Here is a 110,000-nt window from a genome sequence, read left to right on the forward strand (position 1 = left end):
CCTTTCCTGCACAGACTTCTGCAATTTGACTTTAATTGGCCAGGCTTTTTGTTGTTGTTGAAGCCAGAAAATGCCAAAGATATTTTCTTGAAGTGATTTTTCTTTAGTGTAGTGTCTGTAATCTCTAACCAGTCATCCACTTATCAGGTCTTTCACAAGTATAGTTTTATACATTTGTGAATTTACCTGTCACAGACTTCTGAGTGGATTTGTCATGTATGCTGCTTGATGGAGATTAGGATTGTGTCACAGTAATCTGATGCAAGAAAATTAGTGAGTGTAGTGGTCACCAGTCAAACTGTAACCAGACGAATGACTCGCTGGACAACTGACTATTCATATTATTCTGATTTCCCTGCAATTCTAGGATAATAGTGTGAACGGATATGACTGGATAATACTGAACAGATATAACTGGATAATAGTGAACGGATTTGACTGGATAATAGTGTGAACGGATATGACTGGATAATTGTGAACGGATATGACTGGATAAGAGTGAACAGATATGACTGGAAAATAGTGAACAGATATGACTGGATAATAGTGATTTCTGTAGAATGTTTTGAACAGATAACAACTGACATATTTGGTCAGTGAAATGCAATCTTAAGACTGCAGGCTGTGGGACGAAGCATGGTGGAGGGACTGAGTGGTGTGTGTGTGTGTGTGTGTGTGTGTGTGTGTGTGTATCTGTGTGTAGGCTTGGACTTCCACGAGGACCTGCACCGCATTGGCGCCAAGGAGGGTCTCAAGGGCAGGAAGCTGCAGAAGGCCATGGAGAGTTATGCCTGGAACATTACGGTTCTCAAGGTGAGCATGCCCCCAAGTGTGTGTGTGTGTGTATGTGTGTGTGTCATGGTTCTCAAGGTGACTGTGCCTGAGTGTGTATGTATGTGTGTTTGTGTGTGTGTGTCACAGTTCTCAAGTTGACCATTCCCGAGTGTGTGTGTCAGGGTTCTCAAGGTGACCGTGCCCCTGAGTGTGTGTGTGTGTGTATGGATGTGTGTGTGTGTTGAATGTATGGTCCAGCATTACTATATCCACTCAAACATGATTCCAGCTGTCTGGTCCAAGTTTCCAGACTGTGGTGTGTATCCACAGTTTGTTAGCATGTTATAGTGCAGTTCTGGACGGTTTCTGTACAGAAGTTAATCAGACTCAAAGTTCCAAGCACACAAGACCCGCTGGATCAGACACTAAGCCTCAAGCCAATGCAGCTCTCTATTCTCATACTAACATTGCACTCATAAATTGGTGCTGATTACCAACTTCATCATTAGACATCTTTATTTGTGTCATTTAACCCTAACCCTTAACCCTTAACCCTTAACCCTAACCCCTAACCATGCAGCAGTTCTACTCCTTTGCTTCAACTGCACCACATCCCATCGAGGACTCAGATCCCAGCAATTTTGGATGTTAATCGCAGCTTCGTGGTTACAAGTGTGACTGCACAGGCGGTTGGTCTCAATTTAGAGCAGGCTAGGACATGCACAGTAGAGTCCCCACCAGGTCTTATTCTCTTATTGTTTTCTGTGAATGAGGGATGGGAGTGTTTGGTGTGCAGGGTGTGCATGCAGGGTGTGCGTGGAGGTGGGTGTGGTTTATTTGGTGATTTTCTTTTTTTTAATTGGTGTCCTAGTAACTGAATCAGAGACATTGAGACATTAATGACTAAGGAGAACTAAAAGACACTACAGTATATCTCTAGCATGTCTCTCTGTGCCTTTCTTTCTATTCATATCCTTCATGCACACACACACACTGTGGTCTACTTTTACCTATCCTCTGTGCTCTGCAGAGGACCTAATTTCATATGCATATTAAACTGACAGCTCAGCTGAGTTCACACTGAACCACAGGTTTCCTGGATCATGTCCCGGGGGGGGGGGGGGGGAAGACAAATGGACAGGATGGAGAAAAAGAGCATGAGTGTGTGTCACAGCTGGCCTCCTGTACTCTATCCAGTCTCACAAAGCACATCTACACACACACACACACACACACACACACACACCTTGTTTGTACTTTGTTGCATTCAGCAGTGATATTCCCTTCAGTTATTGCTGAAGTGTTACAAAAAAACACTAAGAAAAACACTGACAGGAACACTGCCAAACAGAAACACTGACAAGAGCACTTACAGAAAGACTCACAGGAACACTGACAGAAACTCACATGGACACAGAGAAACACTCACATGCACTCTCACATGCACTCTCACAGAAACACTCACAGAAACACTCAAGAACACTCACAGGAACACTCACAAGAACACTCACAGGAACACTCACAGGAACACTTCCCTTGTTTGATGAAGCTGCTTCAGTTACCCCTCTGGTGACTAACATCTCGGATGTGTTCTGTAAGACTGAGGCACTAAGAGTTCCTGTGGAATCCCAGTATGTCTGGTTTTCTGGTGACGTGTCCTCTACCCACAGTCTAAAAGGCTGTGCACATCGTGCCCACATACATAATTCATCTGTTTTAAAATATATCATTTATTTATTTCAGAAGATATTGCCTATCTAGGTCACGGATTCTGCAGCGTGTGTATACCACATACACTCTGCAGCCTACACAGTTTAGGCTGGCAGTTTAGAAGCACAGTGTACTGAATGTATATCACCACTAATTCAGCTACACTGGCTGGTACCAGTTACAAGAGTCCCCTCTCCGCTCCTCGCCTCCTCTCACCTCCCCTGGTCTGTCTGAGTCACACTAACAGTCTCTTGACTAAAGTTAGCTGTGTCCTAGGCCTACTTTTACGATGCTTTACAGAAACAAAGTGGAGAGAGTTCTAGTGTCCTTGATGAGAGAGATGTGTGTGTGTGTGTGTGTGTGTGTGTGTACTTGTGTACAGGAATGCGTGTGTGTGAGTGGTCAGGATTTAAGGTGTCTCCATTCATTAATCCCAACCCAAATGCCAGATTCAAGAACATGTTGATTTACTCATGATTCGCACACGCACACACACACACACACACACACACACACACACACACACACACACACACACACACAGATCCCTAAGTGGTCCCTTTTGCACTGTCCTTGGTATCTGTCATCTCTCGAATGTTCCTGACTGCACAACACAGCTGCTCTCCGCAGTGCTGCAGTCTAAACAGGCTGACTGTTCTCCTGCAGCACAGTGACCCCTGCAGGAGGAAGGCAGCCGCTGCATGCACACTGTAAATATTACTGGTTAATGTAAAAGTAATTGTGACAGCTTACCTTAGTCCTAAGGCTTGTCCTTAAGCAAGTGTCATGTGAAACTGAATCTTGTTTTATAATGTTATGATATGAATGGAGAAACTGTTCAAGTCCACTGAACAGAAACCACTGAACTAATGACACCAAGACAAAAAAGAATGTCAAAATGACTAATATTTAGTATTTATATATTTTTTGTACCTCTCTCTCTCTCTCTCTCTCTCTCTCTCTCTCTCTCTCTCTCTCTCTCTCAGGGTCAAGCAGACCTGCTGAAGCATGCTAAGGGAGAGGCTGTGGACACTGTGAGGCAGATCCACTGTGCTGCTCACTCCAGTGGCCTGGCCAAGAACGGTGCCGCCACGCTGCACACCCCAAACGCCCCGCCCACCTGGCCCACACAAAACGACCCGCCCACCCTGCACACCCCAAACGCCCCGCCCACCTGGCCCACACAAAACGACCCGCCCACCCTGCACACCCCAAACGCCCCGCCCAACTGGCCCACACAAAACGACCCGCCCACCCTGCACACCCCAAACGCCCCGCCCAATTGGTCCACACAAAACGACCCGCCCACCCTGCACACCCCAAACGCCCCGCCCACATGGCACACACAAAACACCCAAAACGCCCCACCCACCTGGCACACACAAAACACCCCACCCATCCTGCACAATCATAACGCCCCACCCACCCCACACATCCAAAACACCCTGAACAGCCATAATGCCCCGCCCACCCAGCACTCCCCAAACACCGCACCCATGCAGTCTGCCCCACCCCTGCTTCCCCCTCACCCACGCCAACTTTGCCCCTTGCACACCATCCCTGAGATAGAGCCCCATGAGGCAGACACCAGCGCCCCTTGCTGACATACATGCAGAAGCACACAGAGACAGCGAGAGAGAGAGAGAGAGAAGAACAGACAGGGGAATCTTCAGGCTCACAGGACAGAAAGCTTTCCAAGAGGGGAGTTGGAGGAGAGGGAATTTAAAGAACAGACTGGAATTGGTCAGTGTCTATTTCTGTCTGGCTGGCAGTGATTTCTCATGAGGCACTAGCCATTACCCACAATTCCCTGCTGAGGGCTGAAGAGTGTATACACTGCAGACGACTCCACCGGCATGTACCGCTAGGACCTGACAGGCAGTGCTAGTGAAACCATAACAGCTTAGATTAGACCAAACAGAGCTCTGAACCCACACAAGCATGTGACATCACGGCATCTCCACACTCGTCCTCACTGATCTGTGCATATCGTAGGCTAATGCTTCAGGCCCAGTTTAACCCACCACTGTACCCCAGGCCCTATCCCTAACCCTAATCTATGGAATCCAAGGCCCTAACCCTAAACCTAATCTGGTGGATCCTGCTTTCTGGCCATCTGTATTGCACCACTGTGGCCTGACAGACTGCAGGACCATTTCAGCTGTGTGGACCAGAAAAATTCCCCCAGGCTCTGAGCTGAACACAACTGCTGTGTGGATGAGGAGAGAGCTACACGTGCAGACGAGAGTACGTGAAGAAACAAGAGACTTCAGTACAGACGTACCTCCTTAAACACACACTCATATATACACACAAACACACTGACACACACAACCACACACACACACACACACACACACACACACACACTCACTCTCTGTGTGTGTTGTGCCTTCTCCTGCTCATCTGAGTGATATCTGTCACTTTTATACACGTAAACCTTTCACACTGGACGTTTAACCAGGGACGCAGCGTTTGAAAGTGTCTGCGTGCGTGCGTGAGATCCGTCTGTGTTTTACGTTGGCATACTTTAAACTGGAACTTGGACTTTGAAAATGAGACTTGGAAAATCAGATTACTGCAGAGAACTGAGAAGACTTTGCTTTGAATAAAACTTAAAACAGCACTGAGATTCACACAAGCAAATAAACAATAAATGAAATAAATAATTTTAGGACTAACTTTCCAGTCTAGGTTAGCACACTTCACAACACAGAAACACTGTTTGTGAATGAAGTAAATACTGTATTCACTACTGTTATTATTGTGAGTAGATATAATTGATATTGCAGTTATTTTATAATAATGTACATACACAATGATGTCATATTGTAACCTGTGGTTCGTTTAGCTGAGAATGGAAAAGGTGAAAGGTTATAGGGAACATGTAATGTGACCTCTGCAGTAATACACCTCATCAGTTTTCCCTCATTTATAAAGCACATGATGTGTTATAAAAAATGACTGGCACTAGAAATAATTGTTTCTTGTCATTTATTTCCATTTGCAGTTTTTGTTTGTTTGTACAATACTGTATAACCCGTTCAGATGATCCATGCAGTTCCTACAGGTGTAAATAAATTTTGTGAGCTCCTTATATCCCAGATATGAGTTTAGTGTAGCTGAATTATATTCCAGGAGGAAACGCAGGGATGATCTGGACAAAAATCTCATCAGCACTGGGGCTCCAAGGCCATAATTCAGATGGGTGCTGGACTTCCTCACACTCTTGCTCTAAACATCAGTCCCTAAATTTCATATGCTTAGTTTTAGAAAAATGTTTACATTTTACATTTTCTACCCAGTAAATCAAAATGAAAAAAATACCCATGGCTACACAGTCACAGAGGAGGCTGAGAGCTAACCAGTGACATTCTCCGATGGTAGGAAAACTGACCAATCAGAATCATGATGCAAATTCTGAAACACCATTCACATCTCATAGAAGGTCCAGAGGAGAATCTACTCCTGGTCTGAGTCGTCTCTTAGGGTTAGCCCTAACTGTATTGGATGCAAGATTTTCTGGTAACAACAACTGCCATGGATGGTTAGGGGCAGTAGTAAAACTACCCTACTGGTAATCAGAAGGTTGTCAGTTCAAGTCCCACCACTGCCAGGTTGCCACTGTTGGGCCCCTGAGCAAGACCCTTAACCCTCAGTTACTCTGTGTTTAGTCAGAATTGTAAGTCACTTTTGATGAAAAGCATCAACTAATTGCTGGAAATGTAACATAAAAGATTTAAAATAAAATTTGTCTCCTTCCATGTTGAGAACAAATGATGTCAGCTACTTAACTGGATCTTGTGACTCGGTCATTTTTTTGAGAATAGCATAGCAGAGAAATTGAACAAACATGTTACTGTGTTTAGGTAACAATACTCTTCATTAGCCACTGCTAATCCAGACACACATTTTTATTTTTTAAATCTGCATGTATGTGTTTTTATAAAACTAAACATTCCCCTGCACAGCCATCTCGCATCTAATTGCAGAGTCCCTAGGTGTGTTTGGACTCACTCCCTATCACAGAAATAGTGTGTAGTGTACACACTACACTGAAATCTCAGTAGTAGATGTAGTGTACACAAGATGTCCATTAGACTTTCCAATGTATACCATACTACAATGGGGTGGTGTCTTAGTACTGACGGAGACACTATATCACACAGCACAGAGTGGCAGGACATGGCTGAAGAGGTCTCTGTTATAAACAAATGTAAGATGTCATTTTAATTTAAATCAACGATCTCATCAGAAAACTCACCTACGTCCAACAGCTGTTTAACAGGTTCATATTCTACTAAGCCCATGAGAAACCCCATACAATATCTCTACAAGATGAACACTGAGTTAAATCTAAAGATGAAAACTGAGTTAAATCTCTAAAGAGGAAAACAGTTAGATCTCTAAAGATGAATAAACAAATCTCTAAAGATGAAAATGACTTAAATTTCTAAAGAACACAGTTAAATCTCTCAAGATGAACACTGAGTTAAATGTCTAAAGATGAACACTGAGTTAAATCTCTATAGATGAACACAGTTAAATGTCTAAAGATGAACAAACATATCTCTAAAGAGAAGCACAGTTAAATCTCTCAAGATGAACACTGAGTGAAATCAAAAGATGAACACAGATAAATCTCTAAAGAGGAACACCGAGTTAAATATTTAAAGATAAACACTGGGTGAAATCCCTAAAGATGATCACTGAGATAAATCTCTATATATGATCACTGAGTTAAATTTCTACAAAATGAACACTGAGGGAAATCTATAAAGATGAAAAATGAGTTAAATCTAAATATGAACACTGAGTGAAATCCCGAAAGATGATCACTGAATGAAATCCCTAAATATGATTACTGAGTTAAATCTCTAAAGATGTACATTGAGTTCAATCTCTATAGATGAACACAGTAAAATCTCTAAAGGCAATCACAATTAAATCTCTCAAAATAAAAACTGAGTGAAATCTCTAGAGATGAACAAAGTTAAATAGCTAAAGATGAACACAGTTAAATCTCTAAAGATGAACTCTGAGTTAAATATCTAAAGATGAACACTGATTGAACTCCCTAAAGATGATCACTGAGTGAAATCTCTAAAGATGTACATTGAGGTTAATCTCTATAGATGAACACAGTTACATCTCTAAAAATGAGCACTGTGTTAAATATCTAAAGATGATTACTGAGTTAATCCTCTATAGTTGATTACACTTAAATCTCTAAAGTTGATCATAGTTAAATCTCTAAAGATGAATAAACTTAAATGTCCAAAGATGAAAACAGATAAATCTCTAAAGATCAACACTGAGTGCAAGCTCTAAAGATGATTTGTAAGGGTTGGTGCCAGGCCGATGCCCCCTCCGGCCACCAGAGGTTGGCCTCTAGTCAGGCACAACACTAATCAGACTTAACACCCAACAGCGCTGTGCTGTGTCTTTGCTGAAGTTCTGAGTCAAACTCCTAGCTGGTAGTTTTTTTGTAGTGAGACCTTGTGCTATGCCTCTTTTCTGTGCTGTGAGGGTGTTTGTGTTTTTTACACATTCCCTCCCTTCTTCAGTTGTCTCTCTCCTGAGTTTTTCTTTAGCTGTTCAAGTTTCTTCCCATTTTCTGGACTTGTTTGGGAAGATTTAGTTTGGTTTTCCCCAGTGCATCGGGGGTTGCCATTTCTTTCTGTGACGTCCTTTGTTCTCCCTTTTTCTATGCTCGGTGTGGGGTTTAGTTTTTTCCTTTTGTTTTACTTGATCCAGGCTCTAACTGTTCTGCACATAGGCTCACCTGTGTTGGTGTGGTTGCTCATCCAGTAGGCTATTGGTGTCATCACCTGGGTTCAAGCCCACCTTATGTGAACACTGAGTGAAATCTCTAAAGATGAACCCTGGGTGCTTTACTTCAGTAAGTTGGGAACTGGTATGTTATTATGAAAGTTAAGTGTCTGACATCAGTGATAAAATGGCTCACTAGCTATGCAATTTTAAACTACAGGCACCAGAGAAATAAATGCAGCAGCAACTAAACTCATGGTATTCAGGTCTGAGTATATAGGTAAGATAGGTGTATCTAATAAAGCAGACTTTGTGTCATTGCTCTTACTTAATCCATTGATTAGTCAGCAAACATTTAGCTACCCAACTTTTACCATTGTGTGAGCAGACATGATTAGAATTTGAAGTCAGTGTTTCTGCTGACCAGAGAGGCAGCTGTCATTAACTCTGCCCTTCTACCAACAAAAGCACGGTGTCCTCGTTACCCATTACTTCTATCAGCCCTTTGTATGTCTTTTAGCTGTCTTGTCTGTGTCTACACTGGCCACTAATTATGTCTTTGCCTGGTTATTTAATAATTATGGCATGTGCTAACAAACGACACTGTTTACGTTGACTGGTTATGAACTCCTCACATACAGACATAGAGCAAGTGATGAGTTAATGACCCCTAATCTGACATGGTGTCACACTCCAGGTCTTAAATAAGCAACGTGAGCTAAACAGGACATGGAATAAAACAGTCATGTTAGGTGATTATCTTGTTGGGGTGGTTGTGTACGACCTTATCAATGAGTGCTCCAGTATATAAAACAGTTCTCATATACGCGTGAGGCTAAGTGAATCTCGAGTGATGGGTGGCCACGTCATGTCCACCCGAGAAGTGAGTCATGCAGACAAGCTAAGACCTGTTAATATATACTGCTAGTAGTTCTGTCACTACCACTGCTACTACTTTTATTAACTCTACCACTAATCTTTTCTCTCTCAGATATTTTCTTGCCTTAATGCCTATGGTTGGATTTAGCCTAACTAGTTTGTGTTCAAATGTATTTTAATACAGACCATTGTTTACTTTTTGCTACTCTTAGGCTATAAATTCACAGAATTTAGCAGATGTTCTTGTTCAGAGAGACCTACGTGATTGAGTATGACAGTGTTCACGCTCCCCATGACTGGTGTTGCTACCACCTTGTGCTATAGCATGGAATTAATTAATGATTAATTAATGAATTAATTAATGATGCAATTAATGATGGCTTCATTTATTTCCACTCCATTTTCCATATTTTTGCAGCCTTTTAGTCTTTTCTTAAACTGTTGTCATTTCCAAAAATGGAGAAGTTCAGCATAAACTTAAAAGGAAAAACAAAATTATTTAGTTGTAGTGGGGGAGGGGGTGAGTCAAAGGTGCCAATATCACTTCCAATAGAGCTGTGTCAAATACCGATGTACAGCGCATTTGAGGAAGTGGTGGCAAATCTGGAATTTGGATTCTAGTTCAGAAGTTTTCCTGTGCTGTGTTTGTGCTGACATGTCACACTCTAGTCTGGCACTGCTGAACTCAAAATCAAATATGTGCTCTCTCTTTTCCCGCCACTTTGGTAGAGGATGCAGGTGCTGCTCTTCCTTGTGCTGCTAGCGCACATGGTACGTGATGCCGAGGGCATGGCTGTCTGCTGCACGCGGAAACCCCGATCTTGCAGGTTCTACCTTCTGCTGTGCCGTGCAGTTTACAGGAAGGACGTGGTGGGGAAGATGGACGACACTGCCGCAGGAATCCTTATACTCGGTGAACAAAAGCTAACCGAAAGGCGTTACCAGGACCGGTTGCAAAATCTTTTACAGAGTTCTCGGAATCAAGCTGCAGGGCTTCTCACGATAGGCAAAAGGAACAAGGACCCAGAGGCCCAGCCTTCCTCCCACGGCCCTACACTCGGGACTGTCCCGACGCCCGTCACGCTCCGCCTGCTGCAGCTGTAGAGACGGGCGCTCATGACCGTATACAATATACAAAGATGGTGGTTCTTGGTGTGAATTATTGATGGAGACAATATTACGTACATGTGAGCCTGTATTATTGCATCAGTATACTGAAAAATACAATTTAAGCAGGTTTTTGATGTCTGGTTTTGACTGCAGTAGTTAGATTCATGTAATATTCTCTATGGCCAGCAGATGGCAGGGATGTATCATATTGTACACAGGCCCTGCAATAATTCCAACTCTGATGTTGGACTGCATTCTGTGGAGTGTCTGGACATAGAGGGGAGAAAGAGAAGTTTCCTTAGTGGTATTCATTTATATTCATGTCTCACAGGATTTGATTTATTTATTTATTTATTTTGTTAACTAAACCTATTTTCTGCTTTTGGCCCAAGTTTTCACTGTTTCCCTGAACAAGGCCCTTTTAACCCTCAATTATTCTGTGTTCAGTCAGAATTTTAAGTGGCTTTGTATAAAAGCATTAAATAAATGCTGTAAAAGTAGATGCTTTTATTCCATGATAATGGATGGCCACATCGTGCACGAACACCTCACATTAGACAATAACAACCTAGTTTAGTAGTGTCATGAACAGAACGTGTGTGAGAGAAAGGGTGTGGTTTGATATCCTTGTTCATTATAAAAGTCCTATTCTGTGATGAAGACTGTGTCATAGAGAGCATTAGGGCTTTGCAGAGACATTTATAGCACTTTTAGAAATGCGATACCATGCTTTGTTAATGAGATCTAATCCCAAATCAAGAAACGTTCATGCCAAGGGAGCTTTATGAGGGTGAAGCGCGTGATGAAGAACGCACAAAAGGAGTATCAGAGAGACAGACTAAGAGAATATGTTAGCATCTGTGCATGTGAGAGAGAGCGCGAGTGTGCGAAAGAGGGAGAGAGAGAGAGTGAGCGATCACTGTGAGAGGTATCAGTGGAGAATGAGCTGAATGGAGAGGCATGTTGTCCACCTACTACATGAACAGGCCAGGACAGGTGTGATCCAGGACCGGAGACCTCCAGCAGGCGCCGCTGCCTAGCCAAGCAGAGGAACTAAGTAAGTCCAAGCAGCAGGCAAAAGCGCGGACATGCATGTGGCTGGCGAATGAAGGCCCAGGACGGATTCCCTGGGGCTGTTGTAGGACGGGACAGTCTCCACTCCGCTGTGAGCTAATGACAAACACAAAACTTGGACTGAATATGTGCTCTCAACAAACACATTAAGCAAAAGGAGGCGGACGGACACAGAGCAAGGGCCCACGGCTCACGTCATCAGCGCTCACTCAGCGCAGCACATGAACGTCCTCCAGGAGTAATTAGGAAGGAGAGATGCGCCTGTCAGGCAGTGGCTGCCCTCCCGGCTGTGCTGCTCTGCTCTGTAGCTGCGGGCAAGCCCCATGCTGCCTGCTGCAGAGGACCGATGGGTTTCTGCTCTTTCGTCATTAGTCTTCTCCCTCCCTTTATCCCTCTCTACTCCCTTCATCCCTCTTTCTCTCTGGCTGGAATGGAGTGATATTGGCACACAGCAGTCATGCCTGTGATGAAGGGGCTGCTGGCCCCCCAGAACACCTTTTTGGACACCATCGCTAAGCACTTTGACGGCACGCGTGAGTACTGCCCTTTATCTACCAGACCTTTGACCTCGATTCAGACTGAACCCTGATGGGCAGGAATACATTCAGAGTCTATGGTTAATCTCTAGGATTGGGGTTGGTCTCTATGTTTGGGTTTAGGGTTGGGATTAATCTCTAGAATTAGGGTTTGTCTCTGGGGTTGGGGTTAGTCTCAAGTGCCATGACACTGCATCTGTGACATATTTAAAGATTCAGAACCAGTCCAGGAGTACCTTGATCATGTCCTCAGACAATAAAATAGTCCATTAACAACTAATTTGTAACCTAGTTAAGGCTGTTTTCTCTGAGGTACTGATGTCAGTACCTTTTCTTGCAAAGCAGTTAAGAGTGTTTGGGACTCTATAATAATTAGTATTATTCTTAGATATATAGTACATGTCATCAACATGTAATTGTTTTGAATGCTGGTGTGGCTGTATTGACATTTAAAAAAAAAAAAAAAAAAAAAAAAAAATATATATATATATATATATATATATATATATATATATATATATATATTATATATATATACACACACACACACACACACACACACACACACACACACACACACACACATTTATGTCCAAATTTTCACATTGATAGTCAACACCTATACCAGTTGGATCTTGGTACCATTACAGACAAAGAATCATTACCTACCCAGAATCATTTGCAAAAACTTGCAGAGGCCTCAACAAAGTGTACAGCTCGGTACAAAGTTAATTTTATACGGATACAGAATCTCTGTGATCCTTTGTTTTTTGTTATTAATATTTCTAATTCGATGTTTAAACGCCTTTGTCCTGTAAACACTCTTTTTATTACCTCATGTGTTACCTCAAACGTGGCTCTGATCTTAAACCAGTGGAAACGTGGGTATAATCTTAAACCAGGGAAACGCCGGTCTGATCTTAAAAGGTTCACAGGAACCAGCACCAGACCTGTTGGTGGAAAATTGGTACCAGAGATCCAGAACTGGCTCATGCAGGGACAGAAGCTAATTCTGAAAGTGTCTTATTCTCTTTTTCTCTTTATTGGCCTAATTTCTGCTGCTACTCTTTTTAGACTGAGCAAGGCAAGGGTTTGGGTCGCAGAGCTGAACTGCTTAGCTCAAGCCAGACCAGAACATAACAACGGTCACTACTTCAGGACTCTGTGTTTCTGTAGGACACCATACTCTGTGTCTGTGTCATCCTTTAAAATGGTAGTTTCAATAAGCAATGGGGTTAGGGTTAGAAATAGGGGTTAGAGTTGGGGGTTAGGCTCAGGGTTAGGGTTAGGGTTAAGAGGGGTTAGGGTTAGGGTCAGGGTTAGAGTTAAAGTTCGTAAGACTGTGTTTTAAGGCAGTGTTTTACGGCTTTGTTTTTATGGCTGTGTTTTAAGGCTGTGTTTTTAAGACTGTGATTTCAAAATAATGAAAAACGTGTTTTCAGAGGTCAATGCTAAGAAATGAAATTCACACTTATTTTTAAACAACACAATCCTGTTTTAACTTTGGTTAGAGATCAGTGGGATAACCCCAGTTTCCAGTCACAGTGTTCCTGCATCTCTTTAACATGGCTTGTTAAGTCAGACTGGGTTGAGAACAGAATCATTAATCTCATCACTGCATCTTATGTATGGCTTTATATTGCACCTGGGAATCCCTCTATCCCTCCCTCTATCTCTCTATCCCTCTATAGCCCCTCAAATGTCTTTCCCTGAGTTCTCTTTTATTCCCTGAGCTGCTCTGTACACCCTGTGTTCCTGAGCTGCTTTGTAAACCATGCAGTAACATAGCTGTCATTTTCCCAGAAAGGCCACATGGTGTTACGTGACCATGACCAAGACCAAGTTTTGTGCAACAGGTGTTAAATGACTCAGGCCAGTAAGTGCACCCTCATTGGCTTTGTGGCGCTATAGCACAACCTTGTACATTTTTGTATTTGTATTTTCTCCCACAGTAAGGCATAGAGCTCAAACCAAACACAAAAGGTCCACTGGAATATTAATCCACAATCTCAATATCTCAACATATTCACAACAGTCTAAACCTCAATCAAAAACATTTTGCACTTTTACACCAATATGGCTCACATTTTACATAAAACAGTTAAAATTAATAAATGCTGGATTCAGTTTTGACAAAACTTCACAGCGCTTTTAAACATATGAGCCAAGATAGTCGGTTGAGTTTGGCTGAATATACCTCAGTATGGAATGTATGGAGTGCTATACATGCCAGAAAACTATCTCAGCATCCCAACATCAGATCAAATTAAACTTTGCATGTGCCATCAATGAGATGTACTATACTTTATTTATACTATCATAGTTTGTCTGATTCTTACCAAAATGGACAATTGTATTAAATCTAACATTCCGAGCAAAACCTCAAAGTTTGAGACAAATTAATCACTAGGAGACTCTACAGGGCACATTTACCTGTTTTGTATGTAATCGCATGTTGTGTTTAAATTCTTTATTGGACTAAACTCAGGAAAAGTAGTTCCCGTGAACACGGAGCTCTACAGCTGTGTGACAGAATGATGTTGACTGCTGAGTTGGAGTCTGACCTCCCATCAGCAGGCTCTTCAGATACAGTGAACTACTTTCACACAGTCCCAGGCCCTGTGTTTAAGGTGTGGTGGTGTGGGTAGGATTTGACTGAAATGTTCCCCTTTAGCGTTAGGTTCTTGTGGTTGTTTTGTTCTGTTCAATACAGCAGCATGCCTATTTAGTCACACTGACCTTTTTTTTTATTTTAGTTTGTTGTTTTTGAATGGTGACCATGGGTGGAGTGGTTGGTGCAGTCTCATCTGAGCTACTGAGCTAAGGGATTTTTCCTGGTGCTTATGGGCTTTAGTGCATAAATACCCACCACCAGTAACTGTATGTAGATCAGGGTCTATGTGGTTCATTGTTTTATGTGAGAAGAGGTTCCTCTAATCTTGTTTGGCTTTTTAAAAATATTTTAGTTCTGTGTGCAGTTGGCTTGGTGAGTTCATTTTAGTACTGGCTTTGGAGGTTGTAGGGTTTGGAGGTCAGGTCTTTGGAGGTTGGAGGGGTTGGAGGTTAGGGTGTTTGGAGGGTTTAGAGGTTAGGTCTTTGGAGGTTGGCACTTTGGAGGTTGGAGGGATTGCAGTGTTTGGAGGTTGGAGGGGTTGGAGGTTGGAGGGATTGCAGTGTTTGGAGGTTGGGACTTTGGAGGTTGGAGGGGTTGGAGGTTGGGGTGTTTGAAGGGTTTAGAGTTTTGGAGGTTGGAGGTTTCTGTTAGGCTCCCTCTGCAGTCTTGCTTGATTCCTTTTGCAAGGAGCAGTTTTTGGAGGGTTAGTGCCGGGGTTGTTGGAGGTAGAGGATAATTTTTTAATTTGGTGAAGTGCCATAGATAAATGGCTGAAAGAAAGTATGAAGGCGATTATTAAGTTGTTGATAGTAGTAAAATCTTGCCATCACACATTCTGCTACTGGGTCAAATCCTGTAGTCTTGTATGGAGGGGGAAGATATTCTTTTGAACAACAATAGGAGCTCCTTCTTTAGAAATTGGAAAAACAAAAGTTGGAGTGGGAATCTGAAAAGGCACAACAGCATTTGGCGTTCCAATGGCTTGATCTTCAATTTAAGTATATTTTTACTTTGTTCAAATGAGTGATTTACCAGTGGCCAGACATTGAGCACACCCTTATACATCAGTGTGTTACTAGTGGTCCGACATCATGTATGCTGTCACAGCCTGAAACATATGACAATCTGTTTCTGTTAGTGTTACTTGAGCAGTTCAACATTTCTCTTCCTGATCAGGGAACATAATGTGAGCACTGCATCCGGGTGGCTACAGCAGCAGATGATGTTTTGATTCATAAAATGCAAAATGTTCCGCATGTGAGTAACGAATGCAGCCAGGAGGAATGCAACCATGCAAGGTCATAGGATTAGAGGGCGCCAGTAAAACCCTGCATGACACTAGGGCTTCTAAACCATCTATTCTGGAATCTGTTTTGCCGAGGTGGTTCAGATCTGTGTATACTCTCTTGGTGTCCCTGCAGAAGGTGTTCAAGGAGATGTGTTGTTGGGGCTCTGCTCTGCATGTCCTGTGGATGGCGTGTCAGTAATGTGTTTTGAGCGATGTTCCTCCACATTTATTGGTACTGCCCACTCCTTCCCTTGAGAACGTCTGATCAATGTGTGCTGCAGTTTCCAGCGGTGTTCACTGCTTGCACTGTGATGTGCATGGTGAGCCCACCTGCTGAGGTCAAGGTTGTGTCCTGTGTTACGGGAGAAGTAGCTCCGTGAGCGGATTTGCCCTTAAATCGTTCTCTTACTGATCCGATTAGGGAACAGAAAGTGGACTCATCCTTGAAGTTATTTGCTAATGTTTGTGAAGTGGTTGAAATTCTGGGTCAAGGTTATTTTATACAGGGTGGGATTTTTTGTAGAAATTGTTGCCTCAGTATGGTACCATTTTGGGTGAGTCTGGTTGAAGTTGTGGTCCCTTCAGCAGTACATGAGCTGGTAATAAAACATTTACATGACAAAGCAGGTCAGACATTTCTGCTTCTATCAGAACCTGCCATACCTGTCAGCTAATGGGAAAACAGAACCAGGTGTCAAAGCACCTCCTCATCACCCCATTCCAGCTTTGGAGAAACCCCTGTTTATTGTGTAGAGCTGGACAGAGACTGGGAGGAGGGGTTGCCTGGTTACTCCGGAGGTGACACAGGAGAGCAGTGTTCATTGTTAATGATGGTGTTTTTGTCTGTACTGTGTGTGGTCCTTTAGCAGTTATACATGATAACTGAGCTAAAATAGACTCTTCACCAAATTCGTCAGATTACATAAATGGTTTTATGTGGCTGGGAAATTGCAGAAGGTTGAATTGTAACATTCCCATGGAATAAATAAGTGAAAAAATGTTTAATTGTTGTACATTCCCCATTTCAATCCCATTTCAAGAGAAAGTGATGGGTAAACCCAGCAACACGGGGTGTAGAACAATAGCAAGGTCTCGAAAGGTCTTGCACCAACGCATGACTACAGAATGACAACAGGACATTTATACACAAAGTAAACAGTAATGTAATGTGGAACACGTGAAACCAGGAAGGTGGCTAACAAAGGAGGCATAGCAGCGTTGTACATGTGGACATCACATGGATGGGTGCATAGCGGAGGGGAGCGTTAGGATATATAGATGCTATAGATCACTGACTTTGATAACTCTTGTTTCTGCCATTTAAAAAGATTTGTGAGTTCTGCAAGTTGAAACAACTATGTGCATTGTGGTGGAAATTCAGCAAACAAGGAGTCAGATGTGGATAAGAAGATTTTATTGAGTTATTAGTTTCAAAAAATGAGCGTGCCTATTTGCTTCGCTCCCCTTTGGGTGATTTCCCTCCCCTTATATAATAGCCGTAGCGTTCGAGAGAACGAGGGAGGGTTTGCTTCTGCTGAGACCAGATAACTCCTTGGAAGGAGTGTATTTCTTCAAGGACGTTCTCTAGGGAACGTCCTGTTCTTCTAATCTTATGCTAAGCTTTCTCACGCTTTACAATGATAGAGAAAGAAACACAACAATATTTCCTTCACACTTCCCCCCTTTGATTCTTTGTCAATCATCAACATCATCTAGACTTTAATTTTCAATGAATAGTGCCTGGAGGTCATTAAATTCCTCAGAATCCTCATCCACCCCCTTTGGCAGTTCTTGCAACAGTTGATACTGTACACGAGTAAGATTAGTCACCCAGGTGACACAACAATTCATAATACATGGCAGGAAACACAACAATCAATACGACAATGAGCACAGGAAAAAGCACCGTCATTGCCCAGTGTCCCCACGGGCCCAGGGCCGAGGTGAACCATGAGAACCATGAATTGTCTGCTGGGGACGGCTCCTGGATGTCCTGTTTCATATGTGTAATCAGGTCTGTTATATTATCATAATAATCTGGGATGTGAAAACAACATGATACATTTATCTTCTTACACACCCCACCTTCCTCGGCTAGGAGCAAATCTAAGGCCATTCTATTCTGCAGGACTACTTGGCGAATCTGGTGCAATTCTTGGTTTAGGAGTGTAAAAATCATCTCAGTCCTATTGGCCAGAGTTAGGACTTGCCACGCTAAACCGTTAATCTTATTCAAGGCTGCAGTGGTTGCCGTCACCAATGCCATTGCACAAGCGATATTGCCTTTGCATCTTTCCTCTGGCAGGAGTTGTCGTCCCGCGATCGGGGCGAGAGTAGTGAGTAGGATAGTGACAAACAGAGAATTCATCATGAGTCCTCAGGTCGTTCTGGCGCCTTCTTGCAATGAGTGTGGTGTATCCACGTTGCTCGTCCGTCGGTTTTGACGGCGGTGTTAGTCGTCAGCAGCACTTGGAATGGTCCTCTCCACCTGGGCTGGTTCCACCGCTTCCTTCTGAAGTCCTTTATCAGCACCCAATCACCTGGTTGGTGGGTGTGGAGTGGAGTATCCGTCACCTCGGGAAGAACTGCCTTCACCTGCTTAGACACATGGGAGAGAGATTTGTGCAGAGACACACAGTACTGCAAAAGTGATTCATTGATCAGGTTAGTATCCCAGTCCGGCGGACCCACCCCCGTGTTGGGAGGCCGTCCAAACACTATTTCAAAAGCTGATAACCCTGTTCGTGCCTGTGGTCTGGTTCGACATTGCCACAGGACGAGGGGAAGGCATTTTACCCAATTCATGCCTGTTTCCTGCGTTACTTTAGCTAGACCTCCTTTAATGGTGCCGTTTGTCCGTTCTACTGCCCCTGCACTAGCAGGGTGGTAACTGCAGTGTTTTCTCATATCTACCCCTAGGTATTTAGTCAAAGCTTTTAGTCCTTCGTGTACGAAGGGTGTCCCATTGTCACTGGACACTCGTTGTGGTAACCCCCACCGGGGAATAATTTCTCTCAATAGCGCTTTTGCTACTGCCTCACTATCTTGTTTTCCCGTTGGGAAGGCCTCCACCCACTTACTAAACATGCACACACACACATGTACCTCTTCCTTTTGGCTGGTGTTAGTTCTACAAAATCTATTTGCCAATGTTGAAATGGCTCACTAGGCGGCGGGTGTCCGGCGGGTGCGTGTTTGGTATGATTGTCTCCGTGTGGTGTGTTTTGTGCACATACCAAGCATCGGGAACAAAATTTACTGGTGTGTGTGTTTATTCCTGGTGCATACCAATATTTTGTTATGCTCTCCACTATCCCCCCTTTGCTCATGTGACTTCTCCCATGAGCAATCTCAATTGGTCCTTTCATATAAGAAGTGGGGAGACATGGTTTGTTCAAATGATTTATTGGGATCTGGAATGCCTAAAGCAGGTATGACCTGTAATAACTGCTTCAGTGCTGTAAAGGCCGCTTCAGCTTCTGGCGCCCATTCTAACTGAGAGGAATTCGATCCCTTGGTCCGTATTATATCTCTGAGTGGCCCCTCATGCTCTGCATAAGATGGTATGAATGTCCTACAATAGGAACACATGCCTAAGAAGGACAGCAGTTGTTTTTTCGTCGTGGGTCTTGGTATAGTCAAGATGGCATTCACTCGGTCTTTAGTCAGCATGCGCGTTTGTTCAGTGGTCATGTCCTAAAAAATGCACTTGCTGCTTACAAAACTGTAATTTGGATTTGGATGCCTTGTGGCCTTCCTCTGCTAAATGATGTAGCAGTGCCACCGTGGCTTGTTTACACGCTTCTCGTGTTCTCCCACAAATTAAAAGATCATCAACGTATTGCAGCAAGGCTGTTCCTTCGAGGAGCTCTAAAGCTTCTAGGCTTCAGTGTAAGGCGGCATTGTAAATGGTTGGTGATTCACAATACCCCTGACACAGTCTTGTAAATATGTATGGCTTTCCTTCAAAAGTGAAAGCAAACCAAAATTGACTATCCTTGTGCACAGGTACACTAAAGAAAGCATTGGCCAAATCAACTACACTGAACCACTTACTGTCTGGTGGGATCTGAGAGAGAATGGTGTGCGGGTTTGGAACTTCTGGGGCTCTAGGGTGTACTGCCGTGTTGACAGCCTGCAAATCCTGCACAAATCTCCATTCATCTCTCCCTGGCTTTTTAACTGGGAAAATTGGAGTACGTACTGGTGAGACTGGGCATGGTACGATAACTCCTGCTTGTTTTAATGATTGGAACACAGGCCTGATGCCCTCCACTGCCGCTGGTTTTAGAGGGTATTGGTGCTGGCGTGGTCTGTAATCAGATTTTGGGGTGATGTGGACAGGCTCACATCCTTTTATTAAGCCCACATAATTTTTTCCCTGTGCCCATAACCCTGCAGGAACTGTTTTCAATTCCTCCTCCTCTTCCTCTGAGAGGGTAACAGAGGCTGCCATAATTACTATATTAGGACTTACAAGCTCAACCCCCCTTTTACAACTTAGCCTATACGGGGTTGGCATTTTCCACACTTCTATGCTTGGGCTGTACATAATTTTACACTGGGGTTCTTTTATCCAATCAGTTGCGCTCAACACGCGTTTTGTCCACAACCCTACTCTCTGCCAGTCTGGGTCAACATGTGCGCTAGCCAGCGACACATGAGGTGTTGCATGTGAGATTGAATATAAAGATTTCTGTTTAGCTGAGAGCTGCACCACTCCCGCAGCCCACTCGCAGTCCCACGCTATAGCTGTGATAATCAGACTGTCACTGCCCCCTAAGTCAAATTTTTGTTCAAAATCAACATCAGATCCCTCATGGACCTTCATTGTACAGTGAATAGAATCACTTTGTTTAACCGTCAGCTCACCAGGTAGCGTGTTAGTAACTTCAGTCATAAAATGTGTTAGTACTTCCCCAGCAGTGCACTGCAATTCATACACGTACAAAGGGACTCCTGCCTCTAGCTGGACTCCCTGTGTAGGTGTTTCCCACATAACAAATAACCCCTCTGGGTTGCTGCTAATTGTGCACCCAAGTTTACACATTAAATCTCTAGCTAACAAATTAATTGGACAGGTTTCTGACACCAAAAAGCTGTGTTTGAATTGGCTGTTTCCTAAACTACATTGGAGAGGCTCGGACATCCTTTCATCAATGGGATGACCTCCCACTCCAATTACTGTTATCCCATATCCTGTTCTCATTCTACATTCTATTAATCCTTCTTTTAACACTGAGTGGGTGGCACCACTGTCAACCAAAAACCTAACATTTTTTCCCTCTACTTTCACAGTTACCTCAGGGAGGCCTCTTGGCCCTTTACTAATCTGCTGTAATAGTTGGTAATTTAAATTCGTCACTTCCCTTTTGCCGTCTTCACTCAGTGGTCCGCTGCTGTCCTGCCTCTCCACCGCCCGTCATGGATTGTGGGATTCTGATCTGTGCCCCCGTCATATGAGTTATCCTCCTCCGGACAGTTTCTGGCAAAATGTCTAAGCTTTCCACAGTTGTAGCATTCCTGTTCTTTCATCCAATCAATTTTCCCTCCTTTTCCTCTTCCTCTGCCTCTTCCGCATCAACAACCGTCTCAGTTCAGCCTGTGTTGGTCTGCAGGACTGCACGAATGCCATCAGTTCTTGTCCGAAGCGTCGTCCGCCGATGTCACCTGGCTTGCTCAGGCCGTCGGCCGCTTTCATGATGTCGTCTGTAGTCCAGTGACGGTGGACCATAATCACTCCCTCAGGTCCTGACACTTCCACCATCGGGAACTGTGGGGCATAGCCTCTGTCAGGCCCTGCGGATGGCTTTATAGTGGCGTGACTTCGAGTGTGATGAGCCACTGGTGAGGTTATTGTCTCCAGTTGCCGTCTTGGTTCGTCATATGGAGACGGCTTTGATGTTAGCGATGAAGTCCCTGGTTCGGGATAAGGAGGTGGGTTTCCTGATGCTTGTGGTTGTTGAATCAGCTGGGGGCTCTCGGCGGGGCGGCATCGAGGTCAGGATCAGCTAAGGAAACACACTGAGACACTTCATTATTACATTTCTTTTGCCCTTCCTGTTTCTTCTGCCTTTTCTCAGCTTCTTCTAACCACATTTTTGCCTTTTCTAGCATATCCTCACTGTTTTTGTCAAAATATTTCCGTGCTTTCTTATCAGCTTCTCTAGGTTTGACCTCGACTCTCTTAATTAATTTTAACAGGTATGCAACACTCAGCGTCCCTGAGGTATTAAACCCATAATGTTTAATCCAAAACGGGACATGTTTGTTTACATGTTCCCCATAATCTTTACTCATTTGAAAGAATAGGCTACTGGAGAGCTTGTCCTTACCGAACTCATACTCCTTACTATTGCCCGCACCCATTTTTTTTTTTTTTTTTTTTTACTTTTGGATTCAGGCAACAAACGAACAAAGGAAACTTACCTACTCTCTACAATTTTCCTATTTTTATCTTATTATCCACACCATCTACCCCCGATATGGATTAGTTCCGCTCCAGCAAATCGTGCTAGTATACTGAGTCCACTCCTTTCCCTGCGGGGTGTTCTGTCGGCCCGGGCCTATTTCTTACACTAGTACGTCTACTCAGTGTGCCTATTCTCTTAGGCTGGCGGAGTCCCAGACTCCGGAGTCCTCTAGACCCTATTTTTAAGCCCTAGTATCTCATATACTATGCTACTTTACAGACCCACCCCAGGGTAGACTCAGGCGGATCACTATGTCACTTTCTTCTAGGATTAAATTACTGAACTTCACCACTTACTTTCTGTTCGTTAGATCAGGCGGAGCACACCACCGGAGTCAAGCGGGACGTCACTCCCTGGTTAGGTACTTTCCCGTATTCTTGTGGGTTTCCCTCTTTCTCCAGCTCAGTTCTCTCTCTGAGGAGCGTCCTCGAAGTTTAGTCACTGCTGCCCCGCATGGTGCCTCTCGCTGATCCTGCCGACAACGCCAAATTCTGTGGTGGAAATTCAGCAAACAAGGAGTCAGATGTGGATAAGAAGATTTTATTGAGTTATTAGTTTCAAAAAATGAGCGTGCCTAATTGCTTCGCTCCCCTTTGGGTGATTTCCCTCCCCTTATATAATAGCCATAGCGTTCGAGAGAACGAGGGAGGGTTTGCTTCTGCTGAGACCAGATAACTCCTTGGAAGGAGTGTATTTCTTCAAGGACGTTCTCTAGGGAACGTCCTGTTCTTCTAATCTTATGCTAAGCTTTCTCACGCTTTACAATGATAGAGAAAGAAACACAACAATATTTCCTTCACAGCATGCATAGACTAGCTGTGTGAAGCTAACCCTCACCCTAACCCCTAACCCAAGCCCTTATCTTTAATCTAAGAACCCTAACCCTCACCCTAACCCCTAACCCAAGCCCTTATCTTTAATCTAAGAACCCTAACCCTCACCCTAGCCCCTAACCCAAGCCCTTATCTTTAATCTAAGAACCCTAACCCTCACCCTAACCCCTAACCCAAGCCCTTATCTTTCATCTAAGAACCCTAACCCTCACCCTAGCCCCTAACCCAAGCCCTTATCTTTAATCTAAGAACCCTAACCCCTAACCCAAGACCTTATCTTTAATCTAAGAACCCTAACCCTCACCCTATCCCCTAACCCAAGCCCTTATCTTTAATCTAAGAACCCTAACCCTCACCCTAACCCCTAACCCAAGCCCTTATCTTTAATCTAAGAACCCTAACCCTCACCCTAACCCCTAACCCAAGCCCTTATCTTTAATCTAAGAACCCTAACCCTCACCCTAACCCCTAACCCAAGCCCTTATCTTTAATCTAAGAACCCTAACCCTCACCCTAGCCCCTAACCCAAGCCCTTATCTTTAATCTAAGAACCCTAACCCTCACCCTAGCCCCTAACCCAAGCCCTTATCTTTAATCTAAGAACCCTAACCCCTAACCCAAGCCCTTATCTTTAATCTAAGAACCCTAACCCTCACCCTAGCCCCAACTCTAGCCCTAATCCAACCCTAACACTAACCCAACCCTAGTCCTAACCATTTGATTATTTTATCTTAAACATCCTTCTCAGAAAGTTGCATCATGGCATGTATGATATTCTCCAAATGAAACATATAAATAGCATCTTTCATAATTCTAATTTAAAGTCAATGATTGAAGTTATTATGAAAGTTCTCTGTTATAAGAAAAAAATGTGGGTTGATAACTTTATTTTTTGTTTTGTTTTTGTGATTCCTGTTTAGAACCGTCTTTGCTGTATCCTGGTAACCTCTCAGACAGAAGTAACAACACTCCCATATGTTTCCTTTTTTTATTACCATAGCAACTGTTCACCAGGAACATCGTCTTAATCCACTGATATCTAATGATCGTCAGGCGGTTAGACAGGCAGTGTGGGTGCCTCCAGGCATCGTTCTCATGCTCTCCCACTGAGTAAAAACAACACACACTTCACAGAGTTGTTTTAAACGTCAGAGTGTAACAGTCTAGTCCTGCACTGCTCCAATGACTCATCCTTTAAAAGGAAACATTGTGTCCTGGAGTCTACAGCAGGTGTCTTGGACAGATGGGAGGAGGACATTGTGTCCAGGAGCACATGCCTTTGCCTCTGGATCCTGGAGACTCAAGGTTTATTGTGCAGCAACAGACTAGACACACGGACACATGTATGTTATCTACATGTATTACATTCTTGTGTTAATATACATGTGTTATTGGTAGATAAATAATATATGTGATTATCTGTGTGTGTGTATGTGTGTGTGTATGTGTATATATATATATATATATATATATATATATATATATATATATATATATATATATATATATATATAGTACACACACACACACATCACTGTGGAGGAAACAGCATCACTGTAGAAACAGCATCACTGTAGCGACAGTGTAGATTTTCATTAGGACATTTAAGTTTAATTCTAAGTCAGTTCAGGCAAAGTCAAATTCAGGAAATTTGACTTAATTTGAAATAAATGAATAAAGTTCTCCAAAACAGAATGATTACTAAGAGAGAATCATCGAAATGATTCTTCATGTAGAGAAAAATCAGAGGGCAAAGAAGTCATCATAAAAGATGAATGAGTCAAATGTCTGAAAGTGTTTGTGTTGATGGAAGCTGGGTTTGGACGCTGGGCTGTAGGCATGGCTTGTGTGCTGGACTCTGGGCCATAGCCGTCATTTGTGTGCTGGACTCTGGGCCGCGGGCATGGCTTGTGTGCTGGACTCTGGGACGTGGGCGTGGCTTGCGTGCTGGACTCTGGGCCGTGGGCGTGGCTTGTGTGCTGGACTCTGGGACGTGGGCGTGGCTTGCGTGCTGGACTCTGGGCCGTGGGTGTGCTTTGTGTTAGTGTATTCATTTTTTCCTATTTCTCGTTGTGCATGCACAAATGTAATTTTATCTGATTATTAAACAAAGACATTTAAGGTGAATATAGTCTGAGGCTGTGGGCGTTTCCCGTTAGCTGGTACTTGAATCTCCTACATGTGACTCATGGGTGGTCTCTTCATGGAAAGTTCACCTTCTCTGTTCCCTCAGGCCTGAACAGATTTTTAAAATAAATCCCTCTCTGTCTTTATTTTGTGACTCCATACACAGACAGCAACTTCCTGCTGGGGAATGTCCATGGTTGCCGTGGTTACCCCATCGTGTACTGTTCAGATGGGTTCTGTGAGTTGACTGGCTTTGTACGGACTGAGGTCATGAAGAAGACGTGTACATGTCACTTCCTCCATGGACAGGAAACGAGTGAGAGAGTGACTCAACAAGTGGAGAAGACCCTGGAAGGACAGAGAGAGTACCGGGCTGAAGTTCGCTATTACAAGAAGAACGGTACCCCACACCAGACACTGTAGAACCAACCAATCAATCAATATCTAAATTTATTTATACAGCGCTTTTTACAACAGATGTTGTCACAAAGCAGCTTTACAAATGTCCAAGTCCAAGCCCCCAGTGAGCAAGCCAAGGGTGACAGTGATGAGAAAAAACTCCCTAGAGCACGAGGAAGAAACTTTGAGAGGAACCAAGACTCAGAAGGGGGCCAGACCTAATCTGGGTGACAGCGGTCACCACAAAAGAATGTTAATCTGATTTAGAACTGAAGTAGTTTTGATTGCAAGGATCTGGTGACGATGTTCTTTTAGCTTTAGATTTTGCTTATACAAAGGGAAACTTATAAAACTACTTCTAAAACTGGAAGCGTTGACTGGATTTGTGATGATCTGCTGACTTAGATGATGATCTGCTTGCTAAATGTGGTCCTAACCAATGAGAGTTCATGAGAGTTTTATGGACTACAAAGAACAATTATTTTTTCCTGATTTTTCTTTTGGAACGGCAGGCTCTCCCTTCTGGTGCCTGTTGGACATGGTGCCCATCAGGAATGAGACAGGAGAGGTGGTGCTCTTCCTGTTCTCCTTCAAAGACATCACAGACTCTTATGGGAAGACGCACCACTGCACACAGCTGCAGGGTGAGAGCCAGCAAACCCCACCCTGACTTATACCCCACAACAACTTTTCACCCACTATAAACTCTTCAATAAATCACAGCATATCAACTAACTAAAGGGTTTTTTAAATTGCCCACATGTTAGAAGATGGTACCCAAAACAGGAAGTCCAGCCACTCACACCTGAGTCATGCTCGTGAGCGTGGGTGGAGACTTGTACACCATCTAACCAGTCAGTTCACCAACAGGAGCAAAGGGAAGCTGCCAAATGTGAGTTACCATGGCAACGTGCTCTGCTATAAGACTGGTGTCATGTTCATAGCCGTGTGTTGTGCTATCAGACTGCAAGGTTATTATTAGACTGTTCTCACATTTAGTGATGATCAGACTGGGCAGATCTCTAGCTGCACACGAGGCTCTGTGAGATCACAGAGGTCATGTCGCACAGGTCAATTGACAGAGTGTTTGCTAAAGGGTTGAGTTGCATGCATGGATTAGCCAGACTGAATAATCAATCAATCACAAACTGATCACCTAAGAGTACTAAGCCGTCACAGTTTCAGTACCCACCTCAAACAAATATTTGATGATGAAAAAACTTTAAGAAAGTTGACTGACTGTTTATATCTGTCAGTGTTTACTGGATCCGGAGTTGTACTAAGTGCCTTGTTATGTGGTGACAGAGCACGTTTCCCAAGCCTACACTGCCAGAGTACAAAGTCGCCTCGGTGAAGAAGTCCCGATTCATCCTGCTTCACTACAGCCTGTGCAAAGCATTGTGGGACTGGTTGATCCTCCTCGCAACATTCTACGTGGCTGTGACGGTTCCATATGACGTATGCTTCTCCACCATGGATGACAGTAACCATGGCGACCCTGCGTGTGGTTCCACTTCCAGAAGCAGCATTGTCAGTGACATCGTTGTTGAGATGCTCTTCATCCTCGGTGCGTGTGGAGGGGGTGGGGTCATCCGACAAATATCTCCATGACAACATGCTATAGTAACATCCTCCCCACGTACCCAGACAGCAGCTACTGTCCACCCAAACTCTTCCTCTCTTTTACTCCCTCTCTTTTTTTCTCTAGGTCTTAACATCTCTTCTGTTCATAAGTGTCTTCCTGATCTGAACCTCCCCTCTCCTCCCATCCCCTCCTCTCCTCTCCCCTCTCCTCTTCTCTGCTCATAACATTCAACAATGAACACTGGCAATGCACTGAAGTCACATGACATCTGTTGTGTTTATATTTTAGAATGAATGTCAAAGACTAAGTGTACTGAATTGTGTGTACTGTGTGTTGAATGTTGTGTACTGAATTGTGTGTACAGTGTGTTGAATGTGTGTTGAATTGTGTGTACTGTGTTGAATGTTGTGTACTGAATTGTGTGTACAGTGTGTTGAATTTTGTGTGTTGAATGTTGTGTACTGAATTGTGTGTACTGTGTTGAATCTTGTGTACTGAAATGTGTGTACTGTGTGTTGAATGTTGTGTTGAATTGTGTGTACTGTGTATTGAATGTTGTGTACTGAATTGTGTGTACTGTGTATTGAATGTTGTGTACTGAATTGTGTGTACTGTGTTGAATGTTGTTGAATTGTGTGTACTGTGTTGTCAGTCATTGCATTTGTTTACTATATTTATTACTGTAGTCAATCTGCATAAAGTGACCATCTCTCAGAGTCAAATTAACATGTTTTCATTACTCATTATATTTCATTATATCGCTTTAAGCTGCAAGATAGTGAATTTCTGGCTCCTGTAATAACAATTAAATTTGTCAGACATGTAATAACTATGTAATATTTGATATATATGTTTTAATAACTGTACTATATCGTAGACAAGTAATAATGTGATATGTGATGCATGTAATGTCAGACATGTAGTAACTATGTAATATGTGATATTACATAGTTATTACACATATGTCATAGACATGCATTACTATGTAATCTTTTATAGACATGTAATAACTGTTATATATTTTAAAAAAACTATGTAATGTCATGTAACTATGTAATATGTAATAACTATGTAATATACTGTCTCTGCAGATATTGTATTAAATTTCCGCACCACGTACGTGGGCCCCGCTGGGCAGGTGGTGTATGACGCTCACTCAATCTGTCTCCACTACTCAGCTACCTGGTTCATCCTGGACCTCATCGCTGCTCTGCCCTTTGACCTCCTCTATGCATTCAATGTGTCAGTGGTGAGTTTGAGTGCATGTGTGTTTGTGTGTAGATCAGTGTGTCAGTGGTGAGTTTGGGTTTGTGTGTACATCTGTGTGTCAGTGGTGAGTTTGGGTTTGTGTGTACATCTGTGTGTCAGTGGTGAGTTTGAGTGCGTGTGTGCGTGTTTGAGTGTGGATCTGTGCGTCAGTGGTGAGTTTGAGTGCATGTGTGCATGTTTGAGTGTGGATCTGTGTGTCAGTGGTGAGTTTGGATAGATCTATGCATTTTCTGCAGTTGTCACGATCTCCCCTCCCTGGTGTCATGGTTCCCATGGCAACACTGTTTTGTTTCATTCCTGGTTCTGTCCTGCCCCCTTGCTTGTATCTCTACCTGTCTCTGTGTTCCCCTGTGTCTTATTAGTCTGTATCAGTCTCTGTATTTAAGGCCTGTGTTTTGTTTCCCAGGTTGTCGGTTATTTTGGTTCGTTTCATTGTGTGTAGGTTCAGTTTTGCTCTTTCTTCTATATATATTGGCTTTGATCTTTTTTTGGTTTATATTCTTTGATTTTGTTTTTACAGACTTTTAGTTTTAAGTCCTTCTTCATTTGCATTGGTCTCCTTGTTTTGATCAGATCTGGCCTGTGTACATGACAGTAGTAACCTTTCACTCCCCTAACCCTAACCTATCACTCCTCTAACCCAGTATATCACTCCCCTAACCCTAACCTATCACTCCTCTAACCCAGCATATCACTTCCCTAACCCTAACCTATCACTCCCCTAACCCTAACCTATCGCTCCTCTAAGCCAGCATATCACTCCCCTAACCTTAACCTATCACTCCCCTAACCTTAACCTATCACTCCCCTAACCCAGCATATCACTTCCCCAACCTTACCCTATCACTCCCCTAACCCTAACCTATCACTCCTCTAACCCAGCATATCACTCCCCTAACCCTAACCTATCACTCCTCTAACCCAGCATATCACTTCCCCAACCCTAACCTATCACTCCCCTAACCTTAACCTATCACTCCTCTAACCCAGCATATCACTTCCCCAACCTTAACCTATCACTCCCCTAACCCTAACCTATCACTCCTCTAACCCAGCATATCACTCCCCTAACCTTAACCTATTGCTCCTCTAACCCAGCATATCACTCCCCTAACATTAACCTATCACTCCCCTAACCAGGCATATCACTTCCCTAACCTTAACCTATCACTCCCCTAACCCAGCATATCACTTCCCCAACCTTAACCTATCACTCCTCTAACCCAGCATATCACTTCCCCAACTCTAACCTATCACTCCCCTAACCTTAACCTATCACTCCTCTAACCCAGCATATCACTTCCACAACCTTAACCTATCACTCCCCTAACCCTAACCTATCACTCCTCTAACCCAGCATATCACTTCCCCAACCTTAACCTATCACTCCCCTAACCCTAACCTATCACTCCTCTAACCCAGCATATCACTTCCCCAACCTTAACCTATCACTCCCCTAACCTTAACAGAAGTACAGATAAAGATATCTGATGATAGTCATCAGAGTGGACAGAGGAATGGGGGTTTACATTCATTCATGAGATCTGATTCTCAGTGCAGAATCTGGCACTGTAGTACCAGTACAGTGTTGTTTACACCCTTCTGTAGCACCAGTACACAGTGTTGTTTACACCCTTCTGTAGCACCAGTACACAGTGTTGTTTACACTCTCCTGTAGCACCAGTACAGTGTTGTTTACACCCTTCTGTAGTACCAGTACACAGTGTTGTATACACCCTTCTGTAGTACCAGTACAGTGTTGTTTACACCCTTCTGTAGTACCAGTACACAGTGTTGTTTACACCCTTCTGTAGCACCAGTACACAGTGTTGTTTACACTCTCCTGTAGCACCAGTACAGTGTTGTTTACACCCTTCTGTAGTACCAGTACACAGTGTTGTTTACACTCTCCTGTAGCACCAGTACAGTGTTGTTTACACCCTTCTGTAGCACCAGTACACGGTGTTGTTTACACCCTCCTGTAGCACCAGTACACGGTGTTGTTTACACCCTCCTGTAGCACCAGTACACAGTGTTGTTTACACCCTCCTGTGGCACCAGTACACGGTGTTGTTTACACCCTCCTGTAGCACCAGTACACAGTGTTGTTTACACCCTCCTGTGGCACCAGTACACAGTGTTGTTTACACCCTCCTGTGGCACCAGTACACAGTGTTGTTTACACCCTCCTGTGGCAGCAGTACACAGTGTTGTTTACACCCTCCTGTGGCACCAGTACACGGTGTTGTTTACACTCTCCTGTAGCACCAGTACAGTGTTGTTTACACCCTTCTGTAGCACCAGTACACGGTGTTGTTTACACCCTCCTGTAGCACCAGTACACGGTGTTGTTTACACCCTCCTGTAGCACCAGTACACAGTGTTGTTTACACCCTCCTGTGGCACCAGTACACAGTGTTGTTTACACCCTCCCGTGGCACCAGTACACAGTGTTGTTTACACCCTCCCGTGGCACCAGTACACAGTGTTGTTTACACCCTCCTGTGGCAGCAGTACACAGTGTTGTTTACACCCTCCTGAAGTGTCAGTCTCACTGGTGGTGTGTGTTGTTTCCTCCCGTTTCTCTCTCCTCATTGTGCACATGCGGTTCTGGCTCACGCATCCCGTGCCATCTGGTCCCGTAGACATCTCTGGTGCACCTGCTGAAGACGGTGCGTCTGCTTCGTCTGCTGCGTCTCCTGCAGAAGTTGGATCGCTACTCTCAATACAGTGCCGTGGTTCTCACCCTGCTCATGTGCGCCTTTGCTCTGCTCGCACACTGGCTCGCCTGCATCTGGTATGTCATCGGCCGGCAGGAGCTCATCAGCCATGACCTGCGCACCTGGGACATCGGTACTGGGTGTGTGTGTGTGTGTGTGTGTGTGTGTGTGTGTGTGTGTATACTGGCCTACATAAAGGTGGAGGGCACCTGCATCTGTCCAAAGTGTGTTAAAAACTACAGGTATAGAGGCCATACGGCAGGATGTCACAGACTGCAGTTCTCCATGGAAACTAAACTACAGGTGTATAGAGGCCATACAGCAGGATGTCACAGACTGCAGGTCTCCATGGCAACTAAACTACAGGTGTATAGAGGCCTTTTCTCCCAGTATTATGGGTGGTTTGTCAGTGTTGGGCTGGATCGACTCAAATGTTGTGAAGTACATTTGCCATATTTGGCTGAATGTTTCACACTGACTGAGGAAGTACAGCTGTGTGTCTGTGGTGTCGTCATTACACTGCTGACATGATGTCTTCTATTGGCCGGTCTGGATCTGTTTTTTTCCGCTGCATGTTCAGGAGATTTTTACAGAATGCATCAGAGTGCATCACTTGAGCTGGTTGTTTGAGAGTAGCTCCAACACCTCATCACACACAGAACAACTGCTGCTATGATAGGATGAAATATTTGAGATGGTATTTGAATGTAAACTTGACGTGAGTTTTTTGACTGCTGGATTGAAATTTCTAGTTGAACTCATTGTTAATCCAAAGTAATTGTAGTCTGTACAGGTTTCTAGTGTTTGTGTCTCTAATGTGAAGTGTTACTATGAAGACTGTCCCCCCCCCTCTCTCTCTCTCTCTCTCTCTCAGGCTGGCTGCAGGAGCTGGCAAAGCGTTTGGAGACACCGTACATTAACGGCACGTCTGGCGGTCCATCCGTGCACAGCGCCTACATAGCCTCCCTCTACTTCACCCTCAGCAGTCTGACTAGTGTCGGCTTTGGCAACGTCTGCGCCAACACAGATGCTGAGAAGGTCTTCTCTGTTTGCACCATGCTGATTGGGGGTACGCACACACACACACACACACACACACACACACACACACGTCACACACACATCAGACACACACAACAGGCTGTGTGTAGTGACGTGTAATGTTAAAGACAGAGTGAGGCTGTGTGTAGTGTTAAGCACAGAGAGGCTGTGTGTAGTGATGTGTGTAGTGTTAAGCACAGAGTGAGGCTGTGTGTAGTGTTAAGCACAGAGTGAGGCTGTGTGTAGTGTTAAGCACAGAGTGAGGCTGTGTGTAGTGTTAAGCACAGAGTGAGGCTGTGTGTAGTGACGTGTGTAGTGTTAAGCACAGAGTGAGGCTGTGTGTAGTGTTAAGCACAGTGAGGCTGTGTGTAGTGACGTGTGTAGTGTTAAGCACAGAGTGAGGCTGTGTGTAGTGTTAAGCACAGAGTGAGGCTGTGTGTAGTGACGTGTGTAGTGTTAAGCACAGAGTGACGCTGTGTGTAGTGTTAAGCACAGAGTGAGGCTGTGTGTAGTGACGTGTGTAGTGTTAAGCACAGAGTGAGGCTGTGTGTAGTGTTAAGCACAGAGTGAGGCTGTGTGTAGTGTTAAGCACAGAGTGAGGCTGTGTGTAGTGTTAAGCACAGAGTGAGGCTGTGTGTAGTGTTAAGCACAGTGAGGCTGTGTGTAGTGATGTGTGTAGTGTTAAGCACAGAGTGAGGCTGTGTGTAGTGTTAAGCACAGAGTGAGGCTGTGTGTAGTGATGTGTGTAGTGTTAAGCACAGAGTGAGGCTGTGTGTAGTGTTAAGCACAGAGTGAGGCTGTGTGTAGTGTTAAGCACAGAGTGAGGCTGTGTGTAGTGTTAAGCACAGGGTGAGGCTGTGTGTAGTGTTAAGCACAGAGTGAGGCTGTGTGTAGTGACGTGTGTAGTGTTAAGCACAGAGTGAGGCTGTGTGTAGTGTTAAGCACAGAGTGAGGCTGTGTGTAGTGACGTGTGTAGTGTTAAGCACAGAGTGAGGCTGTGTGTAGTGTTAAGCACAGAGTGAGGCTGTGTGTAGTGTTAAGCACAGGGTGAGGCTGTGTGTAGTGTTAAGCACAGAGTGAGGCTGTGTGTAGTGTTAAGCACAGAGTGAGGCTGTGTGTAGTGTTAAGCACAGTGAGGCTGTGTGTAGTGTTAAGCACAGAGTGAGGCTGTGTGTAGTGTTAAGCACAGTGAGGCTGTGTGTAGTGATGTGTGTAGTGTTAAGCACAGAGTGAGGCTGTGTGTAGTGTTAAGCACAGAGTGAGGCTGTGTGTAGTGTTAAGCACAGAGTGAGGCTGTGTGTAGTGACGTGTGTAGTGTTAAGCACAGAGTGTTAAGCACAGAGTGAGGCTGTGTGTAGTGACGTGTGTAGTGTTAAGCACAGAGTGAGGCTGTGTGTAGTGTTAAGCACAGAGTGAGGCTGTGTGTAGTGTTAAGCACAGTGAGGCTGTGTGTAGTGTTAAGCACAGTGAGGCTGTGTGTAGTGTTAAGCACAGAGTGAGGCTGTGTGTAGTGTTAAGCACAGAGTGAGGCTGTGTGTAGTGTTAAGCACAGAGTGAGGCTGTGTGTAGTGATGTGTGTAGTGTTAAGCACAGAGTGAGGCTGTGTGTAGTGTTAAGCACAGAGTGAGGCTGTGTGTAGTGTTAAGCACAGTGAGGCTGTGTGTAGTGTTAAGCACAGTGAGGCTGTGTGTAGTGTTAAGCACAGAGTGAGGCTGTGTGTAGTGTTAAGCACAGAGTGAGGCTGTGTGTAGTGTTAAGCACAGAGTGAGGCTGTGTGTAGTGATGTGTGTAGTGTTAAGCACAGAGTGAGGCTGTGTGTAGTGTTAAGCACAGAGTGAGGCTGTGTGTAGTGTTAAGCACAGAGTGAGGCTGTGTGTAGTGTTAAGCACAGAGTGAGGCTGTGTGTAGTGTTAAGCACAGAGTGACGCTGTGTGTAGTGTTAAGCACAGAGTGAGGCTGTGTGTAGTGTTAAGCACAGAGTGAGGCTGTGTGTAGTGTTAAGCACAGGGTGAGGCTGTGTGTAGTGTTAAGCACAGAGTGAGGCTGTGTGTAGTGTTAAGCACAGAGTGAGGCTGTGTGTAGTGTTAAGCACAGGGTGAGGCTGTGTGTAGTGTTAAGCACAGAGTGAGGCTGTGTGTAGTGTTAAGCACAGAGTGAGGCTGTGTGTAGTGACGTGCCTGCTTGTCTGGGGTTTCTCTCTCATGTCTGGATCATGCTGTGCTCAGACTGACTCCAAACCGCTTTGTTAATCAACTTGTGCTGCTGGGCTGTCCTCTGCTGTCCACTCTGTTCTCCCCCCCAGCCCTCATGCACGCCGTGGTGTTTGGTAACGTGACGGCCATCATCCAGCGCATGTACGCGCGCCGCTCGCTCTACCACACACGCATGAAGGAGCTGAAGGAGTTCACGCGTGTGCACCGTCTCCCACGCCAGCTCAAACAGCGCATGCTCGAGTACTTCCAGACCACCTGGTCCGTCAACAATGGCATCAACGCCAACGAGGTGTGGCAGACTGTCCTGGCAGAGTGTTCGCTGCCTTTCACTCACTTCACTCAGGTCACAGAGAGCACCTCGACGTGAACTACATCAGGTTCCACAAAATAACCATCCAGCCGTGATTTTCTGCCACCTTGTTGTTTTGGCTCATTAATTATACTGGATTGCTTGGGCTAATTAGCAAAGGAGGCAGTGCTTCACCTGAGCTGTCCACCTCAGACACTCAAAAGAGGCGGAGCTTTACCTGAAACATCCACCTCAGACACTGACACAGAGGGCAACTTAGTTGGTCCCTGAACTGTTTAAGTACAATCTCACTGTTGTTAATTATGTGTACATGTTCACTGATAACATGTGTATATTTATATTTTTAATCATGTGTAAGTATGTAGGTATCTGGCAGTGGTGCACACACTCACAGAATATGTGTCTTAGTGGCATGTTCAGTATCAGAAATATCTCACACTCAGTCACACCTGGTTTCACAGAGATAATTACTAGTCGGTGTCTTTGGTGAGTGGAGCGTGGTGAGATGCTCTGAAGGGAAGAAGGCAGAACTGATTGGATGCACAGAGATGTAGAAGGTTGAAATAAAATAACAATAAAGAAGTAGATCATTTACACTTTGTCGACATACTAATTTATTCAGTGATTAAGAAAAACAGCAGAAACACTTAAAGCAGTTTCACAGGAACAACTGTTGCTAGGCTGTCACCTCAGAGCCTGCAGCCTGGTCAGAGATCAAATGATAAAGTATAATTGATCACATGATGGTGTAACTGATCACATGATAAAGTATAATTGATCACATGATAAAGTGATCACATGAAAGTATAATTGATTACATGATAGTGTAACTGATCACATGATAAAGTATAATTGATCACATGATAAAGTGATCACATGAAAGTATAACTGATCACATGATAAAGTATAACTGATCACATGATAAAGTATAATTGATCACATGATAAAGTGATCACATGATAAAGTATAATTGATCACATGATAAAGTGATCACATGAAAGTATAACTGATCACATGATAAAGTAACTGATCACAGTCACACTGGTTTCAGCCTCTACTACCTTCTCCTTTTAAAAAAGCTGCTCAGAATGGCAGTTTGTGTTTGGCCTTTCCGTTCTTTCCTTCCTTTTCTTTTTGCTTTTAAATTTGGGCTGAATGTGGCACATTTAAGATGACACTTAAATTACAAGTTGATACTGTTGGGCCCCTGAGCAAGACCCTTAACCCTCAATTGCTCAAAGCTGTACTCAGTCATAATTGTAAGTCCCTTTGGAGAAAAGCGTCAGCTAAATGCTGTAAATAAATAAAATGCCTCAGCCTGTGTGTTGCTACATCTTTTAAAGCTCCTGCACGACTTCCCAGACGAGCTGCGTGCAGACATCGCCATGCATCTCAACAAGGACATCCTGCAGTTGTCGCTCTTTTCATCTGCCAGTAGGGGGTGCCTGCGCTCCCTCTCTCTGCATATCAAGACTTCTTTCTGCGCCCCTGGCGAGTACCTCATCCGGCAGGGCGACGCCCTACACGCCAATCACTTTGTTTGCTCCGGGTCCTTGGAGGTGCTCAAAGATGGCATGGTGCTCGCTATACTGGGTATGTCACACCTGTCCATGATGTACTGGGGATGTTGGAGTTAGGGTTAGAGGGTTAGGGGTTAGGGGTTACGGTTAGGTCTATTGCAAAGAACTATGCTGCAAAGATCAAAGATCAAATCAGTTATTTAATGTGAGGCGGGTGTTTCCAGGTAAGGGAGATTTGATTGGTGCAGACCTGCCTGGAGAGGATCATGTGATCAAGGCCAGTGCTGATGTGAAGGCTCTGACCTACTGTGACCTGCAGTACGTGAGCGTCAGGGCCCTGAGGGAGGTGTTAGCGCTCTACCCTGAATACAGCGCACGCTTCTCCGAGGACATCCACCACAACCTCACCTACAATCTCAGAGAGGTCACATCCCTGCAGGAACACAGCTCACACTCTGGGTTTTCATCATCACATTCCCTAATTTTGTCTCATGTAGTGATCGGTTTCCACAGTAACTGTTACGGTACTGAGCACTAGATTACATTTCCTGTCTGTATCTCTCAGGGCCAGACTCGCACTCCAAGAGCCTCACAGGTAACATGCACAGGCCCAGACACACACGCGCACACACACATGCACAGACATGTATACGCACGCATGCACACACACACATATGCACACACACAAATGTGTACAGACACACGTGCACACATACACAAAAAAATAATGAATACACAAACACATGCACAGACACATGTGCGCACCCCTCCCCCCCGACACAGATTTAATTTATATGCAGCAAAACGTCTGTAAACAAGCAGTGTTACACAAGGTGGAAGTAATTGGACATCATTTGAGAGGACACATGTAGAGTTAATACTATTGGACATCATTTCAGAGGACACATGTATAGTTAATACTGCTGGACATCATTTGAGAGGACACATGTAGAGTTAATACTGCTGGACATCATTTGAGAGGACACATGTAGAGTTAATACTGCTGGACATCATTTGAGAGGACACATGTAGAGTTAATACTGCTGGACATCATTTGAGAGGACACATGTAGAGTTAATACTGCTGGACATTTGAGAGGACACATGTAGAGTTAATACTGCTGGACATCATTTGAGAGGACACATGTAGAGTTAATACTGCTGGACATCATTTGAGAGGACACATGTAGAGTTAATACTGCTGGACATTTGAGAGGACACATGTAGAGTTAATACTGCTGGACATCATTTGAGAGGACACATGTAGAGTTAATACTGCTGGACATTTGAGAGGACACATGTAGAGTTAATACTGCTGGACATCATTTGAGAGGACACATGTAGAGTTAATACTGCTGGACATTTGAGAGGACACATGTAGAGTTAATACTGCTGGACATCATTTGAGAGGACACATGTAGAGTTAATACTGCTGGACATCATTGCGTTATGGTAATAGCACTGGAATGATTTCATTGATCCTAATCTCTCCTTCTCTTTCTCCTTATCCTCGTCATGTTCTCTCTCTCTTCATCTTTTCAGGATTGTTCTCACTCCAGCCGTCCCCTAGACCCAAACTTGCCCTTCATTTTGGAGGCTGAGGAAGAGGACAGTTCAGGACAGGCAGTGGTCAGGCAACCATTACTCTCCAGCACAGGAGGGTGTTCTCCACAGTCCACTCTCAGCGCCATGCTGGGGGAGGAGTTATGCCATTTCAGTATGCTCCGCCTCTGCCGCACTCCAACCCAAGGCTACCAGGCACAGAGCCCCTCCCCCTCCCCTCAGACGCCAGCCAATCAGGAGTCATATGGCACAGTAGTTGACACAGGTTCCGCCCACCGGCCAGCTAAACTGCTAATTCCCTCCTCCCTCAGCTGCATCAGTCCACTGGATCTGAGCCCCAGGTACCGAAGGCCAAAGCATTTTTGACTTTAGTATGTTAAATGGTACATCACTTTAGTGGATTTACCTGACTGTGGGATCAAATGCATTAATATCATTTGCTGAAATATCAGCTTGTGTTAATGAGCGCATCTCGTAAACAGGGCCCTAAAGATTCAGACAGGTGGGATTGTTTAATGTCTGGATGTCAGGATAATGCCAGCATGGTCACATCTCTAAAAGTGCTGCTTTACTGCAGGGTTGTTGATGGGATTGAGGATAATGAACCAGTGTTTCATTTCAATGTGGAATCCAGTGGGGTCGCCCTCAGTCCACAGTTCAAAGGTGAGGGCCACACCTGCTTAACACAGATTGGCCAGCATTTCAACTTCATGTTAAACATTTTAGACATGCAGAATTTAAAGATCTAAATGGCAACAAAGATGATTTTGAAAATATTACAACGATCATGAACTTATACTATTTTGCCACTTAAGACTTCAGTATTTGTACTGCAGTATTTTCAAACTCGCTGTTAAATGTAGCACTGCTGTTAAATGCTTTGTGTATTTTAGATCCCTTTCAGGTGAATGCCAACCTTCTACTTGAGACTGAAGAAGTCAGACAAAGTGTGTCTCAGCTCAATACAGAGGTGTTTAATAAACACTCTCACACACACACACACACACACACACACACACACATACACACACACACACACACGCATCTCACTTAACAGATCAATTACCCTTTGCACTTTTTCATCAGTTATAATTATAATTAAATCCTCTGATTTATGTTGTCATTGTTTGTATAATTCCATCTTCAGATTAACATTGTTATTGTTTTTGTGTCCATGTTCCAGATGAACCGTTTAAATGAGGAAATGTCCAGCCTGGCCAAGGAGCTACATGAGATGATGCACTTCCTGCACACCCACATCACCGGGCCTCACTTCCCCACCCTCCTCCCTCCATGCTCGGCTTTCAGTTGCCATGGCAGCACAACCCTGCCCATGTCGTCCTCAGAGTGGTCCCCACAGCTGCCCTGCCAGCAGGTGGCGCTCTGTGCTAGAGACTCGGCAGGACTGCGAGCAGGGTGTGTTTCTGCCCATGAGCGGGGCTCTGTGCTGGGGCAGGAGGGGGTCTGGGAGCATCTCCCCCAGCCTGTGGGTCCCCACAGTGCCTGTCCCCACTCCACGTGCTGCCCAGACCAGGGAAGGGTTGCAGCTCTGGGGCTGGACAGCCAGCCGAGTGCCTACCCGGATCACCGAGCCCCCCAAGGAGGGCTCACTCTCCACAGCTTGGGTTCCGGCTTCCCGTGCCTCTCTGGTCCCAGTGGAGTGGCGACTCAGGTCAGGACCATTGGTTCCATAAACACTTCCGGCAAAGCATGTAGCATCTGTTCCCATGGCAACCTTAGTCTGTCCCGCCAGTCTCTGAACACCCATGGGACCCCTGATCTCACTCGACAGCATTCGATGACGACCACGTCTGTCCACACATCTCTTACGGCAACTGATCAGTCACAACCCCTCACTGCTGCGAGTTCAGTGCTGCATGCTGGGATTTATAGTCACAGTTCAGCACACGTCCCCACAGGACCCAGGCAGAATGACCTGGTGGGGTCAAGCCAGGTTCACCTGCAGGACCCCATCTGGATCCCCACTGGGGAGACGACGGACGCTGCGAGCTCAGCGCCAGCAGGGCTCTGACCAGACCGTCCCAATCCTAGCCCGGTCACACAACTACGACAGGGGGTCTCTCCCTCCCCGCTGATCAGGAGTAGCACCTAAATCAAAAGAGGTTCCATTTCATTCACTTTGTCCTAGGGACTTAACCCTCTCCGTACGAGGTATGTTCACCAAAGAAGAAGAGCAGTCGGGTGTGTGTGTGTATACTGGCCTACATAAAGGTGGAGGGCAGCTGCATCTGTACAAAGTGTGTTAAAAACCACAGGTGTGTAGAGGCCATACGGCAGGATGTCACAGACTGCAGTTCTCCATGGAAACTAAACTACAGGTGTATAGAGGCCATACGGCAGGATGTCACAGACTGCAGGTCTCCATGGCGACTAAACTACAGGTGTATAGAGGCCATACGGCAGGATGTCACAGACTGCAGCTCTCCATGGATACTAAAAGTACTGATTGTTCTTGGCCAAGATGAAGAATGCAGATGTGAGGAAGCCCTCTGAGAGCCCTGAGCTCAAATCAACTCCTCTTCATCAAAATTAGTCTTCTCATTAGTGTACGGCAGGGACTACACGATGTAGGTCAGAGGCCTTCCTCCATAAGGCAAACGCCCTGCAGCACGTCGTCTGTGTCGTACGTACGTACGTTAATGTCTCTTTGGCTTCAGTGCTGTAGATGGGAATGCAGACACAGCACAGAGTCGGACAGGAAGTTCAGCCTTTCTGTCAGGTCTGCACAAAACAGAATGAGGTACCAAGGCTTAAATGCAGCATTACCAATACTGATTTACTCCATACCTTCCAACGTGAATGTCTTTGGCTCTGTAGTTCCAGCTATCTTGTAATGATTGCTGTCCTGTCATGGCTGCCCTGGAAAGCTACCAACAGGTTTGTTATGCGCTCTTAATGGACTTTGACTTTGAAAAGCATATTACCCCATTATATAGAATTTGTGAACGGTCAAATAATTCCATGTGTTTGTTAGACTTTTGTGTCCTCTGCGTTTAATTTCATGGCATATTTAAACTTATTTTTGTTGGTTTGATTTATTTTTGTACAATAAAAAGCTTACTGTTTGGATACATTAATAATTAATAAAAAAGAGATAGCATGAACATTTGAAAATTGCTCCACAGAGTTAATGAACTATTTCTCATATCTTCCAGTTAATGAACTCTCATATTTGCCAGTTAATTAATTATTTCTCATATCTCCCAGAGTTAATAAACTATCACTCATATCTCCCAGAGTTAATAAACTATCACTCATATCTCCCAGAGTTAATGAATGATTTCTCATATCTCCCAGAGTTAATGAACTATCTCATATCTGCCAGTTAATGAAATGAAAATGACATGTTTCAAGCAAACCCCACCATTAAGTGCAGGGTTCTTCCCACGCACGCAGCCTGGCTGACCATAGTCTCTAACAGGCTGTGCAGATCTGGGTCTGTCTGTACTGTTGGCGTGAACCTTCTAATCATGGAGAGACATCAGAGCTTCCATTGTGCTCATGCCTGAGTAGAGGAGCCCAGTCCAGTCTCCTCTGTTCCACCCCCGACTTTCCCAGTGACTCTGGTCAGCACCATACACGGAAACAGCATACAGAAAAGAAACATGGCACACACTTGTTCACAACTCATCACTCAAACCCCAAAATCTTAGAGGCACCTGAAATATTCTACAAGATTTTGACCTCACTCTTCAATTCCATGGTATCTACCTTTAGTGCTGTGTGGAGATCACATGACTAACACATAGTTTAATCAGTGTTGGAGAAAAGTGTGAGCAACAGGATGAGAATAGATGTGACCAGATGAGAACTGTGCATTTGTGCACTCGTGTAGTTTATAATGAGGCCATGAGCCATGAAGCAAAAGAAGGCCTGCAGTAAAAATAGAGTGTGGTGCACACGGAGAGTCATTGTGGGCGCGTAGGCGGTGCAGCAGGTATCCACTAACAAAGCTGCATTCCTCATGGGCAGTGCTGTGCTTTCTGAAGACGCAGCACACAGTCACAGATCATCTTTATAAGGCTTTTGAATTCACAACAGCAGCTCAGGGACAAATTTAAAAGGGAGAGAAAAAACAAGTTATTTAACATCTTTACTGCATTGTTAAATATGTTCCTTTGCAATCTGAGATTCATTTTAAATGCAATTTTCTCAGGTTTGACTTGACATGATTAGTGCAAGTGTACTTTCCTGATTTTGATTCTGTGTAATATGTTAATTTTACTCACATTAATGCCTGACTCTGAAACGAGTGGGTAGATGAGTGTGGTGTGCACAGAAGATCTGTAAGTGGACTCTTCAGCTGAGGGACAAGCACTTATTACCCACATAAAGCAGTCATTAGACAAAAGTTGGCCAGTGCATAAGACCCAGCCTCTCTCATTTTAATGATACTCAACTCCATGGACCCACACTGACGATCAGCAATTAGCAGGGACTGTGTTATCTAGAAAGTGAAAATATCAGATTTAATTGCTTATGAATGTGTGGGTGGAGAACAACCTCTTTATTCAGCGTTAAAAAAGTGCTTGATTGTTTTTATAGCCTCACCGATGTTATGTGGAAAACTTTACAGATGAAGAATGTCTTTGTGAGAAACCTACCTCACAGAACAAATTCAGGCTTTGGTTTATTAACAAGTTACGTTTGAGAGAGGATGATATCGAGTGGAAAAAAGAGGGACGACACATATGACATTTCCATGTCTACAGCACCATCTTGTGGTAAATTGAGGTAATTGCACGACCTCATATGATGCCGGGTTGTCGGTCTTTTAAATGAATTAGATATAAGAGGGGTTTACTTGTTCAGTCATAGCGATTCCTTTAGATCATGGACTAGTACTAATAAATTGGTGTCTACTCATCTCATAGCACAGAGAGCGAGTGTGTGGTGAGTGTGTGGAACAATAGCCAGAGGTGGCTCAGTGGTTAAGGTACCTGATTTGTAATTGGAAGGTGGCTGGTTCAGGTCCCACCACTGCCAAATTGCCACTGTTGGGCTCCTGCGTAAGGCCCTTAACCCTCAAATAATTGTAAGTTGCTTTTATCCAAGGCATCAGCTAAATGCCATAAATGTAATGTAAAATGTAGCACAGTTGGTGAGAGTTTTAGCTACTGCTCAGCTGTAAGGGTGACTGATGTAAGTCACTGGTGGCTGTGTGGAGGCTGAGTTCATTAGAAAACAGGCCTTCAATGCCAGTGTTCGACATGATCAGTGGGTCCTTGACTTCTAAACAGTGGACAGATAAGTTTGACAGTAATTTCCTGGATCTTGCACTAGTCCATCAAAAGTAAAGGTCTCATAGGAGGAGAGTATTAGTGCCGGCTGGAACACCACCAGGCCAAGTGGGACCTACCTCCACAACGGTCAGACGAGCGGAGCCTCCACAACGGTCAGACGAGCGGAGCCTCCACAACGGTCAGACGAGTGAAGCCTCCACAACTCCACAACGGTCAGACGAGCGGGGCCTCCACAGCTCCACAACGGTCAGACGAGCGGGGCCTCCACAACTCCAAAACGGTCAGACGATCGGGGCCTCCACAACGGTCAGACGAGCGAAGCCTCCACAACTCCACAACGGTCAGACGAGCGAAGCCTCCACAACTCCACAACAGTCAGACGATCGGGGCCTCCACAACGGTCAGACAAGCAGGGCCTCCACAACTCCACAACGGTCAGACGAGCGGGGCCTCCACAACGGCTAGCTCTCTTACATTCAATCTTATTGGTCTATGTATACAATGTTTTGTGCTTGGAGTGTGACAGGCTGAGCAAAATTGTCACATATAATATTTAAATAATGCTGCTCTTCTTCTTAAACGTCTATTTATTGACTCAAGCGGTGAAGCGGTCAAGCGCATACTGAAGATTCATGTTTGTGGAACATTTAAATGATGATTGATTCCGCACCTGTTGGGTAACTGAAACGCTAGCACATTTAGTTTGATATTGTTTGTTATCAGAATCGTTGTCTGAGCTTGTACGCGTTTTGTACTTCTAGTCTAGATCCCTGTATTTCTACAGTATTATCAATTCATTGGTATTTTGGACTCTAACCTACTGTACTGTACCAAGGATGTATTCTATGAGGAAATGACAAAGCACTTTTGTAAGTCTGCTAAACTCCGTAAATGTAAACGTCAGTCTCGCTTTAGCGATTCACGATCAGGTCATGGCGCTTTAAATCGGAATGCTCCTATATGCGCGATATTACGGCATTTGACAGCTAAGCGCAACCTAACGCTCCCTAACCGGATAGAAACAGACCTTCGTATTCTTTGAAGAGCTTTGATGTAGAACCGCACTTTTACTACATTTATAAGCACAACAGTACACGAATAAAAACACAATTAGTAATGTAATTAAATAGCCTGATGAGCGTTCTGCAAAATGGTTCTCCTATATAGCGTTTGTCAGACGTTTATTAATAGGGTCACTGCAGCTAAAGCAGGATTCACTGGTGCAGTGACACGTGCAGGCCAGCGGGCTCCAGCGCTGAAACACTCCACTGTCAGAGGATTTGTCAAAGATTCTACTGCACCAGTTTTAATAAATCTATATTGAAGTCCTTGTATCTATAATGGTGTTTAAATGGTTAACTATTCCTGTGCATTTTTCCATAATGCTAAAACAATTCCAGTTTGGACAGATTTCACTGTACCATTTGTTCATAAATCCAAATTAAATTCATACTATCTATGAAATATTAATTTGCATAAATAGGCTGAATCTGTTTCTCAAAGATTTCCCATAATGCCAAAACAATTCCAGTGCCACACAACAGTGGTACACCTTGCTATCCCCAATGTAAGTTTGGACAGATTTTACTGTACCAGTTTTTCAAAAATCCATATTAAAATTCTTAATATTGTTAATGGGGATTCAAGGCGGTTTGGTGACCAGTTTCTCCACAGTTACACCCCCTCACTTTGGTACAGGATATCGGGGGTTTGAATCCCGACCAGGGCGTGTTCAGTGTGGAGCCTTAGGTGAGGTCCATAACACTGCCTGCCTCATTAACAATGAGAGATGAAAATAAGATTCACACTGGCTCAGATGTACCCTGGGTCAACAAGGTCCATGTCAGATGTTGGGGGACCAGGACAGTCTGATGAAATGTGGACAACTGGAACAAATATAAGATGTGAGTGGAGAACAGAGGACTGTGGGAATGCTACTAACAAGCAATCCCAGTGTGAGCAGGGATTTGCAGAGGATGTGGGAACTATGGATGCTTTAAAACAGAACAATGAATTGTTACACCTGCAGTGCTACATAACTGGGCTTCTAGAGTTGTTATTGAATGGTACCTGTTTCGGACCCACCCAGTAAGTACATAATAAGTATGTACTAAATAACAAGGTTAAAGAAATCTCATACAAAATCATTCATAAATACTATCCCTGCAACAGCACTGTTTCAAAATATTCACAACTGGAGCACATATGATTTTTGTGGTAATAATTATGAATTTGTTGAACTCATATAAATAATTGTCTGTTCTAGGAATTTTGGAATGATGTACAGAACGTTGTTGAAATACAATTTAACACCACTTTAAGAATAGGAAACATTATTTTATGACACAGATTGCGACAAAGACGTGTTTTTTTTTTGTTGTTGGTTTTTTTTTGGGGGGGGTGTAAATATTGTATTCTGACAACTATCATAAAATACATTTTGAATAAGTTGTAATTTATCTCCTCTATTCAACATGTACATTGTACGAAAGAAGCCAAAGGAATAAATATCCTGAAATAAATCATTGAAAAATCATATAAATGCGTTTAAGCAATGTGCCTTCTTATATGTGGATTCTTGTTTTTCTTTTTGTCGCTTGTGTCCTGATTATGCTGTTCCCCTGGTAATGTTTTTGTAAATTGAAAACAAGAATGTATTTTTAAAATGTTGGGATTGTAGGAGGATCGCGGAAGTCAGTTCCCTAAAGCGGAAGTGAAGGCCGGGACCGTGGACTGGAGACGGTTGGGGTGCGAGAAGGGGAGTTTTTGTTCAAGCTAAATTTTGCGAAAGCGATAAAGCTCCCGTAAGTATGGCTCTCTTGCTGTTATTGATGTGTAAACATATTATAATCGATGGCAACGACTAAGTCGCTCACTAAACTAATTAGGCTCTTGCGCGAAGTTAGTCGTGTCATCTAATGTCAGATGCCGTTAGCTAGCTAAGATAAGCTAGTTAGCCAACTTATCTTAGCAGCCAGAAATGTCCGGAACCTCAGTCATATAGGAACTTTCCTTCTCAACAGGCTGTTATTCGACTCTTTACTTGTAACTGTCATCTGTTGTGGATGGCAGAATAATTGGCCTGTTAAACATCAGTCATATTTATGGGCTTTAAAGTAGCTAGCCTTGCTAGGTTAGCTAGCTGGCAATGTTGCTTGATTTGGGTAGCTAGCCTCACTTAGTATGCGGACAAAAACAGCCAAGCACAGGGTGTAAAGAAAGCTAGGGTTGGTTAGTCACTCCTAACCCTAACCCAGCCAAGCAGAGGGTATAAAGAAAACTAGCGTTGGTTAGTCACCCCTAACCCTGGTTAGCCGGGAGGGAGGGCTCCGTCATTTGTCGTAGGTTCGTTAGCGAGTTAAACTGATGCGCGACTGTTTACTGAGGTGTCACGCTCACATGTCCTCGTCCCGTGCTGTAAACACACGGAGCGTTTAGTGTGTAAATCTCTAGCCGGTTAGCTCATTACTTACTGTAATGAGCACAGTGAAGCCAAGCTGACAGTTCTGTGTAGTGCAGACCAGCTATAGCTAGATTATAATGTTTGTTTACTAAAACGTTATTCTATTACTGGGAAACATAGGTACACTTTCCAAGAATGTTATGCTAAGATCTCAGGCTTCCTGAGTACAAACGGGAGGGGTAGCTAAATAGCTTACTAACCGGGGTGGCACACACCACGAAAAGGTCCATGTAGGAAGTGTTTACACGTCACAGCAAAATACCCCGTGGTAGTATCAGAGAGACTTAAGAGAATCGTTTTGATCTGTTATTTTGAAAATAATTATATTTGAATGTACACATTAGTGTTTTCATCCCAGTTGTGGGCTCAGAGTGCAGTGTGACGTAGGATGCACCTGTGTGTTTGAGTAGGAATGTAAAGTCACATCATGACACCTGTGTTTAACCAGACCAGCTGAGTCACTAATGACTTCACCAAGTTGTTGCAGCCATAGACCAGTGAGAGTGGTATGGTTTGCGCTGGTCTGGTTTAAGCATCGTATCCGAATTTAAACAGTTGATATGCATTCACTGTGATGGTTCGTAAAGGCGTTAGGACTGAGTCAGTGTATTAACTTCCCTCTTTGTTCCCTGTTGGTTCCTTAGGAAAGAGTTGATTTTAGACTGCTGATTCTTAACCTTTTGATACCAAGTGGATTTTAAATGTGATGTTACATATCACAAGTACCCTGTTACAGAAGGGGGGGGGGGCTTTGTCCTCTTCTACTAGCACTCAGTGAAAGATGATACAGAAACATACAGTTTTAGATTCAGAAATCCAGTCTTACTTTACCATAGTTTAACAAACAAGCAAAGTTGTGCTTTGAAAATGTCTGTTGAACCCCCCATTACACAGCTTGTGTGGCCATCTGTGGTTGGGGTTAGGGTTAACCCTGGCCTATGACTGGAGTATGATCATTTGCCTCCTTTAAACTTTTCACTTCCTCAGTAACACCTTTAAACACAAACGCTTCTTGATGGGGCTTGTAGTTTTCTTTTTTTCGGAGGTGCTATGTATAAACCGAGCTCTTCAAGTTTGTATTATAATATTGTATTTGCTAGCAGCTCTACTATCCTGTCATGTTTCTGATACTCAGTTTATTGTGCAAGTAGAATACCATTTTGTGTAGAGCAGTTCACGATATGTTGCTATTGTAAGATCACAAGTTCAAAACCATGACTAACTACTGATTAACCTTTATGAGCCACGTCTCATTGTCATGCACAGCAGAAACGGTTTAATGTGCTTGTAGAAAGTGAGCATCATTCTCTGTTCTCTTAGTCACTTTAGGACAAGCCGTGTAGTTTTAGTGGAATAAACTCCTGCTGTGACTGTATTTGAATTTAACAGGCACTAGTGTTTTCTCTTCTCATAGTATGATGTAGTAATGTTGCATGGTAGTGTTCTGTTGCAGTAACTCTTTACTATTATTGATGCTGTTGCAAAGGCACACATCAGTGACCACACCCACATCACACTCAGGGCTTCAGTGGGTAAATATGTGCTCTGATCATGTGTGGCGGCCAGAACACACATGCACTGAGTGACTGCCTCTGTCACGCACTGGAGATGTTTTTATAATAAAGTTTCAGACAGCATCCAGCTTTAAAGTGACTAAAGAATATAGAAGAACTGTGGTTTCATTTCTCCTAGCACTGTGTGTGTGAGTGAGTGAGAGAGTAATCATTAGTAATTATCTGGTCGATGCACTGTAAACGTTAGATAAGTTAACGGTCTTCTCTATCAAACTTTCTTATGAACATGCACACACACACAAAAAAAACAATGGAAGTTTTTCATGCAGGAAACCAGGTCATGTTTCAGGCAAGGATTTCCTGTATGTGATTAATGATGTACTGTTCCTGTCTATCACTGGAGGGTGGTCTCACTAGGATTATCATATATCTTCTCACTCTTGGGTTAAGTCGCAGTGAGCATGTTAATGACATTTTATAACCTGCTTGTACCACTACATGCTTCATGTTTGGACAAATTAACATTGAGTTCTGCATCTTTAAGTTTACTGTACAATTGTTAAATATTGAATAGAGTCGTGTTTTTTTCCTGCTTTTTGAATACTGTTTCCTAATTTACCGTTATGCCTATATAACGCCTGTAGAGGTTTGCTTTGTTGAAGAAAGTTGATTAACTTCCTTGCAGCAATCATGTTAACCACAACATATAACATCGTGCTGAACCCCAACTGTCTGTGTACTTCTGTCTTTAACACTTCATGGAAAATTGTGAGGAGATGTTTTTTAGAGCTGTTTTGTATTGTGAAATAATGGTTTCTATGAAATTAAAGCAAATTGTGCATTTTGTTTTCTTTGTGTCAGATATAGAATAATTTTTAAAAACTTTTCAATAGCTGGTCACCACACAGTGCATTTGTGTACATGTTCAGTACAGACTTCCTAAAGAACCACTTTATGTCCGTGCTGGCTGGGGTCACTTGTGTAGTAGTCCATACAGCAGTCTAGTTCACTGTCCTGGTCCCATTCGGTGAGGTTTAATGGTTCTGAGGATGAGGACTTGTGTTGGCTCTACATCAGGGTACTTTTCTGAATAGCAGCATTTTCTATGCTGCAAATGGAACATCTGTGCAGTTTAGTGCAGACAGGGACAGGTGGAAGGGAAAAGTAGTGTTACAGGTGTGAAGACAAGATGGGGGTCTGTTTGTGTAAGGAGACATCCTAGTGTACTTGGTGTGTGTGTTATATGGATACAGGGTTTTTAGAAGAGAGAGAGGTAAATCTTCGTGTCTTTTTCATAATTCTATGTAAAAACTTTGCAAAAGGTATATTTATTTTTAATTTTTAACCTGTGTAATGTCTAGCCCCTCTGCCCTAACCCTGTGTACTCTAGCTAATGTCTAGCCCCTCTGCCCTAACCCTGTGTACTCTAGCTAATGTCTAGCCCCTCTGTCCTAACCCTGTGTACTCTAGCTAATGTCTAGCCCCTCTGCCCTAACCGCCTGTCCTGTTTTTATAGGTCTCTTTTTAGCACCCTTCTTGTAATCCCTCAAATTTAGTGTTTTGCCTCCTTTGTCTCTCTCCTGAAATGCTCTCCACCCCTAACACACGTTTAGTTCTCCATTTGTGGACTTCTTCCTCCTTCTTAGCTGTGAGCCCAGTTAATCTGTTAACCACAAATTCATACTAGCTCCACTGTGCTGCTCATACGCACCCTACTGACCTGTAGTCAGTTCTTGGCCTTGGTGGGAACTGTGAAGGACTAACAGTTGGGGATTAGTCAACCAGTGGGTGCCTGTGGTAACCTCTGACCTCCCCCCTTGCCCTCTGTTTGTTTCTTAATGATTTTTCCTCCTTCATGTGCACATCAGGTTTGTTTTGTACACTAGCCATTGGAGCTTTGTGAAGCATGCAGTGTAGTCTGACCTTTTCCTGCTCCGCATGTCCGCTCAGTGCATACAGCCTCTGATGATTAGCCCCCATTTCTGTTTACTAGTCTTCATTTCTGTCAGATCCCATTACTGGTGCTACTGGAACTGAAACAACTCTCATCACCAGCTTGTTTCTGGCTATTATTAGTCATTAACACTGAAATAATGACTCAGCCTGCTAATCACCAGTGAGGTCATTCTGACCTACTGTCTCCATGGTCTGGAGTGTAATTTAAAAGCGTGAGATTTGATTTAAAAAGAAGAAAGGCTGAATTCATTTCTGGTTGCCTACCTCAATAATTTGTTTTGGTCTAGTTTGTTACAGCTCGGTATGGACTGTCTGGCATGAAGGATAAATTCCTTGTTCGGATGTGAACCCCTCCACTCTGTCCTCTCACCCTGCCAGGGTGCCAGTAACTGTGTGGGGGGGGGGCGAGTAGACAGACAGACAAATGACACAAGACTCTTTGTTTAGTGTTAGATGTTGTAGCCTTTGAACTAAATATTCTTGCATTCTAAGAAAATGTTAAAGTTTTTTCTTTTTCTGTCGTTAAACAGTGCCAGTGATCCCTCCATCTTCTGCTCTACTCCTGAACCTGTCCCTGATACTCTCTGCCCATCTTGCCGTGCTGACCCAGTGCTGACCCAGTGCTGCCAGGCCCGTGACCCACCCCAGTACAGCTCACACACCAGCCAACCCTCTCCTCTCGTGGTTGTCCTGTTGGCATGGCCGGGCGAGGAGGACCGGCGCGGACAAATGGCACTGCCGCCGCCGGCAGCAAAATCTGCCAGTTCAAACTGGTGCTACTGGGCGAGTCGGCCGTGGGCAAGTCCAGTCTGGTACTGCGCTTCGTCAAGGGCCAGTTCCACGAGTACCAGGAGAGCACCATCGGAGGTGAGCGCACCTTACCTGAAGGGGTGAGGTGGGGTTAGGGGGTTGGGTGAAGTGGGGTTATGGGTCGGGTGAGGTTGGATTAGGGTGGGGTGAGGGTGGGTTAGGGTCCGGTAGGGGTAGACTTTTTTTTTTTTTAAAGGCATAAAACCTTTTGTCTGGGTGAATTTTCCTGTTTTTTTTTTCATGGTCTGTTTTCCCTATTGTTTGTTTGTTTTTGTTTGTTTGAATAAATCATACATTTTGCCCTGCGTGGGAAAGGTGTGCACTGTGAGAACGCGACTGAATGCCCAGGGCTTCATGCGTATCTTGCCTTCCCTTTCTCGTGTTTGTCTTTTTGAGTAAGTGCTTGGACACCCTGCTGTTCCCTGTTGTGACGTCAGCAGAGGGTGAGCTGGAAAGGAAGACATTGCGCAGCCTCCACTGAGAGGACAGGACGCAGCCTGGCCTTGGACTTCCTGCCTGCATGCGTGTGTGTGGAAAGGGACACTATCAGATTTCTTTTTGGGAACTTCTGTGACTTATTTCAAATATCTTGCCTTTCTTTAATGTTAAATTAAATTTGTTGTAAGAGATGTTCCAGACCAGGGCAGATTAAAGAGGCTGGTTACCGGTAGGAATTTGTCTGAAGCCAGAGCTTCTTTTTCATTGGTCAGCTGACAGTGTGAGGAGTGAGGACTGCCTCAGACAGGATGTTCATGTCAAATGTTCGTCAGCTGGCGAGTATGGGAAGTGCAGCAAGGCTCAGCACTTTTTCACTTACACCGATGTTTTCCCTCTTCTTTGCATTAATTGGCCAATGGTTAGGACTGGGGCTGAGTTCAGGGCCCTGGAAAAATGGGTCATGTGACCTGCTGGGGTCATGTGAGCAGATCTGCTGTGTCAGTGAGTTCTGTTCTCCTACTCTTCTAGTCAGCTGTTCTCCTCTCTTCTCGGCTGGTGGAGTTGAGGCCGGACTATAAAACAGTAAAATAAGGCATCTATGGGCAAGAATAACATGGCACGTGTTTTAGACCTGGTGCATGCGTGCGTCTGTACGTGCGTGTACACATGTGTGCGTGCGTCTGTGCGTGCATGCGCGGGCGCGTGAGTGTGTGTGTGTGTGAGTGTGTGTGAGTGTATGTATGTGTGTGTGAGTGTATGTGTGTGTGAGTGTGTGTGAGTGTATGTGTGTGTGAGTGTATGTGTGTGTGAGTGTATGTGTGTGTGAGTGTATGTGTGTGTGAGTGTATGTGTGTGTGAGTGTATGTGTGTGTGAGTGTATGTGTGTGTGAGTGTATGTGTGTGTGAGTGTATGTGTGTGTGAGTGTATGTGTGTGTGAGTGTATGTGTGTGTGAGTGTATGTGTGTGTGAGTGTATGTGTGTGTGAGTGTATGTGTGTGTGAGTGTATGTGTGTGTGAGTGTATGTGTGTGTGAGTGTATGTGTGTGTGAGTGTATGTGTGTGTGAGTGTATGTGTGTGTGAGTGTATGTGTGTGTGAGTGTATGTGTGTGTGAGTGTATGTGTGTGTGAGTGTATGTGTGTGTGAGTGTATGTGTGTGTGTGTGTGTGTGTGTGTGTGTGTGTGTGTGTGTGTGTGTGTGTGTGTGTGTGTGTGTGTGCGTGCGTGTGTGTGTATCTAACGCATGTGTTAGACCGGGTGTGTGTGAGTGCTTTAGACCTGGTGGTTGTCAGTGTCCACCTGCTGCACAGAAACTAAATATTGAAAAAAAGCATCAGTTGTGTTGTTTACTGTGTTGCTAATGTGTTGTAATAAGATACTTTGTGTTATTGATATTTTATCCCATAATTGCAGCATATGGTATCATTTGTGCCTCTAATATTTCATAATAAAAGCATGCTTGCAGGCGACATGTTCTTTTGCATGCAGAATATTTAATAGTGAAGTGGGATCTGAATACCAGTGTAATACAGGAACAGCTCAGGTGTTGACGTCGTTCACACCAGCACTACCTCGAGTCATGCAAGATATTCAGAACAGAGTCATACCCCTGCTTACACACACACATACTCAAATGTATAATAGTTCCCTGATGAATAGACTTCAGTGCAGCATTAGGAGCTTTATTTGGCAGATTGGGCAGATGGTAGAGGTTTACACTGGTGGGATTGTGGAGCTTTAATTGGCAAATTGGGCGGATGGTATGTATTGTTATTTTTGGCTTCCTGCCTGTAACTTTTTGTCTTTGTTGTTGCCCTGTGAGGCCAAACTTGTTTCATATGGAAATTGAGCACATATTGACATCTCTCTCTCTCTCTCTCTCTCTCTCTCTCTCTCTCCAGCTGCTTTCCTCACACAGACAGTCTGTTTGGATGATACCACGGTAAAGTTTGAGATTTGGGACACAGCCGGTCAGGAGCGCTACCACAGTCTGGCTCCCATGTACTACAGAGGAGCCCAGGCTGCCATAGTGGTGTACGACATCACCAACACAGTAAGACCATGCCCCATGAGCACAGCCATATCACACATGCAGAGCACACACTCCGTACCGCAAAAATGCACACTGCGTGCTGACTGCACACTGTACATGAGATGGCACACAGACTGCAGCTTTGTGGAGGTGTGTGTGTGTGGACTGCAGTGACTCTGCACTTCTGAGCAGCTCCTCACCCTTGTCTGTAGCCTGTGTTAGAAGTGAAAGGTTGTGTTTTATCTCTGCTGTGTGTTGACACAGGAAAGCATGACAGTCACACTACATCGTAACTCATTCTAACTGATCGCAAGAAATCCTGGCTCCGGATCAGTGCTTTTTACGGGAAAAATGGGAACATTTGGATGTTCAATTGTGCTGTGAATGTCATTCTTCTCTCCGGAGTCACGTCTGTCATGCCTCTGCACCGTGGATGTTCTGTGTGTGTCACACTCACTCCATCAGTGCTGGGTTTGTACCGTAGATCCCAGAGTGTGTGTAGTGTGGGAAAACATTCACCATGGGCATGGAGAACTTCGTTAGAGCCACGGGATCCTGCCATCTAACCCTACACCTGTCTAACCCCAACCCTACAGCCTATGACTGCACACTTATAAATCAGTGGCCCTGTTGAGTTGAGAGCGGTCCGTCCCTTTAAATTATCCGACAGCGCCCTGTACTCAGACCCTGACCTCCGTACAGGCCTGCAGGACGACTGATGGACACGACCACAGACCAGTGGGAATGTGTATATCTAATGAAGGGCTCTGAAAATGTCATAGCAGACTCAGAAATAACAGTGCTTTGTCTGTATCTGTGTGTGTCCTCCCTGACCGATATTTTACGTTGTCTTTGTGTAGTTGGTTAATGTTTTAAGCGAATTCGGGCTGTTGTGTTCATTAGTGTTTTATTCCAGGACACTTTCACTCGAGCAAAGAACTGGGTGAAGGAGCTGCAGAGACAGGCCAGCCCCAACATCGTCATCGCCCTGGCGGGGAACAAGGCCGACCTGGCTAGCAAAAGAGCCGTCGACCTCCAGGTGCGTGCAGTGTGCAGCTTCTGAAGAGACAGGTGTATGTCTCAGGCAGTGCACATGCTCAGTCAGGCCTAAATGTGTCTTGACAGGAGGCCCAGGCATACGTGGATGACAACAGTCTCCTGTTCATGGAGACGTCTGCCAAGACGGCCATGAACGTCAATGAGATCTTCATGGCCATCGGTGAGCTGCGGCCATCACCTGCTCGGCGCTGCGGCCGACTGGATCGGCCTGGCTAGTGTGACACAATACATTACATGGCCAAAAGTAGATAGACACCTGACTGTCACCCCTGTATATGACGGTCTGACATCCCGTCCCAAAAGCACAGGTTTGTGTGCACAGGGACACGGTGGTGAAGACGGATATTCTGAAATGTCTTTGTATGCTGGTAACAAAGATGGAGCTCGTGCCCATTCCTGGCTTTGAACCCATGGTGTCCAGGTGGTAAATGTGTGCGCCTACCACCAGACAGAGCAACCAGAACACACTTTTCCTCCTGACTGAGAGTGAGGTAATCTCCGTCACACTGCCCACACTCCACACCGGTGGGCATGTGCCGATGTACGATAACACGATACGTCAAGATATTACAGATGTACTATAATGAAAGCATACTTTGTGAGAGATGGCCATTCAAGCAGCTGAAAAGCCTGGATTTTGAAAAACTAATCAAAACCCCTGTGCCACTACAAATACAGTGAGGAAGCTTGTAAAATGGTTTTTATTTACTAAAATGAGTTTTCTTCTTAGTTTTTTTTTCATAAAGTGTGAATAAAAGTCAAGGTAATTCCCTTGATGATACATTTGTGTATAGACACAAGCCTATTCACCAGCCAGAACACACACTCCTGACCAAGAGTGTGTGTGTGTGTGTGTGTGTGTGTCACCCTGCTGTGGCTTGTGTGCAGTGGCTCAGCCCTGGACGCCGAAGTCGTGAAGCTCCTGACACAGTTCTTGGGCTGATGATGCTTCCAGAGGTGGAGAGTGAAATAGGAAGGGTGATTTTTACACCCTGCTTTTTATGGCTGAGGTGTGGTTGCTCCTTGATGCCACACTTTTTTCATCCAGCGACAGTGGCATGTTTAAAGTCATGGAGCTCCTCAGTACGACTCCTCCTACGGTGTTTGTTGATGGAGATCATGTGGTCGTGTGCTCGAATTTTATACACCTGTTAACAAAAGTTGAGGTTTTAAGACCTGAGTTCTGTAATTAACAGGGGTGTCCACATACTTTTGGCGATATAATGTACAATGTACCACTCTCAAGCTTAATGTGACATTCATACTGGTATTCTCTGCCTTGTAACACTGAAACAAAGTTGTCTTTGTAGCCAAGAAGCTTCCCAAGAATGACACCCAGGGTGTGACAGCACCTGGTGGGCGGGCCAGGGGTGGAGTCGACCTTCAGGAGCCGGCACCTCAGGGTAGATCCGGCCAGTGCTGTGGAGGCGGGAACTAATCCTTCAACCAATCAGCTGGCAAACATGGCCGAGAATCAACAGGCACATTACCAACACAGTACCAATTCATCGTCTGACAATTATGTCTGTTCACAGCCCAACTGGAAGGTCTGATCTGTTAGACTGTGATGTATTCTGCAGCCCACCTGATTCTAGTTTTGAGCTGACCAAAGGGCCCATGGGTATTCCTAGGGTTTAGGTTTTAGGGGTTAGGATTAAGGGTTGGGGTATTCCTAGCCACTTGTAAATATTTTGACCAATTGTCCCTTTAGCTGATAGTCAAACTGCAGCTCCTCCAAAATAGCTCTTTAAGAATCACTTTCAGTTCACTCACCATAAACAAAAAACAAAAGCCAATAATTAGGGAAGAAGGGAGGATGGTGGGTGGTGTATCTCGTAAAAGGAGCTGTAAGCACCCGTTCTCTTCTAGTCTGTGTTCATAACAAGATCAACACTGCTGCTAGACACATTCCTTCCACTGTGTTTCCTCGCACTCACTCTCTCTCGCCAACCTCCGGTCTCCCTCTGCACGGAAGTCTCTGCCCATCAGGAGTGTTGACTCTTTCTTCATCTCTTTCCTGCTGTTCTGATTTCTTGCTTGTCCCTTTCTTTTTGCGTCACTGTTTGATAAGGGGAAGAAGAGAATAGAAAAAGAGAGGAAGAGACTAGAAAGATGAGGAGGGATGAGAGACTTCTATTTTCCCTTCATAAGCAGCAGTTGTCTAGACTGTGTCTTGTTCTTGGTTATTATTATTGTAATTATTATGACGACTACCACTACTCCTGAACTAATGAATAATGGTCATGATTTGATATGCTAGCCCCCCTCTCGTCTGCGCGTGAGACACCGTAACAGACATAGTAACACCTGTGTCTCTTGGCATTAATTTAATGAGGATGGCTTGTTTGTTGTTGTTTTTTTTGTTGTTGTTTGTTTGTTTTTTCTTTTGAACTATTCATATGACAAACCTTGCATTAAAAAACACATGGATAATGCAACATGAGATTTTCCTCTGACCAAAATCACAGTTTATGTATGAAAATAACTGTTGCTATGTTTGTACTCTGGGGGTCCCATTTTTCTGTGAAAGTATACCGAATCATTAACCCTTAACTAATACAGTACCTTACCAAAACATGAGTAATTCTGCTTTTGTCTGTATGATGTTTGGTTTGTAATGAAGCTTGTTGAGTGCACTGGTTTTCTCATCCTGTCGTTTTTGTTTTGTTTTTTTTTCTCCCTCTCCAAGATTGGTTCAGTTTTTGTTTTCCATTTTTTAAACACGTATTTTCTCTGTCTCTTGTGAATTAGTACAACAAGTCATAACGGCTTTCCATCCCCACCTTCGCAGGGTTTGGACAAACGTGCTGTGGTCTACAGTGGGTGGACACACAGAAGAAAATGGTCAAAAACTCTTGTACTTCTGATTTTACCAATAAACAAGGGAGGATACTTTTGCTGTGTGTTTAAATATTCATTTAAATATTTAAATTAATAGTTATTTAAAATCATAGACTTTTGAAATAAACAGAAATCTCAGAAGCCATACATGAAAGGATATAGTGCCTCCCCGTGGAGGATCTACATACTGCGTCTAAAACTACAGCTTGACAAGTAAACTACATGACCCATAGATGGCCGGCACTGCGCACGCGCAGTGTGTAGCGACCTGACTCGTGGAGGCAGGAACTAGCGCGGCCTGAAAATCATCAAAACAAAACAAAACAAAAACTTTATTTGTCCAAAAGCGCGTAGTTTGCGGAAGGAACGCGCGCTACTCGCGACCCCGGGACCGACGGCGCAAATATGGCGGAACAGCCGCGACTTCAGCAGGGCCCGCCGGGAGCGGCAGGGTCGGGCTCCGGGAGCAGCGACCCGGCCCGGCCCGGCCTGAGCCAGCAGCAGTGGGCGAGCCAGAAAAAGGCGCAAGTCCGTGCTTTCCCTCGCGCGAAGAAGCTGGAGAAACTCGGAGTGTTTTCGGCTTGTAAGGTATGATATCCGCGCGAGCCCTCCTCGAGCTGACTAGCCCGCGCGCTAACGTAGCGAGCCCGTTGTATTGTGGACAGTGTTGACCGCGCGCCCAGGCTGGAATAACCCGAGATAACGCTCCGTGATGAGTGTTGAGTTAACCCGATATAACGCTCCGCGATGAGTGTTGAGTTAATCCGAGATAACGCTCCGTGGTGAGTGTTGAGTTAACCCGATATAACGCTCCGCGATGAGTGTTGAGTTAATCCGAGATAACGCTCCGTGGTGAGTGTTGAGTTAACCCGATATAACGCTCCGCGATGAGTGTTGAGTTAACCCGATATAACGCTCCGCGATGAGTGTTGAGTTAATCCGAGATAACGCTCCGTGGTGAGTGTTGAGTTAACCCGATATAACGCTCCGCGATGAGTGTTGAGTTAACCCGATATAACGCTCCGCGATGAGTGTTGAGTTAACCCCGAGATAACGCTCCGTGGTGAGTTTGTCTTTTATGGACCTAGCTGCCTTTAACACCGCAGAAATACGCCGCCGTGTCCCGGGATTTAAGCATGTAGCTCGGTTACCAAACGACTAATACGACGCTAGTTAATAAAGTCATTGGTAACCCAAAAGCCTAACATTATGACTTTATAACTATAACCCAATATCCCTATAACCCTAACCCTATGTCCATATAGCCATAACACAAACCCTATATCACTATGGCTCTAGCTAGCATAGATAACTAGGCTTGGAAAACCTTAAAAGATCCATTTTTCTGTGGGAATTTGTTTCAGTGCCCGTTTGTCATGTTTCTAGTGTTAACTGATGCTTACATAATTATGTTACCAGACTGTCTGTATGCGCTGAAGTGGCGGAGGGGGCGCGACTGTCCTGAGGAGGGTGTTTGATGTTCATAACCGTATAAATGACATGTGATGTCACCATCAGTGTTCTGGCTGTGGTTTGTAGTGTGTGTGAACTGTAGCGATGCCGCCCTTCCCAGGCTAACGATGCGTGTAAGTGTAACGGATGGAAAAACCCTCACCCACCCACCGCCACGCGGATGGAGCTGCAGCAGCAGACGGCCAGTCTGAGCGAGGCGTGCCGCAGCTGTGGCCACGCGCTGGGTACGCTTGTGTCACCATCCCGTTCACGCACAGCGGCAGGACAAACTGCTCTTTACGATTTCTTTCTTACGTTTCACATATAACGTACAGCTGTGTGTAATGTCCGTTTCCTGAGATTTTGTGTAGATAATATGACAATAACAGAACAAAACAGAGCAGATAGTACACTAAGACGCAGGTTACTGCTGCTTTCTGTCCTGAGCAGGTCATGAGGTGTTTTGATGCTTGTTCATATGCTGTGGTGACACTTTAATACATGGTGTGTGTGTGTGTGTGTGTGTGTGTGTGTGTGTGTGTGTGTGTGTGTGTGTGTGTAGCTGAGCATGTGTCTCACCTAGAGAATGTGTCAGAGGATGAGATTAACAGGTTGCTGGGGATGGTGGTTGACGTGGAGAACCTGTTCATGTCTGTACATAAAGAGGAAGACACTGACACAAAGCAGGTCTACTTTTACCTGTTTAAGGTAAATAATCCAGAAATACATAATCCAGAAATAATACTACTACCTGTTTAAGGTAAATAATCCAGAAATAATACTACTACCTGTTTAAGGTAAATAATCCAGAAATAATACTACTACCTGTTTAAGGTAAATAATCCAGAAATAATACTACTACCTGTTTAAGGTAAATAATCCAGAAATAATACTACTACCTGTTTAAGGTAAATAATCCAGAAATAATACTACTACCTGTTTAAGGTAAATAATCCAGAAATAATACTACTACCTGTTTTAAGGTAAATAATACAGAAATAACATAATCCAGAAATGATACTACTAGCTGTTTAAGGTAAATAATTCAGAAATACATTATTTTGACACTAATGTCTGCAATAATCTGAGGTTAAGGTACAAAGCACCACACGTTACACTGAAGTTGTTAATGAAATATTCATTACAGGTTATATTGTGTGTAGGATCTTTTTCCTGGTCTTTACTGTGGAGAAAGCAAACAGATTGCAAGTTACTCAGAATAGTGACAGTACGTAAGTGTCCAGACATAAATATAGTCTACAGGTACTCTACTCATTTGCATTGGGGACAGACAACTCCTTGGTGTCCACTGTATCTAAATTTTAATGATTCATTTGGCTACGTATTGATTACTGAGTGGACTTGGAGTCTCAACAACACCACAGGTTAAATATTTGTGCAGTATGCTGAGAAAACAGGACGACTCTGATTAAAGGGGCTGAAACAAACAGCTACACATCTAAACTCCTGCATTTGTCTTTCTGTTACCAAGATGAGTCTCTGAAAACTTCCTCATAGTTTGTCTGTCAAATAGACTCCAGTACTCAAATTTAAGTAATAATGACAATAGTGTATTTGATGATGGTTTAATGACCACTTTGACCAGTGTGACGGTGCTTTCTTATTGTGTGGTAGTGTACTGACCAGTATGACCAGTATGTCTGTTTTCGTAGCTCCTGAGGAAGTGTATTCTGCAGATGGGGAGGCCTGTAGTGGAGGGGCCTCTAGGCAGCCCACCCTTTGAGAAACCCAATATAGAACAGGTGTGTGTGTGTGTGTGTGTGTGTGTGTGTACTTTGTGTGAAGACAGATGTTTGTCTGATGAGACTTTATTAAACGCCGTTTTTTTTTCCTGTTGCGTGACTGCTGGCTGCTGCCAGGGGGTGCTAAACTTTGTGCAGTATAAGTTCAGCCACTTGGCTCCCAAGGAGAGACAGACCATGTATGAGCTAAGCAAGATGTTCCTGCTGTGTCTGAACTACTGGAAGCTGGAGACGCCCTCCCAGTTCCGCCAGCGCGCCCAGAAAGAGGATGGCTCCGCCTACAAAGTGGACTACACCAGGTGTGTGTGTGTGTGTGCGCGTGTGTGTAAGGCTCCGCAAACAAAGCGGACTACACCAGGTGTGTATGTGTGTGTGTAAGGCTCCGCAAACAAAGTGGACTACACCAGGTGTGTGTGTGTAAGGCTCTATCTACAAAGTGGACTACACCAGCTGTGTGTGTGTGTGTGTGTGTGTGTGTCAGGTGGCTGTGTTACTGTCACGTCCCTCAGAGTAACGACAGTTTGCCGCGCTATGAGACGTGTCAGGTGTTCGGCCGCAGCCTCCTCAAGTCCATCTTCACTGTGACACGGAGACAACTGCTGGAGAAGTTCAGAGTGGAGAAGGACAAGCTCCCTCCAGAGAAACGCACACTTATTCTCACACACTTCCCCAAGTACGACACACACACACACAATCACACAGTGACAATTTCAAAATACTGATGCTTATGAACAGATCTGAAATATTTTTTTGCCTTGCCCCACTGCGTGCGTGTTAGGTTTCTTTCCATGCTGGAAGAGGAGATCTATGGAGAGAACTCCCCTATATGGGATGCAGACTTCACCATGCCAGCTTCTGAAGGAGGACAGTTAGGACCACAGTCAGGTCTGTGTGAGCGTGCACGTGTTTGTGTGCACATGTATGTGAGCGTGCACGTGTGTTTGTGCGCACATGTATGTGAGCGTGCACGTGTGTTTGTGCGCACATGTATGTGAGCGTGCTCCCTTGGGTGAGTATGTTCTCACTGACTTTGTGTGTCTGTGTGTGTGTCTCATCTCTGCAGTGCTGAGCCCCGTTACAGTGTCAGGATCTCCTCTCCGGAAGGGTCCTTCTGTGGACCCAGCCACCTCTGAGCCCATCGCAGGTACACACACACACACTTCCTTGTTATTCTCTGAAGGACATCAGCAGATATTTTTATTGAGGACACAGACACATTCTGAAGCACATTTAATGATGATCTGTCTTTCTCCTCTTTCTCCTGTTTCTTGTTTGTTTCTCGCTGTGCGTCTCAGGAGAGAAGCGGAAGCTTCCGGAGGCTCTGACGTTGGAGGATGCCAAACGCATCAGGGTGATGGGAGACATCCCCATGGAGCTGGTTAACGAGGTCATGATGACCATCACGGACCCTGCAGCCATGCTGGGCCCAGAGGTATCCACCGCCCAGAGCCCTGCTCCTCCTTCTAGAGCCCCGCCCAGAGCCCTGCCCCTCCCTCTAGAGCCCCGCCCAGAACAGTTCTTCTAGAGACCTGCCCAGAGCCCTGCCCCACCCATAGCCCTGCCCCTCCCTCTAGAGCCCCGCACAGCGCCGCCTGTCCCTCAAGTTCCATGTCCACAGTGACGTGCGCTGTAGTTTTGAACCCCTGACGTGATGCACACATCTGACACTGTGTTTGTGTGTGTGTGTGTGTGTGTGTGTTAGTTACACAGTCCACTCCTGACACTGTGTTATGCAGTGTGTGTTACACGGTTGACTTTCTCCTTCTGTAACCTAAGGAGGAGCTGGAGAGCAGACAGAACACATTAGTGATGATGATGGTGGTAGTGATGAAGGTGTGAAAGTGATGACGGTGGTAGTGATGGTTTTGACTTTCCTCTCCCCAGACGAGTCTCCTGTCGGCCAACGCAGCGCGGGATGAGACGGCGCGTCTGGAGGAGAGACGAGGCATCATCGAGTTCCACGTCATCGGGAACTCCCTCTCCCAGAAGTCCAACCAGAAAATCCTAATGTGGCTCGTGGGTCTTCAGAACGTCTTCTCTCACCAGCTACCCCGCATGCCCAAGGAGTACATCACACGCCTGGTGTTCGACCCGTGAGTGCCGCTGACCCTTGACCTTCGTATACTGCCCATGACACAGCTCGTGTCACATGCTGTGTAATAACATCATGTCATCAAATAGACAAATAGATGTCCTGTGTTTTTGGTGGACATGAAGACTAAATTGGTCTCCTATCCAATCCCAGTTTTAAAGAGTAATGGACATTTTTTGATCGTGCGTGCGTGTGTGTGTTTGTGCGTTTGTCTGTCCAGGAAGCACAAGACACTGGCTCTGATCAAAGACGGCCGTGTGATTGGGGGAATCTGCTTCCGTATGTTCCCAACTCAGGGCTTCACCGAGATCGTCTTCTGTGCCGTAACGTCGAACGAACAGGTCAAGGTACAGAGACCTTAAACCACTCCTAAGGACTTAAAGCACTCTTAAGGAGACTGACTGAACCCAGCCGTGAGACCAGTTGTAGGCTGAAAACTGCCATTTCCATAAATGCGGTCGGCCTGATTACTTCAGTTCTTCTTCTGACTCGTGGAAGGCCTACCAAACCCACCAGGCCTGCCAGGCTGAGCTCCTCCTCTCTAACGCCTGCGCTTGGGTTTCTTATGCCATTTTTGTGGCATAAGGCATCCTGCCTTTGAAATATTTGTCCATTAGTTAAATGTGTATGTGTGTAATATTTTTAATGACCAAACGCTGTCGGAGAAAAGATCCACCAGTACGTTTACTATCGGACAGGTTCAGGTGTTGTGAATCAATAACGTCGCCTGTGTGTGTGTGTGTGTGTGTGTCAGGGATATGGCACACATCTGATGAACCACCTGAAGGAGTATCACATCAAACACAACATTCTCTACTTCCTCACCTACGCTGATGAATATGCCATTGGCTACTTCAAGAAACAGGTGCTCCTTTTCGGTCTTTCTGTCTCCCTCGCTCTTCTCTCCTTACAGCACATGTTTGAGTTCTTCTCCTGTAGAGTTTGAGGTTCCAGACACATGGTTCACTGTCCCTCAGATAATTGATGTCTTCATAGTTGTGTAATTAGGTGGCTTGTGTTTGGGTTGGATGTACATACACACTTTAGGGGAGGGGTTGGGAGGGGCCCTGCTGTAGTTCACATTTACGACATTTTACATTTACAGCATTTATCAGATGCTTTTATCCAAAGCAACTTACAATCATGACTGTACACAACTTGAGTAATTGAGGGTTAAGGGTCTTGCTCAGGGGCGCAACAGTGGCAACCTGGCAGTGGTGGGACTTGAACTGGTGACCTTCTGATTACAAGTCAATTACCTGAACCACTGAGCACCACTGCTCACACTTGCCTTTACCCTTAACTGAGCCCCTGGGTTAGTTTGGTACCGTCCTGCTTTCCCTGATGTTCAGGGCTTCACCAAAGACATCAAAGTGCCGAAGACTCGCTATCTTGGCTACATTAAGGACTACGAAGGGGCCACACTGATGGAGTGTGAGCTCAATCCCAGAATCCCCTACACAGAGCTGTCACACATCATCAAGAGACAGAAGGAGGTAAGACACCTGTCTGCATCAAAGTAAAAGTACTAAACTAATCTGGTTATAACACTGTAGCTTTCAGTACTTGTAGCGTTTCTGTCATACGTGGTGGGTGTGTGTCTGTCAGCATGCCTTACTGCAAAGGCTAATCACATGAGTGGAGAGTCAGTGGCGTGTGTGTGTGTGTGTGTGTGTTGCAGATCATTAAGAAGCTCATTGAGCGTAAGCAGAGTCAGATCAGGAAGGTGTACCCTGGGCTAACCTGCTTCAAAGAAGGAGTCCGACAGATACCTGTGGAGAGCATTCCTGGCATTAGTAAGAGTGTGTGTGTACATGTGTGTGAGTGCTTGTATCTACGTGTGAGTGTGTCTGTTATCGTGCTCTTAGCGTGTGTGTGTCTGTTATCGTGCTCTCAGCGTGTGTGACTGCGTGTGTTACCGTGCTCTCAGCGTGTGTGACTGCGTGTGTTACCGTGCTCTAAGCGTGTGTGACTGCGTGCGTGTTATCGTGCTCTTAGCGCGTGTGTTAGTATTATCATGCTCTAAGCATGTGTGTTGTGCTCGAAGTGTCTGTGTATGTACGTGTGAGTGTTTGTGTGTGCCTGTGTTATCATGCTCTTAGCATGTGTGCATGTTATTGTGCTCTAAGTGAGTGTGTGCGTGTATGTACGTGTGCACGTGTGTTACTGTGTTCTAAGCGCGTGTTTGTTATCGTGATCATGCTCTGTGTGTGTGTGTGTGTGATCGTGCTCTGTGTGTGTGTGTGTGTGATCGTGCTCTGTGTGTGTGTGTGTGTGATCGTGCTCTGTGTGTGTGTGTGTGTGATCGTGCTCTGTGTGTGTGTGTGTGTGATCGTGCTCTGTGTGTGTGTGTGTGTGTGATCGTGCTCTGTGTGTGTGTGTGTGTGTGATCGTGCTCTGTGTGTGTGTGTGTGTGTGTGATCGTGCTCTGTGTGTGTGTGTGTGTGTGATCGTGCTCTGTGTGTGTGTGTGTGTGTGATCGTGCTCTGTGTGTGTGTGTGTGTGTGATCGTGCTCTGTGTGTGTGTGTGTGATCGTGCTCTGTGTGTGTGTGTGTGTGTGTGTGTGTGTGATCGTGCTCTGTGTGTGTGTGATCGTGCTCTGTGTGTGTGTGATCCTGCTCTGTGTGTGTGTGATCGTGCTCTGTGTGTGTGTGATCGTGCTCTGTGTGTGTGTGATCGTGCTCTGTGTGTGTGTGATCGTGCTCTGTGTGTGTGTGATCGTGCTCTGTGTGTGTGTGATAGTGCTCTGTGTGTGTGTGTGTGTGTGTTTGTGTGTGTGTGTGATCGTGCTCTCTGTGTGTGTGTGTGTGTGTGTGTGTGTGTGTGTGTGATCATGCTCTCTGTGTGTGTGTGTGTGTGATCATGCTCTCTGTGTGTGTGTGTGTGTGTGATCGTGCTCTGTGTGTGTGTGATCGTGCTCTCTGTGTGTGTGTGATCGTGCTCTCTGTGTGTGTGTGATCGTGCTCTCTGTGTGTGTGTGATCGTGCTCTCTGTGTGTGTGTGATCGTGCTCTCTGTGTGTGTGTGATCGTGCTCTCTGTGTGTGTGTGTGTGTGTGTGTGTGATCGTGCTCTCTGTGTGTGTGTGTGTGTGATCGTGCTCTCTGTGTGTGTGTGTGTGTGTGTGTGTGATCGTGCTCTGTGTGTGTGTGTGTGCTCTGTGTGTGTGTGTGTGTGATCGTGCTCTCTGTGTGTGTGTGTGTGTGTGTGTGATCGTGCTCTCTGTGTGTGTGTGTGATCGTGCTCTCTGTGTGTGTGTGTGTGTGTGATCGTGCTCTCTGTGTGTGTGTGTGTGTGTGTGTGATCGTGCTCTCTGTGTGTGTGTGTGTGTGTGTGTGTGATCGTGCTCTCTGTGTGTGTGTGTGTGATCGTGCTCTGTGTGTGTGTGTGTGTGTGTGATCGTGCTCTCTGTGTGTGTGTGTGTGTGTGTGTGTGTGTGTGTGTGTGATCGTGCTCTCTGTGTGTGTGTGTGATCGTGCTCTCTGTGTGTGTGTGTGATCGTGCTCTCTGTGTGTGTGTGTGATCGTGCTCTCTGTGTGTGTGTGTGATCGTGCTCTCTGTGTGTGTGTGTGTGTGTGTGTGTGTGATCGTGCTCTCTGTGTGTGTGTGTGTGTGTGATCGTGCTCTCTGTGTGTGTGTGTGTGATCGTGCTCTCTGTGTGTGTGTGTGATCGTGCTCTCTGTGTGTGTGTGTGATCGTGCTCTCTGTGTGTGTGTGTGTGTGATCGTGCTCTCTGTGTGTGTGTGTGATCGTGCTCTCTGTGTGTGTGTGTGATCGTGCTCTCTGTGTGTGTGTGTGTGTGTGTGATCGTGCTCTCTGTGTGTGTGTGTGTGTGTGTGTGTGATCGTGCTCTCTGTGTGTGTGTGTGTGTGATCGTGCTCTGTGTGTGTGTGTGTGTGATCGTGCTCTCTGTGTGTGTGTGTGTGTGATCGTGCTCTCTGTGTGTGTGTGTGATCGTGCTCTCTGTGTGTGTGTGTGTGTGTGTGTGTGATCGTGCTCTCTGTGTGTGTGTGTGTGTGTGTGTGATCGTGCTCTCTGTGTGTGTGTGTGTGTGTGTGTGTGTGTGTGTGTGATCGTGCTCTGTGTGTGTGTGTGTGATCGTGCTCTGTGTGTGTGTGTGTGTGTGTGTGTGTGTGTGTGTGTGTGTGTGTGTGTGTGTGTGTGTGTGATCGTGCTCTCTGTGTGTGTGTGTGATCGTGCTCTCTGTGTGTGTGTGTGTGTGTGTGTGATCGTGCTCTCTGTGTGTGTGTGTGTGTGTGTGTGTGTGTGTGTGTGATCGTGCTCTCTGTGTGTGTGTGTGTGTGTGATCGTGCTCTCTGTGTGTGTGTGTGTGTGTGTGTGTGTGTGTGTGTGTGATCGTGCTCTCTGTGTGTGTGTGTGTGTGTGATCGTGCTCTCTGTGTGTGTGTGTGTGTGTGTGTGTGTGTGTGATCGTGCTCTCTGTGTGTGTGTGTGTGTGTGTGAGATCGTGCTCTCTGTGTGTGTGTGTGTGTGTGTGATCGTGCTCTCTGTGTGTGTGTGTGTGTGTGTGATCGTGCTGTCTGTGTGTGTGTGTGTGTGTGTGATCGTGCTCTCTGTGTGTGTGTGTGTGTGTGATCGTGCTCTCTGTGTGTGTGTGTGTGTGTGTGATCGTGCTCTCTGTGTGTGTGTGTGTGTGTGTGATCGTGCTCTCTGTGTGTGTGTGTGTGTGTGTGTGATCGTGCTCTCTGTGTGTGTGTGTGTGTGTGATCGTGCTCTCTGTGTGTGTGTGTGTGTGTGATCGTGCTCTCTGTGTGTGTGTGTGTGTGTGATCGTGCTCTCTGTGTGTGTGTGTGTGTGTGATCGTGCTCTCTGTGTGTGTGTGTGTGTGTGTGTGTGTGTGTGTGATCGTGCTCTCTGTGTGTGTGTGTGTGTGTGTGTGTGATCGTGCTCTGTGTGTGTGTGTGTGTGTGTGATCGTGCTCTCTGTGTGTGTGTGTGTGTGTGATCGTGCTCTCTGTGTGTGTGTGTGTGTGTGTGTGATCGTGCTCTCTGTGTGTGTGTGTGTGTGTGTGTGATCGTGCTCTCTGTGTGTGTGTGTGTGTGTGTGATCGTGCTCTCTGTGTGTGTGTGTGTGTGTGATCGTGCTCTCTGTGTGTGTGTGTGTGTGTGTGATCGTGCTCTCTGTGTGTGTGTGTGATCGTGCTCTCTGTGTGTGTGTGTGATCGTGCTCTCTGTGTGTGTGTGTGATCGTGCTCTCTGTGTGTGTGTGTGTGTGTGATCGTGCTCTCTGTGTGTGTGTGTGTGTGTGTGATCGTGCTCTCTGTGTGTGTGTGTGTGTGTGTGATCGTGCTCTCTGTGTGTGTGTGTGTGTGTGTGATCGTGCTCTCTGTGTGTGTGTGTGATCGTGCTCTCTGTGTGTGTGTGTGATCATGCTCTCTGTGTGTGTGTGTGTGTGTGTGTGTGATCGTGCTCTCTGTGTGTGTGTGTGTGTGTGTGTGATCGTGCTCTCTGTGTGTGTGTGTGTGATCGTGCTCTCTGTGTGTGTGTGTGTGTGTGATCGTGCTCTGTGTGTGTGTGTGTGTGATCGTGCTCTCTGTGTGTGTGTGTGTGTGTGTGTGTGTGTGTGTGTGTGATCGTGCTCTCTGTGTGTGTGTGTGTGTGTGTGTGTGTGTGTGTGTGATCGTGCTCTGTGTGTGTGTGTGTGTGTGTGATCGTGCTCTGTGTGTGTGTGTGATCGTGCTCTCTGTGTGTGTGTGTGTGTGTGTGTGTGTGTGATCGTGCTCTCTGTGTGTGTGTGTGTGTGTGATCGTGCTCTCTGTGTGTGTGTGTGTGTGTGATCGTGCTCTCTGTGTGTGTGTGATCGTGCTCTGTGTGTGTGTGTGTGTGTGTGTGTGTGTGTGTGTGTGTGTGTGATCGTGCTCTCTGTGTGTGTGTGTGTGTGTGTGTGTGTGTGTGTGATCGTGCTCTCTGTGTGTGTGTGTGTGATCGTGCTCTCTGTGTGTGTGATCGTGCTCTCTGTGTGTGTGTGTGTGTGATCGTGCTCTCTGTGTGTGTGTGTGTGATCGTGCTCTCTGTGTGTGTGTGTGTGATCGTGCTCTCTGTGTGTGTGTGTGTGATCGTGCTCTCTGTGTGTGTGTGATCGTGCTCTCTGTGTGTGTGTGTGATCGTGCTCTCTGTGTGTGTGTGTGTGTGTGTGTGTGATCGTGCTCTCTGTGTGTGTGTGTGTGTGATCGTGCTCTCTGTGTGTGTGTGTGTGTGTGATCGTGCTCTCTGTGTGTGTGATCGTGCTCTCTGTGTGTGTGTGTGTGTGATCGTGCTCTCTGTGTGTGTGTGTGTGTGTGTGTGATCGTGCTCTCTGTGTGTGTGTGTGTGTGTGTGTGATCGTGCTCTCTGTGTGTGTGTGTGATCGTGCTCTCTGTGTGTGTGTGTGTGTGTGTGTGTGTGATCGTGCTCTGTGTGTGTGTGTGTGTGTGTGTGTGATCGTGCTCTCTGTGTGTGTGTGTGTGTGTGTGTGTGTGATCGTGCTCTCTGTGTGTGTGTGTGTGTGTGTGATCGTGCTCTCTGTGTGTGTGTGATCGTGCTCTCTGTGTGTGTGTGTGTGTGTGATCGTGCTCTCTGTGTGTGTGTGTGTGTGTGTGTGATCGTGCTCTCTGTGTGTGTGTGTGTGTGTGTGTGATCGTGCTCTCTGTGTGTGTGTGTGTGTGTGTGATCGTGCTCTCTGTGTGTGTGTGTGTGTGTGTGTGTGATCGTGCTCTCTGTGTGTGTGTGTGTGTGTGATCGTGCTCTCTGTGTGTGTGTGTGTGTGTGTGTGTGATCGTGCTCTCTGTGTGTGTGTGTGTGTGTGTGTGTGTGTATGTGTGTGTGTGTGTGTGTGTGTGTGTGTATGTGTGTGTGTGTGTGTGTGTGTGTGATCGTGCTCTCTGTGTGTGTGTGTGTGTGTGTGTGTGATCGTGCTCTGTGTGTGTGTGTGTGTGTGTGTGTGTGATCGTGCTCTCTGTGTGTGTGTGTGTGTGTGTGTGATCGTGCTCTCTGTGTGTGTGTGTGTGTGTGTGTGATCGTGCTCTCTGTGTGTGTGTGTGTGTGTGATCGTGCTCTCTGTGTGTGTGTGTGTGTGTGTGATCGTGCTCTCTGTGTGTGTGTGTGTGTGTGTGATCGTGCTCTCTGTGTGTGTGTGTGTGTGTGTGATCGTGCTCTCTGTGTGTGTGTGTGTGATCGTGCTCTCTGTGTGTGATCGTGCTCTCTGTGTGTGTGTGTGATCGTGCTCTCTGTGTGTGTGTGTGTGTGTGTGTGTGTGTGAGATCGTGCTCTCTGTGTGTGTGTGTGTGTGTGTGTGTGTGTGTGATCGTGCTCTCTGTGTGTGTGTGTGTGTGTGATCGTGCTCTCTGTGTGTGTGTGTGTGTGTGTGATCGTGCTCTCTGTGTGTGTGTGTGTGTGTGTGATCGTGCTCTCTGTGTGTGTGTGATCGTGCTCTCTGTGTGTGTGTGTGATCGTGCTCTCTGTGTGTGTGTGTGTGTGTGTGTGTGTGTGTGATCGTGCTCTCTGTGTGTGTGTGTGTGTGTGTGTGATCGTGCTCTCTGTGTGTGTGTGTGTGTGATCGTGCTCTCTGTGTGTGTGTGTGTGTGTGTGTGTGATCGTGCTCTGTGTGTGTGTGTGTGTGTGATCGTGCTCTCTGTGTGTGTGTGTGTGTGTGTGTGTGTGATCGTGCTCTCTGTGTGTGTGTGTGTGTGTGTGTGTGTGATCGTGCTCTGTGTGTGTGTGTGTGTGTGTGATCGTGCTCTGTGTGTGTGTGTGATCGTGCTCTCTGTGTGTGTGTGTGTGTGATCGTGCTCTCTGTGTGTGTGTGTGTGTGTGTGTGTGTGATCGTGCTCTCTGTGTGTGTGTGTGTGTGATCGTGCTCTCTGTGTGTGTGTGTGTGTGTGTGATCGTGCTCTCTGTGTGTGTGTGTGTGTGATCGTGCTCTCTGTGTGTGTGTGTGTGTGATCGTGCTCTCTGTGTGTGTGTGATCGTGCTCTGTGTGTGTGTGTGTGTGTGTGTGTGTGTGTGTGTGTGATCGTGCTCTCTGTGTGTGTGTGTGTGTGTGTGTGTGTGTGATCGTGCTCTCTGTGTGTGTGTGTGTGTGTGTGTGTGTGTGTGTGTGTGTGATCGTGCTCTCTGTGTGTGTGATCGTGCTCTCTGTGTGTGTGTGTGTGATCGTGCTCTCTGTGTGTGTGTGTGTGATCGTGCTCTCTGTGTGTGTGTGTGTGATCGTGCTCTCTGTGTGTGTGTGTGTGTGATCGTGCTCTCTGTGTGTGTGTGTGTGTGTGATCGTGCTCTCTGTGTGTGTGTGTGTGTGTGATCGTGCTCTCTGTGTGTGTGTGTGTGTGATCGTGCTCTCTGTGTGTGTGATCGTGCTCTCTGTGTGTGTGTGTGTGTGTGTGATCGTGCTCTCTGTGTGTGTGTGTGTGTGTGTGTGATCGTGCTCTGTGTGTGTGTGTGTGTGATCGTGCTCTCTGTGTGTGTGTGTGTGTGTGTGTGTGTGATCGTGCTCTCTGTGTGTGTGTGTGTGTGTGTGTGTGTGATCGTGCTCTGTGTGTGTGTGTGTGTGTGTGATCGTGCTCTGTGTGTGTGTGTGATCGTGCTCTCTGTGTGTGTGTGTGTGTGTGTGTGTGTGATCGTGCTCTCTGTGTGTGTGTGTGTGTGTGTGTGTGTGATCGTGCTCTCTGTGTGTGTGTGTGTGTGATCGTGCTCTCTGTGTGTGTGTGTGTGTGTGATCGTGCTCTCTGTGTGTGTGTGTGTGTGATCGTGCTCTCTGTGTGTGTGTGATCGTGCTCTGTGTGTGTGTGTGTGTGTGTGTGTGTGTGTGTGATCGTGCTCTCTGTGTGTGTGTGTGTGTGTGTGTGTGTGTGATCGTGCTCTCTGTGTGTGTGTGTGTGTGTGTGATCGTGCTCTCTGTGTGTGTGTGTGTGATCGTGCTCTCTGTGTGTGTGATCGTGCTCTCTGTGTGTGTGTGTGTGATCGTGCTCTCTGTGTGTGTGTGTGTGATCGTGCTCTCTGTGTGTGTGTGTGTGATCGTGCTCTCTGTGTGTGTGTGTGTGTGATCGTGCTCTCTGTGTGTGTGTGTGTGTGTGATCGTGCTCTCTGTGTGTGTGTGTGTGTGATCGTGCTCTCTGTGTGTGTGATCGTGCTCTCTGTGTGTGTGTGTGTGTGTGATCGTGCTCTCTGTGTGTGTGTGTGTGTGTGTGTGTGTGTGTGATCGTGCTCTCTGTGTGTGTGTGTGTGATCGTGCTCTCTGTGTGTGTGTGTGTGTGTGTGTGTGTGTGATCGTGCTCTCTGTGTGTGTGTGTGTGTGTGATCGTGCTCTCTGTGTGTGTGTGATCGTGCTCTCTGTGTGTGTGTGATCGTGCTCTGTGTGTGTGTGTGTGTGTGTGTGTGTGTGATCGTGCTCTCTGTGTGTGTGTGTGTGTGTGTGTGTGTGTGTGTGTGTGATCGTGCTGTGTGTGTGTGTGATCGTGCTCTCTGTGTGTGTGATCGTGCTCTCTGTGTGTGTGATCGTGCTCTCTGTGTGTGTGATCGTGCTCTCTGTGTGTGTGTGTGTGTGATCGTGCTCTCTGTGTGTGTGTGTGTGTGTGATCGTGCTCTCTGTGTGTGTGTGTGTGATCGTGCTCTCTGTGTGTGTGTGATCGTGCTCTCTGTGTGTGTGTGTGATCGTGCTCTCTGTGTGTGTGTGTGTGTGTGTGTGATCGTGCTCTCTGTGTGTGTGTGTGTGTGATCGTGCTCTCTGTGTGTGTGTGTGTGTGTGTGATCGTGCTCTCTGTGTGTGTGATCGTGCTCTCTGTGTGTGTGTGTGTGTGATCGTGCTCTCTGTGTGTGTGTGTGTGTGATCGTGCTCTCTGTGTGTGTGTGTGTGTGTGTGTGTGTGTGATCGTGCTCTCTGTGTGTGTGTGTGTGTGTGTGTGATCGTGCTCTCTGTGTGTGTGTGTGATCGTGCTCTCTGTGTGTGTGTGTGATCGTGCTCTCTGTGTGTGTGTGTGTGTGTGTGTGTGATCGTGCTCTGTGTGTGTGTGTGTGTGTGTGTGTGTGATCGTGCTCTGTGTGTGTGTGTGTGTGTGTGTGTGATCGTGCTCTGTGTGTGTGTGTGTGTGTGTGATCGTGCTCTCTGTGTGTGTGTGTGTGTGTGTGTGATCGTGCTCTCTGTGTGTGTGTGTGTGTGTGTGTGTGATCGTGCTCTCTGTGTGTGTGTGTGTGTGTGTGTGTGTGATCGTGCTCTCTGTGTGTGTGTGTGTGTGTGTGTGTGTGATCGTGCTCTCTGTGTGTGTGTGTGTGATCGTGCTCTCTGTGTGTGTGTGTGTGATCGTGCTCTCTGTGTGTGTGTGTGTGATCGTGCTCTGTGTGTGTGTGTGTGTGATCGTGCTCTCTGTGTGTGTGTGTGTGTGTGTGTGATCGTGCTCTCTGTGTGTGTGTGTGTGTGTGTGATCGTGCTCTCTGTGTGTGTGTGTGTGTGTGTGATCGTGCTCTCTGTGTGTGTGTGTGTGTGTGTGTGATCGTGCTCTCTGTGTGTGTGTGTGATCGTGCTCTCTGTGTGTGTGTGTGATCGTGCTCTCTGTGTGTGTGTGTGTGTGTGTGTGTGATCGTGCTCTGTGTGTGTGTGTGTGTGTGTGTGTGTGATCGTGCTCTGTGTGTGTGTGTGTGTGTGTGTGTGTGTGTGATCGTGCTCTGTGTGTGTGTGTGTGTGTGTGTGTGATCGTGCTCTGTGTGTGTGTGTGTGTGTGTGTGTGATCGTGCTCTCTGTGTGTGTGTGTGTGTGTGTGTGATCGTGCTCTCTGTGTGTGTGTGTGTGTGTGTGTGTGATCGTGCTCTCTGTGTGTGTGTGTGTGTGTGTGTGTGATCGTGCTCTCTGTGTGTGTGTGTGTGATCGTGCTCTCTGTGTGTGTGTGTGTGATCGTGCTCTCTGTGTGTGTGTGTGTGATCGTGCTCTCTGTGTGTGTGTGTGTGATCGTGCTCTCTGTGTGTGTGTGTGTGTGTGTGTGATCGTGCTCTCTGTGTGTGTGTGTGTGTGTGTGTGATCGTGCTCTCTGTGTGTGTGTGTGTGTGTGTGATCGTGCTCTCTGTGTGTGTGTGTGTGTGTGATCGTGCTCTCTGTGTGTGTGTGTGTGTGTGTGTGATCGTGCTCTCTGTGTGTGTGTGTGTGTGTGTGTGTGATCGTGCTCTCTGTGTGTGTGTGTGTGTGTGTGTGTGTGTGTGTGATCGTGCTCTCTGTGTGTGTGTGTGTGTGATCGTGCTCTCTGTGTGTGTGTGTGTGTGTGTGATCGTGCTCTCTGTGTGTGTGTGTGTGTGTGTGTGTGTGTGATCGTGCTCTCTGTGTGTGTGTGTGTGTGTGTGTGATCGTGCTCTCTGTGTGTGTGTGTGTGTGTGATCGTGCTCTCTGTGTGTGTGTGTGTGTGTGTGATCGTGCTCTCTGTGTGTGTGTGTGTGTGTGTGTGATCGTGCTCTCTGTGTGTGTGTGTGTGATCGTGCTCTCTGTGTGTGATCGTGCTCTCTGTGTGTGTGTGTGATCGTGCTCTCTGTGTGTGTGTGTGTGTGTGTGTGTGTGTGTGTGATCGTGCTCTCTGTGTGTGTGTGTGTGTGTGTGTGTGTGTGTGATCGTGCTCTCTGTGTGTGTGTGTGTGTGTGTGATCGTGCTCTCTGTGTGTGTGTGTGTGTGTGTGATCGTGCTCTCTGTGTGTGTGTGTGTGTGTGTGATCGTGCTCACTGTGTGTGTGTGTGTGATCGTGCTCTCTGTGTGTGTGTGTGTGATCATGCTCTCTGTGTGTGTGTGTGTGTGTGTGTGTGTGTGTGTGTGATCGTGCTCTCTGTGTGTGTGTGTGTGTGTGTGTGATCGTGCTCTCTGTGTGTGTGTGTGTGATCGTGCTCTCTGTGTGTGTGTGTGTGTGTGATCGTGCTCTGTGTGTGTGTGTGTGTGATCGTGCTCTGTGTGTGTGTGTGTGTGTGTGTGTGTGTGTGTGTGATCGTGCTCTCTGTGTGTGTGTGTGTGTGTGTGTGTGATCGTGCTCTGTGTGTGTGTGTGTGTGTGTGATCGTGCTCTGTGTGTGTGTGTGATCGTGCTCTCTGTGTGTGTGTGTGTGTGTGTGTGTGTGATCGTGCTCTCTGTGTGTGTGTGTGTGTGTGTGTGTGTGTGTGTGTGATCGTGCTCTCTGTGTGTGTGTGATCGTGCTCTGTGTGTGTGTGTGTGTGTGTGTGTGATCGTGCTCTCTGTGTGTGTGTGTGTGTGTGTGATCGTGCTCTCTGTGTGTGTGTGTGTGTGTGATCGTGCTCTCTGTGTGTGTGTGTGATCGTGCTCTCTGTGTGTGTGTGTGATCATGCTCTCTGTGTGTGTGTGTGTGTGTGTGTGATCGTGCTCTCTGTGTGTGTGTGTGTGTGTGTGTGATCGTGCTCTCTGTGTGTGTGTGTGTGATCGTGCTCTCTGTGTGTGTGTGTGTGTGTGTGATCGTGCTCTGTGTGTGTGTGTGTGTGATCGTGCTCTCTGTGTGTGTGTGTGTATGTGTGTGTGTGATCGTGCTCTCTGTGTGTGTGTGTGTGTGTGTGTGTGTGTGTGTGTGTGTGTGTGTGTGTGTGTGATCGTGCTCTGTGTGTGTGTGTGTGTGTGTGATCGTGCTCTGTGTGTGTGTGTGATCGTGCTCTCTGTGTGTGTGTGTGTGTGTGTGTGATCGTGCTCTCTGTGTGTGTGTGTGTGTGTGATCGTGCTCTCTGTGTGTGTGTGATCGTGCTCTGTGTGTGTGTGTGTGTGTGATCGTGTGTGTGTGTGTGTGTGTGTGATCGTGCTCTCTGTGTGTGTGTGTGTGTGTGTGTGTGTGTGTGTGATCGTGCTCTCTGTGTGTGTGTGTGTGTGATCGTGCTCTCTGTGTGTGTGATCGTGCTCTCTGTGTGTGTGTGTGTGTGATCGTGCTCTCTGTGTGTGTGTGTGTGATCGTGCTCTCTGTGTGTGTGTGATCGTGCTCTCTGTGTGTGTGTGTGATCGTGCTCTCTGTGTGTGTGTGTGTGTGTGTGTGTGATCGTGCTCTCTGTGTGTGTGTGTGTGTGATCGTGCTCTCTGTGTGTGTGTGTGTGTGTGTGATCGTGCTCTCTGTGTGTGTGATCGTGCTCTCTGTGTGTGTGTGTGTGTGATCGTGCTCTCTGTGTGTGTGTGTGTGTGTGTGTGATCGTGCTCTCTGTGTGTGTGTGTGTGTGTGTGTGATCGTGCTCTCTGTGTGTGTGTGTGATCGTGCTCTCTGTGTGTGTGTGTGATCGTGCTCTCTGTGTGTGTGTGTGTGTGTGTGTGATCGTGCTCTGTGTGTGTGTGTGTGTGTGTGTGTGATCGTGCTCTCTGTGTGTGTGTGTGTGTGTGTGTGTGTGTGTGATCGTGCTCTCTGTGTGTGTGTGTGTGTGTGTGATCGTGCTCTCTGTGTGTGTGTGTGTGTGTGTGATCGTGCTCTCTGTGTGTGTGTGTGTGATCGTGCTCTCTGTGTGTGTGTGTGTGTGTGTGATCGTGCTCTCTGTGTGTGTGTGTGTGTGTGTGTGATCGTGCTCTCTGTGTGTGTGTGTGTGTGTGTGATCGTGCTCTCTGTGTGTGTGTGTGTGTGTGTGTGTGATCGTGCTCTCTGTGTGTGTGTGTGTGTGTGATCGTGCTCTCTGTGTGTGTGTGTGTGTGTGTGTGTGATCGTGCTCTCTGTGTGTGTGTGTGTGTGTGTGTGTGTGATCGTGCTCTGTGTGTGTGTGTGTGTGTGTGTGTGTGATCGTGCTCTCTGTGTGTGTGTGTGTGTGTGTGTGTGTGATCGTGCTCTCTGTGTGTGTGTGTGTGTGTGTGTGATCGTGCTCTCTGTGTGTGTGTGTGTGTGTGATCGTGCTCTCTGTGTGTGTGTGTGTGTGTGTGATCGTGCTCTCTGTGTGTGTGTGTGTGTGTGATCGTGCTCTCTGTGTGTGTGTGTGTGATCGTGCTCTCTGTGTGTGATCGTGCTCTCTGTGTGTGTGTGTGATCGTGCTCTCTGTGTGTGTGTGTGTGTGTGTGTGTGTGTGTGTGTGTGTGAGATCGTGCTCTCTGTGTGTGTGTGTGTGTGTGTGTGTGTGTGTGATCGTGCTCTCTGTGTGTGTGTGTGTGTGTGTGTGTGATCGTGCTCTCTGTGTGTGTGTGTGTGTGTGTGATCGTGCTCTCTGTGTGTGTGTGTGTGTGTGTGATCGTGCTCTCTGTGTGTGTGTGTGATCGTGCTCTCTGTGTGTGTGTGTGATCGTGCTCTCTGTGTGTGTGTGTGTGTGTGTGTGTGTGATCGTGCTCTCTGTGTGTGTGTGTGTGTGTGTGTGTGATCGTGCTCTCTGTGTGTGTGTGTGTGATCGTGCTCTCTGTGTGTGTGTGTGTGTGTGTGTGATCGTGCTCTGTGTGTGTGTGTGTGTGATCGTGCTCTCTGTGTGTGTGTGTGTGTGTGTGTGTGTGATCGTGCTCTCTGTGTGTGTGTGTGTGTGTGTGTGTGTGATCGTGCTCTGTGTGTGTGTGTGTGTGTGTGATCGTGCTCTGTGTGTGTGTGTGATCGTGCTCTCTGTGTGTGTGTGTGTGTGTGTGTGTGTGTGATCGTGCTCTCTGTGTGTGTGTGTGTGTGTGTGTGTGTGTGTGTGTGTGATCGTGCTCTCTGTGTGTGTGTGTGTGTGTGATCGTGCTCTCTGTGTGTGTGTGTGTGTGTGTGTGTGTGTGTGATCGTGCTCTCTGTGTGTGTGTGTGTGTGTGTGAGATCGTGCTCTCTGTGTGTGTGTGTGTGTGTGTGTGAGATCGTGCTCTCTGTGTGTGTGTGTGATCGTGCTCTCTGTGTGTGTGTGTGTGTGTGTGATCGTGCTCTCTGTGTGTGTGTGTGTGTGTGTGTGTGATCGTGCTCTCTGTGTGTGTGTGTGTGTGTGTGATCGTGCTCTCTGTGTGTGTGTGTGTGTGTGTGATCGTGCTCTCTGTGTGTGTGTGTGTGTGTGATCGTGCTCTCTGTGTGTGTGTGTGTGTGTGATCGTGCTCTCTGTGTGTGTGTGTGTGTGTGTGTGATCGTGCTCTCTGTGTGTGTGTGTGTGTGTGTGTGTGTGTGTGTGATCGTGCTCTCTGTGTGTGTGTGTGTGTGTGTGTGTGTGATCGTGCTCTGTGTGTGTGTGTGTGTGTGTGTGTGATCGTGCTCTGTGTGTGTGTGTGTGTGATCGTGCTCTCTGTGTGTGTGTGTGTGTGTGTGTGTGTGATCGTGCTCTCTGTGTGTGTGTGTGTGTGTGATCGTGCTCTCTGTGTGTGTGTGTGTGTGTGATCGTGCTCTCTGTGTGTGTGTGTGTGTGTGTGATCGTGCTCTCTGTGTGTGTGTGTGTGTGTGTGTGTGTGATCGTGCTCTCTGTGTGTGTGTGTGTGTGTGTGATCGTGCTCTCTGTGTGTGTGTGTGTGTGTGATCGTGCTCTCTGTGTGTGTGTGTGATCGTGCTCTCTGTGTGTGTGTGTGTGTGTGTGTGTGTGATCGTGCTCTCTGTGTGTGTGTGTGTGTGTGTGTGTGTGATCGTGCTCTCTGTGTGTGTGTGTGTGTGTGTGATCGTGCTCTCTGTGTGTGTGTGTGTGTGTGTGATCGTGCTCTCTGTGTGTGTGTGTGTGTGTGATCGTGCTCTCTGTGTGTGTGTGTGATCGTGCTCTCTGTGTGTGTGTGTGATCATGCTCTCTGTGTGTGTGTGTGTGTGTGTGTGATCGTGCTCTCTGTGTGTGTGTGTGTGTGTGTGTGTTCGTGCTCTCTGTGTGTGTGTGTGTGATCGTGCTCTCTGTGTGTGTGTGTGTGTGTGATCGTGCTCTGTGTGTGTGTGTGTGTGATCGTGCTCTCTGTGTGTGTGTGTGTGTGTGTGTGTGTGTGTGATCGTGCTCTCTGTGTGTGTGTGTGTGTGTGTGTGTGTGTGTGTGTGTGTGTGTGTGTGTGATCGTGCTCTGTGTGTGTGTGTGATCGTGCTCTCTGTGTGTGTGTGTGTGTGTGTGTGTGTGATCGTGCTCTCTGTGTGTGTGTGTGTGTGTGATCGTGCTCTCTGTGTGTGTGTGTGTGTGTGATCGTGCTCTCTGTGTGTGTGTGATCGTGCTCTGTGTGTGTGTGTGTGTGTGTGTGTGTGTGTGTGTGTGTGATCGTGCTCTCTGTGTGTGTGTGTGTGTGTGTGTGTGTGTGTGATCGTGCTCTCTGTGTGTGTGTGTGTGATCGTGCTCTCTGTGTGTGTGATCGTGCTCTCTGTGTGTGTGTGTGTGTGATCGTGCTCTCTGTGTGTGTGTGTGTGATCGTGCTCTCTGTGTGTGTGTGATCGTGCTCTCTGTGTGTGTGTGTGATCGTGCTCTCTGTGTGTGTGTGTGTGTGTGTGTGTGTGATCGTGCTCTCTGTGTGTGTGTGTGTGTGAGATCGTGCTCTCTGTGTGTGTGTGTGTGTGTGATCGTGCTCTCTGTGTGTGTGATCGTGCTCTCTGTGTGTGTGTGTGTGTGATCGTGCTCTCTGTGTGTGTGTGTGTGTGTGTGTGATCGTGCTCTCTGTGTGTGTGTGTGTGTGTGTGTGTGATCGTGCTCTCTGTGTGTGTGTGTGATCGTGCTCTCTGTGTGTGTGTGTGTGTGTGTGTGATCGTGCTCTGTGTGTGTGTGTGTGTGTGTGTGTGTGATCGTGCTCTCTGTGTGTGTGTGTGTGTGTGTGTGTGTGATCGTGCTCTCTGTGTGTGTGTGTGTGTGTGTGATCGTGCTCTCTGTGTGTGTGTGTGTGTGTGATCGTGCTCTCTGTGTGTGTGTGTGTGTGTGATCGTGCTCTCTGTGTGTGTGTGTGTGTGTGATCGTGCTCTCTGTGTGTGTGTGTGTGTGTGTGTGTGTGTGATCGTGCTCTCTGTGTGTGTGTGTGTGTGTGATCGTGCTCTCTGTGTGTGTGTGTGTGTGTGTGTGTGATCGTGCTCTCTGTGTGTGTGTGTGTGTGTGATCGTGCTCTCTGTGTGTGTGTGTGTGTGTGTGATCGTGCTCTCTGTGTGTGTGTGTGTGTGTGTGTGTGATCGTGCTCTCTGTGTGTGTGTGTGTGTGTGTGTGTGTGATCGTGCTCTGTGTGTGTGTGTGTGTGTGTGTGTGTGATCGTGCTCTCTGTGTGTGTGTGTGTGTGATCGTGCTCTCTGTGTGTGTGTGTGTGTGTGTGTGATCGTGCTCTCTGTGTGTGTGTGTGTGTGTGTGTGATCGTGCTCTCTGTGTGTGTGTGTGTGTGTGTGATCGTGCTCTCTGTGTGTGTGTGTGTGTGTGATCGTGCTCTCTGTGTGTGTGTGTGTGTGTGTGATCGTGCTCTCTGTGTGTGTGTGTGTGATCGTGCTCTCTGTGTGTGATCGTGCTCTCTGTGTGTGTGTGTGATCGTGCTCTCTGTGTGTGTGTGTGTGTGTGTGTGTGTGTGTGAGATCGTGCTCTCTGTGTGTGTGTGTGTGTGTGTGTGTGTGATCGTGCTCTCTGTGTGTGTGTGTGTGTGTGTGTGTGTGATCGTGCTCTCTGTGTGTGTGTGTGTGTGTGTGATCGTGCTCTCTGTGTGTGTGTGTGTGTGTGTGATCGTGCTCTCTGTGTGTGTGTGTGATCGTGCTCTCTGTGTGTGTGTGTGATCGTGCTCTCTGTGTGTGTGTGTGTGTGTGTGTGTGTGTGTGTGTGTGTGATCGTGCTCTCTGTGTGTGTGTGTGTGTGTGTGTGATCGTGCTCTCTGTGTGTGTGTGTGTGATCGTGCTCTCTGTGTGTGTGTGTGTGTGTGTGTGATCGTGCTCTGTGTGTGTGTGTGTGTGATCGTGCTCTCTGTGTGTGTGTGTGTGTGTGTGTGTGTGATCGTGCTCTCTGTGTGTGTGTGTGTGTGTGTGTGTGTGTGTGATCGTGCTCTGTGTGTGTGTGTGTGTGTGTGATCGTGCTCTGTGTGTGTGTGTGATCGTGCTCTCTGTGTGTGTGTGTGTGTGTGTGTGTGTGTGTGATCGTGCTCTCTGTGTGTGTGTGTGTGTGTGTGTGATCGTGCTCTCTGTGTGTGTGTGTGTGTGATCGTGCTCTCTGTGTGTGTGTGTGTGTGTGTGATCGTGCTCTCTGTGTGTGTGTGTGTGTGATCGTGCTCTCTGTGTGTGTGTGATCGTACTCTGTGTGTGTGTGTGTGTGTGTGTGTGTGTGTGTGTGTGTGATCGTGCTCTCTGTGTGTGTGTGTGTGTGTGTGTGTGTGTGTGTGATCGTGCTCTGTGTGTGTGTGTGTGTGTGTGATCGTGCTCTCTGTGTGTGTGTGTGTGATCGTGCTCTCTGTGTGTGTGATCGTGCTCTCTGTGTGTGTGTGTGTGATCGTGCTCTCTGTGTGTGTGTGTGTGTGATCGTGCTCTGTGTGTGTGTGTGTGTGTGTGATCGTGCTCTCTGTGTGTGTGTGTGTGTGTGTGATCGTGCTCTCTGTGTGTGTGTGTGTGTGTGTGATCGTGCTCTCTGTGTGTGTGTGTGTGTGATCGTGCTCTCTGTGTGTGTGATCGTGCTCTCTGTGTGTGTGTGTGTGTGTGATCGTGCTCTCTGTGTGTGTGTGTGTGTGTGATCGTGCTCTCTGTGTGTGTGTGTGTGTGTGTGTGTGTGTGTGATCGTGCTCTCTGTGTGTGTGTGTGTGATCGTGCTCTCTGTGTGTGTGTGTGTGTGTGTGTGTGTGTGTGATCGTGCTCTCTGTGTGTGTGTGTGTGTGTGATTGTGCTCTCTGTGTGTGTGTGATCGTGCTCTCTGTGTGTGTGTGATCGTGCTCTGTGTGTGTGTGTGTGTGTGTGTGTGTGTGATCGTGCTCTCTGTGTGTGTGTGTGTGTGTGTGTGTGTGTGTGTGTGTGTGTGTGATCGTGCTGTGTGTGTGTGTGATCGTGCTCTCTGTGTGTGTGATCGTGCTCTCTGTGTGTGTGATCGTGCTCTCTGTGTGTGTGTGTGTGTGTGATCGTGCTCTCTGTGTGTGTGATCGTGCTCTCTGTGTGTGTGTGTGTGTGTGATCGTGCTCTCTGTGTGTGTGTGTGTGTGTGATCGTGCTCTCTGTGTGTGTGTGTGTGTGATCGTGCTCTCTGTGTGTGTGTGATCGTGCTCTCTGTGTGTGTGTGTGTGTGTGTGTGATCGTGCTCTCTGTGTGTGTGTGTGTGTGATCGTGCTCTCTGTGTGTGTGTGTGTGTGTGTGATCGTGCTCTCTGTGTGTGTGATCGTGCTCTCTGTGTGTGTGTGTGTGTGTGATCGTGCTCTCTGTGTGTGTGTGTGTGTGTGATCGTGCTCTCTGTGTGTGTGTGTGTGTGTGTGTGTGTGTGTGTGTGTGTGTGTGTGTGTGTGTGATCGTGCTCTCTGTGTGTGTGTGTGATCGTGCTCTCTGTGTGTGTGTGTGATCGTGCTCTCTGTGTGTGTGTGTGTGTGTGTGTGATCGTGCTCTGTGTGTGTGTGTGTGTGTGTGTGTGTGTGATCGTGCTCTGTGTGTGTGTGTGTGTGTGTGTGTGATCGTGCTCTGTGTGTGTGTGTGTGTGTGTGTGTGATCGTGCTCTCTGTGTGTGTGTGTGTGTGTGTGTGTGATCGTGCTCTCTGTGTGTGTGTGTGTGTGTGTGTGTGATCGTGCTCTCTGTGTGTGTGTGTGTGTGTGTGTGTGATCGTGCTCTCTGTGTGTGTGTGTGTGTGTGTGTGATCGTGCTCTCTGTGTGTGTGTGTGTGTGTGTGTGTGATCGTGCTCTCTGTGTGTGTGTGTGTGATCGTGCTCTCTGTGTGTGTGTGTGTGATCGTGCTCTGTGTGTGTGTGTGTGTGATCGTGCTCTCTGTGTGTGTGTGTGTGTGTGTGTGTGATCGTGCTCTCTGTGTGTGTGTGTGTGTGTGATCGTGCTCTCTGTGTGTGTGTGTGTGTGTGTGTGATCGTGCTCTCTGTGTGTGTGTGTGTGTGTGTGTGTGTGTGTGATCGTGCTCTCTGTGTGTGTGTGTGTGTGTGTGTGTGTGATCGTGCTCTCTGTGTGTGTGTGTGTGTGTGTGATCGTGCTCTCTGTGTGTGTGTGTGTGTGATCGTGCTCTCTGTGTGTGTGTGTGTGTGATCGTGCTCTCTGTGTGTGTGTGTGTGTGTGTGTGATCGTGCTCTCTGTGTGTGTGTGTGTGTGTGTGTGATCGTGCTCTCTGTGTGTGTGTGTGTGTGTGATCGTGCTCTCTGTGTGTGTGTGTGTGTGTGTGTGTGTGTGTGATCGTGCTCTCTGTGTGTGTGTGTGTGTGTGTGTGTGTGATCGTGCTCTCTGTGTGTGTGTGTGTGTGTGTGTGATCGTGCTCTGTGTGTGTGTGTGTGATCGTGCTCTCTGTGTGTGATCGTGCTCTCTGTGTGTGTGTGTGATCGTGCTCTCTGTGTGTGTGTGTGTGTGTGTGTGTGTGTGTGTGTGTGATCGTGCTCTCTGTGTGTGTGTGTGTGTGTGTGTGTGTGTGTGATCGTGCTCTCTGTGTGTGTGTGTGTGTGTGTGATCGTGCTCTCTGTGTGTGTGTGTGTGTGTGATCGTGCTCTCTGTGTGTGTGTGTGTGTGTGTGATCGTGCTCTCTGTGTGTGTGTGTGTGTGATCGTGCTCTCTGTGTGTGTGTGTGATCGTGCTCTCTGTGTGTGTGTGTGATCATGCTCTCTGTGTGTGTGTGTGTGTGTGTGTGTGTGTGTGTGTGTGATCGTGCTCTCTGTGTGTGTGTGTGTGTGTGTGTGATCGTGCTCTCTGTGTGTGTGTGTGTGATCGTGCTCTCTGTGTGTGTGTGTGTGTGTGATCGTGCTCTGTGTGTGTGTGTGTGTGATCGTGCTCTCTGTGTGTGTGTGTGTGTGTGTGTGTGTGTGTGTGTGTGTGTGTGTGTGATCGTGCTCTCTGTGTGTGTGTGTGTGTGTGTGTGTGATCGTGCTCTGTGTGTGTGTGTGTGTGTGTGATCGTGCTCTGTGTGTGTGTGTGATCGTGCTCTCTGTGTGTGTGTGTGTGTGTGTGTGTGTGTGATCGTGCTCTCTGTGTGTGTGTGTGTGTGTGATCGTGCTCTCTGTGTGTGTGTGTGTGTGATCGTGCTCTCTGTGTGTGTGTGATCGTGCTCTGTGTGTGTGTGTGTGTGTGTGTGTGATCGTGCTCTCTGTGTGTGTGTGTGTGTGTGTGTGTGTGTGTGTGATCTCTGTGTGTGTGTGTGTGTGTGTGATCGTGCTCTCTGTGTGTGTGTGTGTGTGTGTGTGTGTGATCGTGCTCTCTGTGTGTGTGATCGTGCTCTCTGTGTGTGTGTGTGTGATCGTGCTCTCTGTGTGTGTGTGTGTGTGATCGTGCTCTCTGTGTGTGTGTGTGTGTGTGTGATCGTGCTCTCTGTGTGTGTGTGTGTGTGATCGTGCTCTCTGTGTGTGTGATCGTGCTCTGTGTGTGTGTGTGTGTGTGATCGTGCTCTGTGTGTGTGTGTGTGTGTGATCGTGCTCTCTGTGTGTGTGTGTGTGTGTGTGTGTGATCGTGCTCTCTGTGTGTGTGTGTGTGTGTGTGTGTGTGTGTGATCGTGCTCTCTGTGTGTGTGTGATCGTGCTCTCTGTGTGTGTGTGATCGTGCTCTCTGTGTGTGTGTGATCGTGCTCTGTGTGTGTGTGTGTGTGTGTGTGATCGTGCTCTCTGTGTGTGTGTGTGTGTGTGTGTGTGTGTGTGTGATCGTGCTCTCTGTGTGTGTGTGTGTGTGATCGTGCTCTCTGTGTGTGTGATCGTGCTCTCTGTGTGTGTGTGTGTGTGTGATCGTGCTCTCTGTGTGTGTGTGTGTGATCGTGCTCTCTGTGTGTGTGTGATCGTGCTCTCTGTGTGTGTGTGTGATCGTGCTCTCTGTGTGTGTGTGTGTGTGTGTGATCGTGCTCTCTGTGTGTGTGTGTGTGTGATCGTGCTCTCTGTGTGTGTGTGTGTGTGTGATCGTGCTCTCTGTGTGTGTGATCGTGCTCTCTGTGTGTGTGTGTGTGTGATCGTGCTCTCTGTGTGTGTGTGTGTGTGTGTGTGTGTGTGTTCGTGCTCTCTGTGTGTGTGTGTGTGTGTGTGATCGTGCTCTCTGTGTGTGTGTGTGATCGTGCTCTCTGTGTGTGTGTGTGATCGTGCTCTCTGTGTGTGTGTGTGATCGTGCTCTCTGTGTGTGTGTGTGTGTGTGTGTGATCGTGCTCTGTGTGTGTGTGTGTGTGTGTGTGTGATCGTGCTCTCTGTGTGTGTGTGTGTGTGATCGTGCTCTCTGTGTGTGTGTGTGTGTGTGTGATCGTGCTCTCTGTGTGTGTGTGTGTGATCGTGCTCTGTGTGTGTGTGTGTGTGATCGTGCTCTGTGTGTGTGTGTGTGTGTGATCGTGCTCTGTGTGTGTGTGTGTGATCGTGCTCTGTGTGTGATCGTGCTCTGTGTGTGTGTGTGTGTGATCGTGCTCTGTGTGTGATCGTGCTCTGTGTGAGATCGTGCTCTGTGTGTGTGTGTGTGTGTGTGTGATCGTGCTCTCTGTGTGTGTGTGTGTGTGTGATCGTGCTCTCTGTGTGTGTGTGTGTGTGTGATCGTGCTCTCTGTGTGTGTGTGTGTGTGTGTGTGTGTGTGTGATCGTGCTCTCTGTGTGTGTGTGTGTGTGATCGTGCTCTCTGTGTGTGTGTGTGTGTGATCGTGCTCTCTGTGTGTGTGTGATCGTGCTCTGTGTGTGTGTGTGTGTGTGTGATCGTGCTCTGTGTGTGTGTGTGTGTGATCGTGCTCTGTGTGTGATCGTGCTCTGTGTGTGTGTGTGTGTGATCGTGCTCTGTGTGTGATCGTGCTCTGTGTGAGATCGTGCTCTGTGTGTGTGTGTGTGTGTGTGTGATCGTGCTCTCTGTGTGTGTGTGTGTGTGTGATCGTGCTCTCTGTGTGTGTGTGTGTGTGTGATCGTGCTCTCTGTGTGTGTGTGTGTGTGTGTGTGTGTGTGTGATCGTGCTCTCTGTGTGTGTGTGTGTGTGATCGTGCTCTCTGTGTGTGTGTGTGTGTGATCGTGCTCTCTGTGTGTGTGTGATCGTGCTCTCTGTGTGTGTGTGTGTGTGATCGTGCTCTCTGTGTGTGTGTGTGTGTGTGATCGTGCTCTCTGTGTGTGTGTGTGTGTGTGATTGTGCTCTCTGTGTGTGTGTGTGTGTGTGTGATCGTGCTCTCTGTGTGTGTGTGTGTGTGTGTGATCGTGCTCTCTGTGTGTGTGTGTGATCGTGCTGTGTGTGTGTGTGTGTGTGTGTGATCGTGCTCTGTGTGTGTGTGTGTGTGTGATCGTGCTCTGTGTGTGTGTGTGATCGTGCTCTGTGTGTGTGTGTGATCGTGCTCTGTGTGTGTGTGTGATCGTGCTCTGTGTGTGTGTGTGTGATCGTGCTGTGTGTGTGTGTGTGTGATCGTGCTGTGTGTGTGTGTGTGTGTGTGTGTGTGTGTGTGTGTGATCGTGCTGTGTGTGTGTGTGTGTGTGATCGTGCTGTGTGTGTGTGTGTGTGTGTGTGTGATCGTGCTGTGTGTGTGTGTGTGTGTGTGTGATCGTGCTGTGTGTGTGTGTGTGTGTGTGTGTGTGTGTGTGTGTGTGTGTGTGATCGTGCTCTGTGTGTGTGTGTGTGTGTGATCGTGCTCTGTGTGTGTGTGTGTGTGTGATCGTGCTCTCTGTGTGTGTGTGTGTGTGATCGTGCTCTCTGTGTGTGTGTGATCTTGCTCTCTGTGTGTGTGTGTGTGTGTGTGTGATCGTGCTCTCTGTGTGTGTGTGTGTGTGTGTGTGTGTGTGTGATCGTGCTCTCTCTGTGTGTGTGTGTGTGTGTGTGATCGTGCTCTCTCTGTGTGTGTGTGTGTGTGTGTGTGTGTGTGTGTGATCGTGCTCTCTCTGTGTGTGTGTGTGTGTGATCGTGCTCTCTGTGTGTGTGTGTGTGTGTGTGTGTGTGTGTGTGTGTGTGATCGTGCTCTCTGTGTGTGTGTGATCGTGCTCTCTGTGTGTGTGTGTGTGTGAGATCGTGCTCTGTGTGTGTGTGTGTGTGTGTGATCGTGCTCTCTGTGTGTGTGTGTGTGTGTGAGATCGTGCTCTCTGTGTGTGTGTGTGTGTGTGTGTGTGTGTGATCGTGCTCTCTGTGTGTGTGTGTGTGTGTGTGATCGTGCTCTGTGTGTGTGTGTGTGTGTGTGTGTGTGTGATCGTGCTCTGTGTGTGTGTGTGTGATCGTGCTCTGTGTGTGTGTGTGATCGTGCTCTGTGTGTGTGTGTGATCGTGCTCTGTGTGTGTGTTTGTGTGTGATCGTGCTCTCTGTGTGTGTGTGTGTGATCGTGCTCTGTGTGTGTGTGATCGTGCTCTGTTTGTGTGTGTGTGTGTGTGTGTGTGTGTGTTATCATGGTCTAAGCATGTCCTCTCTGCTCCTCTCTCTAGGGGAGACTGGCTGGAAACCCAGTGCCAAAGAGAAAAAGTACGTTAGATCTGTGTTACGTAGGAGTGTGTTGTGTTAAGTAGATGTACAGTTGTGTTCAAAATAATAGCTTTAAAGCTATTATTAAAATAGCTTTAAAAATGTGAGTAAAGCTCAGAACCCTTAGTTTTTATTTCCATTCATTGGGAACACTGCACATTATATGCTAAATCAAAACATGAAGAAAAATCTATCAATTTTTTTATTACTTTACAGAAAATGAAGAAAAATGAATATTGGGCTGTTAAAAAAAATAGCAGTGTCTGCATTTTTCTTCACAAACTCAAATATTTACTGTATAAACTGAAAAATCTTTAGGATTTAGCATTGTTGTGAATCCCTAAACTAATATTTAGTTGTATAACCACTGTTTCTGAGAACTGCTTCACATCTGTGTTGCATGGAGTCGACCAACTTCTGGCACCTGTGAACAGGTATTCCAGCCCAGGATGATTTGACAATTTTCCACAATTCCTCTGCATTTCTTGGTTTTGCCGCAGAAACAGCATTTTTGATGTCCCCACACAAGATTTCTATCCGATTAAGGTCCGGGGATTGGGCTAGCCACTCCATAACTTTAATTTTGTTGGTCTGGAACCAAGATGCTGATCACTTACTGGTGTGTTTGGGGTCGTTGTCTTGTTGAAACACCCATTTCAAGGGCATTTCCTCTTCAGCATAAGGCAACATGACCTCTTCAAGTATTTGGATGTATGCAAACTGATCCATGATCCCTGGTATGCGATAAATAGGCCCGACACCATAGTAAGAGAAACATCCCCATATTATGATGCCTGCACTACCATGCTTCACTGTCTTCAGTGTACTGTACTTTGAATTCATTGTTTGGGGGTCGTCTGACAAACTGCGGCCCTTGGATCCAAAAAGAACTATCTTACTTTCATCATTCTACAAAATGTTTCTCCATTTCTCTTTAGGCCAGTCCATGTGTTCTTTGGCAAATTCACGTCTTTTTTTAAACAATGGGACTTTGAGAGGGCTTCTTGCTGATACATTAGCTTCACACAGGTGGCTTCTAGTTGTCACAGTACTCACAGGTAACTTCAGACCGTCTTTGATCACCCTGGAGCTGATCATTGGCTGAGTCTTTGCCATTCTGGCTATTCTTCCATCCATTCGAATGGTAGTCTTCCATTTTCTTCCACATCTCTCTGGCTTTGCTTTCCATTTTAAAGCATTGGAGATCATTTTAGTCGAGCAGCCTATCATTTTCTGCACTACTTTATACGTTTTCTGCTCTCCAATCAACGTTTTAATCAAAGTACGCTGTTCTTCTGGACTGTCTGGAACGTTTGGTTCAGGTTTTCAGAGAGAAATGCATTTACATGTGTTGGCTTCATCCTTAAATAAGGGCCACCTGATTGACATCTATTTTTTTCACAGAATGAATGACCTCACTAATTAAACTCCAAACTGCTATTATTTTGAACACGCCTGTTTCAATTAATTATTCAATTATGCAAACTCATGAATGTTGGGTCTGATGGTTTTCTATGACTCCGCTACACCTACTGGTAAGTTATTTGCCATGTAGTAATATAGTTTCTACCAAAAACAGTGAGTGATCTGGTTAGTCATATTGGACTGCTATTATTTTGAACACAACTGTATGTTGTGTATGTTCTGTTTAAGCCCCCTCTGTTTCCCTGGTGTTGCACTGCATTGTGGGAGTGTGTCTGACCCTGTTTAATCTGAGTGAGGTTTTATTGTCTCCAGTAAAGAACTGAAGGATCCAGACCTGCTCTACAACATCCTGAAGAACCTTCTGGCCCAGATTAAAGTACGAGCCAATACTTGCCTACCCAGAATCCTTAGAGCTCAGGTGGAACAGTGTGTCTGCTGAGTTATGTCTCGGTCAGATTCAACTAGACTGCTCTGTGACCTGAAGATTCAATGATCTCATGGAGAATGAAAATGTGTGTCTGTGTATGTCTAACACACCTTCTGAACTTTGGTGTATGTGGGTGGGTGTGTGTGTGTGTGTGTGTTACAGACGCACCCTGATGCTTGGCCATTCATGGAACCAGTGAAGAAGTCTGAAGCACCAGACTATTACGAGATCATTCGCTTTCCCATCGGTGAGTGTCTAGACAGACGATTAGGCAGTGGGATGGTTAGACAGACAGTTAGATAATAATATTATTATTATTATTATTACGTTTAATTTATATAGTGCCTTTCACAGACACAAGGTCACTTTACAATAACAGATGGAGGAGGGGGGAAAACAATTAATACAAACAACACAATAATTAGCAAATATGTGAAGAGAGGTGTGTTTGAAGTTGAGATCTGAAAGAAGAGAGTGGAGCAGACAGAGATTTGAAGTAAAGTGTTCTGGAGTTTTGGGGCCATGACACTAAAGGATCTGCAGATGTTGTGGTTTAACAGTTAGATGGTTAGACATTTAGGCGGTTAGACAGATGGTCAGGCGGTGTGGATGGGTGATATGATGGGACTGTCCTTGTGCCTCTAGACCTGAAGACCATGACAGAGCGGTTGAAGAACCGCTACTACGTCACCAAGAAGCTGTTCATCGCAGACCTGCAGCGTGTGATCACCAACTGCAGGGAATACAACCCCCCCGACAGTGAGTACTGCCGCTGTGCCAGCACGCTGGAGAAGTTCTTCTACTTCAAACTCAAGGAGAGTGGCCTCATTGACAAGTGATCTGCCCAGGGGTGGAGACAAGTGACCACACCCTCAACTAGGCCCCACCCAGGGGTGGATACAAGGGACCACACCCACACACGGGGTGGAGACAAATGACCACACCCACTGTGTGGGGGAGTGTGATCCGTGTCCCTCAGGGTTCTGCCCTGTGTCACTTTGATGGGTTACTGCTCTCCGCTTTACTGGACTGGACTACACGGACTGGATTCCCCCACCGAAAATGACGACGACAACCTCTCTGCATGTGACATTCAATCTGATTCATGACCCAGCAGGTTAGGCTGACTGGTGTAGTGTGCTGTAATTAATCAAAACAGAGCCAGAGTGAGCACAGGTCTGCCCTCTGACGGATCTGTCCAGTGACGGGTGGCACTGGAAGGGGGATTAATCAGTGACGTCCCCCTGGAGGTGTTGGTCCTGGTTTATCATTTTGATTTTCTGAATTTGGTTGGTTGTTGTGAGCATTTTGTTAGCGGTCCTCGTTAGCAATCATCGTTAGCGGTACCACGTGACTGATGTTCTGTGGCAGCGGCCCACGTTTTTGCCATTCGAAGTCATATTTAACATTCCAATCTTTCTTCTGTGTTTGAGATGTCATCGTGTCATGGCAACATCAGTTACTGTACATTTATGTTTGTCCAGTTCTCATGACATACCAGCAGTGGTTTGTCCAGGATGGGCCAGTTGTTTGGTATTTATTGGTTTAATTTCTAAGCTAATGTGTTGGTTTTCCAGGTCAAGTGTACATTTTCTGTAGGCCTGGAAATGGTTATTTAAAAAAAAAATGTAAATCTTGTACCTGAAAGAGTCCAGTTTGATCAGTCATTACACAGAATAGCAAGCACATATGCGTGCACACACACACACACACGGGCCTGATTCTGTCTGAGATTTCACTTTTCAGAGCGACGTGTGACACTGCGTATTCAGAGGGGATTCCCTGGAAACTTTGTTTTTAAGAACTGTTTATTCTCCGTTGAATCCTGATGTTCTATTGGCCAGTGCGGGTGGGGTGAGGGTGTGTCTCTTACACAGGGCCTGTCTAATGATCAGAAAAACATAACTGATGCCCAAAGACACGAGGCATTTCTTGGCTTTGACGTCATTTTGATGATGCTTGTAAATAGCTGCAGTTCTTTCTACTGTATCTGTGTTCATAATAAATGTTTTTATAAAGCACCTTTTGTCTGTTGTTTTGTTTTAAATGCCTTAAAATGCTATAGAGCAGTTATTGGTTCTGTAGCCACATGAAACACATCAGAACTGAGGCCCACACTGCCTGCTTGGAAAACGAAAGGTTACAGAGACAGGAGGAAGCCTTCTGTTCCCTTTTCCCCATGGCACTATGTACTGGAATGGGACCCCTCACAGGGGGTTCCCTCTTCTGTGAATGGGTCATTTCATAGCCCCTGTTATGCCTTCACATAGTGCCTTTATCTACAGAGTGTGGTGGTGTCTGCATTATTGAATCTTATGAATGTGAGTTTAGTGCCTCTCCACTACATACTGAAGCACCTTTTACTCATATTAAAATGGCCCCTATTCCTAATTACATGTTGGCTAACAGTCAATGGAAGAAACAATGTTGCTGTCATAATCTGGCACTTCTGTTGCTGTGTGTCGTTGGCTCCCCTGGGCGGGGCCCTTCCGCTGCGAGGTTTTCACTTTCGTTTCTGACAAATCAGCTGGGAAGCTAAAAGTTGAAGTGACGATCTCTTTTCCTCAAAGCAAGTAAGTCAACTGATAGGTAAACTTTCCACAGCACAGGTGAGTCGCTCAGTGTTAATTCAGTATTTCTGTGGTTTAACAGGCAGGAGAGGGAGAGAGCTCAGCACCAGGTGCTGTGAGACTGTTGCTGAACTGCTGTTGGTGTTTTGTGTTGTAATTCTAATATTTCTGCTTGTTCTCTAATAAAGAGGAGCGTTAGTCTCCCTCTGACAGTTTTCTGTTGCTTAAAAGAATAGAAACTTGACCACCGTTTTTATGACCAGTCTCTGGTTCATTATGTGGAGCCTAGGCGGGGGTAGGAGATGTCCAGGCAGGGGTAGGATTGTGGACAATGCTTGAGGGGCTGTCTCCCACTGGTGCGTTGGAGAGGAGAGAGCTTGGGTAGAAATCTGTTCTATGGGGTTACAGTTGTGTGAATCTCAGATAAAAAGTTCTGTTATTGTAATCTGCACTGAATGGCATGGTTGTTTCTTTTGTCATATGTGTGTTTAGATGGAGATTTCTCTGAGGTCGTACCAGGAAGAGGTGGTTCAGACCGCCCTGAGGGGAGAGAATAGTATCATTTGGCTCCCCACGGGTGGAGGGAAGACTAGAGCTGCAGTCTACGTGGCCCAGAAGCACCTGGAGAACCAGCCCAGAGCCAAGGTGGCCGTCCTGGTCAACAAGGTATCTACAGTGTTGAGGTTGGGCGTGGTCACCATGGCAACCAAACCCCAGCCATGAGCGTTTTCTTGTTCTTTTTTCCTCTTCTACTCCCTGTCTTTATCTTCTTTTACAGTATGTTTGTGGCCCTAATGGTGTGTGTGTTCCTTAGGTTCACCTGGTGGATCAACACTATCAGAAGGAGTTCTGTCCCCACCTGGGTGGGACTGCGAAGATTGTGGCCATCAGCGGAGACAGTAAAGAGAAGGACTTCTTTGGTCTTGTGGTCAGGGACTCGGACCTGGTCATCTGCACTGCTCAGATTCTGGAGAATGCTTTAATCAACACAGAGGAGGACAAGCATGTAGAGCTCACAGGTGAAGACCTCCAAAGTGCCCTCGCATACAGACCTCTGAGGAAGATGCCGTCACCAGGAATGGACTCTGGGGCTCTGGTAGAGTAGAGAGGCTCTGGTGTAGAGGTGCTCTGGTAGAGTATTGGAGATCTGGTATAGAGGGGCTCTGGTATAGTGGTGGAGGTCTGGTATAGTGGAGATGTTAGTGTTCTTCACTGTTCTTCTCCTTTTCTTTTCAGCATTTTAAAGCTAAAATAATGAAACTTCTGAATTTAATTCATTTATACATTCTTTAAGTATGTCTCTTGTATTTTCTCATATCTTGTATAATATCCTTTTATAGGTATTAGAACTATATGCTTGCTTTATTAGTTTGGTTTTACATTTACGGCATTTAGCTGACGCTTTTATCCAAAGCAACATAGAATTATGACTGAGTACAACTTGAGAAATTGAGGGTTAAGGGTCTTGCTCAGGGGCCCAACAGTGGCAACTTGGCAGTGGTGGGGCTTGAACAAGCAACCTTCCGATTACAAGTCAAGTACATTAACCTCTGGGAGACCACTGCCCCCCACTGTTTTGTGATTGGCTGTGTTTTCCTCAGACTTCACGCTGCTGATCATAGATGAGTGTCACCACACACACAAGAGCAGCATGTATAATAAGATCATGGCACGCTATGTGGAGATGAAGCTGAAGGGGGCAGGGCCTCTACCTCAGATCCTCGGCCTGACTGCCTCACCTGGCACAGGTGGGGCCAAGACGTTAGAGGGTGCCATCACTCATGTGCTGAAGGTATGTATGTGGGTGTGGCTCGCTGTGGTTTTGCTCCTACCATGTGTATTAACATGCCAGCATGTTCTCATGAAACTGATTGATTTAACTGATTGATTGATTGATTAAATCTCAACTCACTCTCACAGATCTGTGCCAATCTGGACTCTGTAATCGTGTTCACAAAACATTATGAGCCCGTGCTCACGGAGGCTGTTCCCAGACCTGTGAAAAAGTATGACATTGTAGAAGAACAGAATTTGGTACGTTACTCACCTGTGGAAAGACTTAGACTGTCAGCATTCAGTATCAAATATGTTTCAGCATAGCTTGACACATATGTGTATTTTATCCCTTAACCCCTGACCCCTAACAGGACCCATTTGGGCTCCATCTGAAGATGATGATGGGCATGATTCATGCGTTCATGTCATCAGAGCTGAAGGTCGTTCCCCGGGAGATGGGCACCCAGGAGTACGAGGCCGATGTGGTGGAACTGGAAAAAAAAGGTCTGAGGTCATCTCTGTGATGACGCCCCCCCCAACTGTACTGTGAGCAGGTCCTGGCTTCTACGCTTCAGAGATCTGCAGGAAGATAAGAGGACACTGTCTCAGGTGTGTGTGTGTGTGTGTTCGGGGTGTATAGGTGCTCAGGAAGAGAACAGACTTTTGGCTCAGTGTGCCCAGCACCTGCGGAAGTATAACGATGCCCTGCTGATTAAGGACGCCGTGCGCATGGTGGACGCGCTGCGTCTCCTAGAGGACTTTTACAGCTCCCGCAGGGACAACACACTGGACACCACTGACCTCTTCCTCTTGGCACTCTTTGAAGGTGTGGACCTGCTGCTCCTCCTTTAAATGCCTGACAAGATTAGGGGACACAGGGACGGTGACAGCACTGATGGTGATGATGGTGGTGAAGAAGGTCTTATGGTTTAAGGTTTTGAAGGAAAAAAGAGACCAGATGAATGAGTTTTCTGGATTATAAGATTTCAGCAGCAGTGGCTCTGTTGATGTTAATGATGACGATGATATTGGTCTTCCTCACCCAGAGAACAGGGTGAAGCTGAGACAGCTGTCTGCTGACGCACGCTACGAGAACCCCAAACTGGCCCAGCTGCAGCGCACCCTGGTGGCGCAGTTCCAGGACCCAGAGTCACGGGGCATCCTGTTTGCCAAGACCCGCGAGGGCACACGCTGCCTGTATGCCTGGGTGTGTGCCAACCCAGAACTGCAGCGCGCCAACATCCGGGCCGCCATCCTCACTGGAGCGGGCACCGGTGCCAACCACATGACCCAGGTAGGATCCTGGCATTGGATTTCTGTCCAGGAAGATGTTTTATTTCTAGATACCTTTCAGTGACCATAAAATTCTCTCTCAAGTCCATCACAGGCACCATAACGCACTTGTAATGTTATTCTTTGATTCTTGATTTGTGTGTTGGATTGTAGAACAGCCAAAAAGACACAATTCAAAAGTTCCGAAAAGGAGGTCTGAACCTCCTCATCTCCACCAGTGTAGCTGAGGAGGGCCTCGACATCCCAGAATGCAACATCGTGGTGCGTTATGGACTGCTGACCAATGAGATTGCTCAGCAGCAGGCCAGTGGGCGGGCCCGGGCAAAGGACAGCATCTACTCTGTGGTGGCGCTCAGAGGTGGGCGGGAGATGTGCAGGGAGAAGACCAACGAGTATCTGGAGGACCTGACAGGCAGGGCCATCAACCAAATTCACAAGATGGAGCCCAGCAAGTTTCACAAGAAGGTCTGGTTCTGATTGGTCCATTTCTTAAAACAAACCTAATTTGAAGTCCATTCAATACTCAGCTTTACTGCTGTGGTGTAGTTTATGAAAGTCATTTGGTTTGGGTGTGTCGGGGTCCAGGTGTTGGAGCTGCAGAGAGAAGCTGTGATGCAGCGCAACTTGGCCAGTGTACAGAGAGACCAGAGGAGACGCCGCTACGACCCCGCCCAGGTGGAGTTCTCCTGCCGAGGGTGTTTCATCACGGTCGCCCGTGGAGACCACATGAGAGTTGTCAACAGTTCACAGTATGTGAACATCAACCCTGACTTCAAGTGAGTCCCAGACAGGCTGGTCCATCCATGGGAGGACTTTTTTCACTGGCTTGTGATTCTGTGCCTGTATTGTATAAGATGGACAAACTCATTTTAAGAATTAGATTTATTCTATGATTTGGTTTATTATTTAATCATTTTTATGGTTATTGACTGTAAAACTGTTTGTTTTCCTTACAGGAAACATTATAATAAAGGAAACCAGATTTATCTGGACCGAAGTTTTGAAGATTGGGAGCCTGGTCACACCATCAGCTGTGCTGCTTGTGGACAAGTGAGGGTGGGAGTATGGCGGGGGGTGGGGGTGGGGGTGGGTGTATGTGAGGGATTGAGCAGTCTTATGTGGACTAGTTACAGCATGTTAAATCTAACATGTAACGTGTTGTAAAGGAAGGTTCCGTCTGTGTGTCTGTCAGGAATGGGGAATGGAGGTCAAAATCAGGAGCGTGCTGGTGTTGCCCTGTGTGAAGATAAAGGGCTTTTTATTGAAGACTCCTAACAGCAAACGCACGCTGGAGCAGTGGAAGGATGTGGAGTTCCCTGTGGAGGAGTTTGACTTTCTACAGTTCGTGTCTGATATGAACTGAGTGCGCCCGTTTCATTCTCATTATGGCGCTAAACTAGAACACTTTGTCATACCAAGTACCTGTCTTTGCTGTTTTACTCCGTGTTGACCACCAGGTGTCGATCTTGTGTAATATTTCGTTTAAACGCTTCAGTTTCTCTGGAGGCTGGTCGCTGCGTCCCAAGGCTTCATGTGTCAGAAGTGTTGACGTTAGGAGAACCGTGTAGGGTGTGAACTTGTGACACTGTTTGCAGGGCAAATGTGGATCCTTTCACTCCCGGAACGTACTGATGATGACTTCAAATGTCTGTTTACAGTCTGTTTTAATATTTCTATGTTGTACCAGGTGAACTAATGTACTTTGAAATTAAATGCAATTAAATGTAATGAAATTAAAGCAAAGCTAACATTAAATGATCAATTTTAAAGATTTAGACAGTTGATTTATGCTACACAGCATGCACTAATAAAGGAAGTCTGTAAAAACAATCATAAAATCTTTTACAAGTGTAATTTCCAGTTTGAAGTGTCCATGTGTAATGTGTTAAACTCCATTATGAACTCTGTTTTGACTTCCTGTCAACAGTATATCACAACGCACTGGGCCAGACAGTGTATTTGATCATCATTTGTGTCTGTGTCCAGTGAACTTTCTCTATTCTGTGTTTATTAACCTTTTATTACTCCTGGGACATTCTCTGTAGCTTTTATTGTATGAGGGATCATTGTTCCATAAATAAATAAATAGGGTCAGCTAAATGCCATAAATGTAAATCTAAATCTAAATGTAATCCTTAGTCAAGTGTGTCCATGTCAAGCAGGAGGGCTGGAAGAACTGTAATAAACTAAAACATACAAATATCACTTAAATATAAACGTGATGTCATGTTAGGTAAGAGTTTTACATGCTGTGTTTTCCAAGATTATGATTATTTTGATGACGGATCCTTTTATCGACAGCTCTAATAGACCAAGACTGTTAACAGGCTTTTCATGGTGACCAGTGACTGAGCACTGGGAGTCTGGTTTGCCTTGTAAATGTTGCCTTGGGAAGTTTGCTTACTGGTCTTCAGATGGGTGATATGGCACTGGATCTCCCTGGGATTGTCTGGTTTAAAGAATCAAACAAGTAACTGGGGTGCAGGATGGTGTCACTGAGGTGTAGGGTGGTGTCGGGCGGGTGAAAGGTGCTTGTGTAGCTCACCTGGTAGAGCAGGTGAAGGTACTAATAACGAGGTCCAGTTCCCAGGGCGCGCGCACACACACACACACACACACAGTGCTACTGATAATCACGTAAGTTGTTCTTGATAAGAGCGTCTGCCAAACGCTGTCCTGTCAGTTTAAAAAACTTGAACATGTTGAAATACACACGCACATACAAACCTTCTACACAGAGATGCACACACGCTTTGTTTTCAATCCTCCTAGTAAAATTGGTTTTGTGTTACATTTTTACCCACTCCAGCCACACTAATGACATGTTTGGATTGTACTTTCAGCATCATAAAGAAAGGTAGAGAGGAAGAGAGAGAGAGAGTTAGGGGGTGGAGTGGGTGAAATCTATGTACTCTATTAATCTTCCTCATTCATTCTCCATGTTTCCTCTGTCACACTCACCTCCTGTTTGCTCTACCACGCCCCCCTCTTCCCCTACAACTCTAACCCCGTCTCTCGCTCTCTCCTCCTACTACTCTCCCAACCCCATCCCTCTCCCTCTCTCCTACTACTGTCCTAATCCCACCCATCTCCTCCTAACCCCCATCTCTCTCTCTCTCTCTCTCGAGGTTACAGAGAGATGACTAACCCTCTCTCTCTCCGTCTCTCTTTTGTCCTCTCACACTGGCCTGTATGAAAAGCACTCTGTCAATCTTGTTACGATTTCTCTCTCCATTCAGTAGGTAATAGCCTGCCATTTTCTCCTCGGGAAAGCATATTAATGATCAGTCAGACCAGAGAGAGAGAGAGAGAGAGAGTGAATGTACATGTGTGCCACTTTGTTCAGATAGCCAATAACAGCGAGTAAAAGACAGCAAAATTGGCCCAAATGCAGTAATTTTGCATCTGTGCAGTGCAATCAGTGTGCACGGCAGGTCACAGCTAACAAACAGGTGCAACAGTGTGTGTGCGTGTGATGATTGTGAACACAGGGTTTACATGTGTCAGTGTTTTAGATGTTCAGATTTGAGGAGGAACTTTTATTGTAAACATGTAAAACACGAGTGCAGTCTTGATGCGCAAATGGCAAAAAAACCCTGAAGCTTAGCTTTTTGGTTTTCCTCAAATGGACTGATGAACACACACGCACGTGTACGCGCACACCACAGAGACACAGACAGATGAAGAGGAAAATGACTCAGACACTTCTCCTATCCCTCTGATGGTTGCATGTTTTGTGCTGCTTTCTTCTTTTTGACCAGCACCCCCCTTCTCTCCATCTCTCTCTCCTCCCTCTATCTCCTCCTTTCCCTATATCTCTCCCTCCTCCTCTAATTCTGCATTAGAATATGAAAGAGCTGCAGGAAGCATGGATTCTTGCAAATGAGTATGAGTGTTCTCACACACACACACTCTTTCTCTGCCATCATTCTTTGTCATCTCTGAAAGCAGTGTGTGTCAGGCACACCTTCTACTGTGTCGTGCTGTCAGAACTGCATGTGTTTCATCTGTGTGGCAGGTAGGGGGTGAGGTTGAAGGGGTGAGGGGGTTAGGGGCTGCGCCCATTTGGCCATGTTTGTTTTTCGAAGGAAGAAACACACACACGCACACGCACGCACGCACGCACACGCACGCACGCACGCACGCACGCACACACACACACACACACACATATATATATATATATATATGGGGGTTATGTAAAGGGGTAGTTTGTGGGGGGGGTATAAAGGGGTAGTCTGTTTAAGGTGGGGGTGGGGGGTGGTCTGTCTCAGCAGAGTGCACAAATTGCTTGTGTTGCGTCATTGCTACCATGGAGCCATACAGACAGCTCTTACAGTAACAGTGTGACAGCTAGAGCTGACAGTGATCATGACAGGAAGCATTTCCTCTGTGTGTGTTTGTGTTTGTGTGTGTGTGGCTGGGTAGGTGTGGTGGGAGTTTTTGTAGCTGAGTGGCACTGTGATGAAGAGAAAGTGGGTTTGCTCTGGTGGGAAATATCCATGTGTCTGAAAATAGAGTGAATGCTCTGCCCTGCAGGCCCAGGTAACCTTCAGCAGCTTGGGCTGCCATCACACACACAAGAGGAACTGGGGGAGAGGGCGGGAGCTTGGTAAAGGTGGGTGTGGTCTATCAGTGATAGACATGAGCAGAGGAGCTGAACACCGCCCACAAACACACACAAGCAAGTGTGTGTTTCCTGCAGAGCTCTGTAGGAACCAGGCGTTACTTGTGCCCCTCACACATAATCCCACTGGCATCTGTATTGTAGTGGGACATTTACACTGGACAGTTTCTCAGTGCTGCGAGAGAGAGGGTTAGAGTTCAGAGTTCGGGTTAACCCGACCATTGCCTTTCATCACTTCCCTTTATTTTATTAGAAACAGGAGTCCAGCGTGGTATGAAAGATTTCATTCAATCCGCCCCAAGGATCAAAGAGCCTCCTGTATTGCCATTACAATCTGTGCAGCACTGAGGGATTACGGCTGCAAATTAACTGGAGGAATGGCATGGCATGGCATGGGATAGGATGGGAGGGATTACGTTTCTTACTCGAGTTGCTCCCATGGAAAAATGATCAGTAAATACTGTTTTCTGACCTCTATGTCGCATGTTCCATGATTTTTATTGTGTGGGTGGGTGGGTGTGTGTGTGGAGTAGAACACCCAGATTTGCTACTTGTTCAGTTCTGTGCCCCATGATAGTAAGATCATTTACTCAGGAGTGGAGAATGACATTATTCTAGAACAGAGCTACTTTTATCTGCTCCTCAAATTTCAATTCAAATCTAGACTTTGTAATTACTGGTGATCATACTTGTAACTGAGTCCTTGGGTTAGTCGGTCACCCTCACCCTCGGTGTCCAGGTTCCTGCTCTTTAGGAGTCAGACGTGAAAGTCAGTCTGGTCAAACATTTACATCAACTGTTCAACAGAACTGCTCTAAAGTAGGGGTGTCTGATCTTACCCACCAAAGTCTGGCATGGCTGTGGACATTTCTTCCAACCGATCAGACGTGAAACCTGATGCCTATTCATCAATTCAGCCTCAGGCTCCTAACAGTTGATTGGTCGTATCAGGTGCACATTTGCTTGGTCAGACTGGAGACCTGCAGGAGAAGTCGGAGCCTGAGGTACTTCAGCACACAACACACCCCTAATTTCCTGTCCCAGCACACTGATGTCGTGGTGGTGATCTACCGAGCTGAATGTGGTATTTTAGTGTAGCAAGACCACTGAAATGTCTAGGAACTGCATACGAAAGTGATATTCTACAAACTGTCTGTACTAAAAACAACCACAGTAATTATTGGCCTGCTTGAAAGGTGGAGCATCAACAGATGCTGTAGTTAAGAGTTCTAAATTGGTGAATGTTTTAGACAGGTGAATCGTCCCATTTTGGTGCCTGTTGGCAGGGGACTGTAGGAGGAAGTGGTTTTCCATGCTATCTGTAACTGTTACACTTCCCTTCCGTTAGTGTCATGGTTACCTTTGCAACCCTTTCGTGTTCTTGTTTTTGCTCCATTCCTGGTCCTGTCCTGCTTTTCTCTGTTTATTCTAGTCAGCCGTTCCTTGTTCTTGTCTCATTAGTTTGTATTCTTATCTCGTGTTTTGATTCTTTCATCATTGATCACTGTACGTAGCCTCTAGCCTCTATTCAGCCTGCTCTGCGTTGTTACCTGTTACCCGTTAACTGTTTGAAGAAGCATACTGTATTTCCGTGTCTTGCTTGTGTTCTGATTTCTCCATGTTTGGTTTTCCTTTGTTTCCGAGGTTCAATATGTACTCCAGTTTGGTTTCTTTACTGTCTCACCTGGTTTCTCCACTCTGGACCATTAAATTTATTCTGTTTGTGGATCTGCCCTTAATGAATCTCACTCTTCTCAACGTTCAGCAACACTGACTTAAGTGGTTCATTTCCATCCAGTGCTCTGCCTGTGTGGCCATCTCCCACTGTTCAGCCCTATGACTGGTCAGGTCTCTCTATGACTAGCTGGCCCTATCTCTGATTGGTCAGGTCTATATGACTGTTCAAACATCTGTCTGATTGAAATGTCTATCTCTGAGTCTAGCAACGGGTGGGCGGGGGGGTGATTTGAACTATGACTATGTTCGAGCATCTACAGGAACAGTAACAGGACTGTCCTGTATGTAACCAAGTAAAAAGCTAGTTAGGTCTGTAAATCCACAGAAATAAATGCAATGAGATAAAGGAAGAGTATAAAGTTTAAGCTCTGGTATGTGACAAACATACTGTATTATAATGAGTATTACACAACAAAGAACTATTAGCAGCTGTAGTTTGTTTCCTAAGAGTGACACCACCAAGATTCAAGATTAGTCGAGAGTCAAGAAACACTACCACAATTAAAAAGTTATGAACTTAACATTGGAATTTTGGGGGGGAAGCATTAATACCAAAGTTGTCATGCATTCACTTTTGAGCAATGAGCAAGACTGTTCCTATGTAAACAACTGCATTAATTAAATATAGATGATAAACATATGACATTGTATTACCATTTCGTGAGATAGTTAGCTGCAAGGAAGTTTGATGCATCTGACCAGCATTATATTTCTGTAAAGGTGTTCAACCAAAGCATTAATTTACTCTGTGAATATTTGTGATGAATATTTATTTACTCGATTTGTTACGTAGTGTTGGGAAATAAAATGATTACAATGATAAGCTTTTGTCATTTTCAATTGATACGGACAGATCTAATAGCCTATCACACAGCAGAAATAAATACCACAGCCAGTCAGTCATTTTTTGGCTTGTTTCCTACTACAAAGCACTGTTAGAGCTACCAGCACCAGAGAAAGCTCAGAAAACTAGGAAGAAATGAGTGGAACCTGCAAGTGGTATGAAAGCAAAAATGAACTCACGATATCCTTCAAATCTGAGGAAATTGTTGCCAAACAGCTACCAGGTCAGTTATATGAAAGTGGTTTGGATATCTGAAAAACAAAGCACAGATTAACATGGTCTGCAATATATGTCAATGGTCGGTGCACACCAAGCCAGGAAATGCAACAAATCTTTTCCATCAGCGGAAAAAGTCCTGACCACACCAACAGTATGAAAATGTGTTAACACGTAATAATTAGCATAATAATAAGCATATAGGCTTATTAATAATAATATGCTAATAATAATAATGCTTACTGGTTTTAATTTCTCTTCACTGGAGTCTGGTGCGCTATAGAACCCAAATCAAGGTGCTTTTATTAGTGTTTAAAGCCAAGCATGGTCTGACTACATGGTCTTATCTCTCTAACTTCCTTCAACCCCTCGTGCATTCCAGGTCACTGAGGTCCTTAGATCAGCCACTCTTAACTGTGCCACAGTCTCAGCTTGAGTTCAGAGGTCATCGTGCCTGTCCTACAGTAGTTATGAGACTTTGGAACAGTTTACACATGGACATTAGGGCTACACCTTCTAGTGTAGCTTTTAAGTCAAGGCTAAAAACAAACCTTTTCTGCCTTACACTCCCTAGTATGTGATAAAATGTGCTATGTTTGATGTATTTATTTGGTTTTATGTGCCTGTTATATATTTCAAGTTTATGCATTTATTATGGTCTTATGTACTCTGTTTTATACTATGCCTCATGTCTGTACTTTGAATATTATATTTATTCAAAGTACAGTCATTTAAATGTACTATATAAATACTATATAAATAAGTTTCTATTACCATTCTATATATGTCATAGTTTGGGTTTTTTGTTTTTCAGTTGGGGGATGGGCCAACCTGATGCTGTTATCGCGCATGGACAGGTATCAAAACAAGTGAGCAGCACAGAACTTGCTAGCACGGCAGAACTGTTAAAGGTTTATGGCAAGTATTGCTAATAAAAATGAATAAATAAAGCATAAGACTGATCATCCTGTTAAAATATAGGAACAATATTTTTTGATAAATATTTGCACAATTTGTTTTTTTCTGGTTCGATGACCATCTCTTTTACCTCTTGAGAAAAAGACAGATTAGCCAGAGACAGCTGCTATCTTTTGGTTTCTTAGCAAAAGGCAAACGGTACAACACGACAGTGACATCTTAGCTAACGGCCGCCGTACCGGTGCGGGCCTGTTCCGTAACGTTTGAGCTGTTCAAATGCAGCTTTCAGATGTCTGCAGCTAGCTAACTAACGCAGATTAAATTGGCAATTCGCGATGTAGTTGTGATTTTCTAACTAGCTAAGAACATAAGATAACATAACTAAGTTCCTTTGAATACGAGCCTCACCGACCGTTTGAAGACTCCTCTTCCTCTTCAGAGAAACGTCTAGAAAACGCGGCGCGAAGACCTTCTTCCTTCTTCCGCGCATGCGCTATAATTTAAACACTCAAAATAATGTGTTCAATTAACACACATTATTTTGAACGGGAAAGGTTAACAGCAAAGTTCTCCTTTTTTCCTGAAAGTAACATTTTAAGGAAAAAAAAATAGATAGTTAATGATAGTTTTATATATATATATATAATCATGTGATATTTTTGTTTTGAGCCAATCTATTCATATTTTATGTTGTGCCAGCAGGTAAATATGGACTTACATAACCAAGAACAAAAGAGAAAGTAGGTGACTGGGTTCTTGGCAAGTGTGTGTGTGTGTGTGTGTGTGTGTGTGTGTGTGTGTGTGTAAGTCAGTTGGCGTGTGCCTCTTACGGGATGCCTGGTGCACCATAACAAAATGTTAATTATAATTACCATGCATCTATGCACTAAAATGTTTGGGGCAGTTATAAGCGATATGAAGTATGAATGTGTACATAAATATATATTAATTATAAATAAATAGTAATTGTAAATAGGTTAATGTGGTATTGGGCTTTAGATTTTCTAATGAAACGAGTTTTGGTAGTTTGAGAGTTAAATTTCCTCCAGTTAAATTAAGTAAAATGTACATTCCCCCCCAAAAGACTTTACCTTAATATTAAATCAGACACTTCAGTATTAAAATGAAATGTCACCCTCCAGCTATGTGCTTCCACTTAGATATTATGCATAGAGAAACATACTCATTCACTCTCTCAGAGTCTTCAGTATTAAAATGAAGTGTCTGGAGAGACACTTAAGAGAGACAGAGAGACAATACTGAAGAGAAACAGACAGACAGATATATATATATATATCTGTCTGTCTGTCTGTCTGTCTCTCTTTGTGTGTGTTTTATAAAAATGTGCTTGTGTGGGTGGATTAGATAAACCACTAAAAGCCACTTGGCTGTTTCTCATGGGACGGCAGTCAAGGGCTCTCACAGCTGGTTTCCCCTGGTCCAGGTGACATGGAGAGCATCTCCAGCAGCACAGCCATTCTGGTTCACCTGGACAGGTGTATCCGCACAGCAGTGAGACAGCTGCACGTACCAGATTATACGTGTGTTACACATAACAGGACCAGTATCAAAATAAGACTAAATCAGTACATCATGCATACCTGAAAAATATTTGAAGCATGTATTCTGTGCACTGAGTTCACAGCTTTGTGAATAGAGAGAATAGAGTGGAATGGAATGTGAAGGGGGAATAGAGAGGAATGGGAATAGGAATGGGAATGTGAAGTGAGAATAAAGGGAATAGAGAGGAATGGAAATGTGAAGAGGGAATATAGAGGGAATAGAGAGGAATGGGAATGTGAAGAGGGAATACAGAGGAATGGGAGTGTGAAGAGGGAATAAAGAGGGAATAGAGAGGAATGGGAATGTGAAAAGGGAATAAAGAGGAATGGGAATGTGAAGAGGGAATAGAGAGGAATGTGAATGTGAAGAGGAAATAGAGAGGAATGGGAAGTATGAGTGGAGAGGAATGGGAACAGGAAGTGTGTTCTCAAAATGTGTTCTGAGGTACAAGGTCTTAGTCTTTATTCCACACGATGGTAATTGCCTGTATGCACACACACTGTGAAGCATAGATGTGTGTGTTCACAAGTGGAATCAAATGACAATCCTTATGATCACGCCTACAGAGTAGCACCAACTCTCACCAATCAGTGACTCACTGTTTCCTCTTACACACACACACACACACACACACACACACACACACACACACACACACACACACACAGTCACAGTTTTCTGAAGTGCCTTTAGCATTTCATGACTAACCCTATAAAACTAAAGGAATCCAGTGCAGGGGTGAATTGCTGTACTGAACAGTGAACCAGGCTCATTTCTGAGACTCCATAAATTATTATTATTATTATTATTATTATTAGTAGTAGTAGTAGTAGTGGTAGTGGTAGTGGTGGTAATGTGTTTGTGGTTAGGGTAATAAAAGCTCACGCGACAATGCTGTCAGTTGAATTATTTTAACTTTATTATTTAAAAAATAAGCTAGATGAAAGAATCACAAGTTCAAATCATTGGACGTCTTAAGACAAACCAAAAGAGAAATACAAGGAGGTTCTTTGCACTGTTTCAGTGCCTTCGTCGCATTCGCTGACAAGGTTTTGGTGCTTCACGCAGCAAAGCAGCAGTCTTTAAAAAACAATTACAATGACCAGCGCTCAGGCTTGCCCTCGCTCTCTCCTGCAGGCGACAAACAAAACAAACTCCTGCCAAGTTAAGGGATAAAACCCATTATGCTTAGACAGGTGTCACTTCTGGACAAAGACACAGCTTGTGAATTTCTAAATACAACAAGCATTTAAATTGGACGTTTGCTGTTCACAAAATCACCCATTCATTATCCCCACAGAACAATTCCTTTAATTTCTACCTTAAATTCAACAAATCTTTGGGTCCTCAGGTGATGATGTTACAATAGAAATTTGTCATTATCATCACATTATTATTATTGTTGTTGTTGTTGTTGTTGTTGTTGTTGCTGTTGTTGTTATTACTCTAATTTTTAATGGGCTTTAGGCATGCATACTTTTTATATCTATTCTGCTTCTCATCCAGTAAAAATGTGTGGTCAGTTAAATACTGACATAAGTAGGGTTTTTTTGCTGTCATTATCAACTGCACCACACCTATTGAGCACTGAGCAGATAGGCTGAAACCTGAGTAATCTGATTGATCACTGAGTTAATTAATCCATTAACTGATCGAGTTTCTGGGAGGACTACATTACTATTTACTCATTGATCCTAGAATGGTCATGTGATGAATGATCCCAATTCAATGAGCCACCTAATTGATTTTAAAGTAATTAAGGATGGATTATCTTGGACTTGCTCCTGGTTTGCTAACTGTAAAGACAGAGGGGAACTTCAGCCGGATTAATCCATTGTCTGGAATCCAGATCACATATTTCTAAGATTCATTATGACACATATTTATTTACATTTACAGCATTTAGCTGATGCTTTTATCCAAAGCGACTTACAATTCTGAGTGAACACAACTTGAGCAACTGATGATTAAGGGCCTTGCTCAGGGGCACAACAATGGCAACGATGGGGCTTGAACTGGCAACCTTCCAATTACAAGTCAAGTACCTTAACCATAAGCAAACATGCATTTGGAAGATCCAGCGAGGAAAGAAGAGGCAGGCGGACACCTCCTCACACTGTTCCAGAGTCAGTCTGTCTCACCACACCTCCTCACACCATTCCAGAGTCTGTCTATCTCACCACACCTCCTCACACTGTTCCAGAGTCTGTCTATCTCACCACACCTCCTCACACTGTTCTATAGTCAGTCTGTCTCACCACACCTCCTCACACTGTTCCAGAGTCTGTCTATCTCACCACACCTCCTCACACTGTTCTATAGTCAGTCTGTCTCACCACACCTCCTCACACTATTGCAGAGTCTGTCTGTCTCACCACACCTCCTCACACTGTTCCAGAGTCAGTCTGTTTTACCACAGCTTTCACGCTGCGGTGGTGGTTTTTAAGTGACAACTTTGTTTTACAAGAGCATCACCAGATTCATAGATGAGATACATGGTGAGAAACAACAACAAAATCTTCATCACACTGCAAACACGTATGTGTAGATTGTCACCACGGAAAAATGTGACTATAACTGTAGAAGATGAAGTTAATCTTTCATGTATTTAGCATGTTTAGTTAATCATGAATGTTAATTTCATCATAAATGTTTATTTCATCATAAAAAAATTCCTGTACACAAATCTCAGTTGTGTGTCTAGACTACAGTGTTTTAATTTGTCTTCCAGTATGACTGTTATGACTCTTTCATTACAATTATTTCATTATGATTCTTTCAATGTGATTCTTTCAGTGTGATTCTTTCTTTATGATTCTTTCATTATGATTCGGTCATGATTATTATGATTTTCATTATGATTCTTTATTATGATTTTTTCATTATGATTCTTTTATTAGGATCTTTTTATTATGATTGAGAACATTATGCATCTTATTACAGTTAGCCGCCCACCCCCCCACCCCCCCCCCCCACCCCCATTCTGTGTTCCAGAGCAGGCAAAACTCTAGGTGTTCCTCTTTATACATTAAATTTGTTGGGCATACAAGACTTAATGAACTGCATACATTTGTCTATTCTTTTTTCTTCCACTCTTTCTTTCTATCTATTCATTTTGCTTTTTTCAAAAGATTCCATTAAGCTGAATTTTAAAGTCCCCTTTGTTTGAACGCTTGTGCACTTTACAGCCCGTTACCATAGAAACCAGGTGAGTCAAATGGAAAAGTCAGGACTGATTGGATACATTTTGATTACAGGGAAGGTGCATTTATGTGTGTTAAAGAGACCCAGTGAAAGTGTGTGTGTGTGTGTGTGTGTGTGTGTGTGTGTGTGTACGCAAGTGCACATATGCCCATGCATGTGCCTATGTAGTGAGTGTCTATGTGTGTGAGTGTGAGTGAAGTATTTCATGCTTGACTGTTTCTTTCTGTGTTTATTTCATGTGTGTATGTGTGTATTTGTGTATGTGTGTGTAGTGGGATGGTATTTCTCTCTAGGTTTATTTTGTACCCAGGCCCAGGGGTGGGAGGGGTGTCAATATCATTATAGATCCAACAGAAGAGATATGAACTTTTTTCTTTTTTTTAAATTCACCATATAAGAATTGTACAGCGTGGACAGTAAAGTATAATTTCCATCTATCTTGTTGTAAGATGGGCACCCTCTGACTGTCAGCGTCTTGTCAGTAGTGTCACCCCTTTCATTACATATGGATGACGCTAAACTATAATTATACTACGTGGACAGGTCTTGTAAGTAATTTGAATTTGGACTTAGCTAACTGTTCTCGGTACAGGTACATCAGGTTTCTTCACTTAGCTAACTGTTCTCGGTACAGGTACATCAGGTTTCTTCACTTAGCTAACTGTTCTCGGTACAGGTAGATCAGGTTTCTTCACGAGGTTTCACGCTGACAACCCTCATATTTAATACCGATCTTAATTCAAGACTACCAAACTGGCACCGTAAGAAAACAATACATGAATTAGACGGATATAACTGCCATATGTGATTGCCTGGTAAATGACCTCCCCGGGGAAAGATAATGAATTAGTGGTATATGATGGACACTCGGGAATGGAAAGCAAATTATTAAAATCCTAACATTTGATTTTACATGTGTAACAAACACAATCTGGATTTACACAAATGATCAAAATCACAAGTAATTTGTACGACGTAAAAAAATTAAACCTGCACCGTTTGACCCGTAAAAGCCATAAACGTGCGTCGTGCACAGTTCAGCACGCGCCTTTGTGGAACTAGTTGTGGCGGAGAGTGCGCGATGACGCACATGTGTCTCCGCCAGCGCGAGGCTCGAGTTCAGTTCGTTAACAACGGTGTGCGAGGAACTGTAGGTTAGCATGTTGGGCTCAGAGGACCACGGGGAAAAACCGAACCCGACCGGTAAGGATTACGTACAATTAAATTAATGTGATTAGCTTCTGTTTTCCCAGTAGGATTTGGCACGTGGACACACGGACACGTTTGTAACCCAGCTGAGGCGCGAGGTTTGTGATCTCTGTGATCCGACAGTCGTGAAGTCCTACTCTACAATAAAATAACTTAACTGTTGTCCCAGAGTGGATTCCCACGGTACGGGAGAGTGGCGGTCTGTTTGGTTAATACAGTTGGAGCTGTGAACATCGGTGTTTATTTTTTGTGTCTGGACCGTCAGTCTGACTGGAATCCGCAAATATGACCATAACCTTAACTCGAAGTCTAGCTGTCATGTCTTTTAAGAAGCAAAACACTGACGCAGGTCTTGCGTTAATAACCCTGAGCCTTAGTTCTGAGTACTAAACCCCTCTACATGCTGGACTACAGTAGCTCAGTCGTGTGATGGTCTGGTTACAAACACAGCTGTAGTCATCGGGAATGGCTCGAGCGCACTTTCTGAATTGCATGATCGCGCATGTTAAAATAAAAGGAACAGAAGAACTTTCATGTTTCTTAAACTCAGAATGAGCAGTGCTTATTTAACCGGTGTTTCATCATGGTTATGGTTAACCCTAACTCTTGGCAGGCGTGTTTCTGTGGGGTTTCTGCACCTTTTCTTCATTGTGAGGGAGGCTGCCCCTCCGCTGGCCCTGTGCTGTGTTCTCGGGCAGATGAGCGTAAGATAAGTGTGGCGTGTAGGCCAACCTCAGTTACGAAACGGATCCGGTCTGCCCCCGGTAATCCCGCCTGTGTGTTTGACCAGCTGCTTTGTCTCCCCCGTCCATCTTCATAAAACAACTATACGTAGATGTGGTGTAGGAATTATAAACATAATCCGTTTTTACCAAATCCAGTCAAATTGTATCTTAATTATTGCTATTATATGTAATTCTCAGTGATTCCGTGGGGGAGGGGGAATACAGGGACACAAATTGAAGCATACTAACGCCTTTCCTGTCTGTGGTCATCATTACTCTGATCACGTGAACCTTTCCGATGTGAAGCCTAGCTAGGGATCATTTCGGAGTTTTTGTTTATTTTTTATTTGCGACCAACCATACCCGTTATTTGATCATTTCAGTTTATAAATCATGCCACGGATTTGTAATCCACCATAGACCCTTTAAACAGTTGAAGAGAATCAAGTGTCTTTAGTTGAGGCGATGAGATGAATGGAATCCAGGTGTTGTACTAGTATCTGTCTCATATAAGAGCCTCTGTCTCTGAGGATTTTGCTAGGATTTGAATCTTGTTTCTTTTTGTTTTATGGGTTTTGATGATGCATTTTTTCTTATGTAATTTCTTGTTTCTATTATCTTTATTTTGCTTCTGATTCTTTATGGGTCTTAGAAAAAGGTTCCTCT

General features: G+C 45.6%; 5 protein-coding genes and 1 long non-coding RNA gene across 14 annotated transcripts in view; all 6 read left to right on the forward strand.

The window, feature by feature from the left end:
• The window catches only part of plcl5 (phospholipase C like 5), a 32,261-nt gene extending 26,005 nt beyond the window's left edge, over nucleotides 1-6,256 (forward strand). For 2 of the 3 annotated variants that reach the window (XM_081711652.1, XM_081711653.1), the window contains exons 5-6: nucleotides 704-813; nucleotides 3,471-6,256. In XM_081711652.1, the coding sequence (XP_081567778.1) occupies nucleotides 704-813; nucleotides 3,471-4,088 (728 nt within the window). In that variant the 3' untranslated portion in view covers nucleotides 4,089-6,256. The remainder of the gene's footprint in view (nucleotides 1-703; nucleotides 814-3,470) is intronic. The other variant, XM_027032037.3, reaches the window with a different exon arrangement.
• Nucleotides 6,257-10,234: 3,978 nt separating this feature from the next.
• Nucleotides 10,235-40,995, forward strand: kcnh4a (potassium voltage-gated channel, subfamily H (eag-related), member 4a). 5 transcript variants are annotated; one of them, XM_081711663.1, is made up of 16 exons: nucleotides 10,235-11,852; nucleotides 25,357-25,590; nucleotides 26,102-26,233; nucleotides 26,357-26,481; nucleotides 26,895-27,156; nucleotides 28,266-28,423; nucleotides 31,089-31,296; nucleotides 32,038-32,232; nucleotides 34,507-34,706; nucleotides 36,071-36,320; nucleotides 36,472-36,671; nucleotides 36,813-36,842; nucleotides 37,789-38,150; nucleotides 38,387-38,472; nucleotides 38,703-38,779; nucleotides 38,993-40,995. In XM_081711663.1, exons 1-16 carry the CDS (start codon nucleotides 11,777-11,779, stop codon nucleotides 39,839-39,841), a joined length of 3,444 nt encoding a protein of 1,147 aa, XP_081567789.1. In that variant the 5' UTR covers nucleotides 10,235-11,776; the 3' UTR covers nucleotides 39,842-40,995. The 5 variants fall into 5 exon arrangements, with proteins under 5 accessions (XP_081567789.1, XP_081567788.1, XP_081567787.1 ...); XM_081711662.1 differs by lacking the exon at nucleotides 10,235-11,852 and adding an exon at nucleotides 23,456-24,406 and having other exon boundaries at nucleotides 26,360-26,481; XM_081711661.1 differs by lacking the exon at nucleotides 10,235-11,852 and adding an exon at nucleotides 23,456-24,406 and having other exon boundaries at nucleotides 38,993-40,994.
• Nucleotides 40,996-45,760: 4,765 nt separating this feature from the next.
• On the forward strand, nucleotides 45,761-57,242 carry rab5c (RAB5C, member RAS oncogene family). Its single transcript, XM_081711666.1, has 6 exons — nucleotides 45,761-45,877; nucleotides 50,537-50,873; nucleotides 53,156-53,307; nucleotides 54,203-54,325; nucleotides 54,412-54,505; nucleotides 55,656-57,242. The coding sequence occupies exons 2-6, from the start codon at nucleotides 50,705-50,707 to the stop codon at nucleotides 55,781-55,783; spliced, it is 666 nt and encodes a 221-aa protein (XP_081567792.1). The 5' UTR covers nucleotides 45,761-45,877; nucleotides 50,537-50,704; the 3' UTR covers nucleotides 55,784-57,242.
• A 180-nt stretch (nucleotides 57,243-57,422) lies between these two features.
• On the forward strand, nucleotides 57,423-90,673 carry kat2a (K(lysine) acetyltransferase 2A). 2 transcript variants are annotated; one of them, XM_035531601.2, is made up of 18 exons: nucleotides 57,423-57,774; nucleotides 58,760-58,883; nucleotides 59,201-59,346; nucleotides 60,312-60,401; nucleotides 60,519-60,700; nucleotides 60,883-61,074; nucleotides 61,180-61,286; nucleotides 61,465-61,545; nucleotides 61,697-61,833; nucleotides 62,286-62,494; nucleotides 62,714-62,840; nucleotides 63,248-63,358; nucleotides 63,846-63,989; nucleotides 64,175-64,289; nucleotides 86,764-86,800; nucleotides 88,538-88,601; nucleotides 88,815-88,899; nucleotides 89,298-90,673. In XM_035531601.2, exons 1-18 carry the CDS (start codon nucleotides 57,592-57,594, stop codon nucleotides 89,489-89,491), a joined length of 2,328 nt encoding a protein of 775 aa, XP_035387494.1. In that variant the 5' UTR covers nucleotides 57,423-57,591; the 3' UTR covers nucleotides 89,492-90,673. The 2 variants fall into 2 exon arrangements, with proteins under 2 accessions (XP_035387494.1, XP_035387497.1); XM_035531604.2 differs by lacking the exon at nucleotides 60,312-60,401.
• A 473-nt stretch (nucleotides 90,674-91,146) lies between these two features.
• On the forward strand, nucleotides 91,147-96,060 carry dhx58 (DEXH (Asp-Glu-X-His) box polypeptide 58). Of its 2 annotated transcripts, none has more exons than XM_027033019.3 (12): nucleotides 91,147-91,225; nucleotides 91,715-91,888; nucleotides 92,037-92,241; nucleotides 92,824-93,014; nucleotides 93,143-93,256; nucleotides 93,370-93,502; nucleotides 93,639-93,824; nucleotides 94,045-94,292; nucleotides 94,445-94,756; nucleotides 94,877-95,067; nucleotides 95,248-95,341; nucleotides 95,484-96,060. In XM_027033019.3, the coding sequence occupies exons 2-12, from the start codon at nucleotides 91,715-91,717 to the stop codon at nucleotides 95,652-95,654; spliced, it is 2,019 nt and encodes a 672-aa protein (XP_026888820.1). In that variant the 5' UTR covers nucleotides 91,147-91,225; the 3' UTR covers nucleotides 95,655-96,060. The 2 variants fall into 2 exon arrangements, with proteins under 2 accessions (XP_026888820.1, XP_026888819.1); XM_027033018.3 differs by having other exon boundaries at nucleotides 91,155-91,261.
• A 12,457-nt stretch (nucleotides 96,061-108,517) lies between these two features.
• LOC145657091 (uncharacterized) overlaps nucleotides 108,518-110,000 on the forward strand; it is a 33,154-nt gene continuing 31,671 nt past the window's right edge. The window contains exon 1 of the long non-coding RNA XR_014122950.1: nucleotides 108,518-108,603. This is a non-coding gene — a long non-coding RNA (uncharacterized LOC145657091). The remainder of the gene's footprint in view (nucleotides 108,604-110,000) is intronic.

This window comes from Electrophorus electricus, chromosome 3, assembly GCF_041902795.1.
Source record: "Electrophorus electricus isolate QZ-2024a chromosome 3, ASM4190279v1, whole genome shotgun sequence".
Taxonomy (NCBI): domain Eukaryota; kingdom Metazoa; phylum Chordata; class Actinopteri; order Gymnotiformes; family Gymnotidae; genus Electrophorus; species Electrophorus electricus.

What these genes read in the sequence shown, in the direction of transcription:
- kcnh4a (XM_081711661.1), top strand. Translation starts at nt 24,307, where the DNA reads ATGGGAGGAGGACATTGTGTCCAGGAGCACATGCCTTTGCCTCTGGAT. An exon ending in TCGCTATTACAAGAAGAACG is followed by an intron (nt 25,591 to 26,101) that starts GTACCCCACACC and finishes TTGGAACGGCAG; the next exon opens with GCTCTCCCTTCTGGTGCCTG. An exon ending in TCACCTACAATCTCAGAGAG is followed by an intron (nt 36,672 to 36,812) that starts GTCACATCCCTG and finishes TGTATCTCTCAG; the next exon opens with GGCCAGACTCGCACTCCAAG.
- rab5c (XM_081711666.1), top strand. Translation starts at nt 50,705, where the DNA reads ATGGCCGGGCGAGGAGGACCGGCGCGGACAAATGGCACTGCCGCCGCC. An exon ending in CCAGGAGAGCACCATCGGAG is followed by an intron (nt 50,874 to 53,155) that starts GTGAGCGCACCT and finishes CTCTCTCTCCAG; the next exon opens with CTGCTTTCCTCACACAGACA. An exon ending in AAAGAGCCGTCGACCTCCAG is followed by an intron (nt 54,326 to 54,411) that starts GTGCGTGCAGTG and finishes GTGTCTTGACAG; the next exon opens with GAGGCCCAGGCATACGTGGA.
- kat2a (XM_035531601.2), top strand. Translation starts at nt 57,592, where the DNA reads ATGGCGGAACAGCCGCGACTTCAGCAGGGCCCGCCGGGAGCGGCAGGG. An exon ending in ACAGTTAGGACCACAGTCAG is followed by an intron (nt 61,287 to 61,464) that starts GTCTGTGTGAGC and finishes TCATCTCTGCAG; the next exon opens with TGCTGAGCCCCGTTACAGTG. An exon ending in ACACGCCTGGTGTTCGACCC is followed by an intron (nt 62,495 to 62,713) that starts GTGAGTGCCGCT and finishes TTGTCTGTCCAG; the next exon opens with GAAGCACAAGACACTGGCTC.
- dhx58 (XM_027033019.3), top strand. Translation starts at nt 91,715, where the DNA reads ATGGAGATTTCTCTGAGGTCGTACCAGGAAGAGGTGGTTCAGACCGCC. An exon ending in TTGTAGAAGAACAGAATTTG is followed by an intron (nt 93,257 to 93,369) that starts GTACGTTACTCA and finishes GACCCCTAACAG; the next exon opens with GACCCATTTGGGCTCCATCT. An exon ending in AACATCAACCCTGACTTCAA is followed by an intron (nt 95,068 to 95,247) that starts GTGAGTCCCAGA and finishes TTTTCCTTACAG; the next exon opens with GAAACATTATAATAAAGGAA.